The sequence below is a fragment of the Lithobates pipiens genome, unplaced genomic scaffold (assembly GCF_037356315.1).
Source record: "Lithobates pipiens isolate NorthernLeopardFrog02 unplaced genomic scaffold, aLitPip1_a1.2 Scaffold_52, whole genome shotgun sequence".
Lineage (NCBI taxonomy): Eukaryota > Metazoa > Chordata > Amphibia > Anura > Ranidae > Lithobates > Lithobates pipiens.
Genome location: NW_027507875.1, coordinates 4,892,546 through 5,036,190, shown reverse-complemented (window position 1 = coordinate 5,036,190; position 143,645 = coordinate 4,892,546). Strand labels below are relative to the sequence as shown.

Below are 143,645 nucleotides of genomic sequence, written 5' to 3'. Positions count from 1 at the left end.
ACCAGAAACATGCGCCCCTTCACAGGCATACTATAGACAACCCCCCCTACGAAATGTAAAGGAATATTACACTTTTATTGTTTCACTTTAATCATTAATTAATCATTATTAAAATCACTGCTCCTGAAAAAACGGCCGTTTTTAAAACTTTTTTTTGCATTGATACATGTCCCCTGGGGCAGGACCCGGGTCCCCAAACACTTTTTAGGACAGTAACTTGCAGAATCTTTTCTCTCTGTCAAATCTTTTTTCTCTGTCGAATATTTTCTCTATATAATCTTGGACTAATAGAGGTAAGGTTAGGCACATTCGACCACAGGTTCTATAGACAGATTGTTATTGTCAGAGTCATGTCGAATCTCCTATTCTATATCGAACTGTTGTAACAATGAAAACGAAAATAAAGCATTTATTTATGTCGGATCTTTCGTTTTTCGGATCTTGTGCTTTCGTTATCGTTTGTCAAAACGAAAACGAAAATAGCTGAAATTCGGACGAAAATGCATTCGGACGAAAACGAATGCACATGTCTAATAAATATACGCTCATTGACATTTCTTTTACTAAAGACATGTGGCTGAATACATTTTGCTCTAAATGTATGACTAAAATTGAGTTTATTCGATTTTTCTTATAACAAAAAGTGGAAAATATATTTTTTTCTCGAACTTTTCGGTCTTTTTCCATTTATATCGCAAAAAATAAAAATTGCAGAGGCAATCAAATACCATCAAAAGAAAGCTCTATTTGTGGGAAGAAAAGGACGCAAATTTCGTTTGGGTACAACATTGCATGACCGCATAATTACCATTTAAAGCAGTGCAGTGCGAAATTGTAAAAAGACCTCTGGTCCTTAGGCTGACAATTGGTCCGGGGCTGAAGTGAAGTTTTATGTAGGTACCCACCATCTGCTAATGCTGCAGGATCAGAAAAGGGATTCCATCTTGCTTGAAGAGATCATGGCTTGCCATCTTGCTTGAAGAGATCATGGCTTGCCATCTTGTTTGAAGAGATCATGGCTTGCCATCTTGCTTGATGAGATCATGGCTTGCCATCTTGCTTGAAGAGATCATGGCTTGCCATCTTGTTTGAAGAGATCATGGCTTGCCATCTTGCTTGATGAGATCATGGCTTGCCATCTTGCTTAAAGATTTAATGGCTTCCCATCTTGCGTGAAGTTTTCATGGCTTCCCATCTTGCTTGAAGATTTCATGGCTTCCCATCTTGCTTGAAGATTTCATGGCTACAGTGGGCTTGGGAGGGGGGTCCTGTTTAAAGCCTAGCTGCAAGAAATGGGCAGCAAAAAATCTATGTGCATTGCGCCTGAACATGACTGTTGATTGAGCTATATACTTTTTCATTCCTAACTCAGTATAGCAATATTTTTGAGTCCACAGAATTGAGTGGTTAACCCAAGCAATGAGTTATGATTAAAGCTCATAACTCAGGCAGTTGATTGGAGCTATATACTTTTTCATTCCTAACTCAGTCTAGAAATATTTTTGGGTCCACAAAATTCAGTGGCTAAACCCAAACAATGAGTTATGATTAAAGCTCATAACTCCGACACTGCTTCTATAGCATGTTAGAAAATTTATTTTATCATCATCCATGATTTTTATGTAGGTACCCACCATCTGCTAATGCTGCAGAAGCAGAAAAGGGATTCCGTCTTGCTTGGAGTGCCTAGCTTCCCATCTTGCTTTGAGAGATCATAGCTTCCCATCTTGCTTGAAGATTTCATTGCTTATCAAACAGTCATGAAAAAGAGAACATTTACAATGGCATTATGCTTACTTATCCAGAGATAATGAAATCTGAGGTTTGGGTTAAAAATACACAATCAAAACCATGGTACGATATACATTTTTTTTTACTGTTAACCTAAAATGCTTACTTCATGGTTAAACCTGGCTTAAAGCGGAGGTCCACCCTAAAATGGACCTCCGCTCATCGGAATCCCCCCCCCTCCGGCGCCACAATCGGCACCTTTCAGGGGGGAGGGGGGTGCAGTTACCTGGATAATCCAGGTAACTGCACCCACTTCCGGGCTAGCTCTCTGCGGAAAGGGGCGTACGTTTTGCACTCCAATCTTCCCGCTGGACTCGCATTTCGGCGGACAATCCGGCCGCGTGTGTGCCAGTCCGCCGTACTTTTGAAATGAATGGACTTTTCCCACCCGGAGAAAAGTCCGCTCATTTCAAGCGGGTCTCCAGGTAGGCGGGGCCCGCGAAGAAGACGCCGCTGGCCCCGCCACCTGGTATGGTCTTAAAGGGGAACCCCAACGCCGAAAAAAAACTGCGTGGGGGTCCCTCCCAAGTCCACAACAGACCCTTGTCCGAGCACGCTACCCGGCCAGCCAGGAAAGGAGGGGCGAGCGAGCGCCCCCCCCTCCTGAGCCGTACCAGGCCGCGTGCCCTCAACATGGGGGGTGCCTTGGGGAAGTGGGGGCCGCGCGGCCCCCCCATCTCGAAGCACCTTGTCCCCATGTTGATGAGGACAAGGGCCTCTTCCCGACAACCCTGGCCGTTGGTTGACGGGGTCTGGGGGCGTGGGCTTATCGGAATCCGGGAGCCCCCTTTAATAAGGGGGCCCCCGGATACCGGCCCCCCACCCTATGTGAATGAGTATGGGGTACAATGTACCCCTTCCCATTCACCTGTAAAATAAAGTACAAAAAAAAACACAACACAGAAGATAAAATAATTTATTGCACAGCTCCGGGGGTCTTCCGTCTTCGGGGGTCTTCTCCGCTATCTTCTTGTAGCTCTTTTACTAGCGGAGGAGTCCGGCTTTCTTCCTCGCCGCCGCCCTCTTCTTCCGACTTCGGGGGTCTTGTCCCCCCTCTTCGGTTCTTCTGCTGGGCCACCGCGCCTTCTTATAGCTCTTTTACAGGCGGTGGCCCGGTCTTCTGTCGCCGCTGTCACCGCCGCTGCCGCCGCCTTCTGTTCTTCTCTTCTTCTTCTTCTTCTTCAAGGAGCTTCTGGCAGTTTGGAATGCTATAGAAACCTTCCAGTCCCAGTTACAGGGCAGGGATCTGCAGGTTCGGTCAGATGACATCATGCTTTCCAGCGGTGGCGTGGGCAAGGCATCATCAGCGCCCTTTGCAGAGACTTATGCTCCGCTATTGGGATGGCAGGGAGCAGAGCCTGGATCAGGTTATGCCCCTATCTTCTGCCGTAAGGAGGTCTCTGTGGTGGTGGCGGGCCCAGGTCAACCTGGACAAGGGTCTTCCCTGGTCCCCACAAGCTACGCTGGTGGTCACGAACGATGCCAGTGCGCTGGGTTGGGGTGCCCACCTAGAGGAAATCTTAGCCCAAGGAACCTGGTCGAATGTAGAGGCAGGTCATTCCTCAAACCAGAAGGAGCTTCTGGCAGTTTGGAATGCTATAGAAACCTTCCAGTCCCAGTTACAGGGCAGGGATCTGCAGGTTCGGTCAGACAATGTAGCAGCAGTAGCTTATCTGAACAAACAAGGGGGAACCAGAAGCCCCGCGCTGCAGGCTATTGCGGACAGAATCTTCTGCTGGGCCGAGAAGAACTTGTCCTCGATATCAGCCATTCACCTGAAGGGAACTCAGAATTTGCTGGCCGACTTTCTCAGTCGGCAGAAGATAGGCCAGGACGAGTGGTCCCTCAACAAGGAAGTGTTCGAGGAGATTGTGTCATGCTGGGGAAGGCCAGAAATAGACCTATTTGCAACAGAAAGCAACAGGAATGTGACACAATTTTTTTTTCGGTTCACCCACAGGATCGGGCCAGGGGGATAGACGCCCTTGCCAATCCTTGGCAGTTTGGCCTGTGTTATGCCTTCCCTCCTGTAAGGATGGTGGCGGGGGTTCTGCAGAAGTTCCGGTTGGAAGCTACGGACCTCATTTTAGTGGCTCCTTTTTGGCCAAGGAGACCCTGGTTTGCCAGCATAAAGAAGTTGGCTGTTCATCCTCTGATATTACTGCCAGTCAGGGAGGATTTGCTTTCCCAGGGGCCTATCCTGCATCCTCAGATAGAGAGACTCAAGCTTGCGGCCTGGTATCTGAGGAACAGATCCTAAGATCACAGGGTTTTTCAGAGAGAGTGGTTAAGACCTTGTTAGAATGCCGTAAACCAGTAACTAGAGCGATTTACGCCAAGATAGGGAAAAGGTTTAATTCCTGGTTGCGAGAACAGGGGATTGCACATCCCGGCAGTCCTAGATTTTCTGCAAGCAGGGGTAGAGCTGGGCCTCTCTATCAGCACCCTAAAGGTACAGGTGGTGGCCTTAAGTGTTTTCCTTCAGTCCTCTCTCCAGCAGAATCCTTTTGTCAAGAACTTCTTCAAGGCTTTGGCTAGATCCAGGCCTGTGAAGATGAAGACCTGTCCTACTTGGGATTTGTCCTTGGTCCTTAGGGCTTTGACCCAAGATCCATTTGAGCCCTTAGAGAAAGCATCACTTAAGTGGATGGTACTAAAATCAGTTTTTTTGATAGCGATAACGTCAGCTAGAAGGGTCAGTGATCTGCAGGCGCTCTCGGTCAGAGAGCCATTTTTGTTAATTTTAGAGGACAGGGTAGTGCTTAAGACTGACCCTAGTTTTCTCCCTAAGGTTATGTCCACTTTTCATAGGACACAGGATATTATTTTACCAACATTTTTCTCAGCCTCAGACCGGAGATGAGGCGAGATCTTTAAGTTTGTTAGACGTCAGAAGAAGTCTATTCATTTTTTTAGACGCCACTAGGGTCTTGAGGAAGTCAGACTCACTTTTTGTTATTTTTTCGGGCGCCCGCAAGGGCTGCAAGGCGTCCAAATCATCTATCGCCAGGTGGATACGAATGGCGATAGTTAAAACCTATGAATTAGAGGGGAAGCAGGCACACTCTACCAGGGCGGTTTCCGCAAACCTGGGCAGAGAGGGCTGGAGCCTCTCCAGAGGAGAACTGCAAGGCAGCAACGTGGTCCATCTACTCTACGTTTGCAAGACATTACCGTCTGGATTTATGGTCTCATAAAGAGCAGACTTTTGGACGAAAGGTCCTCCAGGCAGTGGTCCCGCCCTGACAAGGTGAGCTCATTGCTTATCATCTCAGAGGCTGTCCTGGAAGACAATATGAGAAAACCGGAGTTAGACTTACTGGTAACTCTTTTTCTAGGAGTCTTCCAGGACAGCCTGGTTTCCCACCCAAAGTTGTTTAAGTTGGACTAAGTGGTGAGGATGTGTACTAACGTGATTGTTAGTGTGTTATGTCTTTCAGAGCCTTCCGGCGGTTCTTGGAGTAAAACTGAGGAGGGCCTGGAGGACCACACCTTTTATTTGATTGGGTTGACGTGTTTCCTGTCCCGCAGGGACCAGCCCTATATCTCATAGGCTGTCCTGGAAGACTCCTAGAAAAAGAGTTACCGGTAAGTCTAACTCCGTTTTTTTTTTCCCACAAATAAAACTTTCTCATGGTGGTATTTGATCACCTCTGCGTTTTTGTTTTTTTAATTCATTTTTTTTGCAATATAAACAAAAAAAAGACAGAAAATTTTGGGGAAAAAAATCGATATTTCTGCTATAAAACATTCAATAAAAAATGGAAAAAAAAATTTTTTCTTCAGTAATTTAGGCCAATATGTATTTTGCTACATATTTTTGGTAAAAAAATAAATAAGTAAATGGTGGATAAATCGGACACTAAGTGCCACTTTTGACACTTTTTTTGGGGACCAGTGAAATTAACCGCTTCCAGACCGCTCCACGCATATATACTGTGGCAGGCCGGCCCGGCTGTGCGAAATCACGTTCCCGTACGTGATTTAGTGCACAAGGTTTGGGGGGCGCGCGTGACTCGCTCGCGCTGTGATTGGACACAGTGGGAGCCAATCATCGGGTCCAACGGGACGCGATGTCCACCGGGACCAGCTGGTTGTTCACAGGAATGGCAGAACGGCAGTCTACCTATGTAAACAAGGCAGATTGCCAATCTGTGAGGGAAAGACTTGTGTTTCTGATCTCTTTCTTTCCCCAGTCACAGCAACCCCCCCCAGTTGGAAAGCACCCCTTAGGGAACAAATTTAACCCTTTTATCGCCCCTGATGTTAACCCCTTCCCCTCCACTGTCACTAGTACAGTGACAGTGCATATTTTTAGCACTGATCACTAGACTGGTGTCACTGGTCTCCAAAAAATGTCAAAAGTGTCTGATCTGTCTGCCACAATGTTGCAGTCCCGCTAAAAATCACAGATCGCCACCATTACTAGTTAAAAAAAATCTATAAAAATTCCATAAAAATATCCCTTAGTTTGTAGAAGCTATAACTTTTGCTCAAACCAATCAATATACGTTTATTGATATACATATATATATATATATATATATATATATATACATTTATACATATATACATATATGATGAAGAAATTTGATTTCTTACATTTTTTTTGGATATGTTTTATAGCAGAAAGTAAAAAAAATGTTGTTTTTTTCTTTTTTTTTTCAAAATTGTCGGTCTTTCTTTGTTTATAGCGCAAAAAGTAAAAACCGATCAAATACCACTAAAAGAAAATGAAAGTGAACCTTGTGGGGCTGAAGTGGTCAATGGTGATCAGTGCTAAAAATATGCACTGTAACTGTACTAATGACACTGACTGGGAAGGGGTTAACATCAAGGGGCGATTAAAGGGTTAAATGTGTTCCTAGGGCAGTGATTTCGAACCTTGGCACTCCAGATGTTTTGGAAGTACATTTCCCCATGATGCTCAACTACACTGTAGAGTACATGAGCATCATGGGAAATGTAGTTCCAAAACATCTGGGGTTCCAAGGTTTGCCATCACTGGTCTAGGGAGTGCTTACTGTGTGGGGGAGGTACTTGTACTGTGGGAAGGCAGAGATCCATGTTCCTGTTTTGAGAAACACAGGATCACCATCTCCCCTCCTCACAGAATGGCGCTCTGCCTGGTTTACATAGGTAGATCACCGAAAATCTCACAAAATTGTCATATTATCAGTTTATTTCTCACACACAGCATATGCATACCACAAATTACACCCCAAAACACATTCTGCTATTACTCCCGAGTACGGCAATACCACATGTGTGAGACTTTTACACAGTGTGGCCACATACAGAGGCCTAACATGCAGGGAGCGCCATCAGGCGTTCTGGAGCACCCAGGACAATTCTGACATTTCTTTCCTACATGTAAAAATCATCATTTATTTGCTAGAAAATTACATAAAATCCCAAAACATTATATATGTTTTTTTTAGCAAACACCCTGGAGAATACAATTGCGATTCAATGTGCTGCAGCGATTCAATGCGATGTGCTTGGGTGATGCGATTTGATGCGATCTGTTGGGGGGCGACGCGATTCAATGTTCTGATGCGATTTGATGTGTCGGGGGTGATGCAATGTGCTTTGGGCGATGCGATGAGAAGTGTTGGGGGAGATGCGATTCGATGTGCTGGGGGCGTTGTGATGCAATGTGCTGGGGCGATGCGATTTTACGGGGAGGGGGATCGATGTGCTGGGGGAATATTTTCTTATTTTTAACCCGATTATCTATGTAACATAGAGAAAGTTGTTTGTGCAAATAGTTGTAAATAAGCAGTTTTTTTTAAAATACTCCCACCATCCCATCTAAGGCCCCATTCACACATGCGGACATTATGTGCGTATTTCATCCATCCGTTTGCGGATGAAGTACGGACATACATGCATTCCTATGGGATAGCGGGTGTCGGTGGATGAACATCCGCAAACACCCGATATCGTCCGCCTCCGCAATTGTCCGATTCTGCAGACGGAGGAAAATCCTATTTTTCTATCCGTCTGCAGAGCGGATCGGATGAACACGGACAGACAATCCCCCATAGAGGAGAGCGGAGAGCTGACAGGGCGGTCCATGCACAGTGTACTGGGACCGCCCTGTTATCCTCCGGCTCAGCAGGGACAACAGAGCGATCCCCGCTGAGCAAGCAGATCATCACGGGGCGGATCATTACTGATCCATCCCGTGTGAAAGGGGCCTAACACCAAAACACAAGCACAATTTTTCAAAATGAATATGCACAGTTTGAACTTCATAAAGTCGTCTTCAATACGTCTAGATGCATAAATGAATTGTGTTGCTGTGATTATTATTTTTTTCTTTTTAAATGAAAAGCTGTACAGAAAAAAGTATCAGCTGAGTGTAGATATGTGTGTGTATAAATGTACAGAACACGATATATATATAGTGTGTGTGTGTGTGTTTCTTGAATAATATTCCTTGTACATGCAGTATATTTACTGGTTCCTGGAGGGAGGAGGGGTTTGCATAGATCCGTTGCCATGGAAACCTGACCTGAAACTTATTACACTGCTTGTGCAGCATTGAGCATGTGCGAGATCTGCAAGGCTGAAATCCAGGAAGAAATACGGTCTGGCTTCAGATGCCCACACTTAAGATGGCCACAGTCTGCTGCTAGTTTATAAACTTTCAAAATGCTGTAATAACCTAACAAAACGGACCTTAGTTTACAGACCAACTTTACTGAATACATTAAGCTTATAGGGGTATTTTTATTTAAAAAGTGTAATTTTGGCCTGAGCACCACTTTAACCACTTGCTTACTGGGCACTTAAACCCCCCTCCTGCCCAGACCAATTTTCAGCTTTCAGCGCTGATGCACTTTGAATGACAATTGCGCGGTCATACAACACCGTACCCAAATGAAATTTTTATCATTTTTTTCCCACAAATAGAGCTTTCTTTTGGTGGTATTTAATTACAGCTGGGAGTTTTATTTTTTTGCTAAACAAACCAAAAAAAGATGCAAAAAAAAAATCATGTTTAATAGTTTGTTATAAAATTTTGCAAACAGGTCATTTTTCTCCTTCATTGAAGTGCACTGATGAGGCGGCACTGGTGGGCACTGATAGGCTGCACTGGTGGGCACTGATAGGCATAGTTAAGGCGGCACTAATAGGCACAGATAAAGTGGCACCGATAGGCACAGATAAAGTGGCACCGATAGGCACAGATAAGGCAGTACTGATGGGCACAGATAAGGCGGCACTGATGGGCAAAGATGAGCACAGATAAGATGGCACGGATGGGTGGCACTAATAGGTACCACTGATATATGGGACTGATGGGCACTGATAGGTGGCACTGCTGGGTGGCACTGATGGGGGGCACTTTTTATTACAGAGGTGGCACTGGCAGAGGGCAGGTGGGTACTGGTAAGCTGGCCGTGATCGGGACTGATGTCCCGATCACGGCCGCCGGTGAACGGCTCTTTTTTTTCTTCTCGCGCTGTCAGTGCGAGGAGGAAAAATAGCCGATTACCGGCTCCGTTGTATCACATGATCAGCTGTCATTAGCTGACAGCTGATCACATGGTAAGGGGTCGGGATCGACCCCTTGCTTGGATCTGTGATCAGGCGAGTCTCGTAGACGCGCAGGCCGCTCGTGCACGGGACGACGTCAATACACGTCGCCCCGGCAAAGGGGTCCACGCTGTAGCCGTCATTTGGCTATAGCGCGGGTCTCTACTGGTTAAACTGAGCCACAGATCTAAACCATTCTGCAGAAACTCCAAAACTACTGAAGTGGACGGAGTGGTGGGGTCCCACTGCTTACTTTCTGCAAATGTTTTAAATGTATTTCATATTATAGAATAGATAAAGTTCGTGGAAGGTTTCCTAGCTTTTAGGAGAGTAGAAATCACCCCCACTGAGAATCCTAATGAAATTCTGCCGCTCAAGATCCAAAGATGTAGATTCAGTTTGTGAGGAGCTGGGTGCACCAATTTCCCCTGTGAGAGAAGCTGCGGGAACACTGGGATCTTGAACGGCGGGGCATACGCTGAGGTTCACTGCCCAAGGGAACCACAGCCTCTTCGGCCAGTACGGCAGAATAGCTATCACTCTGACTGGCTCCATCGATCATCTGATTAAAAACTTTGCGATCAAGGGTCTGGCGGGAAACGCATATGCGGTCTCGCATCGCCACAGACTCGAGAGGGCATCTACTGCTTCTGCACGGGGATGAGGCAGACGGGATGGAAATCTCGGCAGCTTCGCATTCATTGGAGAAGCAAAAAGATCTATTTCTGGTGGCTTCTGCAGACTCATGATCCAACTGAACTCTGATGGGTGCACTGCCCACTCGTTGCTGTCTGGAAAACAACGTGATAGGCGATCCGCCTGCTGATTCAAACGGCCCGAAAGGTAAACTGCCTTTAAATCCAACTAATTTCTTTCCGCCCATAACATAATGGGCTCTACTTCCTTTAATAATGTGATGCTGTGCTTTCACCCCTGCCATTAAACTCAAAACATATAACCAGTAAAAAAAAATTAAATCATCGCCTATGGGGATTTTTAAGTAGAGACGCTTGGCGCCATTCCACGAGCGTGTGCAATTTTGAAGAGTGACATGCTAGGTATCTATTTACTCAGCGTAACTTCATCTTTCACATTATGCAAAAATTGGGCTAACTTTACTGTGTTTGTGCACAAAACTGTTTTTTTTCCCAAAAAAAGCATTTGAAAAATTGCTGTGCAAATACCGTGCGAGATAAAAAGTTGCAACGACCACCATTGTATTCTCCAGGGTGTTTGCTAAAAAAACATATATAATGTTTTGGGATTTTATGTAATTTTCTAGCAAATAAATGATGATTTTTACATGTAGGAAAGAAATGTCAGAATTGTCCTGGGTGCTCCAGAACGCCTGATGGCGCTCCCTGCATGTTAGGCCTCTGTATGTGGCCACACTGTGTAAAAGTCTCACACATGTGGTATTGCCGTACTCGGGAGTAATAGCAGAATGTGTTTTGGGGTGTAATTTGTGGTATGCATATGCTGTGTGTGAGAAATAAACTGATAATATGACAATTTTGTGAGATTTTCGGTGATCTACCTATGTAAACCAGGCAGAGCGCCATTCTGTGAGGAGGGGAGATGGTGATCCTGTGTTTCTCAAAACAGGAACATGGATCTCTGCCTTCCCACAGTACAAGTACCTCCCCCACACAGTAAGCACTCCCTAGACCAGTGATGGCAAACCTTGGCACCCCAGATGTTTTGGAACTACATTTCCCATGATGCTCATGTACTCTACAGTGTAGTTGAGCATCATGGGGAAATGTACTTCCAAAACATCTGGAGTGCCAAGGTTCGAAATCACTGCCCTAGGAACACATTTAACCCTTTAATCGCCCCTTGATGTTAACCCCTTCCCAGTCAGTGTCATTAGTACAGTTACAGTGCATATTTTTAGCACTGATCACCATTGACCACTTCAGCCCCACAAGGTTCACTTTCATTTTCTTTTAGTGGTATTTGATCGGTTTTTACTTTTTGCGCTATAAACAAAGAAAGACCGACAATTTTGAAAAAAAAAAGAAAAAAACAACATTTTTTTTACTTTCTGCTATAAAACATATCCAAAAAAAATGTAAGAAATCAAATTTCTTCATCATAGGCCAATATGTCTTCTACATATTTTTGGTAAAAAAAATCCCAATAAACGTATATTGATTGGTTTGAGCAAAAGTTATAGCTTCTACAAACTAAGGGATATTTTTATGGAATTTTTATAGATTTTTTTTAACTAGTAATGGTGGCGATCTGTGATTTTTAGCGGGACTGCAACATTGTGGCAGACAGATCAGACACTTTTGACATTTTTTGGAGACCAGTGACACCAGTCTAGTGATCAGTGCTAAAAATATGCACTGTCACTGTACTAGTGACAGTGGAGGGGAAGGGGTTAACATCAGGGGCGATAAAAGGGTTAAATTTGTTCCCTAAGGGGTGCTTTCCAACTGGGGGGGGGGGTTGCTGTGACTGGGGAAAGAAAGAGATCAGAAACACAAGTCTTTCCCTCACAGATTGGCAATCTGCCTTGTTTACATAGGTAGACTGCCGTTCTGCCATTCCTGTGAACAACCAGCTGGTCCCGGTGGACATCGCGTCCCGTTGGACCCGATGATTGGCTCCCACTGTGTCCAATCACAGCGCGAGCGAGTCACGCGCGCCCCCCAAACCTTGTGCACTGAATCACGTACGGGAACGTGATTTCGCACAGCCGGGCCGGCCTGCCACAGTATATATGCGTGGAGCGGTCTGGAAGCGGTTAATTTCACTGGTCCCCAAAAAAAGTGTCAAAAGTGGCACTTAGTGTCCGATTTATCCACCATTTACTTATTTATTTTTTTTACCAAAAATATGTAGCAAAATACATATTGGCCTAAATTACTGAAGAAAAAAATTTTTTTTCCATTTTTTATTGAATGTTTTATAGCAGAAATATCAATTTTTTTTCCCCAAAATTTTCTGTCTTTTTTTTGTTTATATTGCAAAAAAAAATGAATTAAAAAAACAAAAACGCAGAGGTGATCAAATACCACCATGAGAAAGTTTTATTTGTGGGAAAAAAAAAACGGAGTTAGACTTACCGGTAACTCTTTTTCTAGGAGTCTTCCAGGACAGCCTATGAGATATAGGGCTGGTCCCTGCGGGACAGGAAACACGTCAACCCAATCAAATAAAAGGTGTGGTCCTCCAGGCCCTCCTCAGTTTTACTCCAAGAACCGCCGGAAGGCTCTGAAAGACATAACACACTAACAATCACGTTAGTACACATCCTCACCACTTAGTCCAACTTAAACAACTTTGGGTGGGAAACCAGGCTGTCCTGGAAGACTCCTAGAAAAAGAGTTACCAGTAAGTCTAACTCCGGTTTTCTCATATCGTCTTCCAGCACAGCCTCTGAGATGATAAGCAATGAGCTCACCTTGTCAGGGCGGGACCACTGCCTGGAGGACCTTTCGTCCAAAAGTCTGCTCTTTATGAGACCATAAATCCAGACGGTAATGTCTTGCAAACGTAGAGTAGATGGACCACGTTGCTGCCTTGCAGTTCTCCTCTGGAGAGGCTCCAGCCCTCTCTGCCCAGGTTTGCGGAAACCGCCCTGGTAGAGTGTGCCTGCTTCCCCTCTAATTCATAGGTTTTAACTATCGCCATTCGTATCCACCTGGCGATAGATGATTTGGACGCCTTGCAGCCCTTGCGGACGCCCGAAAAATTAACAAAAAGTGAGTCTGACTTCCTCAAGACCCTAGTGGCGTCTAAAAAAATGAATAGACTTCTTCTGACGTCTAACAAACTTAAAGATCTCGCCTCATCTCCGGTCTGAGGCTGAGAAAAATGTTGGTAAAATAATATCCTGTGTCCTATGAAAAGTGGACACAACCTTAGGGAGAAAACTAGGGTCAGTCTTAAGCACTACCCTGTCCTCTAAAATTAACAAAAATGGCTCTCTGACCGAGAGCGCCTGCAGATCACTGACCCTTCTAGCTGACGTAATCGCTATCAAAAAAACTGATTTTAGTACCATCCACTTAAGTGATGCTTTCTCTAAGGGCTCAAATGGATCTTGGGTCAAAGCCCTAAGGACCAAGGACAAATCCCAAGTAGGACAGGTCTTCATCTTCACAGGCCTGGATCTAGCCAAAGCCTTGAAGAAGTTCTTGACAAAAGGATTCTGCTGGAGAGAGGACTGAAGGAAAACACTTAAGGCCACCACCTGTACCTTTAGGGTGCTGATAGAGAGGCCCAGCTCTACCCCTGCTTGCAGAAAATCTAGGACTGCCGGGACCCCGGGACGTGCAATCCCCTGTTCTCACAACCAGGAATTAAACCTTTTCCCTATCTTGGCGTAAATCGCTCTAGTTACTGGTTTACGGCATTCTAACAAGGTCTTAACCACTCTCTCTGAAAAACCCTGTGATCTTAGGATCTGTTCCTCAGATACCAGGCCGCAAGCTTGAGTCTCTCTATCTGAGGATGCAGGATAGGCCCCTGGGAAAGCAAATCCTCCCTGACTGGCAGTAATATCAGAGGATGAACAGCCAACTTCTTTATGCTGGCAAACCAGGGTCTCCTTGGCCAAAAAGGAGCCACTAAAATGAGGTCCGTAGCTTCCAACCGGAACTTCTGCAGAACCCCCGCCACCATCCTTACAGGAGGGAAGGCATAACACAGGCCGAACTGCCAAGGATTGGCAAGGGCGTCTATCCCCCTGGCCCGATCCTGTGGGTGAACCGAAAAAAAAATTGTGTCACATTCCTGTTACTTTCTGTTGCAAATAGGTCTATTTCTGGCCTTCCCCAGCATGACACAATCTCCTCGAACACTTCCTTGTTGAGGGACCACTCGTCCTGGCCTATCTTCTGCCGACTGAGAAAGTCGGCCAGCAAATTCTGAGTTCCCTTCAGGTGAATGGCTGATATCGAGGACAAGTTCTTCTCGGCCCAGCAGAAGATTCTGTCCGCAATAGCCTGCAGCGCGGGGCTTCTGGTTCCCCCTTGTTTGTTCAGATAAGCTACTGCTGCTACATTGTCTGACCGAACCTGCAGATCCCTGCCCTGTAACTGGGACTGGAAGGTTTCTATAGCATTCCAAACTGCCAGAAGCTCCTTCTGGTTTGAGGAATGACCTGCCTCTACATTCGACCAGGTTCCTTGGGCTAAGATTTCCTCTAGGTGGGCACCCCAACCCAGCGCACTGGCATCGTTCGTGACCACCAGCGTAGCTTGTGGGGACCAGGGAAGACCCTTGTCCAGGTTGACCTGGGCCCGCCACCACCACAGAGACCTCCTTACGGCAGAAGATAGGGGCATAACCTGATCCAGGCTCTGCTCCCTGCCATCCCAATAGCGGAGCATAAGTCTCTGCAAAGGGCGCTGATGATGCCTTGCCCACGCCACCGCTGGAAAGCATGATGTCATCTGACCGAACCTGCAGATCCCTGCCCTGTAACTGGGACTGGAAGGTTTCTATAGCATTCCAAACTGCCAGAAGCTCCTTGAAGAAGAAGAAGAAGAAGAAGAAGAGAAGAACAGAAGGCGGCGGCAGCGGCGGTGACAGCGGCGACAGAAGACCGGGCCACCGCCTGTAAAAGAGCTATAAGAAGGCGCGGTGGCCCAGCAGAAGAACCGAAGAGGGGGGACAAGACCCCCGAAGTCGGAAGAAGAGGGCGGCGGCGAGGAAGAAATCCGGACTCCTCCACTAGTAAAAGAGCTACAAGAAGATAGCGGAGAAGACCCCCGAAGACGGAAGACCCCCGGAGCTGTGCAATAAATTATTTTATCTTCTGTGTTGTGTTTTTTTTTTGTACTTTATTTTACAGGTGAATGGGTAGGGGTACATTGTACCCCATACTCATTCACATAGGGTGGGGGGCCGGTATCCGGGGGCCCCCTTATTAAAGGGGGCTCCCGGATTCCGATAAGCCCACGCCCGCAGACCCCGTCAACCAACGGCCAGGGTTGTCGGGAAGAGGCCCTTGTCCTCATCAACATGGGGACAAGGTGCTTCGAGATGGGGGGGCCGCGCGGCCCCCACTTCCCCAAGGCACCCCCCATGTTGAGGGCACGCGGCCTGGTACGGTTCAGGAGGGGGGGGGCGCTCGCTCGCCCCTCCTTTCCTGGCTGGCCGGCTAGCGTGCTCGGACAAGGGTCTGTTGTGGACTTGGGGGGGACCCCCACGCAGATTTTTTTCGGCGTTGGGGTTCCCCTTTAAGTCCATACCAGGTGGCGGGGCCAGCGGCGTCTTCTTCGCGGGCCCCGCCTACCTGGAGACCCGCTTGAAATGAGCGGACTTTTCTCCGGGTGGGAAAAGTCCATTCATTTCAAAAGTACGGCGGACTGGCACACACGCGGCCGGATTGTCCGCCGAAATGCGAGTCCAGCGGGAAGATTGGAGTGCAAAACTACTTTCTAAGTCCGCCGTACTTTCGGGTCAAAAAAGTATGCCAGAAGCCTACACACGGGGGGATTGTCCGGCGGACTTGAGCTTGCCGGACTTTTCCACCCGCTTGTTTGATCGTGTGTACGCGGCATAAGAGTAACTAAAGATGAATTTGGATCCATGTGTGGCCACTGTGGTTGAACAGAAGTCAGGATATTCCCAATCAGTCAGGGCTGTAGGCTGGAGAGATGATCTGTATATTTTGACAGCAAGGTAGCCTTCCTGCTGTCAGAATTCAATAATACAGTGGAGAGGATTCCAGCACCCACATTGAGTGTGTGGATGGAGGAATCCAGTCAGGTGTTGTTTTTTAAATTTAACCCACTAGCTGAATGAAAAAAACTGACATGTGCATGGCCAGCGTTAGAGATTTAGGGGTTAAGTGACCTGGAGATATTGAAGCATAGTTGTTTGGGCAGCACAGTGGTGTAGTGGTTAGCACTCTCATCTAGCAGTAAGAAGGGTTGCTGGTTTAAATCCCAACCATGACACTACCTGCCTGGAGTTTGCATGTTCTCCCTGTGCCTGTCTATATTCAACCTTATTATTAAGCCAGGTTTAACCATGAAGTAAGCATTTTAGGTTAACAGTAAAAAAAATGTATATCGTGCCATGGTTTTGATTGTGTATTTTTAACCCAAACCTCAGATTTCATTATCTCTGGATAAGTAAGCATAATGCCATTGTAAATTTTCTCTTTTTCATGACTGTTTGATAAGCGATGAAATCTTCAAGCAAGATGGGAAGCTATGATCTCTCAAAGCAAGATGGGAAGCTAGGCACTCCAAGCAAGACAGAATCCCTTTTCTGCTTCTGCAGCATTAGCAGATGGTGGGTACCTACATAAAAATCATGGATGATGATAAAATAAATTTTCTAACATGCTATAGAAGCAGTGTCGGAGTTATGAGCTTTAATCATAACTCATTGTTTGGGTTTAGCCACTGAATTTTGTGGACCCAAAAATATTTATAGACTGAGTTAGGAATGAAAAAGTATATAGCTCCAATCAACTGCCTGAGTTATGAGCTTTAATCATAACTCATTGCTTGGGTTAACCACTCAATTCTGTGGACTCAAAAATATTGCTATACTGAGTTAGGAATGAAAAAGTATATAGCTCAATCAACAGTCGTGTTCAGGCGCAATGCACATAGATTTTTTGCTGCCCATTTCTTGCAGCTAGGCTTTAAACAGGACCCCCCTCCCAAGCCCACTGTAGCCATGAAATCTTCAAGCAAGATGGGAAGCCATGAAAACTTCAAGCAAGATGGGAAGCCATTAAATCTTTAAGCAAGATGGCAAGCCATGATCTCATCAAGCAAGATGGCAAGCCATGATCTCTTCAAGCAAGATGGCAAGCCATGATCTCTTCAAGCAAGATGGAATCCCTTTTCTGATCCTGCAGCATTAGCAGATGGTGGGTACCTACATAAAACTCATTAACCACTTCAGCCCCGGACCAATTGTCAGCCTAAGGACCAGAGGTCTTTTTACAATTTCGCACTGCACTGCTTTAAATGGTAATTATGCGGTCATGCAATGTTGTACCCAAACGAAATTTGCGTCCTTTTCTTCCCACAAATAGAGCTTTCTTTTGATGGTATTTGATTGCCTCTGCAATTTTTATTTTTTGCGATATAAATGGAAAAATACCGAAAAGTTCGAGAAAAAAATATATTTTCCACTTTTTGTTATAAGAAAAATCGAATAAACTCAATTTTAGTCATACATTTAGAGCAAAATGTATTCAGCCACATGTCTTTAGTAAAAGAAATGTCAATGAGCGTATATTTATTAGACATGTGCATTCGTTTTCGTCCGAATGCATTTTCGTCCGAATTTCAGCTATTTTCGTTTTCGTTTTGACAAACGATAACGAAAGCACAAGATCCGAAAAACGAAAGATCCGACATAAATAAATGCTTTATTTTCGTTTTCATTGTTACAACAGTTCGATATAGAATAGGAGATTCGACATGACTCTGACAATAACAATCTGTCTATAGAACCTGTGGTCGAATGTGCCTAACCTTACCTCTATTAGTCCAAGATTATATAGAGAAAATATTCGACAGAGAAAAAAGATTTGACAGAGAGAAAAGATTCTGCAAGTTACTGTCCTAAAAAGTGTTTGGGGACCCGGGTCCTGCCCCAGGGGACATGTATCAATGCAAAAAAAAGTTTTAAAAACGGCCGTTTTTTCGGGAGCAGTGATTTTAATAATGATTAAAGTGAAACAATAAAAGTGTAATATTCCTTTAAATTTCGTAGGGGGGGTTGTCTATAGTATGCCTGTGAAGGGGCGCATGTTTCTGGTGCTTAGAACTGTCCCTGCACAAAGTGTCATTTATGCAGGAAAAAAAGTCCTTTAAAATCACTCGCAGCTATTATGAATTGTCGGCTCCGTAATACAGAGAACACTCATTGAAAGTCATTGATAAAAAAAAAAAAAAAAAAAAAGCGTGGGGGTCCCCCAAATTCAATTACCAGGCCCTTCAGGTCTGGTATGGATATTAAGGGGAACCCTGCCTCAAATTTAAGAAAAAATTTGACGTGGGGTTCCCCCTAAATATCCATAACCAGACCCTTCAGGTCTGGTATGGATATTAAGGGGAACCCCGCGTCAAATTAAAAAAAAAATTGACGTGGGGGTCCCCCTAAAAATCCATACCAGACCCTTTATCCGAGCACGCAACCTGGCAGGCCGCAGGAAAAGAGGGGGGACGAGAGAGCGGCCCCCCTCCCTCCTGAACCGTACCAGGCCACATGCCCTCAACATTGGGAGGATGCTTTGGGGGTCTGTGACCCCTCAAAGCACCTTGTCCCCATGTTGATGAGGACAAGGGCCTCATCCCCACAACCGTGGCCGGTGGTTGTGGAGGTCTGCGGGCGGGGGGCTTATCAGAATCTGGAAGCCCCCTTTAACAAGGGGACCCCCAGATCCCGCCCCCCCCCCTGTTTGAAATGGTAAGGGGGTACAAAAGTACCCCTACCATTTCACAAAGAAAGTGTAAAAAATAGTTAAATAAGACAAACACACTTTTGAAAAATATCTTTATTAAAAATAAAAAAAATAAAAAAAAAAGATTCCAGCGGCGGTAATCCACTCTTGCTATCCAGCGACGGACGGTCATCTCTCCAGCGATGTCTCATCTCATGCAGCGCAGCGAATACATCCTTCTTCTGTCTCCGCTGTGGAGACACTGCAAGGATTCCGGCGGCCTGACGTTTCTTATATACGGAGGGCGGGGCCACCCGTCACCTGACCCGCCCCCCTCTGATGCAAGGGGAAACCCGGGGTTCCCTGTGACGTATGGGTGACCCCGCCCCCCTCTGATGCAACGGAAACCTGCCTGTGTTACATCAGAGGGGTGCGGGGTCACCCATACGTCACAGGGAACCCCGGGTTTCCCCTTGCGTCAGAGGGGGGCGGGGTCAGGTGATGGGTGGCCCCCCCCTCCGTATATAAGAAACGTCAGGCCGCCGGAATCCTTGCAGTGTCTCCACAGCGGAGACAGAAGAAGGATGTATTCGCTGCGCTGGATGAGATGAGACATCGCTGGAGAGATGACCGTCCGTCGCTGGATAGCAAGAGTGGATTACCGCCGCTGGAATCTTTTTTTTTATTTTTAATAAAGATATTTTTCAAAAGTGTGTTTGTCTTATTTAACTATTTTTTACACTTTCTTTGTGAAATGGTAGGGGTACTTTTGTACCCCATTACCATTTCAAACAGGGGGGGGCCGGGATCTGGGGGTCCCCTTGTTAAAGGGGGCTTCCAGATTCTGATAAGCCCCCCGCCTGCAGACCTCCACAACCACCGGCCACGGTTGTGGGGATGAGGCCCTTGTCCTCATCAACATGGGGACAAGGTGCTTTGAGGGGTCACAGACCCCCAAAGCATCCTCCCAATGTTGAGGGCATGTGGCCTGGTACGGTTCAGGAGGGAGGGGGGGCCACTCTCTCGTCCCCCCCTCTTTTCCTGCGGCCTGCCAGGTTGCGTGCTCGGATAAAGGGTCTGGTATGGATTTTTAGGGGGACCCCACGTCGTTTTTTTTTTTTTATTTGACGCGGGGTTCCCCTTAATATCCATACCAGACCTGAAGGGTCTGGTTATGGATATTTAGGGGGAACCCCACGTCAAATTTTTTCTTAAATTTGAGGCAGGGTTCCCCTTAATATCCATACCAGACCTGAAGGGCCTGGTAATTGAATTTGGGGGACCCCCACGTTTTTTTTTTTTTATTATTTTTTTTATTTTGTTATCAATGACTTTCAATGAGTGTTCTCTGTATTACGGAGCTGACAATTCATAATAGCTGCGAGTGATTTTAAAGGACTTTTTTTCCTGCATAAATGACAATTTGTGCAGGGACAGTTCTAAGCACCAGAAACATGAGCCCCTTCACAGGCATACTATAGACAACCCCCCCCCCCCCTACGAAATTTAAAGGAATATTACACTTTTATTGTTTCACTTTAATCATTATTAAAATCACTGCTCCTGAAAAAACGGCCGTTTTTAAAACTTTTTTTTGCATTGATACATGTTCCCTGGGGCAGGACCCGGGTCCCCAAACACTTTTTAAGACAGTAACTTGCAAATTAGTCTTTAAAATTATCACTTTAGATTTTGAATGTTGGAGTCCCATAGACTTTAACAGGGGTTCTAAAGTATGCTATATACTAGCTCCGTCGAATCTTCTTTATACATTCGACAGACACCATAAGCCTTCAAAGACAGATTCGACCGTAATTCATGTGGATTTTCGGACGAATGCAATTTTTGAACGAAAAACGAAATAAATAAAAACGAATTTCCGGAGTAACTAAATAAATTAAGTTTTCGGACGAAAACGAAATTCCGAAACAAAATATTTTACTCTGCACATGTCTAAAATTTATTGGTTTGCGCAAAAGTTATAGCGTCTACAAACTAGAGTACATTTTCTGGAATTTACACAGCTTTTAATTTATGACTGCCTATCTCATTTCTTGAGGTGCTAAAATGGCAGGGCAGTACAAACCCCCCCCAAATGATCCCATTTTGGAAAGTAGACACCCCAAGGAAATTGCTGAGGGGCATGTTGAGCCCATTGAATATTTTTTTTGTCCCAAGTGATTGAATATTGACACAAAAAAAAATGTTTACAAAAAGTTGTCACTAAATGATATATTGCTCACACATGTCATAGTTATATGTGGAATTGCACCCCAAATATATTCTGCTGCTTCTCCTGAGTACGGGGATACCACGTATGTGAGACTTTTTGGGAGTCTAGCCGCGTACGGCACCCCGAAAACCAAGCACTGCCTTCCGGATTTAAATATAAAACGCTACCAAAAAAACTGTTAGCAATCGCAGGGATCAGGCCAGACTCTGCGAACGCTGCAGTTATGTGTTTAGTGTTTTGTAAGTGACAGTTTTCGATCGATACTGCACTTGGGTGGGTTGGGCGGAGGGGCAAAACGCAAGTGCTAGCAGGTATCTGGGCTGATCCCGCTAACAATGCATTTTTTTGGAACCCTAAACTGCTGGGGACGCTAGTATAGATCTGATCAGTCAGATATTGATCTGTTCAGATTCTATACCACTACGGGAGGTTTATGCTTTGCGCGTGGGTGTTAGCGGTACTGGCACTAACCTAGTGCTGCCTGGGGCGACGCAGACCCTGACCCTAAAACCTAATTGATATCACCTGCCGGGTGATCAGGGGGTTAAACCTTTATTGGGTAATAAATGGTGGGTACCCTGCTGCTATAAAAAGCAAACTAACTAACCAGAGTCACCCATAACACTTATACGGTGATCACTGGTGAAAGGGTTACCTAGGGGCAATCAGGGGGTTAAAATCTTTATTAGGTAGTATATCGGGGTCCCTGGCGCTATATAAAAACCTGGCGGGGAACCTAAATAACGAACTGGCTAACCAGCGTCACCAGTGACACTTATACGGTGATCGCTGGTGAAAGGGTTAACTAGGGGCAATCAGGGGGTTAAAACCATTATTGGGTAGTATATGGGGGTACCTAGCGCTATAAAAACCTGGCGGTGAACCTAAAAAAATAACTAGCTACCTAGCGACACTAGTGACACTAATGCAGCGATCAGAAAAATGATCGCTTAGTGACACTGGCAAAAGGGGGTGAAAGGGTTAATTGGGGGCAATTAGGGGGTTAAAACCATTATTGGGTAGTATATCGGGGTACCAAGCGCTATAAAAACCTGGCGGTGAACCTAAAAAAATAACTAGCTACTTAGCGGCACCAGTGACACTAATGCAGCGATCAGAAAAACGATTGCTTAGTGACACTGGCAAAAGGGGGCGAAAGGGTTAACTAGGGGCAATTAGGGGGTTAAAACCATTATTGGGTAGTATATCGGGGTACCCAGCGCTATAAAAACCTGGCGGTGAACCTAAAAAAATAACTAGCTACCAAGCGACACTAGTGACACTAATGCAGCGATCAGAAAAATGATCGCTTAGTGACACTGGCAAAAGGGGGTGAAAGGGTTAACTAGGGGCAATTAGGGGGTTAAAACCATTATTGGGTAGTATATCGGGGTACCAAGCGCTATAAAAACCTGGCGGTGAACCTAAAAAAATAACTAGCTACTTAGCGGCACCAGTGACACTAATGCAGCGATCAGAAAAACGATTGCTTAGTGACACTGGCAAAAGGGGGCGAAAGGGTTAACTAGGGGCAATTAGGGGGTTAAAACCATTATTGGGTAGTATATCGGGGTACCTAGCGCTATAAAAACCTGGCGGTGAACCTAAAAAAATAACTAGCTACCTAGCGACACTAGTGACACTAATGCAGCGATCAGAAAAATGATCGCTTAGTGACACTGGCAAAAGGGGGTGAAAGGGTTAACTAGGGGCAATCGGGGGGTTAAAACCATTATTGGGTAGTATATCGGGGTACCTATCGCTATAAAAACCTGGCGGTGAACCTAAAAAAATAACTAGCTACCTAACGGCACCAGTGACACTAATGCAGCGATCAGAAAAACTATTGCTTAGTGATACTGGTAAAAGGGGGTGAAAGGGTTAACTAGGGGCAATCAGGGGGTTAAAACCATTATTGGGTAGTATATCGGGGTACCTAGCGCTATAAAAACCTGGCGGTGAACCTAAAAAAAATAACTAGCTACTTAGCGGCACCAGTGACACTAATGGAGCGATCAGAAAAACGATCGCTTAGTGACACTGGCAAAAGGGGGTGAAAGGGTTAACTCTAGGGGCAATCAGGGGGTTAAACCTTTTTTGTAGGGGTAGGGGGCTACCCTGGACCTAACATTAACTGCCCTGACAGTATTTACTGTCACAACTGACACTAAATGCAGTGATCAATAAATAAATGATCACTGCAATCAGTGACACTGTGACTGGGAGGGGGAGGGGGCGGGGTGCGATCGGGGGGGGGATTTGTGTGCCTACATGTCAGTGTAGTGTTGGTGCACACTTGCTTTCACTGTTCTCCTCATAGTCCGGTCAATAAGATCTTCCCGAGGAGAATGACATCACTTCCTCCCTGCCTGTGTTTACTATACACAGCGGGAGAAGCTTCTCATTCGCCAGGAGCGATCGAGTGGGGATGGCCAGAAACCAACGGCCATCCCCTCCTCCCGGATCGCTCCTGAAGCGAAACGGACCGCTTTATCCAGCGGGAGGGGGGTCCGATCGGACCCCCCACCCACTGGAAGGCAAGCACGTACATGTACGTGCTTTCATAGTTTCATAGTTAGTTAGGTTGAAAAAAGACACCAGTCCATCCAGTTCAACCTGAGTGAGTGTCTACAATTGTCCCTATTCCTGTACATTGCACACTCACATTGGTCCCTACCCTCAAGGAGCCCACAATCCAAGGTCCCCATGCATATACTAGGGCCAATTTACCTACCTGCATGTCTTTGGATTGTGGGAGGAAACCGGAGTACCCGGAGAAAACCCACGCAGACACAGGGAGAACATGCAAACTCCAAGCAGATAGTGTTGTGGTTGGGATTTGAACCAGTGACCCTTCTTATTCCTAGGTGAGAGTGCTAACCACTACACCACTGTGCTGCCCTTGTGCCTGTCGGTGCCATTGCACCGACGTACATTGCCATGCGGCGGTCCTTAAGTGGTTAAGGATGATAAAATAAATTGTCTAACATGCTATAGAAGCAGTGTCAGAGTTATGAGCTTTAATCAAAACTCATTGCTTGGGTTCATCACTGAATTTTGTGGACCCAAAAATATTGCTTGACTGCGTTAGGAATGAAAAAGTATATAGCTCAATCAACTGCCTGAGTTATGAGCTTTAATCAGAACTCATTGCTTGGGTTTACCCACTGAATTCTGTGGACCCAAAAATATTGCTGGATGGAGTTAGGAATAAGAAAGAGAGCAGGGATTTCAGTCTGATCCCTCTTGGGAAAGTCTACAGAGAGCCCCCGCTCTCTGGAAGTAAAGGCGGCTGTTGGAAGACCATCTTACATTTCAATTGTAAGCTATAATTAAGCCTCTAGTCTGGTTGCTAGGTTGTTCTGAAGTAGAAGGCTGAGGGACTGGGTCAATCTCAGTTCATGCTGGACTTGCGGAAAAGTGCTCATTCCTCTGAGAAGGCCGGGCTAGATCTGATTCAGTCTCTCTTCCAACTGCTTCTAGGGCAACATGGCAGGCAGTCCAAATGTTTGGTTATGGCCTATGAAGTGAATGGCAGATCCTATTCTAACTATTCATCCTTTCTTCCTGGGAATTCGGTGTTTTGATCTTGGAATGGTTCTTAGCTTTTCTTGGTTAGAGTATGAGGGCACCATACTACAGCCAACAAACTTTGGCCAGGCCAAAATCAACGTGCCCTATTCTTGGTTCAGACTTTAGGGACTGGGTCAAGATGTCTTCTCCCCATAGGGGAAAAGGTATGACACATGCCATTCCCACACAAGTAGGTTTAAACGTCCATAATTTAAACCATATGAAAGTTTTCAATGAAAACTATTCATTAATGTCCATGTATAGTGTAGCCAGTAGCAAGCAAAATCAGAGTAGGGTTCAGGCACAATGCACAGATATCACTTGCTGCCCATTTGCTAGAGCGGGATTTAGACAGGACCCCCTCCCAAGCCCACTGTAGCATTGTTTGTATATAACGCTGTTAACTACCCGTTTGCTGCTCATTAGTATGCCCACCTTGGAGCAGTGTAGAATGCATTGCCAGTGATTTCCCCTTGCGCATATGCTCTGTGGTCCCAACAGAGCAGATTTCATAGGCAATGTAAATAGTAAATGGCTGCTCTACTAGAGTATGGTTTATATGAAATTCAAATGATGTGTTGTGCAATCAAGCCCACTGAAGCATTGTTTGTTTACAATGCCATTAATTCCCCTCCACTACTCATTTATATGCCCAACTTGGAGCAGTGTAGAATGCATTGCAAATGATTTTTACCTTGCGCATATGCTTTTTGTGGTCCCAACAAAGCAGCATTCATAAGCAATGCAGATAGTGATTGGCTGCTCTAGGGGAGCCAGTTATATGAAATGCAAATCACGTGTTGCACAATCAAGCCCACTGTAGCATTGGTTTTATACAATGCCATTAATTCGGCCTTTGCTGCTGATTCATACCCAGTCTGGAGCAGCATAGAATGTATTGCGACTGATTTCCCGTTTCAGGCTCTCTGTGGTCCCAACAGAGCAGTGTTCAGATGCAATGCACATAGATTTCTTGCTGCCCATTTGTTGCAGCCAGGCTTTCGACAGGACCCCCTCCCAAGCCCACGGTAGCATTGTTTGTATACAATGCCATTAATTTGCCCTTTGCTGCTGATTCATGCCCAGCCTGGCACAGCATAGAATGCATTGTGATTGATTTCCCATTGGTTTCCAGCTCTTTGTGGTCCCAACAGAGCAGTATTCAGACACAATGCACATAATTGATTTATTTTTATTTTTTTGTTAGGCTTTAGTACGGTTATTAGTTAGCACATAGTTATTAGTTAGTCACATAAAACCATATTGTTTAATGTGAAAATAATGTATATTTTTTACTGCTGAATGCTTTATTTTTTTAGAAGCCAGGAAAGCATTTTATTATTTTAAAATGCCTAGCTTGTCAATATTACAATTGAGTGCAGTGTGTTTTAAAGGCTGTTAATGCAATAATTTGGGCGTAAAGCCTCATATCATCCTCCTTGTGTTTTTTAATGTTACCAATATCTCGTTGCAGATGACTGAAATGAGCACAAGATGTATGTGTGAAATGCGTCCACATGACCATAGTTTGGTGTCTTTGGTGTTATCTTTGTGAAACAATATAAAAGGCAATCGGAAGTTCTGGATCTGCAGTCATGACTAGGGGATGTGAGGCTCTTCTATAACCACTTATACTCTAAATTACTTATCTAACAAATGACCAGACGACACATTATCCTCTTTGGAGTCGAATGGCCATAGCAGCCCATTTTTCTTTATTACAAACATGAAAAAATACAAAAATACTCTGAAACATAACTTAAATGCATATAAATACATTTTCAACAAATAACATTATAAACCAAATATATATACATCCAGCATTAACCCATTTTTTGATCTAGAGGTCTTTGAAGGTAAATTAGAATTTTAACCCACCAGTTGTATCGGTAAACCATAAACAGGCCCCCCGCCGTGTAATTACGCAAGCTCAGGGACAAACCAGCAACTTCCTTCCAGATACAACCTCCTCCATTCCATTATTAACCTTTTAAGGGAGAAAAAAGGACACCCATACCTCCATCTGTGCCCAACCCCCTTAAACCTCCATTATTTTTTCCAGCACCACCTTCAAAGACCCCATAGACCTAACGCTGCTACGACAACTAATTCCCCCTAACCTACCCAAATAACAAAAACTGAAGCAAACCGCCACCCTGAAACATGGAAAAAACACACCCCGCATACCACTACACCGTGACCCACTAAAAATCACAAGTAGGGAGGGAGGGTGGGAAAAAACTCTCCTCCTGCTTCCTATTCCCCAGCGCGCACTGAACTCTGCGCGCCGACTCCGCCCCCTTTCCTCGTCACCCCCCCCCGCTCAAGGGCCCGCCTCCTCTACACTTCCTTTCCGCCCAGCCGAGCCTCACCGCCCCCACCCTCGTCATGTCGGCCCTCCCCTTATGCTAATGTCCGGGCCATTTCTTTTCTTTCTTCCTTCTGACTGGAATGATCCAGTATGGCTGGGCTGCTGTTCGATCTAAAGTAAGTGAAGGGTACACATTTTTTCTTAATTTTTACATTTATTTTTCTTTAAAGATGCATTTAGCCTTTAACTCCAGGGCACGTTCATCCCATTGGTGGTCAATGGGCAACATGTCTCCCCTTGGTGGTCAATGATGGGCAGCATGTCTCCCGTTGGTGGTCAATGATGGGCAGCATGTCTCCCTTTGGTGTGTCAATGATGGGCAGAACGTCTCCCCTTGGTGGTCAATGATGGGCAGCACGTCTCCCCTTGGTGCTCAGTGATGGGCAGCACGTCTCCCCTTGGTGGTCAATGAGGATTCACTATTGAGTTGGCCCACCCTTTTGCAGCTACAACAGCTTCAATTCTTCTGGGCAGGCTGACCACAAGGTTTAGGTGTGTGTATTTGGGAATGTTTGACCATTCTTCCAGGAAGAGCATTTGTGAAGTCAGGCACTGATGTGGACGAGTAGGCTTGGCTCGGGATTCTCTGCTCTAATTCAGAGGTCAAGAATCTGTCCAGCCCAGTAAAGCTCCTCCACCCCAAACTCGCTCATCCATGTCTTTTATGGATTATGCTTTGTACACTGGTGCACAGTCACGTTGGAACAGAAAGGGGCCTTCCTCAAACTTCCCACAAAGTTGAGAGCATGAAATTGTCCAACATTTCTTGGTATGCTGACACCTTAAGTGTTGCCTTCACTGGAATTTAGGGGCCAAGCCCAACCCCTGAAAAACAACACCACACCATAATCCCCCCTCCACCAAGTGATTTGGACCAGTGCACAAAGCAAGATCCATAAAGACATGGATGAGCGTGTTTGGGGTGGAGGAACGTGACTGGAATGCAGAGTCCTGACCTCAACCCAATAGAATACCTTTGGGGTGAAATAGAGTGAAGGCTGCGAGATGGGCCTTTCTCGTCCAACATCAGTGCCTGACCTCACAAATGTACTATTGGAAGAATGGTCAAATATTCCCATAGACACACTCCTAAACCTTGTAGACAGCCTTCCCAGAATAGTTGAAACTGTTAGAACTGCAAAGAGTGTGCCAACTAAATATTGAACCCTATGGACGAAGACTGATATTCCATTAAAGTTTGTGTGTGTTAGTGTGAAGCGATTCGATGTGCTGATGCAATTCGATGTGTTGGGGGTGATGCAATGTGCTTTGGGCGATGCGATCTGCTGGGGGTGATTCGATGTTCGTGGGAGATGCGATTCGATGTGCTGGGGGCGATGCGATGTGCTGGGGCGATGCGATTCGATGTGATGTGCTGGGGGCGATGCGATTCGATGTGTTGCGGGTGATGCAATGTACTTTGGGAGATGCGATGCGCTGGGGGTGATTTGATGTGCTGGGGAGATGTGATTCGATGTGCTGGGGGAGATGCGATTCGATGTGCTGGGGGAGATGCAATTCGATGTGATGCCAAGTGCTGGGGGGCGATGCGATGTGCTGGGGTGATGCGATTCGATGTGATGTGCTGGGGGCGATTCGATGTTCTGGGGAGATGTGATGCGATTGGGAAATGGTATTCGAGGTGTTGGGGTGAAGCGATTCGATGTGCTGATGCGATTCGATGTGTTGGGGGTGATGCAATGTGCTTTGGGCGATGCAATGTGCTTTGGGCGATGCGTTGTGCTGGGGGTGATTCAATGTGCTGGGGGAGTTGCGATTCGATGTGCTGGGGGAGATGTGATTCTATGTGCTGGGGGAGATGCGATTCTATGTGCTGGGGGCAATGTGATGTGATATGCTGGGGGCGATGCGATGTGCTGGGGCAATGTGATTTGATGTGATGTGCTGTGGGTGATGCGATTCGATGTGTTGCGGGTGATGCAATGTGCTTTGGGGAGAGTCGATGTTCTGGGGAGATGCGATGCGATTGGGCGATGGGATTCGATGTGTTGGGGGCGAAGCGATTCGATGTGCTGATGCGAATCGATGTTTTGGGGTGATGCAATGTGCTGGGGGTTATGTGATTCGATGTTCTGGGGAGATGCAATTCGATGTGCTGGGGCCAATGTAATGTGCTGGGGGCGAATCGATGTGCTGGGGGCGAATCGATGTGCTGGGGAGATGCAATGTGCTGGGGGTTATGCGATTCGATGTTCTGGGGAGATGCGATTCGATGTGCTGGGGCGATTCAATGCGATGTGCTTGGGTTATGCGATTCGATGCGATTGGTGATGCGATTTGATGTGCTGGGGCGATGCGATGTGCTTGGGCAATGCGTTTTGATGCTATGTGGTGGGGAAAAGCAATTTGATGTGCTGATGTGATTCGATGTTTTGGGGGTGATGCAATGTGCTTTGGGCGATTCGATGTGCTGGGGCGATTCGATGTGCTGGGAGATGCAATGTGCTGGGGGAGATGCGATTCGATTTGCTGGGGCGATGCGTTGTGCTGGGGCGATGCGATGTGCTGGGGCGATGCGATTCGATGTGATAATGCAATTCGAAGTGTTGGGGGTGATGCAATGTGCTGGGGTGATGTGATTCGATGTTCTGGGGGAGATGCAATTCGATGTGCTGGGGCGATTCAATGCGATGTGCTTGGGTGATGTGATTCGATGCGATGTGTTGGGGTGGCGCGATTCGATGTTCTGATGCGATTTGATGTGTTGGGGTGATGCAATGTGCTTTGGGCGATGCAATTTGCTGGGGGCGATTCAATGTGCTGGGGGAGATGCGATTTGATGTTCTGGGAGATGCGATTCGATGTGCTTTGGGCATTTCAATGCGCTGGGGGAGATGCGATTCGATTTGCTGGGGCAATGAGATGTGCTGGGGTGATGCGATTCGATGTACTGATACAATTCGAAGTGTTGGGGGTGATGCAATGTGCTGGGGGTGATGCGATTCGATGTTCTGGGGGAGATGTGATGCGATGTGCTTGGGTGTTGTGATTTGATGTTCTGGGAGAGATGCGATTAAATGTGCTGGGGCGATTCAATGCGATGTGCTTGAGTGATGCGATCTGTTGGGGGCGACGCGATTCGATTTTCTGATGCGATTTGATGTGTCAGGGTGATGCAATGTGCTTTGGGCGATGCGATGAGAAGTGTTGGGGGAGATGCGATTCGATGTGCTGGGGGCGTTGTGATGCAATGTGCTGGGGCAATGCGATTTTACGGGGAGGGGGTCGATGCGATGTGCTGGGGGAATATTTTCTTATTTTTAACCCAATTATCTATGTAACATAGAGAAAGTTGTTTGTGCAAATAGTTGTAAATAAGCAGTTTTTTTAAATACTCCCACCATCCCATCTAAGGCCCCATTCACAGATGCGGACATTATGTGCGTATTTCATCCATCCGTTTGCGGATGAAGTACGGACATACATGCATTCCTATGGGATAGCGGGTGTCGGCGGATGAACATCCGGAAACACCCGATATCGTCCCCCTCCGTAATTGTCCGATTCTGCAGATGGAGGAAAATCCTATTTTTCTATCCGTCTGCAGAGAGGATCAGATGAACACGGACAGACGATCCCCCATAGAGGAGAGCGGAGAGCTGACAGGGCGGTCCATGCACAGTGTACTGGGACCGCCCTGTTATCCTCCGGCTCAGCGGGGACAACAGAGCGATCCCCGCTGAGCAAGCGGATCATCACGGGGCGGATCATTACTGATCCATCGCGTGTGAAAGGGGCCTAACACCAAAACACAAGCACAATTTTTCAAAATTAATATGCACAGTTTGAACTTCATAAAGTCGTCTTCAATACGTCTAGATGCATAAATGAATTGTGTTGCTGACATTATTATTTTTCAAAAAAATTTTTTTTTCTTTTTAAATGAAAAGCTGTACAGAAAAAAGTATCAGCTGAGTGTAGATATGTGTGTGTGTGTATATGTACAGAACACGATATATATATAGTGTGTGTGTGTTTCTTGAATAATATTCCTTGTACATGCAGTATATTTACTGGTTCCTGGAGGGAGGAGGGGTTTGCATAGATATGGGTGGCAACTTCCTCTAACACTGCCGTTGCCGTGGAAACCTGACCTGAAACTTATTACACTGCTTGTGCAGCATTGAGCATGTGCGAGATCTGCAAGGCTGAAATCCAGGAAGAAATACAGTCTGGCTTCAGATGCCCACACTTAAGATGGCCACAGTCTGCTGCTGGTTTATAAACTTTCAAAATGCTGTAATAACCTAACAAAACGGACCTTAGTTTACAGACCAACTTTACTGAATACATTAAGCTTGTGTATTATAGGGGTATTTTTATTTAAAAAGTGTAATTTTGGCCTGAGCACCACTTTAACCACTTGCTTACTGGGCACTGTAAACCCTTACAAACCACTTTGACCTACAGGTAAGCCCAGACTAAGGCTTACCTGTAGGTCCAAGAAATATCTCCTAAACCATAGGTTTAGGAGATATTTGCCCGAAGACAGGCACCACTGTCTACGGCGCATGCGCCGTACACAGCGGCGCGCAGGCGCACTGAGCGCGGCATTTCCAACAACGGAGCTGCCGCGCGTGTCGGCTCCCGTGCGCATGGGCGCCCAATGATAGCAGCAGAGCTGCGAGACCCCACCGAAAAGATGGATGCGCCGGACTACAGGGGACAGCGGTGACTTCGCTGGCTCCTGTGTCAGGTAAGTGACACATAATGGACTACTATCCGATGCATAGTAGTCCATTATGCTTTGCCTTTGCAGGGAATGAAAGAGGAAGTAAACCCATCAGGGTTTACTTCCTCTTTAAACCCCCCTCCTGCCCAGACCAATTTTCAGCTTTCAGCGCTGATGCACTTTGAATGACAATTGCGCGGTCATACAACACCGTACCCAAATGGAACTTTTATCATTTTTTTCCCACAAATAGAGCTTTCTTTTGGTGGTATTTAATTACAGCTGGGGGTTTTATTTTTTGCTAAACAAACAAAAAAAGATGCAAAAAAATTAAAAAATCATGTTTAATAGTTTGTTATAAAATTTTGCAAACAGGTCATTTTTCTCCTTCATTGAAGTGCACTGGTGGGCACTGATAGGCTGCACTGGTGGGCACTGATAGGCATAGTTAGGGCGACACTAATAGGCACAGATAAAGTGGCACCGATAGGCACAGATAAAGTGGCACCGATAAGTACAGATAAGGCAGTACTGATGGGCACAGATAAGGCGGCACTGATGGGCAAAGATGGGCACAGATAAGATGGCACGGATGGGTGGCAATAATAGGTACCACTGATAGATGGGACTGATGGGCACTGATGGGCACTGGTAGATGACACTGATGGGCACGGATATGTGGCACTGGGGTGCAGCACCGTTGTTGAGGCAGATTGTGAGCACTGATGGGTGGCACGGTGGGCACTGATGTGTGGCACTGTGGGCACTGCTGGGTGGCACTGTGGGCACTGCTGGGTGGCACTGATGGAGGGCCCCTTTTTTTATTACAGAGGTGGCACTGGCAGGGGGCAGGTGGGTACTGGTAAGCTGGCCGTGATCGGGACTGATGTCCTGATCACGGCCACCGGTGATCGGCTCTTTTTGTTTCTCCTCGCGCTGTCAATAGCCGATTACCGGCTCCGTTGTATCACATGATCAGCTGTCATTGGCTGACAGCTGATCACGTGGTAAGGGGTCGGGATCGACCCCTTGCTCGGATCCGTGATCAGGCGAGTCTTGTAGACTCGCCGATCACAGAGCGCGCCGCGTGCGCCCCTCAGGGGGCACGCAGGCTGCTCGTGCACGGGATGACGTCAATAGACATCGTCCCACCAAAGGAGGTCCACGCTGTAGCCCTCATTTGGCTATAGCGTGGGTCTCTACTGGTTAAACTGAGCCGCAGATCTAAACCATTCTGCAGAAACTCCAAAACTACTGAGGTGGACGGAGTGGTGGGGTCCCACTGCTTACTTTCTGCAAATGTTTCAAATGTATTCCATATTTTAGAATAGATAAAGTTCGTTGAAGGTTTCCTAGCCTTTAGGAGAGTAGAAATCACCCCCACTGAGAATCCTAATGACTGGAAATTCTGCCGCTCAAGATCCAAAGATGTAGATTCAGTTTGTGAGGAGCTGGGTGCACCAATTTCCCCTGTGAGAGAAGCTGCGGGTACACTGGGATCTTGAACGGCGGGGCATACGCTGAGGTTCACTGCCTAAGGGAACCACGGCCTCTTCGGCCAGTACGGCAGAATAGCTATCACTCTGACTGGCTCCATTGATAAGGGGGGACATGCTGCCCATCATTGACCACCAAGGGGAGACATGCTGCCCATCATTGACCACCAAGGGGAGACATGCTACCCATTGACCACCAAGGGGAGACATGCTGCCCATTGACCACCAATGGGATGAACGTGCCCTGGAGTTAAAGGCTAAATGCATCTTTAAAGAAAAATAAATGTATAAAATTAAGAAAAAATGTGTACCCTTCACTTACTTTAGATCGAACAGCAGCCCAGCCATACTGGATCATTCCAGTCAGAAGGAAGAAAGAAATGACTGCAGATCCAGAACTTCCGATTGCCTTTTATATTGTTTCACAAAGATAACACCAAAGACACCAAACTATGGTCAAGAGAAGCACGGATTAAGAATGCAATGATATAAGGAGTGCTGGACATGACAGTGTGGATGAGGGACACAGAGGGTTAAGCTTTATGGGTGGAGCTGAGGAAAAAGGTTTGCAGGAAGCAAACTTAGTGTAGGGGAGGGGTCATATAAAAGGGAGGGGTGTGGCTTTAAGGGATCATTCGGAGCCCAGCGTGACACAGAGGAGGCAGTTTTTCGCTGCTCCTCTGCTATGGCTGACCTGGAGGGACTCTTCGCGCGGCTGCGACGGGCGGCGGAGGTGCACGGCACAGACTGGCTGCGGGACCGCGTGGGTGACCTGGCGGATGGCGAGGAGGACGGCGGCGGGACAGGTGAGGTGCAGCTGCGCGCGCGGAGGTCTCGGCCTCCGGCGCGTTTTTCCCCTGGGCCTACACCTCGGCCACCTCGTGACTCCCGGAGCCCGAGGGAGGACCGTTCGGTCCCCCCGGCAAAACAGCCGGTACTCGGCTCTCCCCGGTCCGGGCGGTCGTTGCGCCGCCGACCGGAGGGGGGCGGGGCTTCGCGGCAGCTTGGCAATGGCGCTGGGCCGGAACGGGGCCCTGTGGAGGAGGGGGGGAGTGCGGGTGGCTCGGGGTTTGGGGGTCAGGCGGGGGTGCACATGGTGGTGGATCAGCGGCCTGCGGGCTCGGGAGCTGTGATCCGCGCGGTGGGGGGGTGGGGGGTGCCTCGGGGGGGCCGCATGCTGGAGGGGGGGGAGGGCGGGTCGCAGAGGGCCGCCAAGGTGCCTGGCAGGGCCGGTTTCAGACGCCGGCATGCCGGGGGTGGCGGGGGAGGAGGACATTGCCTGCAGTCCCAGATCGCATGGACCGGAAGGACCGCTCGGAGCACAGGGGGATGGCGGCGTCCCCGGTGCGCGCTGGTGAGGTCGGGTCCGAGAGTGAGCTGTCCCAGGAGGAGGAGGTGTCCTTTGCTGCGCCCGGACCGGTTCAGGGCGCGGTCCGATCTGGTTAGGTTCGCGGATGCTGCCCGGGGGGGAGTTTATGTTTGCTTCGAGGGCCCGTTGTGGGCGCATTTGAAGCAGGAGGTGAGGGACAAGATCGGCAAGGGTGAGTATGTGGAGATTTTCTCTTTACTCCCCCTCGAGAAGTTTAACTTGGATAGGGTCAAGCCGGACAGTTCCAAGAAGGACGACGAGGAGAAGCGTAGGTATCGGCTGATCCCGCGCACATTTGCGAATTGGCTTCAGGCGTTCGCTATCTTGGCTAGCGTGATAGGGGAAAAGAACCCCGAGCATTACTCAGCGTTATTTTGTTACCTGGACGCGATTGGTGAGGCTCATCGGGTGTATGGGGGGTTGGCGTGGCTGCGCTATGATGAGCAGTTTCGTCAGCGGAAGGCGGTGCGGGCTGAACTGCGCTGGGATCACAAGGACATAAGCCTATGGATGAGGCTTATGTCTGCGCCGCGGACGCCCACTCCGTTTCTTCAGGGGGGGGGGGCCGGGAGTGCGTCGTCCTCGGGGCTGCCGGCCGGAAAAAAGTGGGGGGTGTGCTGGCCCTTTAATGAAGGGGCTTGTAAATTCGGGGGCGCGTGCCGTTTCAAGCATGAGTGCTCCGGGTGCGGCGGCACCCACCCCCTGTCCCGCTGTTTCAAAAAGGGTAAGCGCGCCGGCGATGCCGGTCACAAAAGGGATGACGCCGGTGAACCTGGGAAGGATGCTTCCTTTCCTAAATAGGTATCCGGATGGTGAGGCGGCGCGAGGGTTGATTTCGGGCTTTCGGGACGGTTTTAGGATTCCCTGTTCTTTAGAGGGGGTGCCGCCGTTAGCCAGGAATTTACGCTCGGCTTTGGATCACCGGATGGGCGGGCCTTTCGAAGTACAGCCGTGGGGGGACCTGGTGGTTTCCCTGTTGGGTGTGGTTCCTAAGAAGGAGCCGGGGAAGTTTCGCTTGATTCATCATCTGTCTTTTCCAAAAGGGGGGTCGGTCAATGATTTCATTGACCCGGAGGCGTGTACGGTTTCCTACACTTCTTTTGACGCGGCGGTACGGTGGGTCAGGCGGTATGGTCGTGGGGCTCTCATGGCCAAGGCGGATGTGGAATCGGCGTTTCGACTTCTACCGGTCCACCCGGACAGCTTCCGGCTATTGGGGTGCCATTGGCGGGGCAAGTTTTATGTAGATTTGTGCCTGCCCATGGGTTGTTCCATTTCCTGCGCCTATTTTGAAGCTTTTAGCTAATTTTTGGAATGGGTGGTGAGAGATGTTTCGGGCCTAGAGTCGGTCATCCACTATTTGGATGACTTTCTGTGCGTGGGCCCGCCTGCCTCCAGTGTGTGTGCGATTCTTCTGTCCACGTTGCAGCACATTGCGGGCAGGTTCGGGGTGCCGTTGGCGGGGGATAAGACGGAAGGCCCGGTTACGGAATTGAGCTTTTTGGGGATAGTGATTGATTCGCTGGCAATGGAGTGTCGATTGCCAGAGAATAAATTACGGGATCTGCAAGCAGAGTTGGCGGGGATGCAGGGCCGGCAGAAGGTTCAGCTTAGGGCCCTGCAGTCCTTGTTGGGCAAGCTAAATTTCGCTTGCCGGATCATCCCTATGGGCCGCGTGTTCTGCCGACGGCTGTCGGGGGCCACCGCCGGGGTGACCGGACCTAACCATTTTGTGCGTTTACGGAAGGAACACAGGGAGGACCTGCGGGCGTGGCATGAATTCTTGGAGTCGTATAACGGGCGGGCCATGTGGATGTCAGGGCCAGTGAGCAACTTCGATGTGGAGTTGGTTACTGACGCGGCTGGGTCTACGGGTTATGGGGCATTTTTTCGGGGCCGGTGGAGTGCTGAACCTTGGCCGCGCTCCTGGGAGGTGGCGGGGTTGTTGGGCAATTTGGTTTTGCTAGAATTATTCCCGGTAGTGTTGGCTTTGGAGCTGTGGGGGGAGGAGTTTTGTAATTTGAAGTTGCGCATCAATTGCGACAACATGGGGGTGGTTCAGGTCATCAATCGGATGACTGCTTCCTCACCCCCGGTCATCCGGCTGCTACGGCAGCTGGTTTTTCGATGCTTGCGGCTCAATGTTTACGTTTATGCAGTGCACATACCTGGGGTGGAGAATTCCTTGGCTGACTCGCTCTCTCGTTTTCAGTGGGACAAGTTCCGGCAGCTGGCGCCGGGAGCGGAGGAGTCGGGGGCACCCTGCCCCGGGTGGATGTGGGAGCTGCCCTAGGAATCGCCGCAGGTTGGTTGAAGAGGTCATTGAGTGAGGCTACATGGTCAGCTTATTCCAGGGTGTGGGCGGAATGGTGGGTGTTACTGCGGGAGGTTGGCGTAGCTGGTCAGGGCTCCGACCAGCGCTGGGTGGTATTGTACTGGGTGGCCCGGAACATAGAGATGGGACTGTCGCCTGCGTCTATCGAGCGGAAGCTGGCAGGGTTGGCCTTTTTGTTTAAGATGTGGGGGGAGCCGGACGGGACGAAGGATTTTTGGGTGCGGCAGACGTTGAAGGGGTACAGGAAAGATCGGAAGGGTGGGGATGCGCGCCGGCCGGTGTCGTTTGACAATTTGGTGGCAATTTGTTCTCGGCTGGTGGACGTTTGCTCGTCTGCTTACGAGACCGTTCTGTTTACGGCAGCTTTTTCGTTGGCGTTTTATGGGGCGTTTAGAATAGGGGAGTTGGTGTGTCGCTCGAAACGGGTGGCTGGGGGTTTGCTGGATCAGGATGTGCAGGTGGTTGCGGATCGGGTGAGTATACGGTTGCGTAGGTCCAAGACTGATCAACGGGGCAAGGGAGTGGCGATTACGCTGCTTGCCCTGCCGGGCTTGGCTGTGTGCCCGGTGGCGGCGGTACGGGCTTTCCGGGCGGTGCGGCCTGCGGGGGCGGGCCCCTTTTTGGTGCATGCGGAGGGCTCTTTTCTATCCCGGTTTCAGTTTGTGTCGGTTTTTCGGCAATGCCTGAGAGCGGTGGGTTTGGATGAGCGGGAATATGCGTCACACTCTTTCCGGATCGGGGCGGCAACGGAAGCTGCACGATGTGGGCTGGAGGAGGCGGTAGTTCGCCGGATCGGTAGGTGGGAGTCCCGGAGGTTCCGGTCCTATGTCCGGCCGCAGTTGTTACTGGGGTGATGTGGGGGTGCGGCTGGGGGTGTTGCTTGTTGTTGGGAGTTTTTTGGGGGAAGTACTGTGATTGTAACATTACGTTGGTTGTTGTGTTATTTCTTTTGTTTTTATTCCAGATGGAGGTTCTCCATGCCTCGTTTGGATCCTGGGGCATTCGTACGTGTGCTGGGGGGCCAGGAGAGGTGATTCTCTACCAGCAGGCAGGCAATTGGGTATCCCCAGGCGGGTGGCTAGGGTGATGTGGTTGGGGTTCCCGGGTATGCGATGGGAGCGTGTTATGAGGGAGGTGGAGCGCTTCGCTTTGAGAGACAGGCCCCCGGATGTGCTGGTGGTTCATGCTGGGGGAAACGACCTGGGTGTTCGCAAGGTGAAGGATATTTTAGCGGACATTAAGGCGGACGTGTTGCGCCTGCGAGTCCTGTTCCCGGGCACCATTTTGGTGTGGTCGGACATTGTGGCCAGAACGGTGTGGCGGTGGGCTAGGTCTTTAGCCAGCATTGAGAAGACTAGGATAAGGGTGAATAAGGTGGTTGGGCGGTTTGTGGTGCAGAACGGGGGCATTGTGGTTCGGCATCGGGAGTTGGAGGTGAATGTGGGTCTTTACCTGCGGCAGGATGGGGTTCACCTATCGGATGTGGGGATTGACCTTTGGTCCTTGGGCTTACAGGAAGGGATACAAAAAGCTCTTAGGGTGGGGGGTGGCCCTCAAGGTTGAGGGAGTCACCCTTTCGGGCTGTGGCGGTGTGTTTTCTGGTGGTTTCTGACGGTAGACAGGTACTCAGAAGGGATCTGAGGGTGTGGGGGGCTCATCTAACGATCGGCCCCTCTGGGTATTCCTGAACGTTGGAGGGAATACGGTTATGTTCACTGGCGGAAGTTGTCTCCGACCGGTCACAGGTGGAGGCCTTTGGGAAGTTGGTCAGGTGTACCGCAGTGATTTGGTATTGGCTTAAGTGGGGTCACCGTCAGAGATCACCAGAATGGGCAGTTAATGTTATTTAATGTGGTTTAAAGTTAATAAAGTTATTTATATTTATATATATTTATATATTTTCATATTTACAAGTTATTGGAGTGAATTTTGAGTTATGTTTAATAAAGGCTGTTGTGGCCAGTTTACTCCAACCTATGGTGTGGTCTCGTTTCTAATGGGGGAAGGTATGGGTAAGGAATAATATAAGGGGAACATTCAGACTACACTAGTCATGTGGACGCATTTCACACATACCGTATATACTCGAGTATAGGCCGACCCGAATATAAGCCGAGGCCCCCAATTTACCCCCAAAAAAACTGGCAAACTTATTGACTCGTGTATAAGCCGAGGGTGAGACATGCCTGTCCATCCCTGTGTGTGTGTCCGTCCATCCCTGTGTGTCCGTCCATCCCTGTGTGTCCGTCCATCCATCCCTGTGTGTGTGTGTGTCCATCCATCCATCCATCCCTGTGTGTGTGTGTCTCCATCCATCCATCCATCCATCCCTGTGTGTGTGTGTGTCTCCATCCATCCATCCATCCATCCCTGTGTGTGTGTGTCTCCATCCATCCATCCATCCATCCCTGTGTGTGTCTCCATCCATGTGTGTGTGTGTGTGTGTGTGTGTGTGTGTGTGTGTGTGTGTGTGTGTGTGTGTGTGTGTCCAGCCTACCTTTGTCCCGAGCCTCCGTCCCGTGCCTTGCCTCCTTGCCTCCGTCCCGTGCCGTGCCTTGCCTCCTTGCATCCGTCCCGTGTCGTGCCTTGCCTTGCCCCCGTCCCGTCCCGTCCCGTCCCGTGCCGTGCCGTCCCGTGCCCTCTTCGTCGGCGGCCATTGTAAAGTTCAAAAGCTGCGCCGCCGCCTTCGCCTGTGATAGGCGGAACACTGAATTTCCCAGCAGCCTGTGTTCCGCCTATCACAGACGTCGTATCATCCTCGTCCGTAGTACGAGGATGATACGATGTCCGTGATAGGCGGAACACAGGCTGCTGGGAAATTCAGTGTTCCGCCTATCACAGGCGAAGGCGGAGCCGGAGGCGCGGCTTTTGAATAGAATGGCCGCTGTCTGTCTGCTCGACACGCTGATCGAGCGGGCAGACAGCGATGACTCGAGTATAAGCCGAGGGGGGCACTTTCAGCCTCAAAAAAGAGGCTGAAAATCTCGGCTTATACTCGAGTATATACGGTACATCTTTTGCTTATTCCAGTCATCTGCAACGAGATATTGGTAACATTAAAAAACACAAGGAGGATGATTTGAGGCTTTAGGCCCCAATTATTGCATTAACAACCTTTAAAACACACTGCACTCAATTGTAATATTGACAAGCTAGGCATTTTAAAACAATAAAATGCTTTCCTGGCTTCTAAAAAAATAAAGCATTCAGCAGTAAAAATATACATCATTTTCACATTAAACAATATGGTTCTAATGCTAACTAATAACCGTACTAAAGCCTAACAAAAAAATAAAAATAAATCAATTATGTGCATTGTGTCGGTTTCCAGCTCTTTGTGGTCCCAACAGAGCAGTATTCAAACGGGAAATCAATCGCAATGCATTCTATTCTGCGCCAGGCTGGGCATGAATTAGCAGCAATTAGCAGCAATGCTACCGTGGGCTTGGGAGGGGGTCCTGTCGAAAGCCTAGCTGCAACAAATGGGCAGCAAGAAATCTATGTGCATTGCATCTGAACACTGCTCTGTTGGGACCACAGAGAGCCTGAAACGGGAAATCAGGCGCAATACATTCTATGTTGCGCCAGACTGGGTATGAATCAGCAGCAAAGGGCGAATTAATGGCATTGTATAAAACAAATGCTACAGTGGGCTTGATTGTGCAACACATCATTTGCATTTCATATAACTGGCTCCCCTAGAGCAGCCAATCACTATCTGCATTGCTTATGAATGCTGCTTTGTTGGGACCACAAAAAGCATATGCGCAAGGTGAAATCATTTGCAATGCATTCTACACTGCTCCAAGTTGGGCATATAAATGAGTAGTGGAGGGGAATTAATGGCATTGTAAACAAACAATGCTTCAGTGGGCTTGATTGCACAACACATCATTTGAATTTCATATAAACCAAAGGTCGGCTCTAGTAGAGCAGCCATTTACTGTTTACATTGCCTATGAAATGTGCTCTGTTGGGACCACAGAGCATATGCGCAAGGGGAAATCACTGGCAATGCATTCTAAACTGCTCCAAGGTGGGCATACTAATGAGCAGCAAACGGGTAGTTAACAGCATTATATACAAACAATGCTACAGTGGGCTTGGGAGGGGGTCCTGTCTAAATCCTGCTCTAGCAAATGGGCAGCAAGTGATACCTACGTGCATTGTGCCTGAACCCTACTCTGTTTTTGCTTGCTACTGGCTACACTATACATGGACATTAATGAATAGTTTTCATTGAAAACTTTCATATGGCTTAAATTATGGGCGTTTAAACCTATTTGTGTGGGAATGGCATGTGTCATACCTTTTCCCCTATGGGGAGAAGACATCTTGACCCAGTCCCTAAAGTCTGAACCAAGAATAGGGCACGTTGATTTTGGCCTGGCCAAAGTTTGTTGGCTGTAGTATGGTGCCCTCATACTCTAACCAAGAAAAGCTAAGAACCATTCCAAGATTAAAACACCGAATTCCCAGGAAGAAAGGATGAATAGTTAGAATAGGATCTGCCATTCACTTCATAGGCCATAACCAAACATTTGGACTGCCTGCCATGTTGCCCTAGAAGCAGTTGGAAGAGAGACTGAATCAGATCTAGCCCGGCCTTCTCAGAGGAATGAGCACTCTTCCGCAAGTCCAGCACAAACTGAGATTGACCCAGTCCCTCAGCCTTCTACTTCAGAACAACCAAGCAACCAGACTAGAGGCTTAATTATAGCTTACAATTGAAATGTAAGATGGTCTTCCAACAGCCGCCCTTTACTTCCAGAGAGCGGGGGCTCTCTGTAGACTTTCCCAAGAGGGATCAGACTGAAATCCCTGCTCTCTTTCTTATTCCTAACTCCATCCAGCAATATTTTTGGGTGCACAAAATTCAGTGGGTAAACCCAAGCAATGAGTTCTGATTAAAGCTCATAACTCAGGCAGTTGATTGAGCTATATACTTTTTCATTCCTAACGCAGTCAAGCAATATTTTTGGGTCCACAAAATTCAGTGATTAACCCAAGCAATGAGTTCTGATTAAAGCTCATAACTCTGACACTGCTTCTATAGCATGTTAGACAATTTATTTTATCATCCTTAACCACTTAAGGACCGCCGCATGGCAATGTACGTCGGTGCAGTGGCACCAACAGGCACAAGGGCAGCACAGTGGTGTAGTGGTTAGCACTCTCACCTAGCAGTAAGAAGGGTAACTGGCTCAAATCCCAACCACAACACTACCTGCCTGGAGTTTGCATGTTCTCCCTATACCTGTGTGGGTTTCCTCTGGGTACTCCGGTTTCCTCCCACAATCCAAAGACATGCAGGTAGATTAATTGGCCTCTGTTCAAAATTGGCCCTAGTATATGCATAGGGACCTTGGATTGTGGGCTCCTTGAGGGTAGGGACCAATGTGAGTGTGCAATGTACAGGAATAGGGACAATTGTAGACACTCACTCAGATTGAACTGGATGGACTGGTGTCTTTTTTCAACCTAACTAACTATGAAACTATGAAAGCACGTACATGTACGTGCTCGCCTTCCAGCGGGTGGGGGGTCCGATCGGACCTCCCTCACGCTGGATGCGGCGGTCCGTTTCGCTTCAGGAGCGATCCGGGAGGAGGGGATGGCCGTTGGTCTCTGGCCATCCCCTCTCGATCGCTCCTGGCGAATGAGAAGCTTCCCCCGCTGTGTATAGTAAACACAGGCAGGGAGGAAGTGATGTCATTCTCCTCGGGGCGGTCTTATTGACCGGACTACGAGGAGAACAGTGAAAGTAAGTGTGCACCAACACTACACTGACATGTAGGCACACATAGACACACAAACCCCCCGCCCCCCTCCCCCTCCCAGTCACAGTGTCACTGATTGCAGTGATCATTTATTTATTGATCACTGCATTTAGTGTCAGTTGTGACAGTAAAAGCTGTCAGGGCAGTTAATGTTAGGTCCAGGGTAGCCCCCTACCCCCCCCAATAAAGGTTTAACCCCCTGATTGCCCCTAGAGTTAACCCTTTCACCCCCTTTTGCCAGTGTCACTAAGCAATCGTTTTTCTGATCGCTGCATTAGTGTCACTGGTGCCGCTAAGTAGCTAGTTATTTTTTTAGGTTCACCGCCAGGTTTTTATAGCGCTAGGTACCCCGATATACTACCCAATAACGGTTTTAACCCCCTGATTGCCCCTAGTTAACCCTTTCACCAGCGATCACCGTATAAGTGTCACTGGTGACGCTGGTTAGCCAGTTAGTTATTTAGGTTCCCCGTCAGGTTTTTATTTAGCGCCAGGGACCCCCATATACTACCTAATAAAGATTTTAACCCCCTGATTTCCCCTAGTTAACCCTTTCACCAGTGATCACCGTATGAGTGTTATGGGTGATTCTGGTTAGTTAGTTTGCTTTTTATAGCATCAGGGCACCCACCATTTATTACCCAATAAAGGTTTAAGCCCCTGATCACCCGGCGGGTGATTTCAATTAGGTTTTAGGGTCAGGGTCTGCGTCGCCCAAGGCAGCGCTAGGTTAGTGCCAGTACTGCTAACACCCACGCGAAAAGCTTAAACCTCCCCTAGTGGTATAGAATCTGAACAGATCAATATCTGACTGATCAGATCTATACTAATGTCCCCAGCAGTTTAGGGTTCCAAAAAAACGCATTGTTAGCGGGATCAGCCCAGATACCTGCAAGCACCTGCGTTTTGCCCCTCCGCCCAGCCCACCCAAGTGCAGTATTGATCGATCACTGTCACTTACAAAACACTAAACACATAACTGCAGCATTCGCAGAGTCAGGCCTGATCCCTGCGATTGCTAACAGTTTTTTTGGTAGCGTTTTATATTTAAATCCAGAAGGCAGTGCTTGGTTTTCAGGGTCCCATACGTGGCTAGGCTCCCAAAAAGTCCCACATATGTGGTATCCCCGTACTCAGGAGAAGCAGCAGAATATATATTTGGGGTGCAATTCTACATATAACTATGGCATGTGTGAGCAATATATCATTTAGTGACAACTTTTTGTAAACTTTTTTTTGTATCATTATTCAATCACTTGGGACAAAAAAAAATATTCAATGGGCTCAACATGCCCCTCAGCAATTTCCTTGGGGTGTCTACTTTCCAAAATGGGGTCCTTTGGGGGGTTTTGTGTTGTTTTAGAATTTTATGGCCTTCGAAACTGTGATAGGTAGTGAGGAGTGAAATCAAAAATTTGCACCCTCCGAAATCCTGAAGGCAGTGATTGCACTGAAGGCAGTGATTGGATTTCAGGGTGCCGTACGCGGCTAGACTCCGAAAAAGTCCCACATATGTGGTATCCCTGTACTCAGGTGAAGCAGCAGAATATATTTTGGGGTGCAATTCCACATATAACTATGGCATTTGTGAGCAATATATCATTTAGTGACAACTTTTTGTAAACCTAGCAACCAGACTAGAGGCTTAATTAAAACAGGTCGTCCACGCCAACAACATATTAAAATAAAGCCTACGGCACCTGGTATTCCCAGAAGGTCTCCCATCCAGGTACTAACCAGGCCCAAACCTGCTTAGCATCCAAGATCAGAGGAGATTGGGCACATTCAGGGTGATGATCACTATCAACCCTCTTGACAAAGGCCAAGATAGTCACCTCGGCAAACAAGCAGAAAAATAAAACAGGTCGTCGACGCCAACAACATATTTAAAAAAAGCCTACAGCACCTGTTATTCCCTGACGGTCTCCCATCTAGGTACTAACCAGGCCCGTCCCCGCTTAGCATTCAAGATCAGACAAGATCGGGAACATTAAGGGTAATGTGGCCGTAAGAGGTCTTGCTGTCCACTCTCAACCCTCTTGGCAAACGCCAAGATGGTCACCTCGGCAAACGCCAAGATGGTCACCTCGGCAAACGCCAAGATGGTCACCTCGGCAAACAAGCAATAAAATAAAACAGGTCGTCGACGCCATCAACATATAAAAAAAAAGCCTATGACACATGGTATTTCCAAAGGTCTCCCATCCAGGGACTAACCAGGCGCGACCCTGCTTAGCATCCGAGATCAAACTATATCTGGCGCATTCAGGGTGATGTGGGATTAGGCGATCTTGCTTGCCACTCTCAACCCTCTTGACAAACTCCAAGATGGTCACCTCGGCAAACAAGCAGAAAATAAAACAGGTAATCGATGCCAACAACATATTTAAAAAAAATCCTACGGCACCCAATATTCCCAGGCGGTTTCCCATTCAGTTACTGACCAGGCTCGACCCTGCTTAGCATCCGAGATCAGACGATAGCTGGCGCATTCAGGCTGATATGAACATAGGCAATTTTGATCGCCACTCTCAACCCTCTAGACAAAAGCCAAGATGATCCCCTCGGCAAACGAGCAGAAAAATAAAACAGGTCGTCGATGCCAACAACATATTTAAAAAAAGCCTACGGCACCTGGTATTCCCAAAGGTCTCCCATCCAGGGACTAAACAAGGCCAACCCTGCTTAGCATGCGAGATCAGACAAGATAGGGCACATTCATGGTGATGCGGCCTTAGGTGATCTTTCAGTCCACTCTTAACCCTCTTGACAAATGGCAAGATGGTCACCTCAGCAAACAAGCAGAAAAATAAAACAGGTCCTCGACACCAGCAACATATTAAAAAGACGCCTACAGCACCTGGTATTCCCAGGCGGTCTCACATCCAGCTACTAACCAGGCCCGACCCTGCTTAGCATCCGAAATCAGACGAGATCGGACTCATTCAGGGTGATGAGGCCATAAGCGATCTTTCTTACCACTCTCAATCCTCTTGACAAAGGCCAAGATGGTCACCTCGGAAAACAAGCAGAAAAATAAAACAGTTCGTTGTTGCCAACAACATATTAAAAAAGCCTACAGCACCTGGTACTCCCGAGAGGTCTCCCATCCAGTTACTAACCAGGCCCAACCCTGCCTAACATCCTAAATCAGGCACATTCAGGGTGATGTGGCCGTAGGCAATCTTGCTGGCCACTCTCAACCCTCTTGACAAACGCCAAGATGGTTATCTCGGCAAACAAGCAATAAAATAAAACAGGTCGTCGATGCCAACATCATATTAAAAAAAAGACTACGGCACCTGGTATTCCCATGTGGTCTCCCATACAGGTACTAACCAGGCCCAACGAGATCAGGGAGATGAAGCCGTAGGCGATCTTGCTGGCCACTCTCACCCCTCTTGACAAACGCCAAGATGGTCACCTCGGCAAACAAGCAGTAAAATAAAACAGGTCGTCGATGCCAACAACATATTAAAAAAAAGCCTACGGTACCTGATATTCCCAGGCGATCTCCCATTCAGTTACTAACCAGGCCCGACCCTGCTTAGTATCCGAAGTCAGACGAGATCGGACTCATTCAGGGTGATGAGGCCATAAGCGATCTTCCTTACCACTCTCAATCCTCTTGACAAAGGCCAAGATGGTCACCTCGGAAAACAAGCAGAAAAATAAAACAGTTCGTTGTTGCCAACAACATATTAAAAAAGCCTACAGCACCTGGTACTCCCGAGCGGTCTCCCATCCAGTTACTAACCAGGCCCAACCCTGCCTAACATCCTAAATCAGGCACATTCAGGGTGATGTGGCCGTAGGCAATCTTGCTGGCCACTCTCAACCCTCTTGACAAACGCCAAGATGGTTATCTCGGCAAACAAGCAATAAAATAAAACAGGTCGTCGATGCCAACATCATATTAAAAAAAAGACTACGGCACCTGGTATTCCCATGTGGTCTCCCATACAGGTACTAACCAGGCCCGACCCTGCTTAGCATCCAAGATCAAACGAGCTTGAGTGCATTCAGGGTGATGTGGCTGTATGCGAGCTTGGTGGCCACTCTCAACCCTCTTGACAAACGCCAAGATGGGCACCTCGGCAAACAAGCAGAAAAATAAACAGGACGTCGACGACAACAACATATTTAAAAAAGCCTACGGCACCTGGTACTCCCAAGTGTTCTCCCATCCAGGTACTAACCAGGACCGCCCCTGCTTATCATCTGAAATCAGACGAGATCGGGCGCATTCATGGTGATATGGCCGTAGGCTATCTTGCTGGCTACTCTCAACCCTCTTGACAAACGCCAAGGTGGTCACCTCAGCAAAGAAGCAGAAAAATAAAACAGGTCGTCGACGCCAACAACATATTAATAAAAAGCCTACGGCACCTGGTATTCCCAGCCGGTCTCCCATCCAGGTATTAACCAGGCCCGACCCTGCTTAGCATCCGAGATCAAACGATATCTGGCGCATTCAGGGTGAAATGGCAATCGCATCGCCCCTACCACATGGCATCACATCGAAACCCATCTCCCCCAGCACATCGAATCGCATCTCCCCCAGCACATCGCATCTCCCAAAGCACATCGCATCTCCCAAAGCACATCGCATCACCCCAACATATCGAATCGCATCAGCACATCGAATGGCATCGGCACATCGAATCGATTCGCCCCAACACATCGAATCCCACCGCCCAATCGCATCGCATCTCACCAGAACATCGAATCGCCCCAAAGCACATTGCATCACTCGCAACACATCAAATCGCATCTCCCCCAGCACATCACATCGCACTGCCCCAGCTCATCGCATCTCACCCAGCACATTGCATCACCCCCAGAGCACTCACTTCAGTAGAATTTAGGGAAAGGGCATTGAGGCAGCTCTCACATTTCCTTGAATACAATTTTTTTCTTTGAAGCAGTACCCACCCTGTTCTTAGCTATTTATTGTATCACATGGTGGCACCAGGAAAACGGAAAAATGTTTCATACTTACCGTAATTTTTTTTCTGCTTGTTTGCCGAGGTGACCATCTTGGCGTTTGCCAAGAGGGTTGAGAGTGGCCAGCAAGAGCGCCTATGGCCACATCACCCTGAATGCATCCCAATCTCGTCTGATCTTGGATGCTAAGCAGGGTCATGCCTGGGTAGTACCTGTATGGGAGACCGCCTGGGAATACCAGGTGCCGTAGACTTTTTTTTAATATGTTGTTGGCGTCGATGACCTGTTTTATTTTTCTGCTTGTTTGCCAAGGTGACCATCTTGGCGTTTGTCAAGAGGATTGAGAGTGGCCAGCAAGATCGCCTACGGCCACATCACCCTGAATGCTCCCGATCTTATCTTATCTCTTCCATCCAGGTACTAACCAGGCCCGACCCTGCTTAGCATTCGAGATCAGAGGAGATCGGGCGGATTCAGGGTGATGTGGCCGTAGGCGATCTTGCTGGCCACTCTCAACCCTCTTGACAAACACCAAGATGGTCACCTCGGCAAACAAGCAGAAAAAAAAGGACTTTGGCGCCAACATATAAAAAAAAAGCCTAAGGCACCTGATATTCCCAGACGGTCTCCCATCCAGGTACTAACCAGGCCTGACAATGCTTAGCATCCAAGATCAGATGAGATCGGGCACATTCAAGGTGATGTGGCTGCAAGCAATAGTGCTGTCCACTCTCAACCCTCTTGACAAACGTCAAGATGATCACCTCGGCAAACAAGCAGAAAAATAAAATCTGGTCGTCTACACAAACAACATATTACAAAAAAGCCTATGCCACCTGTTATTCCCAGGCGGTCTCCCATCCAGGTACTAACCAAGCCGGACCCTGCTTTGCATCCGAGATCAGACAAGATCAAGAGCATTCAGGGTGATGTGGCTGTAGGCAACCTTGCTGGCCACTCTCAACCCTCTTGACAAACGCCAAGATGGTCACTTCGGCAAATCAGTAGAAAAATATAACAGGTTGTCGACGCCAACAACATATTAAAAAAAAGCCTACGGCACCTGGTATTCCCAAGCGGTCTTCCATCCAGGTACTAACCAGGCCCGACACTGCTTAGCATTCGAGATCAGGCGAGATAAGATAAGATCGGGAGCATTCAGGGTGATATGGCCTTTGGCGATCTTGCTAGCCACTCTCAACCCTCTTCACAAAAGCTAAGATATTCACCTCGGCAAACAAGCAGAAAAATAAAACTTCTCAACGCCAACAACATATTAAAAAAAACTCTGGCACCTGTTATTACCAGGCGGTTTCCCATCCAGGTACTTACGAGGCCCGACCCTGCTTAGCATCCGAGATCAGACGAGATAAGACAAGATCGGGAGCATTTAGGGTGATGTGGCGGTAGGCGATCTTGCTGGCCACTCTCAATCCTCTTGACAAACGCCAAGATCGTCACCTCGGCAAGCAGCAGAAAAATAAAAGCCTATAGCACCTGATATTCCCAGGCGGTCTCCAATCCAGGTACTAACCAGGCCCGACCCTGCTTAGAATCCGAGATCAGACAAGATCGGGCGCACTGATGTTGATGTGGCCATAAGCGATCTTGCTGGTCACTCTCAACCCTCTTGACAAATGCCAACATGGTCACCTCGGCAAACAAGCAGAAAAATAAAACAGGTCATCGACGCCAACAACATATTAAAAAAAAGCCTACGGCACCTGGTATTCCCAAGCGGTCTCCCATCCAGGTACTAACCAAGCCCGTCCCTGCTTAGTATCCGAGATCAGACGAGATGGGGTGCATTCAGGGTGATGTGGCTATAAGAGATCTTGCTGGCCACTCTCAACCCTCTTGACAAACAGCAAGATGGTCAGCTCGGCAAACAAGCAGAAAATAAAACAGGTCGTCGACGCCAACAACATTAAAAAAAGCCTACAGGTCCTGGTATTCCCAGGCGGTCCCCCATACAGGTAATAACCAGGCCCAACCCTGCTTAGCATCCGAGATCAGACGTATTCAAGATGATGTGGCCATAGGTGATCTTGATTGCCACACTCAACCCTCTTGACAAAAGCCAAGATGGTCACCCCGGCAAACAAGCAGAAAAATAAAACAGGTCGTCGACGCCAAAAACATATTAAAAAGAAGCCTATGGCACCTGGTATATCCAAGGCAGTCTCCCATCCAGGTACTAACAAGGCCTGATCTTGCTTAGCATCTGAGAACAGACGAGATCGGGCACATGCAGGGTGATGTGACCATAGGTAATCTTGCTGGCCCCTCTCAACCCTCTTGATAAACACCAAGATGGTCACCTCGGCAAAAAAGCAGAAAAATAAAACGGGTCATCGACGGCAACAACATATTAAAAAATAAAGCCTGTGGCACCCAGTATTCACAGGTGGTCTCCCATCCAGGTATTAACCAGGCCCAACCCTGCTTATCATCTAAAAATAGACAAGATCAGGCGCATTCAGGGTGATGTGGCCGTAGGTGATCTTGCTGGCCACTCTCAACCCTCTTGACAAATGCAAAGATGGTCACCTCTGCAAACAAGCAGAAAAACAAGACATGTCGTCGACGCCAACAACATATTAAAAAAAATCTATGGAACCTAGCAGTCCGAGGCGGTCTCCCATCCGAGTACTAACCAGGCCTGACCCTGTTTAGCATCCGAGATCAGATGGTATCGGGCTCATTCAGGGTGATGTGGCCAGAGGGGATCAGTTTAAACAATCCAAGAAAGAGAATGAGGGACAATTAAATGATGGAATTTTAAATTTGAGCCAGGTACAACTAAATACTAATGAATTGCATATCTTAAATACGGGTCTTAAATGTGTGCCGAGAAAAGTTATGAACAAATTCGAGGTATACATGGATATCCATAGGTATATACGTACTTTAAACATCAAGAAATATTTTATGATGCATCCCATTAAGACACATCCAACAGACAAAAGAGGGCCCACCCAGAGTGATAGTGGATTGAAGAATCGTTCCCTATTTAACCCCCAGATTGCGAGTAATCACTTTGTAGAGGTATTCAAAAACCTAGTATTGAATGATTTAGAAGAATTACCCCTCAAGAAAGGGGTTAATGCTAGGCATTTTAAAGATGGAATTAATTCCCTAGAGGAGAAAAAAAGAAATTATTATACGACCGACTGATAAGGGGGGTGGGGTTGTCATTTTGGATAGGTCCTTTTATGATAATCAATTAAAGGAGCTATTTAGTGATACCACCACATATAAGAAGTTGGATGCAGACCCTACGAACCAATATAAAAGTCAGTTGGAGGCCCTAATTCAATGGGGTTATGGGAAGGGGGTGTTGAATATCAAAGAAGGTAAATATTTAGTTCCCAGCGCTTGCAGAATACCAGTGATCTATACCCTACCTAAAATCCACAAGGACCTGGAGGTTCCCCCTACACGTCCAATTGTGAACGGGATTGGGTCAGTGACGGCTAGGTTGGGGGAATATTTGGACAAATCCCTCCAACCTAGTGTCAAAAATACATCAGCGTATCTGAGGGATACCACTGATCTTCTTAAAGCATTGAGTGAAGTATCTGTTCCCCCGATGGCGGAAGTACATCTGGTGACAGCGGATGTATCAAGCTTGTATACTATCATCCAACATCATAATGCCCTACTGGCCCTGAATTGGGCGATGAGTAGGAGGGAGGATGTCCCCCATGCTCGGAAGGTATTTGTGGGCCAGGCTTTGGAGTTTTGCATGACCCACAACTACTTCTGGTATGGGGGCATGTTTTATTACCAATGTGTTGGTGTGGCAATGGGGGCAAAGTATGCTCCCATTATGAATAAACCTCAACAGTTAATCTTCTATCATAGATTTATAGACGATCTGTTTTTTATTTGGGTTGGCACCGAACAATCAGCTAGGAAGTTCATTGAAAGATTGAACTCCAACTCCAATAATATCAGATTGGACTTCAATATCAGCTCTAAGAGTGTAAACTTTTTGGACCTCACCATAGAAAGGAAGGGGAGCCAGTTGAAGACTACTGTATTTTTCAAGACCACGGACCCGAATAGTTTTTTATCCACAAGAAGTGGGCATCATCCCTCTTGGATCAGGAACATCCCGAAAGGGCAGTTCTTGAGGGTTCGTCTCAATTGTACTACTGATGAGGACTATGCCACCCAGTCCGAGGTCTTGAGAAGGAGGTTTTTACAGAAGGGTTATGATGTGACCGATCTGGACACCACTATTAAGGAGATTGCCAACATACCTAGGGACACCTGTCTTCAGGGATCCCATAAGGGGAGGGATGAGATACAACACCAGTTTAAATTTCTATCAGGTTATCACCACCAATATAGGGAGATTGAACAGATCTTTGCTAAACATTGGCATATTTTAGGGAAAGATAAGCATCTAGGACCATCTCTACCGAGCCGCCCCAAGTTCATCTATAGAAGGGCCCCCTAGTATAGGGGACAAGATTGTTAAAAAGATAATTGATCCCCGGTGAGACAGACCATGTCTAGTGAATTGAAGGGGTTCTTTGCATGCAGAAGATGCATTTGTTGTAAAACCGTCCGATGCCTTAGTAGGGGGGTCACTACGGTAACCAATGGAGTGGGAGAAACTTTTCACATAAATGAATTTATGACATGTAATATGTCATATGTGGTATATTTATTATGGTGCCCCTGTAAGTTGTTTTATGTGGGTCGTACTAAGAGGTTATTGAGGATACGGTTCTCTGAACATTTAGCCAACATCCGGAAGGGTTATCAGGATCACAGTGTATCTTTACATTTTAAAGAGTGTCACCAACAAGACCCTAGCCTTTTACAGTTTTATGGCATAGATCATGTATACCCCTCGTGGAGGGGCTCTAATCGGGTGAGGGAATTATCCCAGAGAGAAACTAAATGGATCTTTTTGATGAAAAGCTTGACACCAAGGGGAATGAACATTGAATTGGATGTGAACTGCTTTATTAGCAATTCGTGATACCCTATTAACTGTTTGTGTATTGGGAATATGGGGTGGAATATCCATATGTGACCTATGGGAGTGGGACCCCTAGTGGTTTAGTTGACAGTGTTTGAATATGCTGGCCTTAGAGAAATGGGAACTCAGGCAGGGGCAGTTGATTGGGGGGTGCAATCATGAAGTGGGGTGACTGGAGTAGAATATTTGTTCATTTGTTCCAAATAGAAATAACCAGAGTAGTCTTCTATTAAAAGTTGTTTAATTTTAATTATAATTTTGTCATGTATATGTGTGGATGATTGCACAATGTGCATATTCACATATATATAAAGATATTAGAGCGACTATATCGGTGCGATTGTATAATACACGCGCACTGATGTGGTCGCACGTTTGCATACAAATATATTTGTATTTGTATATATAAGGTTTTATATGTTTTATTTGCTTTAGTTTGTTTTTAAATTTTACATATGCGATTTTATTTTATTGATTATTGTGCAATAACATATTTTTGGGGGGGTGACATACACCACTATGACTGTATATGGAGTATAGCATGTTATTGTGAACTTTGAGGCACTGGTGACACAGGGATACGTTATTTATTTTTAATAGATGGGGATATGAGAATATGCTCAACTTATTTGTGTGTTGCGCTGTTGTCACTAGCATAAACTAGCCTTTTAGTCTATGATCTGTATGGATATTGCTGGCATGGACAGTAATATCATCTGTACAGCTGTCTCCGGGATGGGTGGGATTTATTTGCATACTCGTTTGCGTTATGTGGCTGAGTGTTGGTCGGAGCATGGATGCTATCATCTGCCTTCTGGACCTGATGCCCATGGGAGAACGACGCATGTGCGATCGAATTTGTGCTGACGGTGAGAGCAGGGAGGGGAAGCTCGGACACGTCATGCATTCCCTGGTAAGTGGAGTGAGGGGTTGGCGCATGCGCGGTGGCGGTACACGGAGTGTCTGACGGCTGATGAGCCGAGAAGTTTGTGAAGGGGAAATTGGTAGCGACTGCGCATGCGCGACCGGGCGATGACGTGCGGGATTGTGAACAGCTGCTTGTCTGCAATCTCCCGTACGTCGCGCTATCTGACCGGGTCTGGGGACTCAGGGGGTGGCTCTGCTTAGATGTGGGTGGCTCTATTTAATCAAAGAAGGCAGGCTTTAGACTTAGATTGGTGTAATGTGGGCGTGATTAGCTGCATTGCCATTATAGGATGGTTGCCATTACAATAAAAGGCGGAACTGGGAGCCAGATAGCCAATCCCATGATTAAGTCCTATGACGAAACATGTCGGGGGCGTGGCTATCTGGCAACTATCTTTGATTCATTGAACACTGCAACCAAGGTGGAAGAGTGTGTGTAACACGAGGAATAGAACTGGAGAGAGTGTGGCGCTGGGTTCAAACTGAGAACTTCGCTGTGGGGTACCATACAGCAGAAGGAAGGGTGAGAGACAGTATTTATGCTGCTAAATCTGACCAGTATCCACTGTGACCACCAATGCCTTGGAGTGAAGTACGCTGTTGTGAAGGATTGGAGTGATTTTGAAGTGCTTTTATTCAAGTTTTGTTCATGTGAATGCATTAATGAGTGGCTTTTAAAGTTTGCAATTAAAGATATTTTACAGTGTTGCACTATGGGAGGTCTCTCTTTTTCTCTCTGAGGTATTTTGAGGGATAACCTTATTGGAGCCTGAAAAGAGGAGAAACACTGACTGAGTGCTGAACATCTACTGTCTTCATTTAAGTGATTTAAACGCCTGTTGAGCTTGGCACGAGAGTGCTGAGCGCTGTAGCTGGTGAGTGCTCCAACAAGGGGGGTCACTGTCACGGCTGGTGTGGTGAAGGTTTTTATCATTTTATGGACACTGGCAAGAACTGCACATGAAAAGGATTTAACTGTCCTTTCTATCTCCCCTTTTTTTGGACTTTTGCTTCTATATAAAAATTATACACATTCGCACGTTGCGGTTTAGGGATAATCAAAATCGTTGTGTTGCTCATTAATATTTCAAAGGAAGTGTATATGTTTGTTTTTATATATATATATATATATATATATATATATATATATATATATATATATATATATATATATATATAATATATATTTCTTACTTATAAAATATATTTTTTTGGGTTAATCACAGTTAGGGTGTCATTTATACACATCCTACAACAGTTAGGCTGTCACTTGCACATATCTTATAGAGAATTGTATATATTTTCCCATTCTATTTATTTGACTTGATGTAGTTTTGTGGGAGAAATACAAAATACAGGGTGAGGGGCAGAACCTATATAGGGAGTGTCTGCACTAATTAAGCGTCACAAGGTGATATTGATCTGACAAATTGGAGTTGTTGATTTATATTTACTTTTTGATCTATTTTGCAAATATGACCTGTAGGTTTGTAAAGCTCACCATCCCTGTGCTGACTTCCTCCTGGGGCTGTACCTCTGCTGTGCATATTATGAGGGGCTCCCACCATCCCTGTGCTATGCTGACTTCCTCCTGGGGCTGCTAATTATGAGGGGCTCCCACCATCCCTGTGCTGTGCTGACTTCCTCCTGGGGCTGTACCTCTGCTGTGCATATTTTGAGGGGCTCCCACCAACCCTGTGCTATGCTCATTATAAGGGGCTCCCACCATCCCTGTGCTATGCTGACTTCCTCCTGGGGCTGCTCATTATAAGGGGTTCCCACCATCCCTGTGCTATGCTGACTTCCTCCTGGGGCTGTACCTTTGCTGTGCATATTATGAGGGGCCCCCGCCATCCCTGTGCTATGCTTATTATGAGGGGCTCCCACCATCCTTGTGCTGTGCTGACTTCCTCCTGGGGCTGCTTATTATGATGGGCTCTCACCATCCCAGTGCTATGCTGACTTACTCCTGGGGCTGTACCTCTGCTGTGCATATTATGAGGGGCTCCCACCATCCCTGTGCTGTGCTGATTTCCTCCTGGGGCTGTACCTCTGCTGTGCATATTATGAGGGGCCCCCGCCATCCCTGTGCTATGCTTATTATGAGGGGCTCCCACCATCCTTGTGCTGTGCTGACTTCCTCCTGGGGCTGCTTATTATGATGGGCTCTCACCATCCCTGTGCTATGCTGGCTTACTCCTGGGGCTGTACCTCTGCTGTGCATATTATAAGGGGCTCCCACCATCCCTGTGCTGACTTCCTCCTGGGGCTGTACCTCTGCTGTGCATATTATGAGGGGCTCCCACCATCCCTGTGCTATGCTCATTATGAGGGGCTCCCACCATCCCTGTGCTATGCACATTATGAGGGGCTCCCACCATCCCTGTGCTATGCTGACTTCCTCCTGGGGCTGCTCATTATGAGGGGCTTCCACCATCCCTGTGCTGTGCTGACTTCCTCCTGGGGCTGCTTATTATGAAGGGCTCCCACCATCCCTGTGCTATGCTGACTTCCTCCTGGGGCTGTACCTCTGCTGTGCATATTATGAGGGGCTCCCACCATCCCTGTGCTATGCTCATTATGAGGGGCTCCCACCATCCCTGTGCTGTGCTGACTTCCTCCTGGGGCTGCTTATTATGAGGGGCTCCCACCATCCCTGTGCTATGCTGACTTACTCCTGGGGCTGTACCTCTGCTGTGCATATTATGAGGGACTCCCACCATCCCTGTGCTATGCTTATCATGAGGGGCTCCCACCATCCCTGTGCTATGCTCATTATGAGGGGCTCCCAGCATCCCTGTGCTATGCTGACTTACTCCTGGGGCTGCTTACGGTGCAGGTGTCAGTGCTGTATATCACGGTGCTGGTGTCAGTGCTGTATATCACGGTGCTGGTGTCAGTGCTTTATGTCACGCTGCTGATGTCAGCGCTCTCTATCACGGTGCAGGTGTCATTGCTGTATGTCACGCTGCTGATGTCAGTGCTCTCTATCACGGTGCTGGTGTCAGATCACTCTATCACGGTGCAGGTGTCATTGCTGTATGTCACGCTGCTGATGTCAGTGCTCTCTATCATGGTGCTGGTGTCAGATCACTCTATCACGGTGCAGGTGTCATTGCTGTATGTCATGCTGCTGGTGATCATCTCCTGCACCCTCTTCTTTGCCTACCCTGACCTTCCTCCATTGCCTTCATGCGCTCCACAGTCGTGAATTGTCACAATTTCACATATAAAAAAAGAATGCTTGTAGTCGTCGATCCCAGATTCACCTCATACATGTGTTATGTCATTGGCCATGTGGTGGGACTATGTTTGCACAGCTAGTAATTATTTTGTGGCTGCAAATTTGACCTGTAGGTTTGCAAAGTTCTCCTCCCATTGAAGTCAATGGGGCCTGCCGCGAACGTTACGGTTCGCGAACTATCGGTCGCGTTCGCGAAACGTCCCGTCGGAAGTTCGTCCATCAATACTAACCAGGCCCAACCCTGCTTAGCATCCGAGATCGGACGAGATCGGGCGCTTTTAAGGTGATGTGGCTGTAGGCAATCTTGCTGGCCACTCTCAACCCTCTTGACAAACGCCAAGATGGTCACCTCTGCAATCAAGCAAAAAAAGAAAACAGGTCATCGACGTCAACAACATATTAAAGAAATAGCCTATGGCACCTGGTATTCCCAGATGGTTTGTAAGAGGGGGGTACTGGGGGGTAGGTTTGGGTGGGCCTAAAAATCATATAAATCATGGATCCTGTATATCCTGGATCAGGGATAAGGCTAGTAAGGGGGGTATCACTTGATAAATTGACCACCCAATGCCTGCAATATTGTAAGGTAGTGAACGGGCTCCTGCTTTCAGGGTAGTATGATGTTTAGTAAAGTATATAGAATTACTAGCTCCTCTATGATGATATGAGGTCTGCAATATGAAGAATAGTTCATATAAGGCATAGAGGTAAGTGCTAATATAAATGTTGCAGCAGGGCACAAGATCAGATCAGTCACTAAAATATACCAAGTGCTCTGTTCGATGTATACTTTACCGATAGGTGTCTCGGGTCCTTCTGGGCGCTCATTCGGCTGTGGTAATGTTCAGTTAGAGAGTAAAAGGCTACAACTATATGGGATCCGAGCAGGAATGGTGTCTAGTCGAGTGTGTGCGTTGAATGCTCTCTCGTCTGACGGATTGGAGGCCCAGGACTGCTCCAGGTAGAAATCATGGTGGTAACCGGAGTCGGGGATATTGAAGCTAGTGTAAGTGTCTGTAGTGTTTCAAGGCAGGTGAGTAAGGGAATGGTCCATATGCACGGCAGAGGAAAGGAGAGCGGCACTAGGCAGGGTATGAAGCATGTAGGCTAATCCACCGTCGCATGGGTGTCCCGGAGCTCTCGTGAGGCGACAGGTCTAGCGGTCCCTGCGTGCTCTGTGAGGTAGCGGGGCCGAAGTCGGGCTCGTCGGTGGGTGGCGGGGTCGGTGTCCCCCAAGTGGTCTGAAGGTGGATGGCGACCTATGTCTGGGAGATCTGGACAGTTGAGTTTCCATGAGATCTTCAGTGCTGTGGGTGTTGGGTGAAATGTGGACCCGAAAATCTCACAAAATTGTCATATTATCAGTTTATTTCTCACACACAGCATATGCATACCACAAATTACACCCCAAAACACATTCTGCTATTACTCCCGAGTACGGCAATACCACATGTGTGAGACTTTTACACAGTGTGGCCACATACAGAGGCCCAACATGCAGGGAGCACCATCAGGCGTTCTGGAGCACCCAGGACAATTCTGACATTTCTTTCCTACATGTAAAAATCATCATTTATTTGCTAGAAAATTACATAAAATCCCAAAACATTATATATGTTTTTTTAGCAAACACCCTGGAGAATACAATGGTGGTTGTTGCAACTTTTTATCTCGCACGGTATTTGCACAGCAATTTTTCAAATGCTTTTTTTTGGAAAAAAAACAGTTTTGTGCTTAAAAATAAAAACACAGTAAAGTTAGCCCAATTTTTGCATAATGTGAAAGATGAAGTTACGCTGAGTAAATAGTTACCTAACATGTCACTCTTCAAAATTGCACACGCTTGTGGAATGGCGCCAAGCGTCTCTACTTAAAAATCCCCATAGGCGATGATTGAATTTTTTTTTACTAGTTATATGTTTTGAGTATAACGGCAGGGGTGAAAGCACAGCATCACATTATTAAAGGAAGTAGAGCCCATTAACCACTTTCAGACCGGACCATTTTGCTGGTAAATGACCAGAGGTCTTTTTACACTTTGGCACTGCGCTGCTTTAACTGGTAATTGCGCGGTCATGCAATGTTGTACCCAAACAAAATTTGCGTCCTTTTCTTCCCACAAATAGAGCTTTCTTTTGATGGTATTTGATTGCCTCTGCGATTTTTATTTTTTGCGATATAAACGTAAAAAGACCGCAAATTTTGAAAAAAAATGATATTTTCTACTTTTTGTTATTAGAAAAATCCAATAAACTCAATTTTAGTCATACATTTAGGCCAAAATGTATTCAGCCACATGTCTTTGGTAAAAAAAAAGTCAATAATTGTATATTTATTGGTTTGCGCAAAAGTTGTCACATCTACAAACTAAGGTACGTTTTCTGGAATTTACGCAGCTTTTAGTTTACGACTGCCTATCTCATTTCTTGAGGTGCTAAAATGGCAGGGCAGTACAAAACCCCCCCAAATGACCCCATTTTGGAAAGTAGACCCCCTAAGGAAATTGATAAGAGGCATGTTGAGCCCATTGAATATTTTATTTTTTTGCCTCAAGCGATTGAATAATGACAAAAAAAAAAATTTTTTTTTTTTTTTACACAAAGTTGTCACTAAATGATATATTGCTCATGCATGCCATGGGCATATGTGAAATGACACCCCAAAATAAATTCTGCTGCTTCTCCTGAGTACGGGGATACCACATATGTGGGACTTTTTGGGAGCCTAGCCGCGTACGGGGCCCCGAAAACCAAGCACCGCCTTCAGGCTTTCTAAGGGCGTAATTTTTTGATTTCACTCCTCACTACCTATTACAGTTTTGAAGGCCATAAAATGCCAAGATGGCACAAAACCCCCACAAATGACCCCATTTTAGAAAGTAGACACCCCAAGCTATTTGCTGAGAGGCATGTTGAGTCCATGGAATATTTTATATTTTGCCACAAGTTGCGGGAAAATTACAAACTTTTTTTTTTTTTTTTTTTTTTTCACAAAGTTGTCACTAAATGATATATTGCTCACGCATGCCATGGGCATATGTGAAATGACACCCCAAAATAAATTCTGCTGCTTCTCCTGAGTATGGGGATACCACATATGTGGGACTTTTTGGGAGCCTAGCCGCGTACGGGGCCCCGAAAACCAAGCACCGCCTTCAGGCTTTCTAAGGGCGTTACAGTTTTGAAGGCCATAAAATGCCAAGATGGCACAAACCCCCCCCAAATGACCCCATTTTGGAAAGTAGACACCCCTAAATTTAGGGGTACACTAGTGAGACTAGGTAATAAATGGCGGGTGCCCTGAAACTATAAAAAAATAACTAACCAACCAGCGTCACCTGTAACAGTTATATGGTGATCACTGGTGAAAGGGTTAACTAGGGGGCAATCAGGGGGCTTTATGCGGTAGTATATGGGGGTCCCTGGCGCTATAAAAAGCTGCAGCGAACCTAAATACCTACCTGCCTAACTAGCGTCACCTGTGACACTAATACAGCGATCAGAAAAACGATCGCTTATTAGGCTGGGTTCACACTGGAGCGATGCGGGAACGCCACGAATGCGCGGCGGGTTCCCGCATCGCATGCCTCCCGGCGGCAGTTCACACTGCCCTATGCGAACTGCTGGGAGTGTCAGTGAAATGTTACTGACACCCCCAGATCAGTTCGCATATCGCAGTGCGATCTGCAAACTCGGATCGCATGGTGTGAACACCCATGCGATCCGATTCTGCTGCGGGCCAAAAAAAGGGTCCCGTGCGAATTTGCGGCGGGTGCGGCGGGTGCGGCGAATGGCTGAACTCGAATCGCACAGAGATCGGATGTGATTTGCACTGCAGTGCGGTGCGAATCACATCCGTTCTCATAAACCGCTGCAATGTGAACCCAGCCTTAGTGACACTGGTGACGGGGGGTGATCACGGGGTTAAACCTTTATTGGGGGGGTTAGGGGGGTACCTTAGAACTAAAGGGGGCTAACCCTAACTGCCCTAACAGTTATTAGTCACAAATGACACCCGCCGGGTGATCAGGGGGTTAAACCTTTATTAGGTAATAAATGGCGGGTGCCCTGAAACTATAAAAAAATAACTAACCAACCAGCGTCACCTGTAACAGTTATATGGTGATCACTGGTGAAAGGGTTAACTAGGGGGCAATCAGGGGGCTTTATGCGGTAGTATATGGGGGTCCCTGGCGCTATAAAAAGCTGCGGCGAACCTAAATACCTACCTGCCTAACTAGCGTCACCTGTGACACTAATACGGCGATCAGAAAAATGATCGCTTATTAGGCTGGGTTCACACTGGAGCGATGCGGAAACGCCGCGAATCCGCGGCGGGTTCCCGCATCGCATGCCTCCCGGCGGCAGTTCACACTGCCCTATGCGAACTGCTGGGAGTGTCAGTGAAATGTTACTGACACCCCCAGATCAGTTCGCATATCGCAGTGCGATCTGCAAAGTCGGATCGCATGGTGTGAACACCCATGCGATCCGATTCTGCTGCGGGCCAAAAAAAGGGTCCCGTGCGAATTTGCGGCGGGTGCGGCGGGTGTGGCGGGTGCGGCGGGTGCGGCGAATGGCTGAACTCGAATCGCACAGAGATCGGATGTGATTTGCACTGCAGTGCGGTGCGAATCACATTCGTTCTCATAAACCGCTGCAATGTGAACCCAGCCTTAGTGACACTGGCGACGGGGGGTGATCACGGGGTTAAACCTTTATTGGGGGGGTTAGGGGGGTACATTAGAACTAAAGGGGGCTAACTCTAACTGCCCTAACAGTTATTACAGTCACAAATGACACCAATGCAAAAAAAAAAAAAAAAAAAAAAAAAAATGACATTGGTGTCACTGTGACTGGGGGGCAGGGGTAATTGGGGGGGTGATCGGGGGGTAAAGGGGGGGTGTGAGTGTGCCTGGCATGTTCTACTGTGTGTGTGAGTGTTGGTGCAACTTACTGATCCGCTCTCCTCCGTGTCGGAACGGAAAATACCGACACGGAGGAGAGAATACATCACTTCCTCTCCTGTGTTTACATTACAGGAGAGGAAGTGATGTCACCGGGGATTTCTATTCGTCGGGAGCGATCGCGAGGGGGTGGCCATGAATGAATGGCCGTCCCCTCGTCCGGGATCGCTCCCGTACGAATTCCGACCGCCGCAGGCACCGGGCGGGGGCCCGATCGGGCCCCCGACCCGCGGGAGGCAAGGGACGTACATGTATGTCCTTATGCCTGCCCGTGCCATTGTACCGACGTACATCGGCGTGCGGCGGTCGGCAACTGGTTAAGTTATGGGCGGAAAGAAATTTGTTGGATTTAAAGGCAGTTTACCTTTCGGGCCGTTTGAATCAGCAGGCGGATCGCCTATCACGTTGTTTTCCAGACAGCAACGAGTGGGCAGTGCACCCATCAGAGTTCAGTTGGATCATGAGTCTGCAGAAGCCACCAGAAATAGATCTTTTTGCTTCTCCAATGAATGCGAAGCTGCCGAGATTTCCATCCCGTCTGCCTCATCCCCGTGCAGAAGCAGTAGATGCCCTCTCGAGTCTGTGGCGATGCGAGACCGCATATGCGTTTCCCGCCAGACCCTTGATCACAAAGTTTTTAATCAGATTATCGATGGAGCCAGTCAGAGTGATAGCTATTCTGCCGTACTGGCCAAAGAGGCTGTGGTTCCCTTGGGCAGTGAACCTCAGCGTATGCCCCGCCGTTCAAGATCCCAGTGTTCCCGCAGCTTCTCTCACAGGGGAAATTGGTGCACCCAGCTGCTCACAAACTGAATCTACATCTTTGGATCTTGAGCGGCAGAATTTCATTAGGATTCTCAGTGGGGGTGATTTCTACTCTCCTAAAATCTAGGAAACCTTCCACGAACTTTATCTATTCTAAAATATGGAATACATTTAAAACATTTGCAGAAAGTAAGCAGTGGGACCCCACCACTCCGTTCACCTCAGTAGTTTTGGAGTTTCTGCAGAATGGTTTAGATCTGTGGCTCAGTTTAACCAGTAGAGACCCGCGCTATAGCCAAATGACGGCTACAGCGTGGACCCCCTTTGCCGGGGTGACGTCTATTGACGTCGTCCCGTGCACGAGCGGCATGCGCGTCTACGAGACTCGCCTGATCACAGATCCAAGCAAGGGGTCGATCCCGACCCCTTACCATGTGATCAGCTGTCAGCCAATGACAGCTGATCATGTGATACAACGGAGCCGGTAATCGGCTATTTTTCCTCCTCGCGCTGACAGCGGGAGAAGAAAAAAAAAGAGCCGTTCACCGGCGGCCGTGATCGGGACATCAGTCCCGATCACGGCCAGCTTACCAGTACCCACCTGCCCCCTGCCAGTGCCACCTCTGTAATAAAAAAAGTGCCCCCCAGCAGTGCCCCCCAGCAGTGCCCATAATGCCACCCAGCAGTGCCCACAGTGCCACCCATCAGTGCCCACAATCTGCCTCAACAACGGTGCTGCACCTCAGTGCCACATATCCGTGCTCATCAGTGTCATCTACCAGTGCCCATCAGTGCCGCCCATCAGTGCCCAGCAGTGCCACCTATCAGTGCCACCTATCAGTGCCCATCAGTCCCATATATCAGTGGTACCTATTAGTGCCACCCATCCGTGCCATCTTATCTGTGCTCATCTTTGCCCATCAGTACTGCCTTATCTGTGCCTATCGGTGCCACTTTATCTGTGCCCATCAGTGCCACTTTATCTGTGCCTATTAGTGCCGCCTTAACTATGCCTATCAGTGCCCACCAGTGCAGCCTATCAGTGCCCACCAGTGCCGCCTCATCAGTGCACTTCAATGAAGGAGAAAAATGACCTGTTTGCAAAATTTTATAACAAACTATTAAACATGATTTTTTTTTTGCATCTTTTTTTGGTTTGTTTAGCAAAAAATAAAACTCCCAGCTGTAATTAAATACCACCAAAAGAAAGCTCTATTTGTGGGAAAAAAATGATAAAAATTTCATTTGGGTACGGTGTTGTATGACCGCGCAATTGTCATTCAAAGTGCATCAGCGCTCAAAGCTGAAAATTGGTCTGGGCAGGAGGGGGGTTTAAGTGCCCAGTAAGCAAGTGGTTAAAGTGGTGCTCAGGCCAAAATTACACTTTTTAAATAAAAATACCCCTATAATACACAAGCTTAATGTATTCAGTAAAGTTGGTCTGTAAACTAAGGTCCGTTTTGTTAGGTTATTACAGCATTTTGAAAGTTTATAAACTAGCAGCAGACTGTGGCCATCTTAAGTGTGGGCATCTGAAGCCAGACCGTATTTCTTCCTGGATTTCAGCCTTGCAGATCTCGCACATGCTCAATGCTGCACAAGCAGTATAATAAGTTTCAGGTCAGGTTTCCATGGCAACGGCAGTGTTAGAGGAAGTTGCCACCCATATCTATGCAAACCCCTCCTCCCTCCAGGAACCAGTAAATATACTGCATGTACAAGGAATATTATTCAAGAAACACACACACACACACACACTATATATATATATATATATATATATCATGTTCTGTACATATATACACACACATATCTACACTCAGCTGATACTTTTTTCTGTACAGCTTTTCATTTAAAAAGAAAAAAATAATAATCACAGCAACACAATTCATTTATGCATCTAGACGTATTGAAGACGACTTTATGAAGTTCAAACTGTGCATATTCATTTTGAAAAATTGTGCTTGTGTTTTGGTGTTAGGCCCCTTTCACACGGGATGGATCAGTAATGATCCGCCCCGTGATGATCCGCTTGCTCAGCGGGGATCGCTCTGTTGTCCCCGCTGAGCCGGAGGATAACAGGGCGGTCCCAGTACACTGTGCATGGACCGCCCTGTCAGCTCTCCGCTCTCCTCTATGGGGGATTGTCTGTCCGTGTTCATCCGATCCGCTCTGCAGACGGATAGAAAAATAGGATTTTCCTCCGTCTGCAGAATCGGACAATTGCGGAGGCGGACGATATCGGGTGTTTGCGGATGTTCATCCACCGACACCCGCTATCCCATAGGAATGCATGTATGTCCGTACTTCATCCGCAAACAGATGGATGAAATATGCACATAATGTCCGCATGTGTGAATGGGGCCTTAGATGGGATGGTGGGAGTATTTAAAAAAAAACTGCTTATTTACAACTATTTGCACAAACAACTTTCTCTATGTTACATAGATAATCGGGTTAAAAATAAGAAAATATTCCCCCAGCACATCGATCCCCCTCCCCGTAAAATCGCATCGCCCCAGCACATTGCATCACAACGCCCCCAGCACATCGAATCGCATCTCCCCCAACACTTCTCATCGCATCGCCCAAAGCACATTGCATCACCGCCGACACATCAAATCGCATCAGAACATCGGATCGCGTCGCCCCCAACAGATCGCATCAAATCGCATCACCCAAGCACATCGCATTGAATCGCCGCAGCACATTGAATCGCATCTCTCCCAGAACATCAAATCGCAACACCCAAGCACATCGCATCGCATCTCCCCCAGAACATCGAATCACATCACCCCAGCACATTGCATCACCCCCAACACTTTGAATTGCATAAGCACATCGAATCGCATCGCCCCAGCACATCTCATCGCCCCAGCAAATAGAATCGCATCTCCCCCATCACATTGCATCTCCCCCAGCACATTGCATCACCCCCAGCGCATCGAAATGCCCAAAGCACATTGCATCACCTACAACACATCGAATCGCATCAGCACATAAAATCGCTTCGCCCCACCATATCGCATCGAAATGCATCGCCCAAGCACATCGCATCGCCTCAGCACATCGAATCGCATCTCCCCAGAACATCGGATCGCATCTCCCCCAGCACATCGAATCGCCCCAGCACATCGCATCGCCCAAAGCACATTGCATCACCCCAACACATCAAATCGCATCACAACATCGAATCGCGCCGCCCCCAACACATCGCATCTAATCACATCACCCAAGCACATCGCATTGAATTGCCCCACCACATCAAATTGCATCTCCCCAGAACATCGAATCACATCACCCCAGCACATTGTATTACCCCCAACACTTCGAATTGCATCATCACATGGAATCGCGTCGCCCCAGCAAATCGAAACGCATCTCCCCCAGCACATTGCATCTCCCAGCACATCGAATCGCCCCAGCACATCGAATCGCCCCAAAGCACATTGCATCACCCCCAAAACATCGAATCACATCAGCACATCAAATCGGTTTGCCCCACCACATAGCATCAAAACGCATTGCCCAAGCACATCGCATCGCCCCAGCACATCAAATCGCATCACCCATCGCATCGAATCGCATCACCCAAGCACATCGCATTGAATCGCCCCAGCACATAGAATCGCATCTCCCCCAGAACATCGAATCGCATCACCCCAGCACACTGCATCACCCCCAACACTTCGAATTGCATCAGCACATCGAATCGCATAGCCCCAGCACATCTCATCGCCCCCAGCACATCTCATCTCCCCAGCAAATCGAATCGCATCTCCCCCAGCACATTGCATCTCCCCCAGCACATCGAATTGCCCCAGCGCATCAATTCGCCCAAAGCACATTGCATCACCCCCAACACATCGAATCACATCAGCACATCGAATCGCTTTGCCCCACCACATTGCATCGAAACGCATCACCCAAGCACATCGCATCGCCCCAGCACATCGAATCGCATCTCCCCAGAACATCGAATCGCATAACCCCAGCACATCGAATCGCCCCCAGCACATCACATTGGCCCCAGCACAACGAATCGCATCTCCCCAGCACATCGCTTCGCCCAAAGCACATTGCATCACCCCCAAAACATCGAATCGCATCAGCACATCGAATCGCTTCGCCCCAACATATCGAATCCCATCGCCCAATCGCATTGCATCTCCCCAGAACATCGACTCTCCCCAAAACACATTGCATTACCCGCATCACATCAAATTGCATCGCCCACAGCACATCACATCGAATCACATCGCCCCAGCACATCGCATCGCCCCCAGCATATCACATCACATTGCCCCAGCACATAGAATCGCATCTCCCCAGCACATCGAATCGCAACTCCCCCAGCACATTGAATCACCCCCAGCACAACGCATCGCCCAAAGCACATTGCATCGCCCAAAGCACATTGCATCACCCCCAACACATCAAATCGCATCAGCACATCGAATCTCTTCATCCCAACACATCGAATCCCATCGCCCAAACGCAGAACATCGAATCACCCCCAGCACATCACATCGAATCGCATCACCCCAGCACATCGCATCGCCCCCAGCACATGGCATCACATCGAATTGCATCTCCCCCAAGCACATCGAATCGCATCTCCCCCAGCACATCGAATCACCCCCAGCACATCGCATCTCACAAAGCACATTGCATCACCCGCAACACATCGAATCGCATCGCCCCCAGCACATCGCATCGAATCGCATCGCCCCAGCACATCACATTGCTCCCAGCACATAGAATCGCATCTCCCCAGCACATCGAATCGCATCACCCCCAGCACATCGAATTGCATCTCCCCCAGCACATCGAATCACATCTCCCCAGCACATCGAATCACCCCCAGCACATCGCAACGCCCAAAGCACATCGCATCGCCCCAGCACATCGAATCGCATCTCCCCAGAACATCGAATCGCATAACCCCCAGCACATTGCATCACCCCAGCACATCGAATCGCCCCCAGCACATCACATTGGCCCCAGCACAACGAATCGCATCTCCCCAGCACATCGCATCGCCCAAAGCACATTGCATCACCCCCAAAACATCGAATCGCATCAGCACATTGAATCGCTTCGCCCCAACATATCGAATCCCATCGCCCAATCGCATTGCATCTCCCCAGAACATCGACTCTCCCCAAAACACATTGCATTACCCGCATCACATCAAATCGCATCGCCCACAGCACATCACATCGAATCACATCGCCCCAGCACATCGCATCGCCCCCAGCATATCACACCACATTGCCCCAGCACATAGAATCGCATCTCCCCAGCACATCGAATCGCAACTCCCCCAGCACATTGAATCACCCCCAGCACAACGCATCGCCCAAAGCACATTGCATCGCCCAAAGCACATTGCATCACCCCCAACACATCGAATCGCATCAGCACATCGAATCTCTTCATCCCAACACCTCGAATCCCATCGCCCAAACGCAGAACATCGAATCACCCCCAGCACATCACATCGAATCGCATCACCCCAGCACATCGCATCGCCCCCAGCACATGGCATCACATCGAATTGCATTTCCCCCAAGCACATCGAATCGCATCTCCCCCAGCACATCGAATCACCCCCAGCACATCGCATCTCACAAAGCACATTGCATCACCCGCAACACATCGAATCGCATCTCCCCCAGCACATCGCATCGAATCGCATCGCCCCAGCACATCACATTGCTCCCAGCACATAGAATCGCATCTCCCCAGCACATCGAATCGCATCACCCCCAGCACATCGAATTGCATCTCCCCCAGCACATCGAATCACATCTCCCCAGCACATCGAATCACCCCCAGCACATCGCAACGCCCAAAGCACATTGCATCACCCCCAACACATCGAATTGCATCAACACATCGAATCGCTTCACCCCAACACCTAGAATCCCATTGCCCAATCGCATCACATATCCCCAGAACATCGAATCGCCCCCAGCACATCACATCGCATTGCCCCAGCACATCGCAGCACATCGCAGCACATCGAATTGCATCAGCACATCGAATCGCTTCGCCCGAACACATCGAATCCCATCGCCCAATCACATCTCCCCAGAACATCGAATCGCCCCAAAGCCCATTGCATTACCCACAACGCCATACATCAGAGTCCCACTTTATAGCAGAGTATCGCCCCCTTGCATCAGAGTGTGGCAGAGTGCCCCCTTACACATACACTATATTGTCAAAAGTATTGGGACACCTGCCTTTACACACGAACACACACAAACTTTAATGGAATATCAGTCTTCGTCCATAGGGTTCAATATTTAGTTGCCACACTCTTTGCAGTTATAACAGCTTCAACTATTCTGGGAAAGCTGTCTACAAGGTTTAGGAGTGTGTCTATGGGAATATTTGACCATTCTTCCAATAGTACATTTGTGAGGTCAGGCACTGATGTTGGACGAGAAAGGCCCATCTCGCAGCCTTCACTCTATTTCACCCCAAAGGTGTTCTATTGGGTTGAGGTCAGGACTCTGCATTCCAGTCACCCCAAACTGCACTCCAGTCATTCCTCCACCCCAAACACGCTCATCCATGTCTTTATGGATCTTGCTTTGTGCACTGGTCCAAAACACTTGGTGGAGGGGGGATTATGGTGTGGTGTTGTTTTTCAGGGGTTGGGCTTGGCCCCTAAATTCCAGTGAAGGCAACACTTAAGGTGTCAGCATACCAAGAAATGTTGGACAATTTCATGCTCTCAACTTTGTGGGAAGTTTGAGGAAGGCCCCTTTCTGTTCCAACATGACTGTGCACCAGTGTACAAAGCATAATCCATAAAAGACATGAATGAGCGAGTTTGGGGTGGAGGAGCTTTACTGGGCTGGACAGATTCTTGACCTCAACCCAATAGAACACCTTTGGGATGAATTAGAGCAGAGAATCCCGAGCCAAGCCTACTCGTCCACATCAGTGCCTGACTTCACAAATGCTCTTCCTTGAAGAATGGTCAAACATTCCCAAAGACACACACCTAAACCTTGTGGTCAGCCTGCCCAGAAGAATTGAAGCTGTTGTAGCTGCAAAAGGGTGGGCCAACTCAATAGTGAATCCTCATTGACCACCAAGGGGAGACGTGCTGCCCATCATTGAGCACCAAGGGGAGACGTGCTGCCCATCAGTGACCACCAAGGGGAGACGTGCTGCCCATCATTGACCACCAAGGGGAGACGTGCTGCCCATCATTGACCACCAAAGGGAGACGTGCTGCCCATCATTGACCACCAAGGGGAGACATGCTGCCCATCATTGACCACCAAGGGGAGACATGCTGCCCATCATTGACCACCAAGGGGAGACATGCTTGCCCATTGACCACCAATGGGATTAACGTGCCCTGGAGTTGAAGGCTAAATGCATCTTTAAAGAAAAATAAATGTATAAAATTAAGAAAAAATGTGTACCCTTCACTTACTTTAGACGATGATTTAATTTTTTTTTACTGGTTATATGTTTTGAGTTACAGAGGAGGTCAAGGGCTAGAATTATTGCTCTCGCTCTAACGTTCGCAGCGATACCTCACATGTGTGGTTTGAACACCGTTTTCATATGTGGGCGGGACTTATGTGGGCGGGACTTATGTATGCGTTCGCTTCTGCATGCGAGCACATGTAAACATCCCTTGTAATAGGAATATGGCATGACAGGTCCTCTTTACAGTGAGATATGGGGTCAATAAGACCCCGCATCTCACCTCTAAGCTGGGAAGCCTGAAAAAAAAAAAAAGATTCTGGCTTTGATCGTATTGGCGAGTCGGTATAAGCACCGGAGGGCGGCGGGAGAGGGGGTGTCTATGGGTATCACCGACTATGGCTGGGTATGGCTGGGTATCTCCGAGTATGGCTGGGTATCTCCGAGTATGGCTGGGTATCTCTGAGTTTGGCTGGGTATCTCCGAGTATGACTGGGTATCTCAGAGTATGACTGGGTATCTCAGAGTATGACTGGGTATCTCAGAGTATGACTGGATATCTCAGAGTATGGCGTTGCAGAGTATTGCGTTGCAGAGCATTGCAGGGTATTGGCGGGTGTTGCAGAGCATTGCAGAATGTTGCAGGGTATTGGCGGGTGTTGCAGAGTATTGCAGAGTGTTGCAGGGTATTGGCGGGTGTTGCATAGCATTGCAGAGTGTTGCAGGGTATTGGCAGGTTTTGCAGAGTGTTGCATGGTATTGCAGGGTGTTGCAGGGTATTGGCGGGTGTTGCAGAGTGTTGCAGGGTATTGGAGGGTGTTGCAGAGCATTGCAGAGTGTTGCAGGGTATTGGCGGGTGTTGCAGAGCATTGCAGAGTGTTGCAGGGTATTGGCAGGTGTTGCAGAGCATTGCAGAGTGTTGCAGGGTGTTGCAGAGCATTGCAGAGTGTTGCAGGGTATTGGCGGGTGTTGCAGGGTATTGCCGGGTGTTGCAGGGTATTGCAGGGTGTTGCAGGGTATTGGCGGGTGTTGCAGGGTATTGGTGGGTGTTGCAGAGCATTGCAGAGTGTTGTTGCAGGGTATTGCAGAGTATTGTTGCAGGGTGTTGCAGGGTATTGCAGGGTGTTGCAGGGTATTGGCGGGTGTTGCAGAGTGTTGCAGGGTATTGGCGGGTGTTGCAGAGCATTGCAAAGTGTTGCAGGGTATTGGCGGGTGTTGCAGAGCGTTGCAGGGTGTTGCAGAGCATTGCAGGGTATTGGCGGGTGTCGCAGAGCATTGCAGAGTGTTGTTGCAGGGTATTGCAGAGTGTTGTTGCAGGGTATTGCAGAGTATTGCAGCAGAGTATTGCAGAGTAATGGCAGGGTATGATGCGGTTAATTTTCGGTGAGCAGCGATGTGGGCACTGCAGATGCAGTCCACAGCACTGCTGACACCGATCTCTTCCCCCTCCGCTGTACCGATCGGTTTGTTTACAAGTGATCACTCCGTCATTTGATGGAGCGATCACGTGGACCCGGCAGTCAAGGATGCTCTTGAGTGCGCGCCCCAGGGGTCATATTTGTTTGCTTGTTTGCCGAGGTGACCATCTTAGCGTTTGTCAAGAGGGTTGAGAGTGGTCAGCAAGACTGCCACATCACCACATCACTGGTCCCTCTCAACCCTCTTGACAAACGCCAAGATGGTCACCTCGGCAAACAAGCAGAAAAATAAAACAGGTCGTCGACGCCAACAATATATTAAAAAAAAGCCTACGGCACCTGGTATTCCCAAGTAGTCTCCCATCAAGGTACTAACCAGGCCCGACCCTGCTTAGCATCCAAGATCAGATGAGATCAGGCACATTACAGGTGATGTGGCCGTAGGCGATTTTGGTGGCCACTCTCAACCCTCTTGACAAACACCAAGATGGTCAGCTTGGCAAACAAGTAGAAAAATAAAACAAGTCGTCGACGCCAACAACATATTAAAAAAAAGCCTACGGCACCTGGTATTCCCAGGGGGTCTCCCATCCAGGCTCTAACCAGGCCCGACCCTGCTAAGCCTCCGAGATCAGATGAGATTGGTTGCTTTCAGGGAGATGTGGCCGTATTCAATCGCATTGGGCACTCGCAATCCTCTTGAAAAACGCCAAGATGTTAACCTTGGTAAACAAGGGAAAATAACAAGTCACCCAAAAATAAAAAAAGACTTGCACTTTGAGTGAGCGGTGGGCGATGCTTCCGACGTCACTCAAGGAAGTGACTTTGGCACAGCACTTCTCTGTTCTGCCCGCCTGAGAGGATCAGGTAAGGGGCTGCCGCATGGCAGCTTACAAATTCGTTATTATTTATTCAGCGCCGCCGCCGGTACCCCCTCCACATCCACAGGGTTACTATGGTGGTCGCACTCGGCAGCATACCCCAACCCCCTTCACCCCCCTTGCTAAAAATGATTTAAAGAAAAAGTGTTATTATCGGTGGCCGGCAGCATACACCCCCCCCAAAAAGCTTTAAAAAAAGGGTTATTAATAATAACCCTTTTAAAAAAAAATCTTGTCTAAGGGGGGGGGGTTATGCTGCCAACCACCGATAATAACCCTTATTTTTAAAATCTTGTTTAGCAGGGGGGTGGGGGGGTAAAAACTGCCGACCACCGATATTAACCCATTTTTTAAAATCTTGTTTGGGGGGGCAGGTATGGGGGTTAATGCTGCAGACCACCGATAATAACCCTTTTTTTTTAAATCCTGTTGAGGGGGTATGCTGCCGACCACCAATAATAACTTATTATCGATGTTTGGCAGCATACCCCCCAAACAAGATTTAAAAAAAAGGGTTATTATCGGTGGTCGGCAGCATACTCCCCCCAAACAAGATTTACAGGTTGTAGATATGTGCTATTTACAGGATGCAGATATGTGCGATTTACAGAATGCAGATATGTGCGATTTACAGAATGTGATTTACAGAATGCAGATGTGCAAATTAGAGCATGCAGATATGTGCGATTTACAGAATGCAGATGTGTGATTTACAGAATGCAGATATGTGCGATTTACAGAATGCAATTTACAGAATGCAGATATGTGCGATTTACATGTTGCAGAATGCAGATATGGGCAATTTATAGGTTGCAGAATGCAGATATGTGAAATTTACAGGTTGCAGAACGCAGTTATGTGCGATGTATAGAATGCAGATATTTGCAATTTACAGGTTGTAGAATGCAGTTATGTGCGATTTACAGAATGCAGATATGTGTGATTTACAGGTTGCAGAGGGTAGATATGTGTGATTTACAGGTTGTAGATATGTGCTATTTACAGGCTGCAGATATGTACGATTTACAGAATGCAGATATGTGCGATTTACAGAATGTGATTTACAGAATGCAGATATGTGCTATTTACAGGTTGTAGATATGTGCAAGTTACAGGTTGTAGATATGTGCAATTTACAGAATGCAGATGTGTGATTTACAGAATGCGGATATGTGCGATTTACAGAATGCGATTTACAGAATGCAGATATGTGTGATTTACATGTTGCAGAATGCAGATATGGGCAATTTACAGGTTGTAGAACGCAGTTATGTGTGATTTACAGAATGCAGATATGTGCAACGCCAAAAAATAAATAAAAAAGAAACCTACGGCACTAGGTATTCCTAGGGGGTCTCCCACCCAGGTTCTAACCAGGCCCGACCCTGCAAAGCCTCCGAGATCAGATGAGATCGGTTGCTTTCAGGGAGATGTGGCCTTAGGCATTCGCTTTGGGCACCCTGAACACTCTTGAAAAACGCCAAGATGGTCACCTTGGTAAACAAGGGAAACAAAGTCAACGCCAAAAAAAAAAGAAAAAAAGAAGCCTTTGCCACCTGGTATTCCCAGGCAGTCTCCCATCCAGGTACCATCCAGGCCTGACCCTGCTTAGCCTCTGAGATTAGACAAGATTGGTTGCTTTCAGGGTGATGTGGCCATAGGCAATTTTTTTGGACATCCTGAATCATCTTGACAAACGCCAAGATAGTCACCTTGTGAAACAAGGGAAAAAAACAAGTAAATGCAAAAAAAGAAAAGAAGCACAGGGGCCTGGTATTCCCAGGCGGTCTGCCATCCAGGTATTAACCAGGCTCAGCCCCTGATTAGCCCCCGAGGTGAGACAAGATGGGGCTCTTTCAAGGTGATGTGGCCATAGCCAATCTTTATGGACATCCTCAACCCCCTTGACAAACACCAAGATTCACCTTGGGAAACAAGGGAAAAAATAAGTCAACGCCCCAAAAAAATAAAATAAAAAAAAAGGAAACCTACAGCACCTTGTATTGCCAGGCGGTCTCCCATCCAGGTACTTACCAGGCCCGACCCTACTCATAGGCAATCTCTTTGGGCACCCTCATCCCTCTTGACAAAGCAAAGATGGTCACTAGGCCCGACCCTGCTTAGCCTCCGAGATTAGCTGAGATTGGGCGCTTTCATGGTGATATGGCCCGTAAGCAATCTCTTGGGCATCCTCAACCCTCTTTGACAAACGCCAAGATGGTCACCTTGAGAAACAAGGGAAAAAAACAAGCCAATGCCAAAAAAAAGAAGCCTATGGCACCTGGTATTCCCAGGCGGTCTGCCATCCAGGTACTAACAAGGCCTGAACCTGCTTAGCCTCTGAGATCAGACACTTTCAGGGTGATGAATCCATAGACAATCTCTTTGGGCACCCTCAACCCTCTTCACAAACGCCAAGATTGTCACCATGGAAAACAAAAAAAAGTCAATGGCAAAAAAAAGACGCCTAGAGCACCTGGTATTCCCAGGCGGTCTCCCATCCAATTACTAACCAGGCCTGCCACTACTTAGTCTCCGAGATCAGATGAGATGGTGCGCTTTCAGGGTGATGTGGCCGTAGGCAATCTCTTTGTGCACCTTCAATCCTCTTGACAAATGCCAAGATGGTATCCATGGGTAAAAAGAGAAAAAAAGAAAAGAAACCTACAGCACCTAGTATTCCCAGGCGGTCTCCCATCTACGTACTAACCAGGCCCACCCCTACTTCTCCTCAGAGATGCGACGAGATGGGGCGCTTTTAGGGTGATGTGGCTGTAGACAATCTCTTTGGGCACCCTCAGCCCTCTTGACAAACGCTACGATGGTCACCTTGGAAAACAAGGGAAAAAAACAAGTTGATGGCAAAAAAAAAAGAAATTTACGGCACTTGGTATTCCCGGGGGTCTCCCATCCAGGTTCTAACCAGGCCCAACCTAGCCTCTGAGATCAAACGAGATTGGTTGATTTCAGGGCGTCGTGGCCATAGGCAATCTCTTTGGGCACCCTCAACCCTCTTGACAAGCACCAAGGTCACCTTGGGAAACAAGGGAAAAAAACAAGTCAATGCCAAAAAAAACAAAAAGAAGCCCGTGGCACTGGGTATTCCCAGGAGCAGTGGAGGCCCGTCCATAGGGGGCGCCCGCGCGCCACCCCCCCCCCCATTTAGTAAAAAAAATCCCCCAAAAAAATCCATATTGACCATATTGGCGTTTGTCAAGAGGGTTGAGAGTGCCGAGCTAGATTCCCTATGGCCACATCACCATGAATGTTCCCAATCTCGTCTAATCTCAGATGCTAAGCAGGGTCGTGCCTGGTTAGTACCTGGATGGGAGCCCGCCTGGGAATACGAGGTGCTGTTGGCTATTTTTTTTTTAATATGTTGGCGTAAACGACCTCTTCTATTTTTCTGCTTGTTTGCTGAGGTGTACATTTTGGCGTTTGTCAAGAGGGTTGAGAGTGGAAAGCAAGATTGCCTACGGCAACATCACCCTGAATGCGCCCGATCTCATCTGATCTCAGATGCTAAGTAGTGTCAGGTTTGGTTTTTTTATATGTTGTTAACATCAACAACCTATTTAATTTTTTTGCTTGTTTGCCGAGGTGACCATCTTTGTGTTTGTCAAGAGAGTTGAGAGTGGCTAGCAAGATCCCAATGGCCACATTACCCTGAATGTGCCCAAGCTTGTCTGATCTTGGATGCTAAGCAGGGTCGGGCGTGGTTGTTACCTGGATGGGAGACCGCCTAAGAATACAAGGTACTGGAGGCTTTTTTTTATATGTTGGTGGCGTCGACGACCTGTTTCTTTTTTGATTGTTTGCCGAGGTGACCATCTTGGCATTTGTCAAGAGGGTTGAGAGTTGCCATCAAGATCCCCTACGGCCACATCACCCTGAATGCGCCCGATACCATCTGATCTTGGATGCAAAGCAGGGTCGGGCCTGGTTAGTACCAGGATGGGAGACCGCCTGGTAATACCAGGTGCCGTAGGCTAATTTTTAATATGTTGTTGGCGTCGACAACCTGTTTTAATTTTCAGCTTGTGTGCTGAGTTGACCATCTTGGCGTTTGTCAACAGGGTTTGGAGTGACCAGCAAGATGGCCTATGGCTAAATCACTCTGAACGTGCCCAATCTCAGATGCTAAGCAGGGTCTGGACTGGTTAGTACCTGAATGGGAGACTGCCTGGGAATACCTGGTGCCGTAGGCTTTTTTTAATATGTTGGCATCGACGACCTGTTTATTTTTCTGCTTGTTTGCCGAGGTGACCATCTTGGTGTTTGTCAAGAGGGTTGAGAGTGGCTGCAAGAACCCATATGGCCACATCACCCTGAATGCACCGATCTCATCTGATATCGATTGCTAAGCAGGGTCAGGACTGGTTAGTACCTGAATGGGAGACCGTCTGGGAAGACCAGGTGCCGTAGGCTTTTTTTAATATGTTTTTGGCGACCTGTTTTATTTTTCTGCTTGTTTGCTGAGGTGACCATCTTGGCGTTTGTCAAGAGGGTTTAGAGTGACCAGCAAGATGGCCTACAGCTACATCACCCTGAATGCGCCCGATCTCGTCTGATTGTGGATGCTAAGCAGGGACGTGCCTGGTTAGTACCTGGATGGGAGACTGCCGGAGAATACCAGGTGCCGTGGGCTTTTTTTTATATGTTGGCATCGATGACCTGTTTTATTTTACTGCTTGTTTGCCGAGGTGACCATCTTGGCGTTTGTCAAGAGGGTTGTGAGGGGCCATCAAGATTCTACAGCCCCATCACCTGGAATATGCCTGATCTCAGATGCTAAGCAAGGTTGGGCCTGGTTAATACCTTGATGGGAGACCGCTTGGGAATACCAGGTGCTGTAGGCTTTTTTTTATTATGTTGTTGGCGTCAATGACTTGTTTTATTTTTCTGCTTGTTTGCCGAGATGACCATCTTGGCATTTGTCAAGAGGGTTGAGAGTGGCCAGCAACATTGTCTATGGCCACATCACCCTGAATGCACCCAATCTTGTCTGATCTTGAATGCTAAGCACGGTCAGGCCTGGTTAGTACCTGGATGGGAGACCGCCTGGGAATGAACAAATGAATGAATGAATATAATACTTGTATAGTGCACAATGTGAACTGAATTGCCTCTAGGCGCTGTGGCGAGCATTGATCATCTGCTAAAAGAGGAAGGTCTTGAGTTTTTTCCTAAAAGCCAGGTGATTTTCTTCCAGGCGGATGTTGATTGGTAGAGCATTCCATAGCCGAGGCCCTTGGACAGCGAATCTCCGATCCCCCTTGGATTTAAGACTGCGGTTTGGTGTGTAATGATTTATTTTCTCCATTAGGTATTGCGGAGCTTCTCTATGCACGCATTTGTGGGTGAGGCAAAGGGTCTTGAACAAGAGAGACAAGATGGGGCTCTTTCAAGGTGATGTGGCCATAGCCAATCTTTATGGACATCCTCAACCCCCTTGACAAACACCAAGATTCACCTTGGGAAACAAGGGAAAAAATAAGTCAACGCCCCAAAAAAATAAAATAAAAAAAAAGGAAACCTACAGCACCTTGTATTGCCAGGCGGTCTCCCATCCAGGTACTTACCAGGCCCGACCCTACTCATAGGCAATCTCTTTGGGCACCCTCATCCCTCTTGACAAAGCAAAGATGGTCACTAGGCCCGACCCTGCTTAGCCTCCGAGATTAGCTGAGATTGGGCGCTTTCATGGTGATATGGCCCGTAAGCAATCTCTTGGGCATCCTCAACCCTCTTTGACAAACGCCAAGATGGTCACCTTGAGAAACAAGGGAAAAAAACAAGCCAATGCCAAAAAAAAGAAGCCTATGGCACCTGGTATTCCCAGGCGGTCTGCCATCCAGGTACTAACAAGGCCTGAACCTGCTTAGCCTCTGAGATCAGACACTTTCAGGGTGATGAATCCATAGACAATCTCTTTGGGCACCCTCAACCCTCTTCACAAACGCCAAGATTGTCACCATGGAAAACAAAAAAAAGTCAATGGCAAAAAAAAGACGCCTAGAGCACCTGGTATTCCCAGGCGGTCTCCCATCCAATTACTAACCAGGCCTGCCACTACTTAGTCTCCGAGATCAGATGAGATGGTGCGCTTTCAGGGTGATGTGGCCGTAGGCAATCTCTTTGTGCACCTTCAATCCTCTTGACAAATGCCAAGATGGTATCCATGGGTAAAAAGAGAAAAAAAGAAAAGAAACCTACAGCACCTAGTATTCCCAGGCGGTCTCCCATCTACGTACTAACCAGGCCCACCCCTACTTCTCCTCAGAGATGCGACGAGATGGGGCGCTTTTAGGGTGATGTGGCTGTAGACAATCTCTTTGGGCACCCTCAGCCCTCTTGACAAACGCTACGATGGTCACCTTGGAAAACAAGGGAAAAAAACAAGTTGATGGCAAAAAAAAAAGAAATTTACGGCACTTGGTATTCCCGGGGGTCTCCCATCCAGGTTCTAACCAGGCCCAACCTAGCCTCTGAGATCAAACGAGATTGGTTGATTTCAGGGCGTCGTGGCCATAGGCAATCTCTTTGGGCACCCTCAACCCTCTTGACAAGCACCAAGGTCACCTTGGGAAACAAGGGAAAAAAACAAGTCAATGCCAAAAAAAACAAAAAGAAGCCCGTGGCACTGGGTATTCCCAGGAGCAGTGGAGGCCCGTCCATAGGGGGCGCCCGCGCGCCACCCCCCCCCCCCATTTAGTAAAAAAAATCCCCCAAAAAAATCCATATTGACCATATTGGCGTTTGTCAAGAGGGTTGAGAGTGCCGAGCTAGATTCCCTATGGCCACATCACCATGAATGTTCCCAATCTCGTCTAATCTCAGATGCTAAGCAGGGTCGTGCCTGGTTAGTACCTGGATGGGAGCCCGCCTGGGAATACGAGGTGCTGTTGGCTATTTTTTTTTTAATATGTTGGCGTAAACGACCTCTTCTATTTTTCTGCTTGTTTGCTGAGGTGTACATTTTGGCGTTTGTCAAGAGGGTTGAGAGTGGAAAGCAAGATTGCCTACGGCAACATCACCCTGAATGCGCCCGATCTCATCTGATCTCAGATGCTAAGTAGTGTCAGGTTTGGTTTTTTTATATGTTGTTAACATCAACAACCTATTTAATTTTTTTGCTTGTTTGCCGAGGTGACCATCTTTGTGTTTGTCAAGAGAGTTGAGAGTGGCTAGCAAGATCCCAATGGCCACATTACCCTGAATGTGCCCAAGCTTGTCTGATCTTGGATGCTAAGCAGGGTCGGGCGTGGTTGTTACCTGGATGGGAGACCGCCTAAGAATACAAGGTACTGGAGGCTTTTTTTTATATGTTGGTGGCGTCGACGACCTGTTTCTTTTTTGATTGTTTGCCGAGGTGACCATCTTGGCATTTGTCAAGAGGGTTGAGAGTTGCCATCAAGATCCCCTACGGCCACATCACCCTGAATGCGCCCGATACCATCTGATCTTGGATGCAAAGCAGGGTCGGGCCTGGTTAGTACCAGGATGGGAGACCGCCTGGTAATACCAGGTGCCGTAGGCTAATTTTTAATATGTTGTTGGCGTCGACAACCTGTTTTAATTTTCAGCTTGTGTGCTGAGTTGACCATCTTGGCGTTTGTCAACAGGGTTTGGAGTGACCAGCAAGATGGCCTATGGCTAAATCACTCTGAACGTGCCCAATCTCAGATGCTAAGCAGGGTCTGGACTGGTTAGTACCTGAATGGGAGACTGCCTGGGAATACCTGGTGCCGTAGGCTTTTTTTAATATGTTGGCATCGACGACCTGTTTATTTTTCTGCTTGTTTGCCGAGGTGACCATCTTGGTGTTTGTCAAGAGGGTTGAGAGTGGCTGCAAGAACCCATATGGCCACATCACCCTGAATGCACCGATCTCATCTGATATCGATTGCTAAGCAGGGTCAGGACTGGTTAGTACCTGAATGGGAGACCGTCTGGGAAGACCAGGTGCCGTAGGCTTTTTTTAATATGTTTTTGGCGACCTGTTTTATTTTTCTGCTTGTTTGCTGAGGTGACCATCTTGGCGTTTGTCAAGAGGGTTTAGAGTGACCAGCAAGATGGCCTACAGCTACATCACCCTGAATGCGCCCGATCTCGTCTGATTGTGGATGCTAAGCAGGGACGTGCCTGGTTAGTACCTGGATGGGAGACTGCCGGAGAATACCAGGTGCCGTGGGCTTTTTTTTATATGTTGGCATCGATGACCTGTTTTATTTTACTGCTTGTTTGCCGAGGTGACCATCTTGGCGTTTGTCAAGAGGGTTGTGAGGGGCCATCAAGATTCTACAGCCCCATCACCTGGAATATGCCTGATCTCAGATGCTAAGCAAGGTTGGGCCTGGTTAATACCTTGATGGGAGACCGCTTGGGAATACCAGGTGCTGTAGGCTTTTTTTTATTATGTTGTTGGCGTCAATGACTTGTTTTATTTTTCTGCTTGTTTGCCGAGATGACCATCTTGGCATTTGTCAAGAGGGTTGAGAGTGGCCAGCAACATTGTCTATGGCCACATCACCCTGAATGCACCCAATCTTGTCTGATCTTGAATGCTAAGCACGGTCAGGCCTGGTTAGTACCTGGATGGGAGACCGCCTGGGAATGAACAAATGAATGAATGAATATAATACTTGTATAGTGCACAATGTGAACTGAATTGCCTCTAGGCGCTGTGGCGAGCATTGATCATCTGCTAAAAGAGGAAGGTCTTGAGTTTTTTCCTAAAAGCCAGGTGATTTTCTTCCAGGCGGATGTTGATTGGTAGAGCATTCCATAGCCGAGGCCCTTGGACAGCGAATCTCCGATCCCCCTTGGATTTAAGACTGCGGTTTGGTGTGTAATGATTTATTTTCTCCATTAGGTATTGCGGAGCTTCTCTATGCACGCATTTGTGGGTGAGGCAAAGGGTCTTGAACGTGATCCGATTTTTTACGGTTAGCCAATGTAAGCTCCTCAGCGAAGGAGAGATGGATTCCCAGGGTTTTTTTCCTGTTATCAGCATTGCCGCCGTGTTTTGGATCAGTTGTAATCGCGCAAGTTGATATTGTGGTAATCCTATGTAAAGCGAATTTGCGTAGTCCAGTGGTGAATTAATGATTGTTCCAACTACCACTGCTTTGTCATTCTTTGGGATAAAAGGGATGAGTCTGCGAAGAATGCACAGCAGATGGTGAGATCCACTGACTACTGCTCCTATATGCGCATCCATTGACATTTGTGCGTCTAAAATAACCCAGAGACTCTTCGCTTTGGTCTTTGGGGAGATAGTCTGCCCAAAAACGGTTGGTGGAGACCAGGAGGTTTTGGTTTCGAGCTTATGATTTGGGTGTAAGATAAGAAGCTCTGTCTTTGATTCGTTCAGCTGGATATAAAATTAAGAAAAAATGTGTACCCTTCACTTACTTTAGACGATGATTTACATTTTTTTTACTGGTTATATGTTTTGAGTTACAGAGGAGGTCTAGGGCTAGAATTATTGCTCTCGCTCTAACGTTCGCAGCAATACCTCACATGTGTGGTTTGAACACCGTTTTCATATGTGGGCGGGACTTATGTATGTGTTCGCTTCTGCATGCGAGCACATGGGGACAGGTATGTGCGATTTACAGAATGCAGATATGTGTGATTTACAGGTTGCAGAGGGTAGATATGTGTGATTTACAGGTTGTAGATATGTGCTATTTACAGGCTGCAGATATGTACGATTTACAGAATGCCGATATGTGCGATTTACAGAATGTGATTTACAGAATGCAGATATGTGCTATTTACAGGTTGTAGATATGTGCAATTTACAGGTTGTAGATATGTGCGATTTGCATGTCGTAGATATGTGCAAGTTACAGGTTGTAGATATGTGCAATTTACAGAATGCAGATGTGTGATTTACAGAATGCGGATATGTGCGATTTACAGAATGCGATTTACAGAATGCAGATATGTGTGATTTACATGTTGCAGAATGCAGATATGGGCAATTTACAGGTTGTAGAACGCAGTTATGTGCGATTTACAGAATGCAGATATGTGCAACGCCAAAAAATAAATAAAAAAGAAACCTACGGCACTAGGTATTCCTAGGGGGTCTCCCACCCAGGTTCTAACCAGGCCCGACCCTGCAAAGCCTCCGAGATCAGATGAGATCGGTTGCTTTCAGGGAGATGTGGCCTTAGGCAATCGCTTTGGGCACCCTGAACACTCTTGAAAAACGCCAAGATGGTCACCTTGGTAAACAAGGGAAACAAAGTCAACGCCAAAAAAAAAGAAAAAAAGCCTTTGCCACCTGGTATTCCCAGGCAGTCTCCCATCCAGGTACCATCCAGGCCTGACCCTGCTTAGCCTCTGAGATTAGACAAGATTGGTCGCTTTCAGGGTGATGTGGCCATAGGCAATTTCTTTGGACATCCTGAATCATCTTGACAAACGCCAAGATAGTCACCTTGTGAAACAAGGGAAAAAAACAAGTAAAGGCAAAAAAAGAAAAGAAGCACAGGGGCCTGGTATTCCCAGGCGGTCTGCCATCCAGGTATTAACCAGGCTCAGCCCCTGATTAGCCCCCGAGGTGAGACAAGATGGGGCTCTTTCAAGGTGATGTGGCCATAGCCAATCTTTTTGGACATCCTCAACCCCCTTGACAAACACTAAGATTCACCTTGGGAAACAAGGGAAAAAATAAGTCAACGCCCCAAAAAAATAAAATAAAAAAAAAGGAAACCTACAGCACCTACAGCACCAGGCGGTCTCTAATCCAGGTACTTACCAGGCCCGACCCTACTCATAGGCAATCTCTTTGGGCACCCTCATCCCTCTTGACAAAGCAAAGATGGTCACTAGGCCCGACCCTGCTTAGCCTCCGAGATCAGCTGAGATTGGGCGCTTTCATGGTGATATGGCCCCTAAGCAATCTCTTGGGCATCCTCAACCCTCTTTGACAAACGCCAAGATGGTCACCTTGAGAAACAAGGGAAAAAAACAAGCCAACGCCAAAAAAAAAAGAAGCCTATGGCACCTGGTATTCCCAGGCGGTCTGCCATCCAGGTACTAACAAGGCCTGAACCTGCTTAGCCTCTGAGATCAGACACTTTCAGGGTGATGAATCCATAGACAATCTCTTTGGGCACCCTCAACCCTCTTCACAAACGCCAAGATTGTCACCATGGAAAACAAAAAAAAGTCAATGGCAAAAAAAAGACGCCTAGAGCACCTGGTATTCCCAGGCGGTCTCCCATCCAATTACTAACCAGGCCTGCCACTACTTAGTCTCCGAGATCAGATGAGATGGTGCGCTTTCAGGGTGATGTGGCCGTAGGCAATCTCTTTGTGCACCTTCAATCCTCTTGACAAATGCCAAGATGGTATCCATGGGTAAAAAGAGAAAAAAAGAAAAGAAACCTACAGCACCTAGTATTCCCAGGCGGTCTCCCATCTACGTACTAACCAGGCCCACCCCTACTTCTCCTCAGAGATGCGACGAGATGGGGCGCTTTTAGGGTGATGTGGCTGTAGACAATCTCTTTGGGCACCCTCAGCCCTCTTGACAAACGCTACGATGGTCACCTTGGAAAACAAGGGAAAAAAAACAAGTTGATGGCAAAAAAAAAGAAATTTACGGCACTTGGTATTCCCGGGGGTCTCCCATCCAGGTTCTAATCAGGCCCAACCTAGCCTCTGAGATCAAACGAGATTGGTTGATTTCAGGGCGTCGTGGCCATAGGCAATCTCTTTGGGCACCCTCAACCCTCTTGACAAGCACCAAGGTCACCTTGGGAAACAAGGGAAAAAAACAAGTCAATGCCAAAAAAAACAAAAAGAAGCCCGTGGCACTGGGTATTCCCAGGAGCAGTGGAGGCCCGTCCATAGGGGGCGCCACCCCCCCATTTAGTAAAAAAAATCCCCCAAAAAAATCCATATTGACCATATTGGCGTTTGTCAAGAGGGTTGAGAGTGCCGAGCTAGATTCCCTATGGCCACATCACCATGAATGTTCCCAATCTTGTCTAATCTCAGATGCTAAGCAGGGTCGTGCCTGGTTAGTACCTGGATGGGAGCCCACCTGGGAATACGAGGTGCTGTTGGCTATTTTTTTTTTTAATATGTTGGCGTAAACGACCTCTTCTATTTTTCTGCTTGTTTGCTGAGGTGTACATTTTGGCATTTGTCAAGAGGGTTGAGAGTGGAAAGCAAGATTGCCTACGGCAACATCACCCTGAATGCGCCCGATCTCATCTGATCTAAGATGCTAAGTAGTGTCAGGTTTGTTTTTTTTATATGTTGTTAACATCAACGCCCTATTTTATTTTTCTGCTTGTTTGCCGAGGTGACCATCTTTGTGTTTGCCAAGAGGGTTGAGAGAGGCCAGCAAGATCGCCTATGGCCACATCACCCAGAATCCGCTCGATCTCGTCTGATATCAGATGCTAAGCAATGTCGGGCCTGGTTAGTATCTGAAAGGGAGAGTGCCTATGAATACCAGGTGCCGTAGGCTATTTTTAAATATGTTGTTGGCGTTGACGACCTGTTTTATTTTTCTGCTTGTTTGCCGAGGTGACCATCTTGGCGTTTGACAAGAGGGTTTAAAGTGGCCAGCTAGACGGCCTATGGCTACATCACCCTGAATGCACCCGATTTAGTCTGATCTCGGATGCTAAGCAGGGTCGGGGCCTGGTTAGTACCTGGATGGGAGACCGTCTAAGAATAGCAGGTACCGTAGGCTTTTTTTTAAATATGTTGGTGGCGTCGACGACCGGTTTTATTTTTCTGCTTGTTTGCCGAGGTGACCATCTTGGCGTTTGTCAAGAGGGTTGAGAGTTGCCAGCAAGATTGCCTAAGGCAACATCACCCAGAATGCGCCTGATCTTGTCTGATCTCGGATGCTAAGCAGCGTCGTGCCTGGTTAGTACCTGGATGGGAGACCGCCTTGGAATACCAGGTGCCGTTGGCTTTTTTTTAATATGTTGTTGGCGTCAATGACCTGTTCTTTTTTTCTGCTTGTTTGCTGAGGTAACCATCTTGGTGTTTGTCAAGAGGGTTGAGAGTGGACAGTAAGATTGCCTATGGCAACATCACCCTGAATGCGCCCGATCTCATCTGATCTCGGATGCTAAGCAGCGTCCGCCTTGGTTAGTACCTGGATGGGAGACCGCCTGGTAATACCAGATGCCGTAGGCTTTTTTTTAATATGTTGTTAACATCAACTACCTATTTAATTTTTCTGCTTGTTTGCTGAGTGTTTGTCAAGAGGGTTGTGAGTGGCTAGCAAGATCCCCTACGGCCACATCACCATGAATGTTCCCGATCTCGTCTGATCTCGGAATGCTAAGCAGTGTCAGGCCTGGTTGGTACCTGGATGCCAGACTTCCTGGGAATACTAGGTGCCGTAGGCTTTTCTTAATATGTTGTTGACGTCAACGACCTATTTTATTTTGATGCTTGTTTGCTGAGGTGACCATCTTGGCATTTTTCAAGAGGGTTGAGAGTGGCAAGCAAGATCCTCTATAGCCACATCACCATGAATGTTCCTGCTAAGCAGGGTCGTGCCTGGTTAGTACTTGGATGGGAGTCTGCCTGGGAATACGAGGTGCCGTTGGTGTTATTTTAATATGTTAACAACCATTTTTCTGCTTGTTTGCTGAGGTGAACATCTTGGCGTTTGTCAAGATGGTTGAGAGTGGACAGCAAGATTGCCTACGGCAACATCACCCTGAATGCGCCTGATCGCATCTGATCTCAGATGCTAAGCAGTGTCAGGCTTGGTTAGTACCTGGATGGGAGACCGCCTGGGAATCACAGGTGCTGTAGGCTTTTTTTAATATGTCGTTAACATCAACGACCTATTTTATTTTTTTGCTTGTTTGCCGAGGTGACCATCTTTGTGTTTGTCAAGAGAGTTGAGAGTGGCTAGCAAGATCCCAATGGCCACATTACCCTGAATGTGCCCAAGCTTGTCTGATCTTGGATGCTAAGCAGGGTCGGGCGTGGTTGTTACCTGGATGGGAGACCGCCTAAGAATACAAGGTACTGGAGGCTTTTTTTTTATATGTTGGTGGCGTCGACGACCTGTTTCTTTTTTGATTGTTTGCCAAGGTGACCATCTTGGCATTTGTCAAGAGGGTTAAGAGTTGCCATCAAGATCCCCTACGGCCACATCACCCTGAATGCGCCCGATACCATCTGATCTTGGATGCAAAGCAGGGTCGGGCCTGGTTAGTACCAGGATGGGAGACCGCCTGGTAATACCAGGTGCCGTAGGCTAATTTTTAATATGTTGTTGGCGTCGACAACCTGTTTTAATTTTCAGCTTGTGTGCTGAGTTGACCATCTTGGCGTTTGTCAACAGGGTTTGGAGTGACCAGCAAGATGGCCTATGGCTAAATCACTCTGAACGTGCCCAATCTCAGATGCTAAGCAGGGTCTGGACTGGTTAGTACCTGAATGGGAGACTGCCTGGGAATACCTGGTGCCGTAGGCTTTTTTTAATATGTTGGCATCGACGACCTGTTTATTTTTCTGCTTGTTTGCCGAGGTGACCATCTTGGTGTTTGTCAAGAGGGTTGAGAGTGGCTGCAAGAACCCATATGGCCACATCACCCTGAATGCACCGATCTCATCTGATATCGATTGCTAAGCAGGGTCAGGACTGGTTAGTACCTGAATGGGAGACCGTCTGGGAAGACCAGGTGCCGTAGGCTTTTTTTAATATGTTTTTGGCGACCTGTTTGTCAAGAGGGTTTAGAGTGACCAGCAAGATGGCCTACAGCTACATCACCCTGAATGCGCCCGATCTCGTCTGATTGTGGATGCTAAGCAGGGACGTGCCTGGTTAGTACCTGGATGGGAGACTGCCGGAGAATACCAGGTGCCGTGGGCTTTTTTTTATATGTTGGCATCGATGACCTGTTTTATTTTACTGCTTGTTTGCCGAGGTGACCATCTTGGCGTTTGTCAAGAGGGTTGTGAGGGGCCATCAAGATTCTACAGCCCCATCACCTGGAATATGCCTTATCTCAGATGCTAAGCAAGGTTGGGCCTGGTTAATACCTTGATGGGAGACCGCTTGGGAATACCAGGTGCTGTAGGCTTTTTTTTATTATGTTGTTGGCGTCAATGACTTGTTTTATTTTTCTGCTTGTTTGCCGAGATGACCATCTTGGCATTTGTCAAGAGGGTTGAGAGTGGCCAACAACATTGCCTATGGCCACATCACCCTGAATGCACCCGATCTTGTCTGATCTTGAATGCTAAGCACGGTCAGGCCTGGTTAGTACCTGGATGGGAGACCGCCTGGGAATGAACAAATGAATGAATGAATATAATACTTGTATAGTGCACAATGTGAACTGAATCGCCTCTAGGCGCTGTGGCGAGCATTGATCATCTGCTAAAAGAGGAAGGTCTTGAGTTTTTTCCTAAAAGCCAGGTGATTTTCTTCCAGGCGGATGTTGATTGGTTGAGCATTCCATAGCCGAGGCCCTTGGACAGCGAATCTCCGATCCCCCTTGGATTTAAGACGGCGGTTTGGTGTGTAATGATTTATTTTCTCCATTAGGTATTGCGGAGCTTCTCTATGCACGCATTTGTGGGTGAGGCAAAGGGTCTTGAACGTGATCCGATTTTTTACGGTTAGCCAATGTAAGCTCCTCAGCGAAGGAGAGATGGATTCCCAGGGTTTTTTCCTGTTATCAGCCTTGCCGCCGTGTTTTGGATCAGTTGTAATCGCGCAAGTTGATATTGTGGTAATCCTATGTAAAGCGAATTTGCGTAGTCCAGTGGTGAATTAATGATTGTTCCAACTACCACTGCTTTGTCATTCTTTGGGATAAAAGGGATGAGTCTGCGAAGCATGCACAGCAGATGGTGAGATCCACTGACTACTGCTCCTATATGCGCATCCATTGACATTTGTGCGTCTAAAATAACCCAGAGACTCTTCGCTTTGGTCTTTGGGGAGATAGTCTGCCCAAAAACGGTTGGTGGAGACCAGGAGGTTTTGGTTTCGAGCTTATGATTTGGGTGTAAGATAAGAAGCTCTGTCTTTGATTCGTTCAGCTGGATATAAAATTAAGAAAAAATGTGTACCCTTCACTTACTTTAGACGATGATTTACATTTTTTTTACTGGTTATATGTTTTGAGTTACAGAGGAGGTCTAGGGCTAGAATTATTGCTCTCGCTCTAACGTTCGCAGCAATACCTCACATGTGTGGTTTGAACACCGTTTTCATATGTGGGCGGGACTTATGTATGTGTTCGCTTCAGCATGCGAGCACATGGGGACAGGGGCGCTTTAAAAAAAAAAAATTATTGTTCATTTTACTTTATTTATTTTAGTTTGACTTTTTTTCCCCCCAAAAAATTTTTTTGATCACTTTTATTCCTATTACAAGGAATGTAAACATCCCTTGTAATAGGAATATGGCATGACAGGTCCTCTTTACAGTGAGATATGGGGTCAATAAGACCCCGCATCTCACCTCTAAGCTGGGAAGCCTGAAAAAAAAAAAAGATTCTGGCTTTGATCGTATCGGCGAGTCGGTAGAAGCACCGGAGGGCGGCGGGAGGGGGGGGTGTCTATGGGTATCACCGACTATGGCTGGGTATGGCTGGGTATCTCCGAGTATGGCTGGGTATCTCTGAGTATGGCTGGGTATCTCCGAGTATTACTGGGTATCTCCAAGTATGACTGGGTATCTCAGAGTATGACTGGATATCTCAGAGTATGGCGTTGCAGAGTATTGCGTTGCAGAGCATTGCAGGGTATTGGCGGGTGTTGCAGAGCATTGCAGAATGTTGCAGGGTATTGACGGGTGTTGCAGAGTATTGCAGAGTGTTGCAGGGTATTGGCGGGTGTTGCAGAGCATTGCAGAGTGTTGCAGGGTATTGGCAGGTGTTGCAGGGTATTGCAGAGGGTTGCAGGGTATTGGCGGGTGTTGCAGAGTGTTGCAGGGTATTGGCGGGTGTTGCAGAGCATTGCAGAGTGTTGCAGGGTATTGGCGGGTGTTGCAGAGCATTGCAGAGTGTTGCAGGGTATTGGCAGGTGTTGCAGAGCATTGCAGAGTGTTGCAGGGTGTTGCAGAGCATTGCATAGTGTTGCAGGGTATTGGCGGGTGTTTCAGGGTATTGGCGGGTGTTGCAGGGTATTGCAGGGTGTTGCAGGGTATTGGCGGGTGTTGCAGGGTATTGGCGGGTGTTGCAGAGCATTGCAGAGTGTTGTTGCAGGGTATTGCAGAGTGTTGTTGCAGGGTGTTGCAGGGTATTGCAGGGTGTTGCAGGGTATTGGCGGGTGTTGCAGAGCATTGCAGAGCATTGCAGGGTGTTGCAGAGCATTGCAGGGTGTTGCAGGGTATTGGCAGGTGTCGCAGAGCATTGCAGAGTGTTGTTGCAGGGTATTGCAGAGTGTTGTTGCAGGGTATTGCAGAGTATTGCAGCAGAGTATTGTAGAGTATTGAAGCAGAGTATTGCAGAGTAATGGCAGGGTATGATGGGGTTAATTTTCGGTGAGCAGCGATGTGGGCACTGCAGATGCAGCCCACAGCGCTGCTGACACAGATCTCTTCCCCCTCCGCTGTACCGTTCGGTTTGTTTACAAGTGATCACTCCGTCATTTGATGGAGCGATCACGTAGACCCGGCAGTCAAGGATGCTCTCGAGTGCGCGCCTTTTGCATTTACTTGTTTTTTTCCCTTGTTTCACAAGGTGACTATCTTGGCGTTTGTCAAGATGGTTCAGGGTGTCCAAATAAATTGCCTATGGCCACATCACCCTGAAAGAGACCAATCTTGTCTAATCTCAGAGGCTAAGCAGGGTCAGGCCTGGATGGTACTTGGATGGGAGACTGCCTGGGAATACCAGGTGGCATAGGCTTTGTTTTTTCTTTTTCTTTTGGCGTTGAATTTGTTTCCCTTGTTTACCAAGGTGACCATCTTGGCGTTTTTCAAGAGTGTTCAGGGTGCCCAAAGCGATTGCCTAAGGCCACATCTCCCTGAAAGCAACCGATCTCATCTGATCTCGGAGGCTTTGCAGGGTCGGGCCTGGTTAGAACCTGGGTGGGAGACCCCCTGGGAATACCTAGTGCCGTAGGTTTCTTTTTTATTTATTTTTTGGCGTTGACTTGTTTTTTTGTCTTTTGTTTCCCAAGGTGACCATCTTGGTGTTTGTCAAGAGGGTTGAGGGTGCCAAAAGAGATTTCCTATGGCCACATCACCCTGAAAGTGCTCGATCTTGTCTGATCTCGGAGGCTGTGGAGCGTCTGACCTGGTCAGTAACAAATGGGAGACCTCCTGTGTAGTGACGGTTGGTGAAGTTTTAGGATGGGGGGGCGCAAGACCACACCCCCTCAGATTCCCCCCCCCCCACTTATCACAAGCCACACCCCTTATTGAATCAACATCATATACCAGGCTGCACATTATACACTGGGCTCTACTAAAGCAGATGAATCATGCCTATCTTGTGTATAACCAGATCAGGCACCTTTTCTACAACCTGTAAATCGCACATATTTGCATTCTGCAACCTGTAAATCACACATATCTGCCTTCTGCAACCTGTAAATCACACATATCTGCATTCTGTAAATCGCACATAACTGCATTCTGCAACCTGTAAATTGCAAATATCTGCATTCTGTAAATCGCACATAACTGCGTTCTGCAACCTGTTAATTGCACATATCTGCATTCTGCAACCTGTAAATTGCCCATATCTGCATTCTGCAACTTGTAAATCACACATATCTGCATTCTGTAAATCGCACATCTGCATTCTGTAAATTGCACATATCTACAACCTGTAACTTGCACATATCTACAACATACAAATCGCACATATCTACAACCTGTAAATTGCACATATCTACAACCTGTAAATAGCACATATCTGCATTCTGTAAATCGCACATATCTGCATTCTGTAAATCGTACATATCTGCAGCCTGTAAATAGCACATATCTACAACCTGTAAATCACACATATCTACCCTCTGCAACCTGTAAATCACACATATCTGCATTCTAAAAATCGCACATAACTGTGTTCTGCAACCTGTAAATTTCACATATCTGCATTCTGCAACCTATAAATTGCCCATATCTGCATTCTGCAATATGTAAATCGCACATATCTGCATTCTGTAAATTGCATTCTGTAAATCGCACATATCTGCATTCTGTAAATCACACATATCTGCATTCTGTAAATCACACATCTGCATTCTGTAAATCGCACATATCTGCATGCTGTAAATCGCACATATCTGCATGCTGTAAATCGCACATCTGCATTCTGTAAATCACATTCTGTAAATCACACATATCTGCAACCTGTAAATAGCACATATCTACAACCTGTAAATCTTGTTTGGGGGGAGTATGCTGCCGACCACCGATAATAACCCTTTTTTTTTAAATCTTGTTTGGGGGATATGCTGCCAAACATCGATAATAAGTTATTATTGGTGGTCGGCAGCAAACCCCCCAACAAGATGTAAAAAAAAGGGTTAATATCGGTGGTTGGCAGTTTTTACCCCCCCCCCCCCCCCCCGCTAAACAAGATTTTAAAAATAAGGGTTATTATCGGTGGTTGGCAGCATAGCCCCCCCCCCCCCCTAGACAAGAGGTTTTTTTTTAAAAGGGTTATTATTAATAACCCTTTTTTTAAAGCTTTTTGGGGGGGGATGTATGCTGCCGGCCACCGATAATAACACTTTTTCTTTAAATCTTTTTTAGCAGGGTGGGTGAAGGGGGTTGGGGTATGCTGCCGAGTGCGACCACCGTAGTAACCCTGTGGATTTGGAGGGGGTACCGGCGGAGGCGCTGAATAAATAATAACGAATTTGTAAGCGGCCATGCGGCAGCCCCTTACCTGATCCTCTCAGGCGGGCAGAACAGAGAAGTGCTGTGCCAACGTCACTTCCTTGAGTGACGTCGGAAGCACCGCCCACCGCTCACTCAAAGTGCAAGTCTTTTTTTTTTTTTTTGGGTGTTGACTTGTTATTTTCCCTTGTTTACCAAGGTTAACATCTTGGCGTTTTTCAAGAGGATTGCGAGTGCCCAAAGCGATTGAATACGGCCACATCTCTCTGAAAGCAACCAATCTCATCTGATCTCGGAGGCTTAGCAGGGTCGGGCCTGGTTAGAGCCTGGATGGGAGACCCCCTGGGAATACCAGGTGCCGTAGGCTTTTTTTTATATGTTGTTGGCGTCGACGACTTGTTTTATTTTTCTACTTGTTTGCCAAGCTGACCATCTTGGTGTTTGTCAAGAGGGTTGAGTGTGGCCACCAAAATCGCCTATGGCCACATCACCCGGAATGTGCCTGATCTCATCTGATCTTGGATGCTAAGCAGAGTCGGGCCTGGTTGGTACCTGGATGGGAGACTACTTGGGAATACTAGGTGCCGTAGGCTTTTTTTTAATATGTTGTTGGCGTCGACAACCTGTTTTATTTTTCTGCTTGTTTGCCGAGGTGACCATCTTGGCATTTGTCAAGAGGGTTGAGAGTGACCAGTGATGTGGTGATGTGGCAATCTTGCTGACCACTCTCAACCCTCTTGACAAACGCTAAGATGGTCACCTCGGCAAACAAGCAAACAAATATGACCCCTGGGGCGCGCACTCAAGAGCATCCTTGACTGCCGGGTCCACGTGATCGCTCCATCAAATGACGGAGTGATCACTTGTAAACAAACCGATCGGTACAGCGGCAAACAAGCAGAAAAATAAAACAGGTCGTCGACGCCAACAACATATTAAAAAAAAGCTTACAGCACATGGTATTCCTAGGCGGTCTCCCATCCCGGTACTAAGCAGGCCCAACGATGCTTAGCATCCGAGATCAGGTGCATTCAGGGTGTTGTGGCCGTAGGCAAACTTTCTGGCCACTCTAAATCCTCTTCACAAACGCCAAGATGGTCACCTCAGTAAACAAGCAAAAAAATAAAACAGGTCGTTGACGCCAACAACATATTAAAAAAAAAGCCTACGGCACCTAGTGTTCACAAGCGGTCTCCCATCAAGGTACTAACCAGGCCCGACCCTGCTTAGCATCTGAGATCAGACGATATCAGGCATATTCCGGGTGTTGGGGCCGTAGGCGATATTGTTGGCCACTCTCAACCCTCTTGACAAACGCCAAGATGGTCACCTTGGCAAGCTTGTGAGGGAATGGGATGTTTATCCCAGAGCGTGTGGAAACCGATGACATTTTCCTTAAATAGTTTGTGTGTCTGCATGTTAGAGTGAATGATGTGGAGGGATGTTGGTTTGTGCGTACCGAGAAAGGGCCAATGTCACCTTAAGTCAGTCGGTTGAAACATGTGAATCAAAAAACAATTAACAGATGCATCATAGTAACTTTTAGAACCATAACTATAACCAAAAAAGAAAAAAGAAAAGAAAAGAAAAAACAGCCGTCCAGAATTCAGCTGGGTGGAATTATCTCGGAGATGAGCTTGATCTCTGGGCACATGTATATAGATGCCTGTCAGGTGGACGAGCCTGGTTCCGCAAGAAAGCCATAGGTAAGCAGTCCCCAGATAACAGTGACCATCTTGGCGTTTGTCAAGAGGGTTTAGAGTGGCCAAAAAGTTTGCCTATGCCCACAGTACCCTGAATGCGCCCGATCTCATCTGATCTCGGATGCTAAGCAGGGTCAGGCCTGGTTAGTACCTGGATGGGAGACCGCCTGAGAATACCAGGTGCAGTAGGCATTTTTTTAGTATGTTGTTGGCGTCGACGACCTGTTCTGTTTGTCTGCTTGGCAGAACAAGCAGAAAAATTAAACAGGACTTCGACGCTCGGCACTGTCCCCAGCAGATAAGGGAGGCGGGGTTGAAGAAGTGCCTGCTGGGTCCGCGGATGATTGACCCTGGTTAGTCATTTCTGACGTTTGACCCCTAAGCATGTCTTGCAGGGAGGGAGTTGTATGAATTAGCTCTGCTAATGAGTCTTTAACCACTTAACAACCGGCCCATAACCGAATGATGGCTACTGGGCGGTTGTTTAACTCTGGGAGGCCGTCATATGACGTCCTCCCAGAATTCCGCTCTCGCGCGCCCCCTGGGGCGCGCACTCGAGAGCATCCTTGACTGCCGGGTCTACGTGATCGCTCCATCAAATGACGGAGTGATCACTTGTAAACAAACCGAAACGGTACAGCGGAGGGGGAAGAGATCTGTGTCAGCAACGCTGTGGGCTGCATCTGCAGTGCCCACATCGCTGCTCACCGAAAATTAACCCCATCATACCCTGCCATTACTCTGCTTCAATACTCTACAATACTCTGCTGCAATACTCTGCTGCAATACTCTGCAATACCCTGCAACAACACTCTGCAATACCCTGCAACAACACTCTGCAATGCTCTGCGACACCTGCCAATACCCTGCAACACCCTGCAATGCTCTGCAACACCCTGCATTGCTCTGCAATGCTCTGCAACACCCGCCAATACCCTGCAATACCCTGCAACACCCTGCAACAACACTCTGCAATACCCTGCAACAACACTCTGCAATGCTCTGCAACACCCGCCAATACCCTGCAACACCCGCCAATACCCTGCAACACCCTGCAATACCCTGCAACACCCGCCAATACCCTGAAACACCCGCCAATACCCTGCAACACTCTGCAATGCTCTGCAACACCCTGCAACACTCTGCAATGCTCTGCAACACCTGCCAATACCCTGCAACACTCTGCAATGCTCTGCAACACCCGCCAATACCCTGCAACACTCTGCAATGCTCTGCAACACCCTGCAACACTCTGCAATGCTCTGCAACACCTGCCAATACCCTGCAACACTCTGCAATGCTCTGCAACACCCGCCAATACCCTGCAACACTCTGCAATGCTCTGCAACACCAATACCCTGCAACACTCTGCAACACCCGCCAATACCCTGCAACCCTCTGCAATACCCTGCAACACCTGCCAATACCCTGCAACACTCTGCAATGCTCTGCAACACCCGCCAATACCCTGCAACACTCTGCAATACTCTGCAACACCCGTCAATACCCTGCAACATTCTGCAATGCTCTGCAACACCCGCCAATACCCTGCAATGCTCTGCAACGCAATACTCTGCAACGCCATACTCTGAGATACCCAGTCATACTTGGAGATACCCAGTCATACTCGGAGATACCCAGCCATACTCAGAGATACCCAGCCATACTCGGAGATACCCAGCCATACCCAGCCATAGTCGGTGATACCCATAGACACCCCCCCTCCCGCCGCCCTCCGGTGCTTCTACCGACTCGCCAATACGATCAAAGCCAGAATCTTTTTTTTTTTTTCAGGCTTCCCAGCTTAGAGGTGAGATGTGGGGTCTTATTGACCCCATATCTCACTGTAAAGAGGACCTGTCATGCCATATTCCTATTACAAGGGATGTTTACATTCCTTGTAATAGGAATAAAAGTGATCAAAAAATTTTTTTGGGGGGAAAAAAAGTCAAACTAAAATAAATAAAGTAAAATGAACAATACATTTTTTTTTTTAAAGCGCCCCTGTCCCCATGTGCTCGCATGCAGAAGCGAACACATACATAAGTCCCGCCCACATATGAAAACGGTGTTCAAACCACACATGTGAGGTATTGCTGCGAACGTTAGAGCGAGAGCAATAATTCTAGCCCTAGACCTCCTCTGTAACTCAAAACATATAACCAGTAAAAAAAATGTAAATCATCGTCTAAAGTAAGTGAAGGGTACACATTTTTTCTTAATTTTATATCCAGCTGAACGAATCAAAGACAGAGCTTCTTATCTTACACCCAAATCATAAGCTTGAAACCAAAACCTCCTGGTCTCCACCAACCGTTTTTGGGCAGACTATCTCCCCAAAGACCAAAGCGAAGAGTCTCTGGGTTATTTTAGACGCACAAATGTCAATGGATGCGCATATAGGAGCAGTAGTCAGTGGATCTCACCATCTGCTGTGCATGCTTCGCAGACTCATCCCTTTTATCCCAAAGAATGACAAAGCAGTGGTAGTTGGAACAATCATTAATTCACCACTGGACTACGCAAATTCGCTTTACATAGGATTACCACAATATCAACTTGCGCGATTACAACTGATCCAAAACACGGCGGCAAGGCTGATAACAGGAAAAAAACCCTGGGAATCCATCTCTCCTTCGCTGAGGAGCTTACATTGGCTAACCGTAAAAAATCGGATCACGTTCAAGACCCTTTGCCTCACCCACAAATGCGTGCATAGAGAAGCTCCGCAATACCTAATGGAGAAAATAAATCATTACACACCAAACCGCAGTCTTAAATCCAAGGGGGATCGGAGATTCGCTGTCCAAGGGCCTCGGCTATGGAATGCTCTACCAATCAACATCCGCCTGGAAGAAAATCACCTGGCTTTTAGGAAAAAACTCAAGACCTTCCTCTTTTAGCAGATGATCAATGCTCGCCACAGCGCCTAGAGGCAATTCAGTTCACATTGTGCACTATACAAGTATTATATTCATTTGTTCATTCCCAGGCGGTCTCCCATCCAGGTACTAACCAGGCCTGACCGTGCTTAGCATTCAAGATCAGACAAGATCGGGTGCATTCAGGGTGATGTGGCCATAGGCAATGTTGCTGGCCACTCTCAACCCTCTTGACAAATGCCAAGATGGTCATCTCGGCAAACAAGCAGAAAAATAAAACAAGTCATTGACGCCAACAACATAATAAAAAAAAGCCTACAGCACCTGGTATTCCCAAGCGGTCTCCCATCAAGGTATTAACCAGGCCCAACCTTGCTTAGCATCTGAGATCAGGCATATTCCAGGTGATGGGGCTGTAGAATCTTGATGGCCCCTCACAACCCTCTTGACAAACGCCAAGATGGTCACCTCGGCAAACAAGCAGTAAAATAAAACAGGTCATCGATGCCAACATATAAAAAAAAGCCCACGGCACCTGGTATTCTCCGGCAGTCTCCCATCCAGGTACTAACCAGGCACGTCCCTGCTTAGCATCCACAATCAGACGAGATCGGGCGCATTCAGGGTGATGTAGCTGTAGGCCATCTTGCTGGTCACTCTAAACCCTCTTGACAAACGCCAAGATGGTCACCTCAGCAAACAAGCAGAAAAATAAAACAGGTCGCCAAAAACATATTAAAAAAAGCCTACGGCACCTGGTCTTCCCAGACGGTCTCCCATTCAGGTACTAACCAGTCCTGACCCTGCTTAGCAATCGATATCAGATGAGATCGGTGCATTCAGGGTGATGTGGCCAAATGGGTTCTTGCAGCCACTCTCAACCCTCTTGACAAACACCAAGATGGTCACCTCGGCAAACAAGCAGAAAAATAAACAGGTCGTCGATGCCAACATATTAAAAAAAGCCTACGGCACCAGGTATTCCCAGGCAGTCTCCCATTCAGGTACTAACCAGTCCAGACCCTGCTTAGCATCTGAGATTGGGCACGTTCAGAGTGATTTAGCCATAGGCCATCTTGCTGGTCACTCCAAACCCTGTTGACAAACGCCAAGATGGTCAACTCAGCACACAAGCTGAAAATTAAAACAGGTTGTCGACGCCAACAACATATTAAAAATTAGCCTACGGCACCTGGTATTACCAGGCGGTCTCCCATCCTGGTACTAACCAGGCCCGACCCTGCTTTGCATCCAAGATCAGATGGTATCGGGCGCATTCAGGGTGATGTGGCCGTAGGGGATCTTGATGGCAACTCTCAACCCTCTTGACAAATGCCAAGATGGTCACCTCGGCAAACAATCAAAAAAGAAACAGGTCGTCGACGCCACCAACATATAAAAAAAAGCCTCCAGTACCTTGTATTCTTAGGCGGTCTCCCATCCAGGTAACAACCACGCCCGACCCTGCTTAGCATCCAAGATCAGACAAGCTTGGGCACATTCAGGGTAATGTGGCCATTGGGATCTTGCTAGCCACTCTCAACTCTCTTGACAAACACAAAGATGGTCACCTCGGCAAACAAGCAAAAAAATTAAATAGGTCGTTGATGTTAACAACATATAAAAAAACCAAACCTGACACTACTTAGCATCTGAGATCAGATGAGATCGGGCGCATTCAGGGTGATGTTGCCGTAGGCAATCTTGCTTTCCACTCTCAACCCTCTTGACAAACGCCAAAATGTACACCTCAGCAAACAAGCAGAAAAATAGAAGAGGTCGTTTACGCCAACATATAAAAAAAAAAATAGCCAACAGCACCTCGTATTCCCAGGCGGGCTCCCATCCAGGTACTAACCAGGCACGACCCTGCTTAGCATCTGAGATTAGACGAGATTGGGAACATTCATGGTGATGTGGCCATAGGGAATCTAGCTCGGCACTCTCAACCCTCTTGACAAACGCCAATATGGTCAATATGGATTTTTTTGGGGGATTTTTTTTACTAAATGGGGGGGGGGGTGGCGCGCGGGCGCCCCCTATGGACGGGCCTCCACTGCTCCTGGGAATACCCAGTGCCACGGGCTTCTTTTTGTTTTTTTTGGCATTGACTTGTTTTTTTCCCTTGTTTCCCAAGGTGACCTTGGTGCTTGTCAAGAGGGTTGAGGGTGCCCAAAGAGATTGCCTATGGCCACGACGCCCTGAAATCAACCAATCTCGTTTGATCTCAGAGGCTAGGTTGGGCCTGGTTAGAACCTGGATGGGAGACCCCCGGGAATACCAAGTGCCGTAAATTTCTTTTTTTTTTGCCATCAACTTGTTTTTTTCCCTTGTTTTCCAAGGTGACCATCGTAGCGTTTGTCAAGAGGGCTGAGGGTGCCCAAAGAGATTGTCTACAGCCACATCACCCTAAAAGCGCCCCATCTCGTCGCATCTCTGAGGAGAAGTAGGGGTGGGCCTGGTTAGTACGTAGATGGGAGACCGCCTGGGAATACTAGGTGCTGTAGGTTTCTTTTCTTTTTTTCTCTTTTTACCCATGGATACCATCTTGGCATTTGTCAAGAGGATTGAAGGTGCACAAAGAGATTGCCTACGGCCACATCACCCTGAAAGCGCACCATCTCATCTGATCTCGGAGACTAAGTAGTGGCAGGCCTGGTTAGTAATTGGATGGGAGACCGCCTGGGAATACCAGGTGCTCTAGGCGTCTTTTTTTTGCCATTGACTTTTTTTTGTTTTCCATGGTGACAATCTTGGCGTTTGTGAAGAGGGTTGAGGGTGCCCAAAGAGATTGTCTATGGATTCATCACCCTGAAAGTGTCTGATCTCAGAGGCTAAGCAGGTTCAGGCCTTGTTAGTACCTGGATGGCAGACCGCCTGGGAATACCAGGTGCCATAGGCTTCTTTTTTTTTGGCATTGGCTTGTTTTTTTCCCTTGTTTCTCAAGGTGACCATCTTGGCGTTTGTCAAAGAGGGTTGAGGATGCCCAAGAGATTGCTTACGGGCCATATCACCATGAAAGCGCCCAATCTCAGCTAATCTCGGAGGCTAAGCAGGGTCGGGCCTAGTGACCATCTTTGCTTTGTCAAGAGGGATGAGGGTGCCCAAAGAGATTGCCTATGAGTAGGGTCGGGCCTGGTAAGTACCTGGATGGGAGACCGCCTGGCAATACAAGGTGCTGTAGGTTTCCTTTTTTTTTATTTTATTTTTTTGGGGCGTTGACTTATTTTTTCCCTTGTTTCCCAAGGTGAATCTTGGTGTTTGTCAAGGGGGTTGAGGATGTCCATAAAGATTGGCTATGGCCACATCACCTTGAAAGAGCCCCATCTTGTCTCACCTCGGGGGCTAATCAGGGGCTGAGCCTGGTTAATACCTGGATAGCAGACCGCCTGGGAATACCAGGCCCCTGTGCTTCTTTTCTTTTTTTGCATTTACTTGTTTTTTTCCCTTGTTTCACAAGGTGACTATCTTGGCGTTTGTCAAGATGATTCAGGATGTCCAAAAAAATTGCCTATGGCCACATCACCCTGAAAGCAACCAATCTTGTCTAATCTCAGAGGCTAAGCAGGGTCAGGCCTGGATGGTACCTGGATGGGAGACTGCCTGGGAATACCAGGTGGCAAAGGCTTCTTTTTTTCTTTTTTTTTTGGCGTTGACTTTGTTTCCCTTGTTTACCAAGGTGACCATCTTGGCGTTTTTCAAGAGTGTTCAGGGTGCCCAAAGCGAATGCCTAAGGCCACATCTCCCTGAAAGCAACCGATCTCATCTGATCTCGGAGGCTTTGCAGGGTCGGGCCTGGTTAGAACCTGGGTGGGAGACCCCCTAGGAATACCTAGTGCCGTAGGTTTCTTTTTTATTTATTTTTTGGCGTTGCACATATCTGCATTCTGTAAATCACACATAACTGCGTTCTACAACCTGTAAATTGCCCATATCTGCATTCTGCAACATGTAAATCACACATATCTGCATTCTGTAAATCGCATTCTGTAAATCGCACATATCCGCATTCTGTAAATCACACATCTGCATTCTGTAAATTGCACATATCTACAACCTGTAACTTGCACATATCTACAACCTGTAAATAGCACATATCTGCATTCTGTAAATCACATTCTGTAAATCGCACATATCTGCATTCTGTAAATCGTACATATCTGCAGCCTGTAAATAGCACATATCTACAACCTGTAAATCACACATATCTACCCTCTGCAACCTGTAAATCACACATATCTGCATTCTGTAAATCGCACATAACTGCATTCTACAACCTGTAAATTGCAAATATCTGCATTCTATACATCGCACATAACTGCGTTCTGCAACCTGTAAATTTCACATATCTGCATTCTGCAACCTATAAATTGCCCATATCTGCATTCTGCAACATGTAAATCGCACATATCTGCATTCTGTAAATTGCATTCTGTAAATCGCACATATCTGCATTCTGTAAATCACACATCTGCATTCTGTAAATCGCACATATCTGCATGCTCTAATTTGCACATCTGCATTCTGTAAATCACATTCTGTAAATCGCACATATCTGCATTCTGTAAATCGCACATATCTGCATCCTGTAAATAGCACATATCTACAACCTGTAAATCTTGTTTGGGGGGAGTATGCTGCCGACCACCGATAATAACCCTTTTTTTTAAATCTTGTTTGGGGGGTATGCTGCCAAACATCGATAATAAGTTATTATTGGTGGTCGGCAGCATACCCCCTCAACAGGATTTAAAAAAAAAGGGTTATTATCGGTGGTCTGCAGCATTAACCCCCATACCTGCCCCCCCAAACAAGATTTTAAAAAATGGGTTAATATCGGTGGTCGGCAGTTTTTACCCCCCCCCCACCCCCCTGCTAAACAAGATTTTAAAAATAAGGGTTATTATCGGTGGTTGGCAGCATAACCCCCCCCCCTTAGACAAGATTTTTTTTTAAAAGGGTTATTATTAATAACCCTTTTTTTAAAGCTTTTTGGGGGGGGTGTATGCTGCCGGCCACCGATAATAACACTTTTTCTTTAAATCATTTTTAGCAAGGGGGGTGAAGGGGGTTGGGGTATGCTGCCGAGTGCGACCACCATAGTAACCCTGTGGATGTGGAGGGGGTACCGGCGGCGGCGCTGAATAAATAATAACGAATTTGTAAGCTGCCATGCGGCAGCCCCTTACCTGATCCTCTCAGGCGGGCAGAACAGAGAAGTGCTGTGCCAAAGTCACTTCCTTGAGTGACGTCGGAAGCATCGCCCACCGCTCACTCAAAGTGCAAGTCTTTTTTTTTTTTTGGGTGACTTGTTATTTTCCCTTGTTTACCAAGGTTAACATCTTGGCGTTTTTCAAGAGGATTGCGAGTGCCCAATGCGATTGAATACGGCCACATCTCCCTGAAAGCAACCAATCTCATCTGATCTCGGAGGCTTAGCAGGGTCGGGCCTGGTTAGAGCCTGGATGGGAGACCCCCTGGGAATACCAGGTGCCGTAGGCTTTTTTTTAATATGTTGTTGGCGTCGACGACTTGTTTTATTTTTCTACTTGTTTGCCAAGCTGACCATCTTGGTGTTTGTCAAGAGGGTTGAGAGTGGCCACCAAAATCGCCTACGGCCACATCACCTGTAATGTGCCTGATCTCATCTGATCTTGGATGCTAAGCAGGGTCGGGCCTGGTTAGTACCTTGATGGGAGACTACTTGGGAATACCAGGTGCCGTAGGCTTTTTTTTAATATATTGTTGGCGTCGACGACCTGTTTTATTTTTCTGCTTGTTTGCCGAGGTGACCATCTTGGCGTTTGTCAAGAGGGTTGAGAGGGACCAGTGATGTGGTGATGTGGCAGTCTTGCTGACCACTCTCAACCCTCTTGACAAACGCTAAGATGGTCACCTCGGCAAACAAGCAAACAAATATGACCCCTGGGGCGCGCACTCAAGAGCATCCTTGACTGCCGGGTCCACGTGATCGCTCCATCAAATGACGGAGTGATCACTTGTAAACAAACCGATCGGTACAGCGGAGGGGGAAGAGATCGGTGTCAGCAGTGCTGTGGACTGCATCTGCAGTGCCCACATCGCTGCTCACCGAAAATTAACCGCATCATACCCTGCCATTACTCTGCAATACTCTGCTGCAATACTCTGCAATACCCTGCAACAACACTCTGCAATACCCTGCAACAACACTCTGCAATGCTCTGCGACACCCGCCAATACCCTGCAATGCTCTGCAACACCCTGCAACGCTCTGCAACACCCGCCAATACCCTGCAACACTTTGCAATGCTCTGCAACACCCGCCAATACCCTGCAACACTCTGCAACACCCGCCAATACCCTGCAACACCCTGCAACAATACTCTGCAATACCCTGCAACAACACTCTGCAATGCTCTGCAACACCCACCAATACCCTGCAACACCCGCCAATACCCTGCAACACCCTGCAATACCCTGCAACACCCGCCAATACCCTGCAACACCCGCCAATACCCTGCAACACTCTGCAATGCTCTGCAACACCCTGCAATGCTCTGCAACACCTGCCAATACCCTGCAACACTCTGCAATGCTCTGCAACACCCGCCAATACCCTGCAACACTCTGCAATGCTCTGCAACACCCTCCAATACCCTGCAACACTCTGCAACACCCGCCAATACCCTGCAACACCCTGCAATACCATGCAACACTCTGCAATACCCTGCAACACCTGCCAATACCCTGCAACACTCTGCAATGCTATGCAACACCCGCCAATACCCTGCAACACTCTGCAATACTCTGCAACACCCGCCAATACCCTGCAACATTCTGCAATGCTCTGCAACACCCGCCAATACCCTGCAATGCTCTGCAACGCAATACTCTGCAACGCCATACTCTGAGATATCCAGTCATACTCTGAGATACCCAGTCATACTCTGAGATACCCAGTCATACTCTGAGATACCCAGTCATACTCGGAGATACCCAGCCAAACTCAGAGATACCCAGCCATACTCGGAGATACCCAGCCATACTCGGAGATACCCAGCCATAGTCGGTGATACCCATAGACACCCCCTCTCCCGCCGCCCTCCGGTGCTTATACCGACTCGCCAATACGATCAAAGCCAGAATCTTTTTTTTTTTTTCAGGCTTCCCAGCTTAGAGGTGAGATGTGGGGTCTTATTGACCCCATATCTCACTGTAAAGAGGACCTGTCATGCCATATTCCTATTACAAGGGATGTTTACATGTGCTCGCATGCAGAAGCGAACGCATACATAAGTCCCGCCCACATAAGTCCCGCCCACATATGAAAACGGTGTTCAAACCACACATGTGAGGTATCGCTGCGAACGTTAGAGCGAGAGCAATAATTCTAGCCCTAGACCTCCTCTGTAACTCAAAACATATAACCAGTAAAAAAAAATTAAATCATCGTCTAAAGTAAGTGAAGGGTACACATTTTTTCTTAATTTTATACATTTATTTTTCTTTAAAGATGCATTTAGCCTTCAACTCCAGGGCACGTTAATCCCATTGGTGGTCAATGGGCAAGCATGTCTCCCCTTGGTGGTCAATGATGGGCACCATGTCTCCCCTTGGTGGTCAATGATGGGCAGCATGTCTCCCTTTGGTGGTCAATGATGGGCAGCACGTCTCCCCTTGGTGGTCAATGATGGGCAGCACGTCTCCCCTTGGTGGTCACTGATGGGCAGCACGTCTCCCCTTGGTGCTCAATGATGGGCAGCACGTCTCCCCTTGGTGGTCAATGAGGATTCACTATTGAGTTGGCCCACCCTTTTGCAGCTACAACAGCTTCAATTCTTCTGGGCAGGCTGACCACAAGGTTTAGGTGTGTGTCTTTGGGAATGTTTGACCATTCTTCAAGGAAGAGCATTTGTGAAGTCAGGCACTGATGTGGACGAGTAGGCTTGGCTCGGGATTCTCTGCTCTAATTCATCCCAAAGGTGTTCTATTGGGTTGAGGTCAAGAATCTGTCCAGCCCAGTAAAGCTCCTCCACCCCAAACTCGCTCATTCATGTCTTTTATGGATTATGCTTTGTACACTGGTGCACAGTCATGTTGGAACAGAAAGGGGCCTTCCTCAAACTTCCCACAAAGTTGAGAGCATGAAATTGTCCAACATTTCTTGGTATGCTGACACCTTAAGTGTTGCCTTCACTGGAATTTAGGGGCCAAGCCCAACCCCTGAAAAACAACACCACACCATAATCCCCCCTCCACCAAGTGTTTTGGACCAGTGCACAAAGCAAGATCCATAAAGACATGGATGAGCGTGTTTGGGGTGGAGGAATGACTGGAGTGCAGTTTGGGGTGACTGGAATGCAGAGTCCTGACCTCAACCCAATAGAACACCTTTGGGGTGAAATAGAGTGAAGGCTGCGAGATGGGCCTTTCTCGTCCAACATCAGTGCCTGACCTCACAAATGTACTATTGGAAGAATGGTCAAATATTCCCATAGACACACTCCTAAACCTTGTAGACAGCCTTCCCAGAATAGTTGAAGCTGTTATACCTGCAAAGAGTGTGGCAACTAAATATTGAACCCTATGGACGAAGACTGATATTCCATTAAAGTTTGTGTGTGTTCGTGTGTAAAGGCAGGTGTCCCAATACTTTTGACAATATAGTGTATGTGTAAGGGGGCACTCTGCCACACTCTGATGCAAGGGGGCGATACTCTGCTATAAAGTGGGACTCTGATGTATGGCGTTGTGGGTAATGCAATGGGCTTTGGGGCGATTCGATGTTCTGGGGAGATGTGATTGGGCGATGGGATTCGATGTGTTCGGGCGAAGCGATTCGATGTGCTGATGCAATTCGATGTGCTGCGATGTGCTGTGATGTGCTGGGGCGATGCGATGTGATGTGCTGGGGGCGATTCGATGTTCTGGGGATATGTGATGCGATTGGGCAATGGGATTCTAGGTGTTGGGGTGAAGCGATTCGATGTGTTGATGCAATTCGATGTGTTGGGGGTGATGCAATGTGCTTTGGGCGTTGCGATGTGCTGGGGGTGATTCGATGTGCTGGGGAGATGTGATTCGATGTGCTGGGGGAGATGCAATTCGATGTGCTGGGGAGATGCGATTCGATGTGCTGGGGAGATGCGATTCTATGTGCTGGGAGCAATGTGATGTGCTGGGGCGATGCGATTCGATGCGATGTGCTGGGGGCGATGCGATTCGATGTGTTGCGGGTGATGCAATGTGCTTTGTGAGATGCGATGTGCTGGGGGTGATTCGATGTGCTGGGGGAGATGCGATTCGATGTGCTTGGGGGAAATGCAATTCGATGTGATGCCATGTGCTGGGGGCGATGCGATGTGCTGGGGTGATGCGATTCGATGTGATGTGCTGGGGGTGATTCGATGTTCTGCGTTTGGGCGATGGGATTCGAGGTGTTGGGATGAAGAGATTCGATGTGCTGATGCGATTCGATGTGTTGGGGGTGATGCAATGTGCTTTGGGCGATGCAATGTGCTTTGGGCGATGCGTTGTGCTGGGGGTGATTCAATGTGCTGGGGGAGTTGCGATTCGATGTGCTGGGGAGATGCGATTCTATGTGCTGGGGCAATGTGATGTGATATGCTGGGGGCGATGCGATGTGCTGGGGCGATGTGATTCGATGTGATGTGCTGTGGGCGATGCGATTTGATGTGATGCGGGTAATGCAATGTGTTTTGGGGAGAGTCGATGTTCTGGGGAGATGCAATGCGATTGGGCGATGGGATTCGATATGTTGGGGCGAAGCGATTCGATGTGCTGATGCGATTCGATGTTTTGGGGGTGATGCAATGTGCTTTGGGCGATGCGATGTGCTGGGGAGATGCGATTCGTTGTGCTGGGGCCAATGTGATGTGCTGGGGGCGATTCGATGTGCTGGGGTGATGCAATGTGCTGGGGGTTATGCGATTCGATGTTCTGGGGAGATGCGATTCGATGTGCTGGGGCGATGCGATGTGCTTTGGGCGTTGCGATGTGCTGGGGGTGATTCGATGTGCTGGGGAGATGTGATTCGATGTGCTGGGGGAGATGCAATTCGATGTGCTGGGGGTGATGCGATTCGATGTGCTGGGGAGATGCGATTCTATGTGCTGGGAGCAATGTGATGTGCTGGGGCGATGCGATTCGATGTGATGTGCTGGGGGCGATGCGATTCGATGTGTTGCGGGTGATGCAATGTGCTTTGTGAGATGCGATGTGCTGGGGGAGATGCGATTCGATGTGCTTGGGGGAGATGCAATTCGATGTGATGCCATATGCTGGGGGCGATGCGATGTGCTGGGGTGATGCGATTCGATGTGATGTGCTGGGGGTGATTCGATGTTCTGCGTTTGGGCGATGGGATTTGATGTGTTGGGATGAAGAGATTCGATGTGCTGATGCGATTTGATGTGTTGGGGGTGATGCAATGTGCTTTGGGCAATGCAATGTGCTTTGGGCGATGCGTTGTGCTGGGGGTGATTCAATGTGCTGGGGGAGTTGCGATTCGATGTGCTGGGGAGATGCGATTCTATGTGCTGGGGCAATGTGATGTGATATGCTGGGGGCGATGCGATGTGCTGGGGCGATGTGATTCGATGTGATGTGCTGTGGGCGATGCAATTTGATGTGATGCGGGTAATGCAATGTGTTTTGGGGAGAGTCGATGTTCTGGGGAGATGCAATGCGATTGGGCGATGGGATTCGATATGTTGGGGTGAAGCGATTCGATGTGCTGATGCGATTCGATGTTTTGGGGGTGATGCAATGTGCTTTGGGCGATGCGATGTGCTGGGGAGATGCAATTCGTTGTGCTGGGGCCAATGTGATGTGCTGGGGGCGATTCGATGTGCTGGGGTGATGCAATGTGCTGGGGGTTATGCGATTCGATGTTCTGGGGAGATGCGATTCGATGTGCTGGGGCGATACGATGTGCTTGGGTGATGCGTTTCGATGCAATGTGGTGGGGCAAAGCGATTCGATGTGCTGATGTGATTCGATGTGTTGGGGGTGATGCAATGTGCTTTGGGCGAATTGATGCGCTGGGGCAATTCGATGTGCTGGGGGAGATGCAATGTGCTGGGGGAGATGCGATTCGATTTGCTGGGGAGATGAGATGTGCTGGGGGCGATGAGATGTGCTGGGGCTATGCGATTCGATGTGCTGATGCAATTCGAAGTGTTGGGGGTGATGCAGTGTGCTGGGGTGATGCGATTCGATGTTCTGGGGGAGATGCAATTCTATGTGCTGGGGCGATTCAATGCGATGTGCTTGGGTGATGCGATTCGATGCGATGGGTGATGCGATTTGATGTGCTGGGGCGATGCGATGTGCTTGGGCAATGCGTTTTGATGCTATGTGGTGGGGCAAACCGATTTGATGTGCTGATGTGATTCGATGTTTTGGGGGTGATGCAATGTGCTTTGGGGCGATTCGATGTGCTGGGGCGATTCGATGTGCTGGGAGATGCAATGTGCTGGGGGAGATGCGTTTCGATTTGCTGGGGCGACGCGATTCCATGTGATGATGCAATTCGAAGTGTTGGGGGTAATACAATGTGCTGGGGTGATGTGATTCGATGTTCTGGGGAGATGCAATTTGATGTGGTGGGGCAATTCAATGCGATGTGCTTGGGTGATGTGATTAGATGCGATGTGTTGGGGGCGGCGCGATTCGATGTTGTGATGCGATTTGATGTGTTGGGGTGATGCAATGTGCTTTGGGCGATGCGATGTGCTGGGGCGATTCGATGTGCTGGGGGAGATGCGATCCGATGTTCTGGGGAGATGCGATTCGATGTGCTGAGGCGATGCGATGTGCTTGGGCGATGCATTTCGATGCGATATGGTGGGGCGAAGCGATTTTATGTGCTGATGCGATTCGATGTGTTGTAGGTGATGCAATGTGCTTTGGGCATTTCGATGCGCTGGGGGTGATGCAATGTGCTGGGGGAGATGCAATGTGATGGGGGAGATGCGATTCTATTTGCTGGGGCGATGAGATGTGCTGGGGCGATGCGATTCGATGTGCTTATGCAATTCAAAGTGTTGGGGGTGATGCAATGTGCTGGGGTGATGTGATTCGATGTTCTGGGGGAGATGCGATGCGATGTGCTTGGGTGTTGCGATTTGATGTTCTGGGAGAGATGCGATTCAATGTGCTGCGGCGATTCAATGCGATGTGCTTGGGTGATGCGATTTGATGCGATCTGTTGGGGGCGACGCGATCCGATGTTCTGATGCGATTTGATGTGTCGACGGTGATGCAATGTGCTTTGGGCGATGCGATGAGAAGTGTTGGGGGAGATGCGATTCGATGTGCTGGGGGCGTTGTGATGCAATGTGCTGGGGCGATGCGATTTTACGGGGAGGGGGATCGATGTGCTGGGGGAATATTTTCTTATTTTTAACCCGATTATCTATGTAACATAGAGAAAGTTGTTTGTGCAAATAGTTGTAAATAAGAAGTTTTTTTTTAAATACTCCCACCATCCCATCTAAGGCCCCATTCACACATGCGGACATTATGTGCGTATTTCATCCATCTGTTTGCGGATGAAGTACGGACATACATGCATTCCTATGGGATAGCGGGTGTCGGTGGATGAACATCCGCAAACACCCGATATCGTCCGCCTCCGCAATTGTCCGATTCTGCAGACGGAGGAAAATCCTATTTTTCTATCCGTCTGCAGAGCGGATCGGATGAACACGGACAGACAATCCCCCATAGAGGAGAGCGGAGAGCTGACAGGGCGGTCCATGCACAGTGTACTGGGACCGCCCTGTTATCCTCCGGCTCAGCGGGGACAACAGAGCGATCCCCGCTGAGCAAGCGGATCATCACGGGGCGGATCATTACTGATCCATCCCGTGTGAAAGGGGCCTAACACCAAAACACAAGCACAATTTTTCAAAATGAATATGCACAGTTTGAACTTCATAAAGTCGTCTTCAATACGTCTAGATGCATAAATGAATTGTGTTGCTGTGATTATTATTTTTTTCTTTTTAAATGAAAAGCTGTACAGAAAAAAGTATCAGCTGAGTGTAGATATGTGTGTGTATATATGTACAGAACATGATATATATATATATATATAGTGTGTGTGTGTGTGTGTGTTTCTTGAATAATATTCCTTGTACATGCAGTATATTTACTGGTTCCTGGAGGGAGGAGGGGTTTGCATAGATATGGGTGGCAACTTCCTCTAACACTGCCGTTGCCATGGAAACCTGACCTGAAACTTATTATACTACTTGTGCAGCATTGAGCATGTGCGAGATCTGCAAGGCTGAAATCCAGGAAGAAATACGGTCTGGCTTCAGATGCCCACACTTAAGATGGCCACAGTCTGCTGCTAGTTTATAAACTTTCAAAATGCTGTAATAACCTAACAAAACGGACCTTAGTTTACAGACCAACTTTACTGAATACATTAAGCTTGTGTATTATAGGGGTATTTTTATTTAAAAAGTGTAATTTTGGCCTGAGCACCACTTTAACCACTTGCTTACTGGGCACTTAAACCCCCCTCCTGCCCAGACCAATTTTCAGCTTTGAGCGCTGATGCACTTTGAATGACAATTGCGCGGTCATACAACACCGTACCCAAATGAAATTTTTATCATTTTTTTCCCACAAATAGAGCTTTCTTTTGGTGGTATTTAATTACAGCTGGGAGTTTTATTTTTTGCTAAACAAACCAAAAAAAGATGCAAAAAAAAAATCATGTTTAATAGTTTGTTATAAAATTTTGCAAACAGGTCATTTTTCTCCTTCATTGAAGTGCACTGATGAGGCGGCACTGGTGGGCACTGATAGGCTGCACTGGTGGGCACTGATAGGCATAGTTAAGGCGGCACTAATAGGCACAGATAAAGTGGCACTGATGGGCACAGATAAAGTGGCACCGATAGGCACAGATAAGGCAGTACTGATGGGCAAAGATGAGCACAGATAAGATGGCACGGATGGGTGGCACTAATAGGTACCACTGATATATGGGACTGATGGGCACTGATAGGTGGCACTGATAGGTGGCACTGCTGGGCACTGATGGGCGGCACTGATGGGCACTGGTAGATGACACTGATGAGCACGGATATGTGGCACTGAGGTGCAGCACCGTTGTTGAGGCAGATTGTGGGCACTGATGGGTGGCACTGTGGGCACTGCTGGGTGGCATTATGGGCACTGCTGGGGGGCACTTTTTTTATTACAGAGGTGGCACTGGCAGGGGGCAGGTGGGTACTGGTAAGCTGGCCGTGATCGGGACTGATGTCCCGATCACGGCCGCCGGTGAACGGCTCTTTTTTTTTCTTCTCCCGCTGTCAGCGCGAGGAGGAAAAATAGCCGATTACCGGCTCCGTTGTATCACATGATCAGCTGTCATTGGCTGACAGCTGATCACATGGTAAGGGGTCGGGATCGACCCCTTGCTTGGATCTGTGATCAGGCGAGTCTCGTAGACGCGCATGCCGCTCGTGCACGGGACGACGTCAATAGACGTCACCCCGGCAAAGGGGGTCCACGCTGTAGCCGTCATTTGGCTATAGCGCGGGTCTCTACTGGTTAAACTGAGCCACAGATCTAAACCATTCTGCAGAAACTCCAAAACTACTGAGGTGAACGGAGTGGTGGGGTCCCACTGCTTACTTTCTGCAAATGTTTTAAATGTATTCCATATTTTAGAATAGATAAAGTTCGTGGAAGGTTTCCTAGATTTTAGGAGAGTAGAAATCACCCCCACTGAGAATCCTAATGAAATTCTGCCGCTCAAGATCCAAAGATGTAGATTCAGTTTGTGAGCAGCTGGGTGCACCAATTTCCCCTGTGAGAGAAGCTGCGGGAACACTGGGATCTTGAACGGCGGGGCATACGCTGAGGTTCACTGCCCAAGGGAACCACAGCCTCTTTGGCCAGTACGGCAGAATAGCTATCACTCTGACTGGCTCCATCGATAATCTGATTAAAAACTTTGCGATCAAGGGTCTGGCGGGAAACGCATATGCGGTCTCGCATCGCCACAGACTCGAGAGGGCATCTACTGCTTCTGCACGGGGATTAGGCAGACGGGATGGAAATCTCGGCAGCTTCGCATTCATTGGAGAAGCAAAAAGATCTATTTCTGGTGGCTTCTGCAGACTCATGATCCAACTGAACTCTGATGGGTGCACTGCCCACTCGTTGCTGTCTGGAAAACAACGTGATAGGCGATCCGCCTGCTGATTCAAACGGCCCGAAAGGTAAACTGCCTTTAAATCCAACAAATTTCTTTCCGCCCATAACTTAATGGGCTCTACTTCCTTTAATAATGTGATGCTGTGCTTTCACCCCTGCCGTTATACTCAAAACATATAACCAGTAAAAAAAAATTCAATCATCGCCTATGGGGATTTTTAAGTAGAGACGCTTGGCGCCATTCCACGAGCGTGTGCAATTTTGAAGAGTGACATGTTAGGTAACTATTTACTCAGCGTAACTTCATCTTTCACATTATGCAAAAATTGGGCTAACTTTACTGTGTTTTTATTTTTAAGCACAAAACTGTTTTTTTTCCAAAAAAAAGCATTTGAAAAATTGCTGTGCAAATACCGTGCGAGATAAAAAGTTGCAACAACCACCATTGTATTCTCCAGGGTGTTTGCTAAAAAAACATATATAATGTTTTGGGATTTTATGTAATTTTCTAGCAAATAAATGATGATTTTTACATGTAGGAAAGAAATGTCAGAATTGTCCTGGGTGCTCCAGAACGCCTGATGGTGCTCCCTGCATGTTGGGCCTCTGTATGTGGCCACACTGTGTAAAAGTCTCACACATGTGGTATTGCCGTACTCGGGAGTAATAGCAGAATGTGTTTTGGGGTGTAATTTGTGGTATGCATATGCTGTGTGTGAGAAATAAACTGATAATATGACAATTTTGTGAGATTTTCGGGTCCACATTTCACCCAACACCCACAGCACTGAAGATCTCATGGAAACTCAACTGTCCAGATCTCCCAGACATAGGTCGCCATCCACCTTCAGACCACTTGGGGGACACCGACCCCGCCACCCACCGACGAGCCCGACTTCGGCCCCGCTACCTCACAGAGCACGCAGGGACCGCTAGACCTGTCGCCTCACGAGAGCTCCGGGACACCCATGCGACGGTGGATTAGCCTACATGCTTCATACCCTGCCTAGTGCCGCTCTCCTTTCCTCTGCCGTGCATATGGACCATTCCCTTACTCACCTGCCTTGAAACACTACAGACACTTACACTAGCTTCAATATCCCCGACTCCGGTTACCACCATGATTTCTACCTGGAGCAGTCCTGGGCCTCCAATCCGTCAGACGAGAGAGCATTCAACGCACACACTCGACTAGACACCATTCCTGCTCGGATCCCATATAGTTGTAGCCTTTTACTCTCTAACTGAACATTACCACAGCCGAATGAGCGCCCAGAAGGACCCGAGACACCTATCAGTAAAGTATACATCGAACAGAGCACTTGCTATATTTTAGTGACTGATCTGATCTTGTGCCCTGCTGCAACATTTATATTAGCACTTACCTCTATGCCTTATATGAACTATTCTTCATATTGCAGACCTCATATCATCATAGAGGAGCTAGTAATTCTATATACTTTACTAAACATCATACTACCCTGAAAGCAGGAGCCCGTTCACTACCTTACAATATTGCAGGCATTGGGTGGTCAATTTATCAAGTGATACCCCCCTTACTAGCCTTATCCCTGATCCAGGATATACAGGATCCATGATTTATATGATTTTTAGGCCCACCCAAACCTACCCCCCAGTACCCCCCTCTTACAAACCATCTGGGAATACCAGGTGCCATAGGCTATTTCTTTAATATGTTGTTGACGTCGATGACCTGTTTTCTTTTTTTGCTTGATTGCAGAGGTGACCATCTTGGCGTTTGTCAAGAGGGTTGAGAGTGGCCAGCAAGATTGCCTACAGCCACATCACCTTAAAAGCGCCCGATCTCGTCCGATCTCGGATGCTAAGCAGGGTTGGGCCTGGTTAGTATTGATGGACGAACTTCCGACGGGACGTTTCGCGAACGCGACCGATAGTTCGCGAACCGTAACGTTCGCGGCAGGCCCCATTGACTTCAATGGGAGGAGAACTTTGCAAACCTACAGGTCAAATTTGCAGCCACAAAATAATTACTAGCTGTGCAAACATAGTCCCACCACATGGCCAATGACATAACACATGTATGAGGTGAATCTGGGATCGACGACTACAAGCATTCTTTTTTTATATGTGAAATTGTGACAATTCACGACTGTGGAGCGCATGAAGGCAATGGAGGAAGGTCAGGGTAGGCAAAGAAGAGGGTGCAGGAGATGATCACCAGCAGCATGACATACAGCAATGACACCTGCACCGTGATAGAGTGATCTGACACCAGCACCATGATAGAGAGCACTGACATCAGCAGCGTGACATACAGCAATGACACCTGCACCGTGATAGAGTGATCTGACACCAGCACCGTGATAGAGAGCACTGACATCAGCAGCGTGACATACAGCAATGACACCTGCACCGTGATAGAGAGCGCTGACATCAGCAGCGTGACATAAAGCACTGACACCAGCACCGTGATATACAGCACTGACACCAGCACCGTGATATACAGCACTGACACCTGCACCGTAAGCAGCCCCAGGAGTAAGTCAGCATAGCACAGGGATGCTGGGAGCCCCTCATAATGAGCATAGCACAGGGATGGTGGGAGCCCCTCATGATAAGCATAGCACAGGGATGGTGGGAGTCCCTCATAATATGCACAGCAGAGGTACAGCCCCAGGAGTAAGTCAGCATAGCACAGGGATGGTGGGAGCCCCTCATAATAAGCAGCCCCAGGAGGAAGTCAGCACAGCACAGGGATGGTGGGAGCCCCTCATAATGAGCATAGCACAGGGATGGTGGGAGCCCCTCATAATATGCACAGCAGAGGTACAGCCCCAGGAGGAAGTCAGCATAGCACAGGGATGGTGGGAGCCCTTCATAATAAGCAGCCCCAGGAGGAAGTCAGCACAGCACAGGGATGGTGGAAGCCCCTCATAATGAGCAGCCCCAGGAGGAAGTCAGCATAGCACAGGGATGGTGGGAGCCCCTCATAATGAGCATAGCACAGGGATGGTGGGAGCCCCTCATAATATGCACAGCAGAGGTACAGCCCCAGGAGGAAGTCAGCACAGGGATGGTGGGAGCCCCTTATAATATGCACAGCAGAGGTACAGCCCCAGGAGTAAGCCAGCATAGCACAGGGATGGTGAGAGCCCATCATAATAAGCAGCCCCAGGAGGAAGTCAGCACAGCACAAGGATGGTGGGAGCCCCTCATAATAAGCATAGCACAGGGATGGCGGGGGCCCCTCATAATATGCACAGCAGAGGTACAGCCCCAGGAGGAAGTCAGCACAGCACAGGGATGGTGGGAGCCCCTCATAATATGCACAGCAGAGGTACAGCCCCAGGAGTAAGTCAGCATAGCACTGGGATGGTGAGAGCCCATCATAATAAGCAGCCCCAGGAGGAAGTCAGCACAGCACAAGGATGGTGGGAGCCCCTCATAATAAGCATAGCACAGGGATGGCGGGGGCCCCTCATAATATGCACAGCAAAGGTACAGCCCCAGGAGGAAGTCAGCATAGCACAGGGATGGTGGGAACCCCTTATAATGAGCAGCCCCAGGAGGAAGTCAGCATAGCACAGGGATGGTGGGAGCCCCTTATAATGAGCATAGCACAGGGTTGGTGGGAGCCCCTCAAAATATGCACAGCAGAGGTACAGCCCCAGGAGGAAGTCAGCACAGCACAGGGATGGTGGGAGCCCCTCATAATTAGCAGCCCCAGGAGGAAGTCAGCATAGCACAGGGATGGTGGGAGCCCCTCATAATATGCACAGCAGAGGTACAGCCCCAGGAGGAAGTCAGCACAGGGATGGTGAGCTTTACAAACCTACAGGTCATATTTGCAAAATAGATCAAAAAGTAAATATAAATCAACAACTCCAATTTGTCAGATCAATATCACCTTGTGACGCTTAATTAGTGCAGACACTCCCTATATAGGTTCTGCCCCTCACCCTGTATTTTGTATTTCTCCCACAAAACTACATCAAGTCAAATAAATAGAATGGGAAAATATATACAATTCTCTATAAGATATGTGCAAGTGACAGCCTAACTGTTGTAGGATGTGTATAAATGACACCCTAACTGTGATTAACCCAAAAAAATATATTTTATAAGTAAGAAATATATATTATATATATATATATATATATATATATATATATATATATATATATATATATATATATATATATAAAAACAAACATATACACTTCCTTTGAAATATTAATGAGCAACACAACGATTTTGATTATCCCTAAACCGCAACGTGCGAATGTGTATAATTTTTATATAGAAGCAAAAGTCCAAAAAAAGGGGAGATAGAAAGGACAGTTAAATCCTTTTCATGTGCAGTTCTTGCCAGTGTCCATAAAATGATAAAAACCTTCACCACACCAGCCGTGACAGTGACCCCCCTTGTTGGAGCACTCACCAGCTACAGCGCTCAGCACTCTCGTGCCAAGCTCAACAGGCGTTTAAATCACTTAAATGAAGACAGTAGATGTTCAGCACTCAGTCAGTGTTTCTCCTCTTTTCAGGCTCCAATAAGGTTATCCCTCAAAATACCTCAGAGAGAAAAAGAGAGACCTCCCATAGTGCAACACTGTAAAATATCTTTAATTGCAAACTTTAAAAGCCACTCATTAATGCATTCACATGAACAAAACTTGAATAAAAGCACTTCAAAATCACTCCAATCCTTCACAACAGCGTACTTCACTCCAAGGCATTGGTGGTCACAGTGGATACTGGTCAGATTTAGCAGCATAAATACTGTCTCTCACCCTTCCTTCTGCTGTATGGTACCCCACAGCGAAGTTCTCAGTTTGAACCCAGCGCCACACTCTCTCCAGTTCTATTCCTCGTGTTACACACACTCTTCCACCTTGGTTGCAGTGTTCAATGAATCAAAGATAGTTGCCAGATAGCCACGCCCCCGACATGTTTCGTCATAGGACTTAATCATGGGATTGGCTATCTGGCTCCCAGTTCCGCCTTTTATTGTAATGGCAACCATCCTATAATGGCAATGCAGCTAATCACGCCCACATTACACCAATCTAAGTCTAAAGCCTGCCTTCTTTGATTAAATAGAGCCACCCACATCTAAGCAGAGCCACCCCCTGAGTCCCCAGACCCGGTCAGATAGCGCGACGTACGGGAGATTGCAGACAAGCAGCTGTTCACAATCCCGCACGTCATCGCCCGGTCGCGCATGCGCAGTCGCTACCAATTTCCCCTTCACAAACTTCTCGGCTCATCAGCCGTCAGACACTCCGTGTACCGCCACCGCGCATGCGCCAACCCCTCACTCCACTTACCAGGGAATGCATGACGTGTCCGAGCTTCCCCTCCCTGCTCTCACCGTCAGCACAAATTCGATCGCACATGCGTCGTTCTCCCATGGGCATCAGGTCCAGAAGGCAGATGATAGCATCCATGCTCCGACCAACACTCAGCCACATAACGCAAACGAGTATGCAAATAAATCCCACCCATCCCGGAGACAGCTGTACAGATGATATTACTGTCCATGCCAGCAATATCCATACAGATCATAGACTAAAAGGCTAGTTTATGCTAGTGACAACAGCGCAACACACAAATAAGTTGAGCATATTCTCATATCCCCATCTATTAAAAATAAATAACGTATCCCTGTGTCACCAGTGCCTCAAAGTTCACAATAACATGCTATACTCCATATACAGTCATAGTGGTGTATGTCACCCCCCCAAAAATATGTTATTGCACAATAATCAATAAAATAAAATCGCATATGTAAAATTTAAAAACAAACTAAAGCAAATAAAACATATAAAACCTTATATATACAAATACAAATATATTTGTATGCAAACGTGCGACCACATCAGTGCGCGTGTATTATACAATCGCACCGATATAGTCGCTCTAATATCTTTATATATATGTGAATATGCACATTGTGCAATCATCCACACATATACATGACAAAATTATAATTAAAATTAAACAACTTTTAATAGAAGACTACTCTGGTTATTTCTATTTGGAACAAATGAACAAATATTCTACTCCAGTCACCCCACTTCATGATTGCACCCCCCAATCAACTGCCCCTGCCTGAGTTCCCATTTCTCTAAGGCCAGCATATTCAAACACTGTCAACTAAACCACTAGGGGTCCCACTCCCATAGGTCACATATGGATATTCCACCCCATATTCCCAATACACAAACAGTTAATAGGGTATCACGAATTGCTAATAAAGCAGTTCACATCCAATTCAATGTTCATTCCCCTTGGTGTCAAGCTTTTCATCAAAAAGATCCATTTAGTTTCTCTCTGGGATAATTCCCTCACCCGATTAGAGCCCCTCCACGAGGGGTATACATGATCTATGCCATAAAACTGTAAAAGGCTAGGGTCTTGTTGGTGACACTCTTTAAAATGTAAAGATACACTGTGATCCTGATAACCCTTCCGGATGTTGGCTAAATGTTCAGAGAACCGTATCCTCAATAACCTCTTAGTACGACCCACATAAAACAACTTACAGGGGCACCATAATAAATATACCACATATGACATATTACATGTCATAAATTCATTTATGTGAAAAGTTTCTCCCACTCCATTGGTTACCGTAGTGACCCCCCTACTAAGGCATCGGACGGTTTTACAACAAATGCATCTTCTGCATGCAAAGAACCCCTTCAATTCACTAGACATGGTCTGTCTCACCGGGGATCAATTATCTTTTTAACAATCTTGTCCCCTATACTAGGGGGCCCTTCTATAGATGAACTTGGGGCGGCTCGGTAGAGATGGTCCTAGATGCTTATCTTTCCCTAAAATATGCCAATGTTTAGCAAAGATCTGTTCAATCTCCCTATATTGGTGGTGATAACCTGATAGAAATTTAAACTGGTGTTGTATCTCATCCCTCCCCTTATGGGATCCCTGAAGACAGGTGTCCCTAGGTATGTTGGCAATCTCCTTAATAGTGGTGTCCAGATCGGTCACATCATAACCCTTCTGTAAAAACCTCCTTCTCAAGACCTCGGACTGGGTGGCATAGTCCTCATCAGTAGTACAATTGAGACGAACCCTCAAGAACTGCCCTTTCGGGATGTTCCTGATCCAAGAGGGATGATGCCCACTTCTTGTGGATAAAAAACTATTCCGGTCCGTGGTCTTGAAAAATACAGTAGTCTTCAACTGGCTCCCCTTCCTTTCTATGGTGAGGTCCAAAAAGTTTACACTCTTAGAGCTGATATTGAAGTCCAATCTGATATTATTGGAGTTGGAGTTCAATCTTTCAATGAACTTCCTAGCTGATTGTTCGGTGCCAACCCAAATAAAAAACAGATCGTCTATAAATCTATGATAGAAGATTAACTGTTGAGGTTTATTCATAATGGGAGCATACTTTGCCCCCATTGCCACACCAACACATTGGTAATAAAACATACCCCCATACCAGAAGTAGTTGTGGGTCATGCAAAACTCCAAAGCCTGGCCCACAAATACCTTCCGAGCATGGGGGACATCCTCCCTCCTACTCATCGCCCAATTCAGGGCCAGTAGGGCATTATGATGTTGGATGATAGTATACAAGCTTGATACATCCGCTGTCACCAGATGTACTTCCGCCATCGGGGGAACAGATACTTCACTCAATGCTTTAAGAAGATCAGTGGTATCCCTCAGATACGCTGATGTATTTTTGACACTAGGTTGGAGGGATTTGTCCAAATATTCCCCCAACCTAGCCGTCACTGACCCAATCCCGTTCACAATTGGACGTGTAGGGGGAACCTCCAGGTCCTTGTGGATTTTAGGTAGGGTATAGATCACTGGTATTCTGCAAGCGCTGGGAACTAAATATTTACCTTCTTTGATATTCAACACCCCCTTCCCATAACCCCATTGAATTAGGGCCTCCAACTGACTTTTATATTGGTTCGTAGGGTCTGCATCCAACTTCTTATATGTGGTGGTATCACTAAATAGCTCCTTTAATTGATTATCATAAAAGGACCTATCCAAAATGACAACCCCACCCCCCTTATCAGTCGGTCGTATAATAATTTCTTTTTTTCTCCTCTAGGGAATTAATTCCATCTTTAAAATGCCTAGCATTAACCCCTTTCTTGAGGGGTAATTCTTCTAAATCATTCAATACTAGGTTTTTGAATACCTCTACAAAGTGATTACTCGCAATCTGGGGGTTAAATAGGGAACGATTCTTCAATCCACTATCACTCTGGGTGGGCCCTCTTTTGTCTGTTGGATGTGTCTTAATGGGATGCATCATAAAATATTTCTTGATGTTTAAAGTACGTATATACCTATGGATATCCATGTATACCTCGAATTTGTTCATAACTTTTCTCGGCACACATTTAAGACCCGTATTTAAGATATGCAATTCATTAGTATTTAGTTGTACCTGGCTCAAATTGAAAATTCCATCATTTAATTGTCCCTCATTCTCTTTCTTGGATTGTTTAAACTGATCCCCTGTGGCCACATCACCCTGAATGAGCCCGATACCATCTGATCTCGGATGCTAAACAGGGTCAGGCCTGGTTAGTACTTGGATGGGAGACCGCCTCGGACTGCTAGGTTCCATAGATTTTTTTTAATATGTTGTTGGCGTCGACGACATGTCTTGTTTTTCTGCTTGTTTGCAGAGGTGACCATCTTTGCATTTGTCAAGAGGGTTGAGAGTGGCCAGCAAGATCACCTACGGCCACATCACCCTGAATGCGCCTGATCTTGTCTATTTTTAGATGATAAGCAGGGTTGGGCCTGGTTAATACCTGGATGGGAGACCACCTGTGAATACTGGGTGCCACAGGCTTTATTTTTTAATATGTTGTTGCCGTCGATGACCCGTTTTATTTTTCTGCTTTTTTGCCGAGGTGACCATCTTGGTGTTTATCAAGAGGGTTGAGAGGGGCCAGCAAGATTACCTATGGTCACATCACCCTGCATGTGCCCGATCTCGTCTGTTCTCAGATGCTAAGCAAGATCAGGCCTTGTTAGTACCTGGATGGGAGACTGCCTTGGATATACCAGGTGCCATAGGCTTCTTTTTAATATGTTTTTGGCGTCGACGACCTGTTTTATTTTTCTGCTTGTTTGCCGGGGTGACCATCTTGGCTTTTGTCAAGAGGGTTGAGTGTGGCAATCAAGATCACCTATGGCCACATCATCTTGAATACGTCTGATCTCGGATGCTAAGCAGGGTTGGGCCTGGTTATTACCTGTATGGGGGACCGCCTGGGAATACCAGGACCTGTAGGCTTTTTTTAATGTTGTTGGCGTCGACGACCTGTTTTATTTTCTGCTTGTTTGCCGAGCTGACCATCTTGCTGTTTGTCAAGAGGGTTGAGAGTGGCCAGCAAGATCTATTATAGCCACATCACCCTGAATGCACCCCATCTCGTCTGATCTCGGATACTAAGCAGGGACGGGCTTGGTTAGTACCTGGATGGGAGACCGCTTGGGAATACCAGGTGCCGTAGGCTTTTTTTTAATATGTTGTTGGCGTCGATGACCTGTTTTATTTTTCTGCTTGTTTGCCGAGGTGACCATGTTGGCATTTGTCAAGAGGGTTGAGAGTGACCAGCAAGATCGCTTATGGCCACATCAACATCAGTGCGCCCGATCTTGTCTGATCTCGGATTCTAAGCAGGGTCGGGCCTGGTTAGTACCTGGATTGGAGACCGCCTGGGAATATCAGGTGCTATAGGCTTTTATTTTTCTGCTGCTTGCCGAGGTGACGATCTTGGCGTTTGTCAAGAGGATTGAGAGTGGCCAGCAAGATCGCCTACCGCCACATCACCCTAAATGCTCCCGATCTTGTCTTATCTCGTCTGATCTCGGATGCTAAGCAGGGTCGGGCCTCGTAAGTACCTGGATGGGAAACCGCCTGGTAATAACAGGTGCCAGAGTTTTTTTTAATATGTTGTTGGCGTTGACAAAGTTTTATTTTTCTGCTTGTTTGCCGAGGTGAATATCTTAGCTTTTGTGAAGAGGGTTGAGAGTGGCTAGCAAGATCGCCAAAGGCCATATCACCCTGAATGCTCCCGATCTTATCTTATCTCGTCTGATCTCGAATGCTAAGCAGTGTCGGGCCTGGTTAGTACCTGGATGGAAGACCGCTTGGGAATACCAGGTGCCGTAGGCTTTTTTTTAATATGTTGTTGGCGTCGACAACCTGTTATATTTTTCTACTGATTTGCCGAAGTGACCATCTTGGTGTTTGTCAAGAGGGTTGAGAGTGGCCAGCAAGGTTGCCTACAGCCACATCACCCTGAATGCTCTTGATCTTGTCTGATCTCGGATGCAAAGCAGGGTCCGGCTTGGTTAGTACCTGGATGGGAGACCGCCTGGGAATAACAGGTGGCATAGGCTTTTTTGTAATATGTTGTTTGTGTAGACGACCAGATTTTATTTTTCTGCTTGTTTGCCGAGGTGATCATCTTGACGTTTGTCAAGAGGGTTGAGAGTGGACAGCAATATTGCTTGCAGCCACATCACCCTGAATGTGCCCGATCTCATCTGATCTTGAATGCTAAGCATTGTCAGGCCTGGTTAGTACCTGGATGGGAGACCGTCTGGGAATATCAGATGCCTTAGGCTTTTTTTTTATATGTTGGCGCCAAAGTCCTTTTTTTTCTGCTTGTTTGCCGAGGTGACCATCTTGGTGTTTGTCAAGAGGGTTGAGAGTGGCCAGCAAGATCGCCTACGGCCACATCACCCTGAATGCGCCCGATCTCCTCTGATCTCGAATGCTAAGCAGGGTCGGGCCTGGTTAGTACCTGGATGGAAGAGATAAGATAAGATCGGGAGCATTCAGGGTGATGTGGCCGTAGGCGATCTTGCTGGCCACTCTCAATCCTCTTGACAAACGCCAAGATGGTCACCTTGGCAAACAAGCAGAAAAATAAAACAGGTCATCGACGCCAACAACATATTAAAAAAAAGTCTACGGCACCTGGTATTCCCAGGCGGTCTCCCATACAGGTACTACCCAGGCATGACCCTGCTTAGCATCCAAGATCAGACGAGATTGGGATGCATTCAGGGTGATGTGGCCATAGGCGCTCTTGCTGGCCACTCTCAACCCTCTTGGCAAACGCCAAGATGGTCACCTCGGCAAACAAACAGAAAAAAAAATTACGGTAAGTATGAAACACTTTTCCGTTTTCCTGGTGCCACCATGTGATACAATAAATAGCTAAGAACAGGGTGGGTACTGCTTCAAAGAAAAAAATTGTATTCAAGGAAATGTGAGAGCTGCCTCAATGCCCTTTCCCTAAATTCTACTGAAGTGAGTGCTCTGGGGGTGATGCAATGTGCTGGGTGAGATGCGATGAGCTGGGGCAGTGCGATGTGATGTGCTGGGGGCGATGCGATTTGATGTGTTGCGAGTGATGCAATGTGCTTTGGGGCGATTCGATGTTCTGGTGAGATGCGATGCGATTGGGCGGTGGGATTCGATGTGTTGGGGCGAATCGATTCGATGTGCCGATGCCATTCGATGTGCTGATGCGATTCGATATGTTGGGGTGATGCGATGTGCTTTGGGAGATGCGATGTGCTTTGGGAGATGCGATGTGCTGGGGGAGATGCGATTCGATGTGCTGGGGGAGATGGGTTTCGATGTGATGCCATGTGGTAGGGGCGATGCGATTGCCATTTCACCCTGAATGCGCCAGATATCGTTTGATCTCGGATGCTAAGCAGGGTCGGGCCTGGTTAATACCTGGATGGGAGACCGGCTGGGAATACCAGGTGCCGTAGGCTTTTTTTTAATATGTTGTTGGCGTCGACGACCTGTTTTATTTTTCTGCTTCTTTGCTGAGGTGACCACCTTGGCGTTTGTCAAGAGGGTTGAGAGTAGCCAGCAAGATAGCCTACGGCCATATCACCATGAATGCGCCCGATCTCGTCTGATTTCAGATGATAAGCAGGGGCGGTCCTGGTTAGTACCTGGATGGAAGAACACTTGGGAGTACCAGGTGCCGTAGGCTTTTTTAAATATGTTGTTGTCGTCGACGTCCTGTTTATTTTTCTGCTTGTTTGCCGAGGTGCCCATCTTGGCGTTTGTCAAGAGGGTTGAGAGTGGCCACCAAGCTCGCATACAGCCACATCACCCTGAATGCACTCAAGCTCGTTTGATCTTGGATGCTAAGCAGTGTCGGGCCTGGTTAGTACCTGTATGGGAGACCACATGGGAATACCAGGTGCCGTAGTCTTTTTTTTAATATGATGTTGGCATCGACGACCTGTTTTATTTTATTGCTTGTTTGCCGAGATAACCATCTTGGCGTTTGTCAAGAGGGTTGAGAGTGGCCAGCAAGATTGCCTACGGCCACATCACCCTGAATGTGCCTGATTTAGGATGTTAGGCAGGGTTGGGCCTGGTTAGTAACTGGATGGGAGACCGCTCGGGAGTACCAGGTGCTGTAGGCTTTTTTAATATGTTGTTGGCAACAACGAACTGTTTTATTTTTCTGCTTGTTTTCCGAGGTGACCATCTTGGCCTTTGTCAAGAGGATTGAGAGTGGTAAGGAAGATCGCTTATGGCCTCATCACCCTGAATGAGTCCGATCTCGTCTGACTTCGGATACTAAGCAGGGTCGGGCCTGGTTAGTAACTGAATGGGAGATCGCCTAGGAATATCAGGTACCGTAGGCTTTTTTTTAATATGTTGTTGGCATCGACGACCTGTTTTATTTTACTGCTTGTTTGCCGAGGTGACCATCTTGGCGTTTGTCAAGAGGGGTGAGAGTGGCCAGCAAGATCGCCTACGGCTTCATCTCCCTGATCTCGTTGGGCCTGGTTAGTACCTGTATGGGAGACCACATGGGAATACCAGGTGCCGTAGTCTTTTTTTTAATATGATGTTGGCATCGACGACCTGTTTTATTTTATTGCTTGTTTGCCGAGATAACCATCTTGGCGTTTGTCAAGAGGGTTGAGAGTGGCCAGCAAGATTGCCTACGGCCACATCACCCTGAATGTGCCTGATTTAGGATGTTAGGCAGGGTTGGGCCTGGTTAGTAACTGGATGGGAGACCTCTCGGGAGTACCAGGTGCTGTAGGCTTTTTTAATATGTTGTTGGCAACAACGAACTGTTTTATTTTTCTGCTTGTTTTCCGAGGTGACCATCTTGGCCTTTGTCAAGAGGATTGAGAGTGGTAAGAAAGATCGCTTATGGCCTCATCACCCTGAATGAGTCCGATCTCGTCTGATTTCGGATGCTAAGCAGGGTCGGGCCTGGTTAGTAGCTGGATGTGAGACCGCCTGGGAATACCAGGTGCTGTAGGCGTCTTTTTTAATATGTTGCTGGTGTCGAGGACCTGTTTTATTTTTCTGCTTGTTTGCTGAGGTGACCATCTTGCCATTTGTCAAGAGGGTTAAGAGTGGACTGAAAGATCACCTAAGGCCGCATCACCATGAATGTGCCCTATCTTGTCTGATCTCGCATGCTAAGCAGGGTTGGCCTTGTTTAGTCCCTGGATGGGAGACCTTTGGGAATACCAGGTGCCGTAGGCTTTTTTTAAATATGTTGTTGGCATCGACGACCTGTTTTATTTTTCTGCTCGTTTGCCAAGGGGATCATCTTGGCTTTTGTCTAGAGGGTTGAGAGTGGCGATCAAAATTGCCTATGTTCATATCAGCCTGAATGCGCCAGCTATCGTCTGATCTCGGATGCTAAGCAGGGTCGAGCCTGGTCAGTAACTGAATGGGAAACCGCCTGGGAATATTGGGTGCTGTAGGATTTTTTTTAAATATGTTGTTGGCATCGATGACCTGTTTTATTTTCTGCTTGTTTGCCGAGGTGACCATCTTGGAGTTTGTCAAGAGGGTTGAGAGTGGCAAGCAAGATCGCCTAATCCCACATCACCCTGAATGCGCCAGATATAGTTTGATCTCGGATGCTAAGCAGGGTCGGGCCTGGTTAGTCCCTGGATGGGAGACCTTTGGAAATACCATGTGTCATAGGCTTTTTTTTTATATGTTGATGGCGTCGACGACCTGTTTTATTTTATTGCTTGTTTGCCGAGGTGACCATCTTGGCGTTTGCCGAGGTGACCATCTTGGCGTTTGCCAAGAGGGTTGAGAGTGGACAGCATTACCTCTTACGGCCACATTACCCTTAATGTTCCCGATCTTGTCTGATCTTGAATGCTAAGCGGGGACGGGCCTGGTTAGTACCTAGATGGGAGACCGTCAGGGAATACCAGGTGCCGTAGGCTTTATTTTAATATGTTGTTGGCGTGGACGACCTGTTTTAATTAAGCCTCTAGTCTGGTTGCTAGGTTTACAAAAAGTTGTCACTAAATGAAATATTGCTCACAAATGCCATAGTTATATGTGGAATTGCACCCCAAAATATATTCTGCTGCTTCACCTGAGTACAGGGATACCACATATGTGGGACTTTTTCGGAGTCTAGCCGCGTACGGCACCCTGAAATCCAATCACTGCCTTCAGTGCAATCACTGCCTTCAGGATTTCGGAGGGTGCAAATTTTTGATTTCACTCCTCACTACCTATCACAGTTTCGAAGGCCATAAAATTCTAAAACAACACAAAACCCCCCAAAGGACCCCATTTTGGAAAGTAGACACCCCAAGGAAATTGCTGAGGGGCATGTTGAGCCCATTGAATATTTTTTTTTGTCCCAAGTGATTGAATAATGATACAAAAAAAAGTTTACAAAAAGTTGTCACTAAATGATATATTGCTCACACATGCCATAGTTATATGTAGAATTGCACCCCAAATATATATTCTGCTGCTTCTCCTGAGTACGGGGATACCACATATGTGGGACTTTTTGGGAGCCTAGCCACGTATGGGACCCTGAAAACCAAGCACTGCCTTCTGGATTTAAATATAAAACGCTACCAAAAAAACTGTTAGCAATCGCAGGGATCAGGCCTGACTCTGCGAATGCTGCAGTTATGTGTTTAGTGTTTTGTAAGTGACAGTGATCGATCAATACTGCACTTGGGTGGGCTGGGCGGAGGGGCAAAACGCAGGTGCTTGCAGGTATCTGGGCTGATCCCGCTAACAATGCGTTTTTTTGGAACCCTAAACTGCTGGGGACATTAGTATAGATCTGATCAGTCAGATATTGATCTGTTCAGATTCTATACCACTAGGGGAGGTTTAAGCTTTTCGCGTGGGTGTTAGCAGTACTGGCACTAACCTAGCGCTGCCTTGGGCGACGCAGACCCTGACCCTAAAACCTAATTGAAATCACCCGCCGGGTGATCAGGGGCTTAAACCTTTATTGGGTAATAAATGGTGGGTGCCCTGATGCTATAAAAAGCAAACTAACTAACCAGAATCACCCATAACACTTATACGGTGATCACTGGTGAAAGGGTTAACTAGGGGCAATCAGGGGGTTAAAATCTTTATTAGGTAGTATATGGGGGTCCCTGGCGCTAAATAAAAACCTGACGGGGAACCTAAATAACTAACTGGCTAACCAGCGTCACCAGTGACACTTATACGGTGATCGCTGGTGAAAGGGTTAACTAGGGGCAATCAGGGGGTTAAAACCGTTATTGGGGTACCAAGCGCTATAAAAACCTGGCGGTGAACCTAAAAAAATAACTAGCTACTTAGCGGCACCAGTGACACTAATGCAGCGATCAGAAAAACGATTGCTTAGTGACACTGGCAAAAGGGGGTGAAAGGGTTAACTCTAGGGGCAATCAGGGGGTTAAACCTTTATTGGGGGGGGGTAGGGGGGCTACCCTGGACCTAACATTAACTGCCCTGACAGCTTTTACTGTCACAACTGACACTAAATGCAGTGATCAATAAATAAATGATCACTGCAATCAGTGACACTGTGACTGGGAGGGGGAGGGGGGCGGGGGGTTTGTGTGTCTATGTGTGCCTACATGTCAGTGTAGTGTTGGTGCACACTTACTTTCACTGTTCTCCTCGTAGTCCGGTCAATAAGACCGCCCCGAGGAGAATGACATCACTTCCTCCCTGCCTGTGTTTACTATACACAGCGGGGGAAGCTTCTCATTCGCCAGGAGCGATCGAGAGGGGATGGCCAGAGACCAACGGCCATCCCCTCCTCCCGGATCGCTCCTGAAGCGAAACGGACCGCCGCATCCAGCGTGAGGGAGGTCCGATCGGACCCCCCACCCGCTGGAAGGCGAGCACGTACATGTACGTGCTTTCATAGTTTCATAGTTAGTTAGGTTGAAAAAAGACACCAGTCCATCCAGTTCAATCTGAGTGAGTGTCTACAATTGTCCCTATTCCTGTACATTGCACACTCACATTGGTCCCTACCCTCAAGGAGCCCACAATCCAAGGTCCCTATGCATATACTAGGGCCAATTTTGAACAGAGGCCAATTAATCTACCTGCATGTCTTTGGATTGTGGGAGGAAACCGGAGTACCCAGAGGAAACCCACACAGGTATAGGGAGAACATGCAAACTCCAGGCAGGTAGTGTTGTGGTTGGGATTTGAGCCAGTTACCCTTCTTACTGCTAGGTGAGAGTGCTAACCACTACACCACTGTGCTGCCCTTGTGCCTGTTGGTGCCACTGCACCGACGTACATTGCCATGCGGCGGTCCTTAAGTGGTTAAGGATGATAAAATAAATTGTCTAACATGCTATAGAAGCAGTGTCAGAGTTATGAGCTTTAATCATAACTCATTGCTTGGGTTAATCACTGAATTTTGTGGACCCAAAAATATTGCTTGACTGCGTTAGGAATGAAAAGGTATATAGCTCAATCAACTGCCTGAGTTATGAGCTTTAATCAGAACTCATTGCTTGGGTTTACCCACTGAATTTTGTGCACCCAAAAATATTGCTGGATGGAGTTAGGAATAAGAAAGAGAGCAGGGATTTCAGTCTGATCCCTCTTGGGAAAGTCTACAGAGAGCCCCCGCTCTCTGGAAGTAAAGGGCGGCTGTTGGAAAACCATCTTACATTTCAATTGTAAGCTATAATTAAGCCTCTAGTCTGGTTGCTTGGTTGTTCTGAAGTAGAAGGCTGAGGGACTGGGTCAATCTCAGTTTGTGCTGGACTTGCGGAAGAGTGCTCATTCCTCTGAGAAGGCCGGGCTAGATCTGATTCAGTCTCTCTTCCAACTGCTTCTAGGGCAACATGGCAGGCAGTCCAAATGTTTGGTTATGGCCTATGAAGTGAATGGCAGATCCTATTCTAACTATTCATCCTTTCTTCCTGGGAATTCGGTGTTTTGATCTTGGAATGGTTCTTAGCTTTTCTTGGTTAGAGTATGAGGGCACCATACTACAGCCAACAAACTTTGGCCAGGCCAAAATCAACGTGCCCTATTCTTGGTTCAGACTTTAGGGACTGGGTCAAGATGTCTTCTCCCCATAGGGGAAAAGGTATGACACATGCCATTCCCACACAAATAGGTTTAAACGTCCATAATTTAAGCCATATGAAAGTTTTCAATGAAAACTATTCATTAATGTCCATGTATAGTGTAGCCAGTAGCAAGCAAAAACAGAGTAGGGTTCAGGCACAATGCACGTAGATATCACTTGCTGCCCATTTGCTAGAGCAGGATTTAGACAGGACCCCCTCCCAAGCCCACTGTAGCATTGTTTGTATATAATGCTGTTAACTACCCGTTTGCTGCTCATTAGTATGCCCACCTTGGAGCAGTTTAGAATGCATTGCCAGTGATTTCCCCTTGCGCATATGCTCTGTGGTCCCAACAGAGCACATTTCATAGGCAATGTAAACAGTAAATGGCTGCTCTACTAGAGCCGACCTTTGGTTTATATGAAATTCAAATGATGTGTTGTGCAATCAAGCCCACTGAAGCATTGTTTGTTTACAATGCCATTAATTCCCCTCCACTACTCATTTATATGCCCAACTTGGAGCAGTGTAGAATGCATTGCAAATGATTTCACCTTGCGCATATGCTTTTTGTGGTCCCAACAAAGCAGCATTCATAAGCAATGCAGATAGTGATTGGGTGCTCTAGGGGAGCCAGTTATATGAAATGCAAATGATGTGTTGCACAATCAAGCCCACTGTAGCATTGGTTTTATACAATGCCATTAATTCGCCCTTTGCTGCTGATTCATACCCAGTCTGGCGCAACATAGAATGTATTGCGCCTGATTTCCCGTTTCAGGCTCTCTGTGGTCCCAACAGAGCAGTGTTCAGATGCAATGCACATAGATTTCTTGCTGCCCATTTGTTGCAGCTAGGCTTTCGACAGGACCCCCTCCCAAGCCCACGGTAGCATTGCTGCTAATTGCTGCTAATTCATGCCCAGCCTGGCGCAGCATAGAATGCATTGCGATTGATTTCCCGTTGGTTTCCAGCTCTTTGTGGTCCCAACAGAGCAGTATTCAGACACAATGCACATAATTGATTTATTTTTATTTTTTTGTTAGGCTTTAGTACGGTTATTAGTTAGCATTAGAACCATATTGTTTAATGTGAAAATGATGTATATTTTTACTGCTGAATGCTTTATTTTTTTAGAAGCCAGGAAAGCATTTTATTGTTTTAAAATGCCTAGCTTGTCAATATTACAATTGAGTGCAGTGTGTTTTAAAGGTTGTTAATGCAATAATTGGGGCCTAAAGCCTCAAATCATCCTCCTTGTGTTTTTTAATGTTACCAATATCTCGTTGCAGATGACTGGAATGAGCAAAAGATGTATGTGTGAAATGCGTCCACATGACTAGTGTAGTCTGAATGTTCCCCTTATATTATTCCTTACCCATACCTTCCCCCATTAGAAACGAGACCACACCATAGGTTGGAGTAAACTGGCCACAACAGCCTTTATTAAACATACGGTAACTCAAAATTCACTCCAATAACTTGTAAATATGAAAATATATAAATATATATAAATATAAATAACTTTATTAACTTTAAACAACATTAAATAACATTAACTGCCCATTCTGGTGATCTCTGACGGTGACCCCACTTAAGCCAATACCAAATCACTGCGGTACACCTGACCAACTTCCCAAAGGCCTCCACCTGTGACCGGTAGGAGACAACTTCCGCCAGTGAACATAACCGTATTCCCTCCAACGTTCAGGAATACCCAGAGGGGCCGATCGTTAGATGAGCCCCCCACACCCTCAGATCCCTTCTGAGTACCTGTCTACCGTCAGAAACCACCAGAAAACACACCGCCACAGCCCGAAAGGGTGACTCCCTCAACCTTGAGGGCCACCCCCCACCCTAAGAGCTTTTTGTATCCCTTCCTGTAAGCCCAAGGACCAAAGGTCAATCCCCACATCCGATAGGTGAACCCCATCCTGCCGCAGGTAAAGACCCACATTCACCTCCAACTCCCGATGCCGAACCACAATGCCCCCGTTCTGCACCACAAACCGCCCAACCACCTTATTCACCCTTATCCTAGTCTTCTCAATGCTGGCTAAAGACCTAGCCCACCGCCACACCGTTCTGGCCACAATGTCCGACCACACCAAAATGGTGCCCGGGAACAGGACTCGCAGGCGCAACACGTCCGCCTTAATGTCCGCTAAAATATCCTTCACCTTGCGAACACCCAGGTCGTTTCCCCCAGCATGAACCACCAGCACATCCGGGGGCCTGTCTCTCAACGCGAAGCGCTCCACCTCCCTCATAACACGCTCCCATCGCATACCCGGGAACCCCAACCACATCACCCTAGCCACCCGCCTGGGGATACCCAATTGCCTGCCTGCTGGTAGAGAATCACCTCTCCTGGCCCCCCAGCACACGTACGAATGCCCCAGGATCCAAACGAGGCATGGAGAACCTCCATCTGGAATAAAAACAAAAGAAATAACACAACAACCAACGTAATGTTACAATCACAGTACTTCCCCCAAAAAACTCCCAACAACAAGCAACACCCCCAGCCGCACCCCCACATCACCCCAGTAACAACTGCGGCCGGACATAGGACCGGAACCTCCGGGACTCCCACCTACCGATCCGGCGAACTACCGCCTCCTCCAGCCCACATCGTGCAGCTTCCGTTGCCGCCCCGATCCGGAAAGAGTGTGACGCATATTCCCGCTCATCCAAACCCACCGCTCTCAGGCATTGCCGAAAAACCGACACAAACTGAAACCGGGATAGAAAAGAGCCCTCCGCATGCACCAAAAAGGGGCCCGCCCCCGCAGGCCGCACCGCCCGGAAAGCCCGTACCGCCGCCACCGGGCACACAGCCAAGCCCGGCAGGGCAAGCAGCGTAATCGCCACTCCCTTGCCCCGTTGATCAGTCTTGGACCTACGCAACCGTATACTCACCCGATCCGCAACCACCTGCACATCCTGATCCAGCAAACCCCCAGCCACCCGTTTCGAGCGACACACCAACTCCCCTATTCTAAACGCCCCATAAAACGCCAACGAAAAAGCTGCCGTAAACAGAACGGTCTCGTAAGCAGACGAGCAAACGTCCACCAGCCGAGAACAAATTGCCACCAAATTGTCAAACGACACCGGCCGGCGCGCATCCCCACCCTTCCGATCTTTCCTGTACCCCTTCAACGTCTGCCGCACCCAAAAATCCTTCGTCCCGTCCGGCTCCCCCCACATCTTAAACAAAAAGGCCAACCCTGCCAGCTTCCGCTCGATAGACGCAGGCGACAGTCCCATCTCTATGTTCCGGGCCACCCAGTACAATACCACCCAGCGCTGGTCGGAGCCCCGACCAGCTACGCCAACCTCCCGCAGTAACACCCACCATTCCGCCCACACCCTGGAATAAGCTGACCATGTAGCCTCACTCAATGACCTCTTCAACCAACCTGCGGCGATTCCTAGGGCAGCTCCCACATCCACCCGGGGCAGGGTGCCCCCGACTCCTCCGCTCCCGGCGCCAGCTGCCGGAACTTGTCCCACTGAAAACGAGAGAGCGAGTCAGCCAAGGAATTCTCCACCCCAGGTATGTGCACTGCATAAACGTAAACATTGAGCCGCAAGCATCGAAAAACCAGCTGCCGTAGCAGCCGGATGACCGGGGGCGAGGAAGCAGTCATCCGATTGATGACCTGAACCACCCCCATGTTGTCGCAATTGATGCGCAACTTCAAATTACAAAACTCCTCCCCCCACAGCTCCAAAGCCAACACTACCGGGAATAATTCTAGCAAAACCAAATTGCCCAACAACCCCGCCACCTCCCAGGAGCGCGGCCAAGGTTCAGCACTCCACCGGCCCCGAAAAAATGCCCCATAACCCGTAGACCCAGCCGCGTCAGTAACCAACTCCACATCGAAGTTGCTCACTGGCCCTGACATCCACATGGCCCGCCCGTTATACGACTCCAAGAATTCATGCCACGCCCGCAGGTCCTCCCTGTGTTCCTTCCGTAAACGCACAAAATGGTTAGGTCCGGTCACCCCGGCGGTGGCCCCCGACAGCCGTCGGTAGAACACGCGGCCCATAGGGATGATCCGGCAAGCGAAATTCAGCTTGCCCAACAAGGACTGCAGGGCCCTAAGCTGAACCTTCTGCCGGCCCTGCATCCCCGCCAACTCTGCTTGCAGATCCCGTAATTTATTCTCTGGCAATCGACACTCCATTGCCAGCGAATCAATCACTATCCCCAAAAAGCTCAATTCCGTAACCGGGCCTTCCGTCTTATCCCCCGCCAACGGCACCCCGAACCTGCCCGCAATGTGCTGCAACGTGGACAGAAGAATCGCACACACACTGGAGGCAGGCGGGCCCACGCACAGAAAGTCATCCAAATAGTGGATGACCGACTCTAGGCCCGAAACATCTCTCACCACCCATTCCAAAAATTTGCTAAAAGCTTCAAAATAGGCGCAGGAAATGGAACAACCCATGGGCAGGCACAAATCTACATAAAACTTGCCCCGCCAATGGCACCCCAATAGCCGGAAGCTGTCTGGGTGGACCGGTAGAAGTCGAAACGCCGATTCCACATCCGCCTTGGCCATGAGAGCCCCACGACCATACCGCCTGACCCACCGTACCGCCGCGTCAAAAGAAGTGTAGGAAACCGTACACGCCTCCGGGTCAATGAAATCATTGACCGACCCCCCTTTTGGAAAAGACAGATGATGAATCAAGCGAAACTTCCCCGGCTCCTTCTTAGGAACCACAACCAACGGGGAAACCACCAGGTCCCCCCACGGCTGTACTTCGAAAGGCCCGCCCATCCGGTGATCCAAAGCCGAGCGTAAATTCCTGGCTAACGGCGGCACCCCCTCTAAAGAACAGGGAATCCTAAAACCGTCCCGAAAGCCCGAAATCAACCCTCGCGCCGCCTCACCATCCGGATACCTATTTAGGAAAGGAAGCATCCTTCCCAGGTTCACCGGCGTCATCCCTTTTGTGACCGGCATCGCCGGCGCGCTTACCCTTTTTGAAACAGCGGGACAGGGGGTGGGTGCCGCCGCACCCGGAGCACTCATGCTTGAAACGGCACGCGCCCCCGAATTTACAAGCCCCTTCATTAAAGGGCCAGCACACCCCCCACTTTTTTCCGGCCGGCAGCCCCGAGGACGACGCACTCCCGGCCCCCCCCCCCTGAAGAAACGGAGTGGGCGTCCGCGGCGCAGACATGAGCCTCATCCATAGGCTTATGTCCTTGTGATCCCAGCGCAGTTCAGCCCGCACCGCCTTCCGCTGACGAAACTGCTCATCATAGCGCAGCCACGCCAACCCCCCATACACCCGATGAGCCTCACCAAACGCGTCCAGGTAACAAAATAACGCTGAGCAATGCTCGGGGTTCTTTTCCCCTATCACGCTAGCCAAGATAGCGAATGCCTGAAGCCAATTCGCAAATGTGCGCGGGATCAGCCGATACCTACGCTTCTCCTCGTCGTCCTTCTTGGAACTGTCCGGCTTGACCCTATCCAAGTTAATCTTCTCGAGGGGGAGTAAAGAGAAAATCTCCACATACTCACCCTTGCCGATCTTGTCCCTCACCTCCTGCTTCAAATGCGCCCCCAACGGGCCCTCGAAGCAAACATAAACTTCACACTGGGCAGCATCCGCGAACCTAACCAGATCGGACCGCGCCCTGAACCGGTCCGGGCGCAGCAAAGGACACCTCCTCCTCCTGGGACAGCTCGCTCTCGGACCCGACCTCACCAGCGCGCACCGGGGACGCCGCCATCCCCCTGTGCTCCGAGCGGTCCTTCCGGTCCATGCGATCCGGGACTGCAGGCAATGTCCTCCTCCCCCGCCACCCCCGGCATGCCGGCGTCTGAAACCGGCCCTGCCAGGCACCTTGGCGGCCCTCTGCGACCCGCCCTCCCCCCCTCCAGCATGCGGCCCCCCCGAGGCACCCCCCGCCCCCCCACCGCGCGGATCACAGCTCCCGAGCCCGCAGGCCGCTGATCCACCACCATGTGCACCCCCGCCTGACCCCCAAACCCCGAGCCACCCACACTCCCCCCCTCCTCCACAGGGCCCCGTTCCGGCCCGGCGCCATTGCCAAGCTGCCGCGAAGCCCCGCCCCCCTCCGGTCGGCGGCGCAACGACCGCCCGGACCGGGGAGAGCCGAGTACCGGCCGTTTTGCCGGGGGGACCGAACGGTCCTCCCTCGGGCTCCGGGAGTCACGAGGTGGCCGAGGTGTAGGCCCAGGGGAAAAACGCGCCGGAGGCCGAGACCTCCGCGCGCGCAGCTGCACCTCACCTGTCCCGCCGCCGTCCTCCTCGCCATCCGCCAGGTCACCCACGCGGTCCCGCAGCCAGTCTGTGCCGTGCACCTCCGCCGCCCGTCACAGCCGCGCGAAGAGTCCCTCCAGGTCAGCCATAGCAGAGGAGCAGCGAAAAACTGCCTCCTCTGTGTCACGCTGGGCTCCGAATGATCCCTTAAAGCCACACCCCTCCCTTTTATATGACCCCTCCCCTACACTAAGTTTGCTTCCTGCAAACCTTTTTCCTCAGCTCCACCCATAAAGCTTAACCCTCTGTGTCCCTCATCCACACTGTCATGTCCAGCACTCCTTATATCATTGCATTCTTAATCCGTGCTTCTCTTGACCATAGTTTGCTGTCTTTGGTGTTATCTTTGTGAAACAATATAAAAGGCAATCGGAAGTTCTGGATCTGCAGTCATTTCTTTCTTCCTTCTGACTGGAATGATCCAGTATGGCTGGGCTGCTGTTCGATCTAAAGTAAGTGAAGGGTACACATTTTTTCTTAATTTTATACATTTATTTTTCTTTAAAGATGCATTTAGCCTTTAACTCCAGGGCACGTTCATCCCATTGGTGGTCAATGGGCAGCATGTCTCCCCTTGGTGGTCAATGGGTAGCATGTCTCCCCTTGGTGGTCAATGATGGGCAGCATGTCTCCCCTTGGTGGTCAATGATGGGCAGCATGTCCCCCCTTATCAATGGAGCCAGTCAGAGTGATAGCTATTCTGCAGTACTGGCCGAAGAGGCCGTGGTTCCCTTAGGCAGTGAACCTCAGCGTATGCCCCGCCGTTCAAGATCCCAGTGTACCCGCAGCTTCTCTCACAGGGGAAATTGGTGCACCCAGCTCCTCACAAACTGAATCTACATCTTTGGATCTTGAGCGGCAGAATTTCCAGTCATTAGGATTCTCAGTGGGGGTGATTTCTACTCTCCTAAAGGCTAGGAAACCTTCAACGAACTTTATCTATTCTAAAATATGGAATACATTTGAAACATTTGCAGAAAGTAAGCAGTGGGACCCCACCACTCCGTCCACCTCAGTAGTTTTGGAGTTTCTGCAGAATGGTTTAGATCTGCGGCTCAGTTTAACCAGTAGAGACCCACGCTATAGCCAAATGAGGGCTACAGCGTGGACCTCCTTTGGTGGGACGATGTCTATTGACGTCATCCCGTGCACGAGCAGCCTGCGCGCCCCCTGAGGGGCGCACGCGGCGCGCTCTGTGATCGGCGAGTCTACAAGACTCGCCTGATCACGGATCCGAGCAAGGGGTCGATACAACGGAGCCGGTAATCAGCTATTGACAGCGCGAGGAGAAACAAAAAGAGCCGATCACCGGTGGCCGTGATCAGGACATCAGTCCCGATCACGGCCAGCTTACCAGTACCCACCTGCCCCCTGCCAGTGCCACCTCTGTAATAAAAAAAGGGGCCCTCCATCAGTGCCACCCAGCAGTGCCCATAGTGCCACCCAGCAGTGCCCACAGTGCCACCCAGCAGTGCCCACAGTGCCACACATCAGTGCCCACCGTGCCACCCATCAGTGCCCACAATCTGCCTCAACAACGGTGCTGCACCCCAGTGCCACATATCCGTGCCCATCAGTGTCATCTACCAGTGCCCATCAGTGCCCAGCAGTGCCACCTATCAGAGCCACCTATCAGTGCCACCTATCAGTGCCCATCAGTCCCATCTATCAGTGGTACCTATTATTGCCACCCATCCGTGCCATCTTATCTGTGCCCATCTTTGCCCATCAGTGCCGCCTTATCTGTGCCCATCAGTACTGCCTTATCTGTACTTATCGGTGCCACTTTATCTGTGCCTATCGGTGCCACTTTATCTGTGCCTATTAGTGTCGCCCTAACTATGCCTATCAGTGCCCACCAGTGCAGCCTATCAGTGCCCACCAGTGCACTTCAATGAAGGAGAAAAATGACCTGTTTGCAAAATTTTATAACAAACTATTAAACATGATTTTTTAATTTTTTTGCATCTTTTTTTGTTTGTTTAGCAAAAAATAAAACCCCCAGCTGTAATTAAATACCACCAAAAGAAAGCTCTATTTGTGGGAAAAAAATGATAAAAGTTCCATTTGGGTACGGTGTTGTATGACCGCGCAATTGTCATTCAAAGTGCATCAGCGCTGAAAGCTGAAAATTGGTCTGGGCAGGAGGGGGGTTTAAAGAGGAAGTAAACCCTGATGGGTTTACTTCCTCTTTCATTCCCTGCAAAGGCAAAGCATAATGGACTACTATGCATCGGATAGTAGTCCATTATGTGTCACTTACCTGACACAGGAGCCAGCGAAGTCACCGCTGTCCCCTGTAGTCCGGCGCATCCATCTTTTCGGTGGGGTCTCGCAGCTCTGCTGCTATCATTGGGCGCCCATGCGCACGGGAGCCGACACGCGCGGCAGCTCCGTTGTTGGAAATGCCACGCTCAGTGCGCCTGCGCGCCGCTGTGTACGGCGCATGCGCCGTAGACAGTGGTGCCTGTCTTCGGGCAAATATCTCCTAAACCTATGCTTTAGGAGATATTTCTTGGACCTACAGGTAAGCCTTAGTCTAGGCTTACCTGTAGGTCAAAGTGGTTTGTAAGGGTTTACAGTGCCCAGTAAGCAAGTGGTTAAAGTGGTGCTCAGGCCAAAATTACACTTTTTAAATAAAAATACCCCTATAATACACAAGCTTAATGTATTCAGTAAAGTTGGTCTGTAAACTAAGGTCCGTTTTGTTAGGTTATTACAGCATTTTGAAAGTTTATGGGACGATGTCTATTGACGTCATCCCGTGCACGAGCAGCCTGCGCGCCCCCTGAGGGGCGCACGCGGCGCGCTCTGTGATCGGCGAGTCTACAAGACTCGCCTGATCACGGATCCGAGCAAGGGGTCGATCCCGACCCCTTACCACGTGATCAGCTGTCAGCCAATGACAGCTGATCATGTGATACAACGGAGCCGGTAATCGGCTATTGACAGCGCGAGGAGAAACAAAAAGAGCCGATCACCGGTGGCCGTGATAAGGACATCAGTCCCGATCACGGCCAGCTTACCAGTACCCACCTGCCCCCTGCCAGTGCCACCTCTGTAATAAAAAAAGGGGCCCTCCATCAGTGCCACCCAGCAGTGCCCATAGTGCCACCCAGCAGTGCCCACAGTGCCACCCAGCAGTACCCACAGTGCCACACATCAGTGCCCACCGTGCCACCCATCAGTGCCCACAATCTGCCTCAACAACGGTGCTGCACCCCAGTGCCACATATCCGTGCCCATCAGTGTCATCTACCAGTGCCCATCAGTGCCCAGCAGTGCCACCTATCAGAGCCACCTATCAGTGCCACCTATCAGTGCCCATCAGTCCCATCTATCAGTGGTACCTATTATTGCCACCCATCCGTGCCATCTTATCTGTGCCCATCTTTGCCCATCAGTGCCGCCTTATCTGTGCCCATCAGTACTGCCTTATCTGTACTTATCGGTGCCACTTTATCTGTGCCTATCGGTGCCACTTTATCTGTGCCTATTAGTGTCGCCCTAACTATGCCTATCAGTGCCCACCAGTGCAGCCTATCAGTGCCCACCAGTGCACTTCAATGAAGGAGAAAAATGACCTGTTTGCAAAATTTTATAACAAACTATTAAACATGATTTTTTTATTTTTTTGCATCTTTTTTTGTTTGTTTAGCAAAAAATAAAACCCCCAGCTGTAATTAAATACGACCAAAAGAAAGCTCTATTTGTGGGAAAAAAATGATAAAAGTTCCATTTGGGTACGGTGTTGTATGACCGCGCAATTGTCATTCAAAGTGCATCAGCGCTGAAAGCTGAAAATTGGTCTGGGCAGGAGGGGGGTTTAAAGAGGAAGTAAACCCTGATGGGTTTACTTCCTCTTTCATTCCCTGCAAAGGCAAAGCATAATGGACTACTATGCATCGGATAGTAGTCCATTATGTGTCACTTACCTGACACAGGAGCCAGCGAAGTCACCGCTGTCCCCTGTAGTCCGGCGCATCCATCTTTTCGGTGGGGTCTCGCAGCTCTGCTGCTATCATTGGGCGCCCATGCGCACGGGAGCCGACACGCGCGGCAGCTCCGTTGTTGGAAATGCCGCGCTCAGTGCGCCTGCGCGCCGCTGTGTACGGCGCATGCGCCGTAGACAGTGGTGCCTGTCTTTGGGCAAATATCTCCTAAACCTATGGTTTAGGAGATATTTCTTGGACCTACAGGTAAGCCTTAGTCTGGGCTTACCTGTAGGTCAAAGTGGTTTGTAAGGGTTTACAGTGCCCAGTAAGCAAGTGGTTAAAGTGGTGCTCAGGCCAAAATTACACTTTTTAAATAAAAATACCCCTATAATACACAAGCTTAATGTATTCAGTAAAGTTGGTCTGTAAACTAAGGTCCGTTTTGTTAGGTTATTACAGCATTTTGAAAGTTTATAAACCAGCAGCAGACTGTGGCCATCTTAAGTGTGGGCATCTGAAGCCAGACCGTATTTCTTCCTGGATTTCAGCCTTGCAGATCTCGCACATGCTCAATGCTGCACAAGTTTCAGGTCAGGTTTCCACGGCAACGGCAGTGTTAGAGGAAGTTGCCACCCATATCTATGCAAACCCCTCCTCCCTCCAGGAACCAGTAAATATACTGCATGTACAAGGAATATTATTCAAGAAACACACACACACTATATATATATCGTGTTCTGTACATATACACACACACACATATCTACACTCAGCTGATACTTTTTTCTGTACAGCTTTTCATTTAAAAAGAAAAATTTTTTTTTTTTTAAATAATAATGTCAGCAACACAATTCATTTATGCATCTAGACGTATTGAAGACGACTTTATGAAGTTCAAACTGTGCATATTAATTTTGAAAAATTGTGCTTGTGTTTTGGTGTTAGGCCCCTTTCACACGCGATGGATCAGTAATGATCCGCCCCGTGATGATCCGCTTGCTCAGCGGGGATCGCTCTGTTGTCCCCGCTGAGCCGGAGGATAACAGGGCGGTCCCAGTACACTGTGCATGGACCGCCCTGTCAGCTCTCCGCTCTCCTCTATGGGGGATCGTCTGTCCGTGTTCATCTGATCCTCTCTGCAGACGGATAGAAAAATAGGATTTTCCTCCATCTGCAGAATCGGACAATTACGGAGGCGGACGATATCGGGTGTTTCCGGATGTTCATCCGCCGACACCCGCTATCCCATAGGAATGCATGTATGTCCGTACTTCATCCGCAAACGGATGGATGAAATACGCACATAATGTCCGCATCTGTGAATGGGGCCTTAGATGGGATGGTGGGAGTATTTAAAAAAACTGCTTATTTACAACTATTTGCACAAACAACTTTCTCTATGTTACATAGATAATTGGGTTAAAAATAAGAAAATATTCCCCCAGCACATCGCATCGACCCCCTCCCCGTAAAATTGCATTGCCCCAGCACATTGCATCACAACGCCCCCAGCACATCGAATCGCATCTCCCCCAACACTTCTCATCGCATCGCCCAAAGCACATTGCATCACCCTGACACATCAAATCGCATCAGAAAATCGAATCGCGTCGCCCCCAACAGATCGCATCACCCAAGCACATCGCATTGAATCGCCCCAGCACATTTAATCGCATCTCTCCCAGAACATCAAATCACAACACCCAAGCACATCGCATCACATCTCCCCCAGAACATCGAATCGCATCACCCCCAGCACATTGCATCACCCCCAACACTTCGAATTGTATCAGTACATCGAATCGCATCACCCCAGCACATCTCATTGCCCCAGCAAATCGAATCGCATCTCCCCCAGCACATTGCATCACCCCCAGCACATTGCATCACCCCCAGCACATTGCATCACCCCCAGCGCATTGAAATGCCCAAAGCACATCGAATCGCATCTCCCAGAACATCAAATCGCATCTCCCCCAGCACATTGAATCGCCCCCAGCAAATTGCATCGCCCAAAGCACATTGCATCACCCCAACACATCAAATCGCATCAGAACATCGAATCGCGCCACCCCAACACATCGCATCGAATCACATCACCCAAGCACATCGCATTGAATCGCCCCAGCACATCGAATTGCATCTCCCCCAGAACATCGAATCACATCACCCCAGCACATTGCATCACCCCCAACACTTCGAATTGCATTATCACATCGAATCGCATCGCCCCAGCACATCGCATCGCCCCAGCACAACGCATCGCCCCAGCAAATCGAATCGCATCTCCCCCAGCACATTGCATCTCCCAGCACATCGAATCGCCCCAGCACATCGAATCGCCCAAAGCACATTGCATCACCCCCAAAACATCGAATCACATCAGCACATCAAATTGCTTTTCCCCACCACATAGCATCAAAACGCATTGCCCAAGCACATCGCATCGCCCCAGCACATAAAATCGCATCACCAATCGCATCGAATCGCATAACCCAAGCACATCGCATTGAATCGCCCCAGCACATCGAATCGCATCTCCCCAGAACATCGAATCGCATAACCCCCAGCACATTGCATCTCCCCAGCACATCGATTCGCCCCCAGCACATCGATTCGCCCCCAGCACATTACATTGGCCCCAGCACATCGAATCGCATCTCCCCAGAACATCGAATCGCATAACCCCCAGCACATTGCATCAACCCAAAACATCGATTCGCATCAGCACATCGAATCGCTTCGCCCCAACACATCGAATCCCATCGCCCAATCGCATTGCATCTCCCCAGAACATCGACTCTCCCCAAAGCACATTGCATCACCCGCAACACATCGAATCGCATCACCCACAGCACATCACATCAAATCACATTGCCCCAGCACATCGCATCGCCCCCAGCATATCACATCACATTGCCCCAGCACATAGAATCGCATCTCCCCCAGCACATAGAATCACATCTCCCCCAGCACATCGAATCGCAACTCCCCCAGCACATTGAATCACCCCCAGCACAACGCATCGCCCAAAGCACATTGCATCGCCCAAAGCACATTGCATCACCCCCAACACATCGAATCGCATCAGCACATCGAATCGCTTCACCCCAACACCTCGAATACCATTTCCCAATCGCATCACATCTCCCCAGAACATCGAATCGCCCCCAGCACATCACATCGAATCGCATCACCCCAGCACATCGCATCGCCCCCCAGCACTTGGCATCACATCGAATTGCATCTCCCCCAGCACATCGAATCGCATCTCCCCCAGCACATCGAATCACATCTCCCCAGCACATCAAATCACCCCCAGCGCATCGCATCTCCCAAAGTACATTGCATCACCCGCAACACATCGAATCGCATCGCCCCCAGCACATCACATCGAATCGCATCGCCCCAGCACATCGCATCGCCCCCAGCACATCGAATCGCATCTCCCACGAACATCGAATCACCCTCAGCAGATCGCATCGCCCAAAGCACATTGCATCACCCCCAACACATCGAATTGCATCAGCACATCGAATCGCTTCACCCCAACACCTAGAATCCCATCGCCCAATCGCATCACATATCCCCAGAACTTCAAATCGCCCCCAGCACATCACATCGCATCGCCCCCAGCACATTGCAGCACATCGCATCACATCGAATCACATCAGCACATCGAATCCCATCGCCCAATCGCATCTCCCCAGAACATCGAATCTCCCCATAGTCCATTGCATCACCCACAACACCTTACATCAGAGTCCCACTTTATAGCAGAGTATCGCCCCCTTGCATCAGAGTGTGGCAGAGTGCCCCCTTACACATACACTATATTGTCAAAAGTATTGGGACACCTGCCTTTACACACGAACACACACAAACTTTAATGGAATATCAGTCTTCGTCCATAGGGTTCAATATTTAGTTGGCACACTCTTTGCAGTTCTAACAGTTTCAACTATTCTGGGAAGGCTGTCTACAAGGTTTAGGAGTGTGTCTATGGGAATATTTGACCATTCTTCCAATAGTACATTTGTGAGGTCAGGCACTGATGTTGGACGAGAAAGGCCCATCTCGCAGCCTTCACTCTATTTCACCCCAAAGGTATTCTATTGGGTTGAGGTCAGGACTCTGCATTCCAGTCACGTTCCTCCACCCCAAACACGCTCATCCATGTCTTTATGGATCTTGCTTTGTGCACTGGTCCAAATCACTTGGTGGAGGGGGGATTA

At 47.9% G+C, this 143,645-nt stretch overlaps 46 pseudogenes; 28 read left to right on the top strand and 18 right to left on the bottom strand.

Moving 5' to 3' along the window:
- Positions 1–44,253: 44,253 nt before the first annotated feature.
- LOC143957519 (5S ribosomal RNA) lies at positions 44,254–44,370 on the bottom strand (annotated as a pseudogene).
- An 89-nt stretch (positions 44,371–44,459) lies between these two features.
- Positions 44,460–44,578, bottom strand: LOC143957587 (5S ribosomal RNA; annotated as a pseudogene).
- Positions 44,579–45,413: 835 nt separating this feature from the next.
- On the bottom strand, positions 45,414–45,532 carry LOC143957452 (5S ribosomal RNA; annotated as a pseudogene).
- Positions 45,533–46,048: 516 nt separating this feature from the next.
- On the bottom strand, positions 46,049–46,167 carry LOC143957625 (5S ribosomal RNA; annotated as a pseudogene).
- Positions 46,168–46,490: 323 nt separating this feature from the next.
- Positions 46,491–46,609, bottom strand: LOC143957261 (5S ribosomal RNA; annotated as a pseudogene).
- A 106-nt stretch (positions 46,610–46,715) lies between these two features.
- On the bottom strand, positions 46,716–46,834 carry LOC143957340 (5S ribosomal RNA; annotated as a pseudogene).
- Positions 46,835–46,942: 108 nt separating this feature from the next.
- LOC143957658 (5S ribosomal RNA) lies at positions 46,943–47,061 on the bottom strand (annotated as a pseudogene).
- Positions 47,062–47,645: 584 nt separating this feature from the next.
- LOC143957668 (5S ribosomal RNA) lies at positions 47,646–47,765 on the top strand (annotated as a pseudogene).
- A 343-nt stretch (positions 47,766–48,108) lies between these two features.
- On the bottom strand, positions 48,109–48,227 carry LOC143957554 (5S ribosomal RNA; annotated as a pseudogene).
- A 336-nt stretch (positions 48,228–48,563) lies between these two features.
- On the bottom strand, positions 48,564–48,692 carry LOC143957448 (5S ribosomal RNA; annotated as a pseudogene).
- A 532-nt stretch (positions 48,693–49,224) lies between these two features.
- LOC143957319 (5S ribosomal RNA) lies at positions 49,225–49,343 on the bottom strand (annotated as a pseudogene).
- Positions 49,344–71,616: 22,273 nt separating this feature from the next.
- On the bottom strand, positions 71,617–71,735 carry LOC143957670 (5S ribosomal RNA; annotated as a pseudogene).
- Positions 71,736–71,843: 108 nt separating this feature from the next.
- On the bottom strand, positions 71,844–71,962 carry LOC143957492 (5S ribosomal RNA; annotated as a pseudogene).
- Positions 71,963–73,495: 1,533 nt separating this feature from the next.
- On the bottom strand, positions 73,496–73,614 carry LOC143957631 (5S ribosomal RNA; annotated as a pseudogene).
- A 2,428-nt stretch (positions 73,615–76,042) lies between these two features.
- LOC143957510 (5S ribosomal RNA) lies at positions 76,043–76,161 on the top strand (annotated as a pseudogene).
- A 319-nt stretch (positions 76,162–76,480) lies between these two features.
- Positions 76,481–76,598, top strand: LOC143957651 (5S ribosomal RNA; annotated as a pseudogene).
- Positions 76,599–76,699: 101 nt separating this feature from the next.
- On the top strand, positions 76,700–76,818 carry LOC143957602 (5S ribosomal RNA; annotated as a pseudogene).
- A 2,773-nt stretch (positions 76,819–79,591) lies between these two features.
- LOC143957498 (5S ribosomal RNA) lies at positions 79,592–79,710 on the top strand (annotated as a pseudogene).
- A 319-nt stretch (positions 79,711–80,029) lies between these two features.
- On the top strand, positions 80,030–80,147 carry LOC143957650 (5S ribosomal RNA; annotated as a pseudogene).
- Positions 80,148–80,248: 101 nt separating this feature from the next.
- On the top strand, positions 80,249–80,367 carry LOC143957601 (5S ribosomal RNA; annotated as a pseudogene).
- Positions 80,368–82,240: 1,873 nt separating this feature from the next.
- On the bottom strand, positions 82,241–82,359 carry LOC143957630 (5S ribosomal RNA; annotated as a pseudogene).
- A 2,418-nt stretch (positions 82,360–84,777) lies between these two features.
- On the top strand, positions 84,778–84,897 carry LOC143957380 (5S ribosomal RNA; annotated as a pseudogene).
- A 109-nt stretch (positions 84,898–85,006) lies between these two features.
- Positions 85,007–85,125, top strand: LOC143957499 (5S ribosomal RNA; annotated as a pseudogene).
- A 108-nt stretch (positions 85,126–85,233) lies between these two features.
- On the top strand, positions 85,234–85,352 carry LOC143957507 (5S ribosomal RNA; annotated as a pseudogene).
- A 514-nt stretch (positions 85,353–85,866) lies between these two features.
- On the top strand, positions 85,867–85,985 carry LOC143957671 (5S ribosomal RNA; annotated as a pseudogene).
- A 331-nt stretch (positions 85,986–86,316) lies between these two features.
- On the top strand, positions 86,317–86,435 carry LOC143957486 (5S ribosomal RNA; annotated as a pseudogene).
- Positions 86,436–86,754: 319 nt separating this feature from the next.
- On the top strand, positions 86,755–86,872 carry LOC143957649 (5S ribosomal RNA; annotated as a pseudogene).
- A 60-nt stretch (positions 86,873–86,932) lies between these two features.
- LOC143957600 (5S ribosomal RNA) lies at positions 86,933–87,051 on the top strand (annotated as a pseudogene).
- A 3,092-nt stretch (positions 87,052–90,143) lies between these two features.
- On the top strand, positions 90,144–90,262 carry LOC143957532 (5S ribosomal RNA; annotated as a pseudogene).
- Positions 90,263–92,240: 1,978 nt separating this feature from the next.
- On the top strand, positions 92,241–92,359 carry LOC143957541 (5S ribosomal RNA; annotated as a pseudogene).
- A 107-nt stretch (positions 92,360–92,466) lies between these two features.
- LOC143957338 (5S ribosomal RNA) lies at positions 92,467–92,585 on the top strand (annotated as a pseudogene).
- Positions 92,586–93,154: 569 nt separating this feature from the next.
- On the bottom strand, positions 93,155–93,273 carry LOC143957439 (5S ribosomal RNA; annotated as a pseudogene).
- A 495-nt stretch (positions 93,274–93,768) lies between these two features.
- On the top strand, positions 93,769–93,887 carry LOC143957449 (5S ribosomal RNA; annotated as a pseudogene).
- Positions 93,888–97,100: 3,213 nt separating this feature from the next.
- Positions 97,101–97,219, bottom strand: LOC143957598 (5S ribosomal RNA; annotated as a pseudogene).
- A 538-nt stretch (positions 97,220–97,757) lies between these two features.
- On the bottom strand, positions 97,758–97,876 carry LOC143957474 (5S ribosomal RNA; annotated as a pseudogene).
- A 2,429-nt stretch (positions 97,877–100,305) lies between these two features.
- On the top strand, positions 100,306–100,424 carry LOC143957629 (5S ribosomal RNA; annotated as a pseudogene).
- Positions 100,425–101,960: 1,536 nt separating this feature from the next.
- On the top strand, positions 101,961–102,079 carry LOC143957491 (5S ribosomal RNA; annotated as a pseudogene).
- A 108-nt stretch (positions 102,080–102,187) lies between these two features.
- On the top strand, positions 102,188–102,306 carry LOC143957669 (5S ribosomal RNA; annotated as a pseudogene).
- Positions 102,307–121,156: 18,850 nt separating this feature from the next.
- LOC143957428 (5S ribosomal RNA) lies at positions 121,157–121,275 on the top strand (annotated as a pseudogene).
- A 533-nt stretch (positions 121,276–121,808) lies between these two features.
- On the top strand, positions 121,809–121,937 carry LOC143957430 (5S ribosomal RNA; annotated as a pseudogene).
- Positions 121,938–122,735: 798 nt separating this feature from the next.
- On the bottom strand, positions 122,736–122,855 carry LOC143957666 (5S ribosomal RNA; annotated as a pseudogene).
- Positions 122,856–123,440: 585 nt separating this feature from the next.
- Positions 123,441–123,559, top strand: LOC143957656 (5S ribosomal RNA; annotated as a pseudogene).
- Positions 123,560–123,667: 108 nt separating this feature from the next.
- Positions 123,668–123,786, top strand: LOC143957447 (5S ribosomal RNA; annotated as a pseudogene).
- A 106-nt stretch (positions 123,787–123,892) lies between these two features.
- On the top strand, positions 123,893–124,011 carry LOC143957343 (5S ribosomal RNA; annotated as a pseudogene).
- A 958-nt stretch (positions 124,012–124,969) lies between these two features.
- Positions 124,970–125,088, top strand: LOC143957451 (5S ribosomal RNA; annotated as a pseudogene).
- Positions 125,089–125,900: 812 nt separating this feature from the next.
- LOC143957476 (5S ribosomal RNA) lies at positions 125,901–126,019 on the top strand (annotated as a pseudogene).
- The last annotated feature ends 17,626 nt before the right edge of the window (positions 126,020–143,645 follow it).